This window comes from Tyto alba, unplaced genomic scaffold (genome assembly GCF_018691265.1).
Source record: "Tyto alba isolate M040663 unplaced genomic scaffold, T.alba_DEE_v4.0 Super-Scaffold_45, whole genome shotgun sequence".
Taxonomy (NCBI): domain Eukaryota; kingdom Metazoa; phylum Chordata; class Aves; order Strigiformes; family Tytonidae; genus Tyto; species Tyto alba.
The window spans coordinates 10,438,989-10,583,167 of record NW_024881321.1 but is presented as its reverse complement, the minus strand read 5'-3'; the positions used below and the strand labels follow the sequence as shown (position 1 = coordinate 10,583,167).

Sequence of the window (144,179 nt, the reverse complement as noted above, 5' to 3'; positions counted from 1 at the left end):
GGGGCTTCAGGGGTGACTTCTGTTCCAGCCGGCTCCAACTGACCCACCACAGGGCACAGCTGAGCCCTGCAGACAAAGTGGTGGCACCTCTGGGAAAATGTATTTTAGAAAGGGCAAAAGAGCAGGCAGGCAGAGGAGAAGGGAATTGAGCAGTTGGGTGGGTATTTGGCTATTAGCCAGGGCTAATCTGTCACATAGGCACTTGCCCATGTCACGCTCTGCTGTGCTGTGCTGTATGTATAACTTGGCTTTCACACTTGTCTTTGCTGCACGTATTCTTTGGATGCAAGGGAAACTTAAGCAGCTAATTGTAACAGAGGACTCTAAGGCAGCTCCCTATGAGGACTGGCAATTATGCCACCTACATGCACCTTAAAGTGAAGCAGCAAGTTCACATGTGAACAGCTTTTTGTTCAACAGTAGAATTGATGGACAGAATTGTTTTCTATTAAGAAAATCCCATAAGACCTCTAAAACCCAAAATGTTAGAAAACTTCTCCATGGATGGGATCTGTACAGCATGATCTGCATTACTAGGAGGTCCATCTGATGCTGCACAACCTGGTGTTCCCAACATCTTAAGAGGTGTAAGATTACCTACACTATTCTCTATCTCTTGATAACTCCAATATATGGTATTTTAAACAATACCTTACAAAGTTTGAGCACCTCTCTCACTGGGATTATAAACACCAGTCCCAGTGCATTAAATTGTCTTTTGAGATGAAAGAAACTTGTGGCATCCACAAAATCTTCAACAGAGTTCAGTAATGATATAGCTGGCAGAATCACCTCCTGTAACCCCTATCTGAGCAACTGTCTCTCAGTGAGAAGAAGCAGAGGGAGACTGAGAATCACCTTGAACTGCACCAAAACCAATTGAAAAACAAAGCTGAACTGAGCCAATGTGATCTCCTACATTTCCAAAACCAGGATGGGCAGAGTTGCTATAGTTCAGAGTGTAGCCACTTCATAATCCCACTGATTTCTCTGTAGAGTCCACACAATATATGAGGGCAGAAAAAAGTCCAAGCTTTTGTTTGCCAGATTTTGCCTTCCTTCAGAACGACAAATATTAGATGTCCTTAAGTGAATTCAGTACTGAGCTTCCTGAGTCCTCATCCAGATGAATTAAAGTGAGTCCCAAACATTCAAATCAGTTTGAATATTTTTCATAACAAGAAGTTATTGACCAGTTGTTTGTTTCTTTAGCCTAAATTTTATGAAAAAGTAAAAAAGAATCCTACATTTTGTTTAATTTTGTATGAATTCTTGCTTCCAAAAACTCGTCACCTAATTACAGACAGTATCCTCACTAACATAGCACAACTCACTGAACATACAATTTAGGTTTTTGAGTTTATGTCAGAAATAAACAACAAAAGACAGAATATCAGATAGTGTGAATTACCAGTGTAGCAAGTGGTAAGATGAATATTAAGTAAGCATCATTTGACTGTTAAAATATATTCCAAAATTTAGAGATAAATTTGTGAAATGTGGATATATTGGGTCTGACTGGGACAGAGTTAACATTTCATAGCAGCCCATTTGGTGACATGTTTTGGACCTGTAGCCAAAACTGTCATCTATTGTTGAACATTGTTCGCACAGTTTCAGGGTTTTGTCTTTTTCCACTCTATCCCCTGAGCAAACAGGCTGAGGGTGAGCAAGAAGTTGGGAGGGGACACAAGTACAGCTGATACAAACTGGTAAAAGGGATATTCTATACCATAGAATGATGTGTTCAGCAATTAAAATTAAGGGGACATGAAGACAGGTGTGTGTGGGGACAGTGTTTGTCTTCCAAGGTGACTGTTGCTCAGAGACTGGCTGGGGATTGGTCTGTCTGGGGAAAGTAGTGAGTGACGGCGTGCTTGGCTGATTGCCTGGGTCAACCCACCACAGTGGGTTAAATTCTAGAAATTGGAAAATTCTATTTCAGGTGTACTAAGAATAAATCTTTTATTACAGGATTAGCAGTTTATGATTTGTTAATAAAATACTGATGGGGATCTGATTTTAAGAGATTTTGAACAATTGGGATTGTGCTAAATTATGACCACATGGGTTTATTCTGGAAAAGTAATTTGACCATTGACATTACCCTGCATTTTCTGAGGTACTATTGGCTATTAACAGCCATCTCATTTGCAAGAACTTATTTTCTTCTAGAGTCCATGAATGCTGCACAGTAATACACATTTTTCCCTTGTACTTTTGAAAAGCATGGGGATTTTGTTTTCTATTAATTTCACTTGGATATCCCCAACATAATAATGTGAAAACAGCTGTGGAAAATAGACAATTAATTCTAGGCTTGAGAAGCCTGGCAGAGAGGAAGAGGAACTCAGAACAATTGTAACTGATGAAAACAGTCAAAGGCACAATATGCAAAGAGGTTAAAGAAATGCAATCCTAGCAAATGTTCACCACTCAGTAAAAACAAATGCACAGTACAGTTTAGTTCAAAATAATCAAATCAGGCAAGTACATCTTAAAGAAAATTAATATTATATTTAGTATATTCAATAATATCACAGAAGTGCATGCACATATTGTGATAAGATCTCAAAGCAATCGAACCTACTGCACATGTAATGCCCTGACAGGCTTTGATGATTGTTGTTACAAAATAAACAGTATAAGAAGCTGAAACTATTTAACATTCCAGTCCAGACAAGTAATCTTGGTATTTCCATATTACACATAAATTCATTTTCCTTGTCCCCATGTTTAGCTGAACTATGCTGCTCAAACATACAATAGTAGAAAAATAATATAAAAGAAAGGTAAGTAGAGGAGGGTAGATTTAGATATAAAGGTGTGTAGATTTAGAATAAATAGAAGGAAGAAATTCTTTACTCTGAAGGTGGTGAGACACTGGCACAGGGTGCCCATAGAAGCTGTGGCTGCCCCCTCCCTGGGATGGTTCAAGGCCAGGTTGGACGGGGCTTGGAGCAACATAGTCTTAGGGAAGGTGTCTCTGTCCATGGCACATGAAAATGTGTTTGACAATCTTTATTGCTGTTGTGTTATTCACATGTTACTGTTTACCATAGTGATGAAAGGAAATTTGAGATTAGTTTTGGTTCAGATGATTCAGTGATTATGAAGTGGTTTTTTTACTGGAGATGACAGTGAATTTTCTTCATGTGCTAGAATTGTTTTGTGTTTTTTTTCTCTTTAATGAAACAAGAAAATTTAAAAAATAGTTTAAAACTCCCCACCATCAACGCTACCCTGCAAAAACAAGGAACCAAATAGTGGAAACCTGCATATTAGTAGGCATGACAGATGAAGTAATTTGTCTTAGGTAATCAGCTCTAACAGACATCGACATACTGAGAAATAAAGCATAATCAGACAGTATGACTACCTCATGGGCATGATAGCAAAAAAGTTAATTACAGATTATCAATTAACTAGAGGATGTAGAAGATAGGAAAGATGTCAGGCTAGGGTACAAAGTAATCTTCAACATCAAGCCTGAAAAGGGGAAGTATGTTGTATATGAGAGAAAAAAAAAAATAAAAGTATCTTCTGAAATAAGACTTTCTGAAATCACTTTCTGTGATTTTTCCTGTGAACAAATATTTATTGTTCCTGCTCACATAAACCTTTGAAATCTACCTTTAACTTTTTAACAAAGGAGGGTTTAAAAGAATAGCCCGAGGTTTTTGGCTATGTAAGTATAGAGTGCCTCATCTTAAATCACCTATGCAGTGGGGAGGAGCAAAAGAGAGCAATCACATGCATGTGTGTTTTTTCTTAGATTTAGCAAATGAAAAGTCCCAATAAAGATGGAGAAGGAAATTAATATATTCCAAGCAAATGAAGTAGACAAATGCTGATAGTTGAATGCCAGAAGATCTGAACAAGTAAATCCTAGAGCCTCTAAATATGGGACTTACTTACTTTTTTCAGATTTATGGCACTTATTGATACCTACCTAAACAGTAGGATCCAGGGAAATGCAACAGCATCAATATTAACATAATGAAATTTACCTTACTAATGAACTTTTTTACTCTGTACTGTAAAAGGAAATTTTGATTCATAGCTTCCCTACCTCCCCATCTAACTTCTCAGGTTCCAGCTGCCCTTTTCTGTTCTCCCTGCCACTAAAGTGTGCCTTTAGTTATCCTGGGTAAGGATAGGAATAGCTTGTGAAACATGGTTTATTTACATCTAAACTCTAAAAGAGACAGCAGGGATGGGTATCCATTGGTCCTATCCGGACCTCCGTTTTTAAGTGTCCTAAAGTATTGTCATATGCAGGTTCCTAATAAAAGGGTGTGAAAATTCCTTAGAGCCACTGGATGCAGATGATAGTTGTGCAGCTAATTAATCACCAGTTTGAAGTTTCCAGTCTTTTATCCTCTGAAGAAAGGTAAAATGAGTCCATTTTTCTTTACAGCATATAAAAAGGGTTGCATCAGATGTGTGCTCTCAAAGCTCCAGGTGTGGTTCACAGGTATTTGACCACAATGAACAAGAAAACTCTGAGTGGAGAAAAAAAAAAAATAACTAAAAAGAAAAAGATACTTATATCTATATCTGTACCTACTCTTTCACGGATCTAACTGATCTCAGTAAAAAAAATTACAAAAATTATAAAGAATAATGGTCAGAGCACTGAGCTTCAGGGCAGTCTGAAGCAGCTGCATGCTTTTATTATAACAAAGCTTGCTCAGTATGGCTTTACTACCACAGGTGGTACTGTACATAATTCTTCCTAGAAAAGACTTATTATATTGCATTATACCCATCATTCAGAATTAGAGCATTCTTCTTTCCAAAGGAGGCACTGGAGATGAGGTTTGTAGCTTGAACTGAGAGGGTGTATGATGTTACCTGGAAGATGATTAACAGTAATTTGATGCAACATGCAACATTTGCAAAAGTGAGAACAATAAAATCAGTGAGGCAAACAAATGAGCCATATGTTCTGTTATCTATCACCCATGAGATGTACTAGGAAAAGTGTGATGATCATCTGACAGAGCATTTTCTGAGTATATATATTACCAATTTAAGTCTAGGATATTTATGTATGACAATCACTTGTGGTTAGCTTACACAATCACTTTGAGAAATTAACTTCTTTTTATTATTATTTCTTATTGCTTGTATGGAGGAATGTGAGTGTTTCTCACCAATCTATAAGCACTACTAGCAAAGTAAGAATATCCGACTTGCCGAAAATAAAATTTTACTTTAATGTTCAAGAGTTCCTTTTATCTCTAGAGAAATGCATTCATATTTTATCATAGTTAAAAATAGATATGTCACCAATTAGAAAGCAATTAACCAAAAAAATGTATACTAAGTGGATGAAATTACTTCTTGTTTGACTTTCTAGTGCTGACCCTTGAAACAAGCAGCAAGAAAAGAAAATTCTTTGGCAGTTTTTTGAATGCTTCATGTTATTCACAGCAGAATTGCAAATATAATTATAAAAATATTTCTGCTCATGCCATATCTGAACAGTTGGAACTTGCCATAACTGTTCTACTTGGAGAAGAGTGACAGTTTTTATTTTTATTTTATCCTATATCATTCTGTGATTTTCGTTTCTCTGCAAAAAAATGCAGAGAATTTCTTCCTTTCATTATTGTACAAATACAAATACAAACACTTTTCCATGAACAAGAAAATTTCATATAAACTCTGATTTTTTTCCTGAACATGGTCAATAACTTCCTTCCTCATAATGATTTCACATAATAACCTATGAGAAATTTGTTCACATTACCTCCAAATATGTTATGCCTTGTGACATTAAAAATTTTGGTGGAACTAATGACTGAAGCTGGGAACAATAACAAATGAAAACCCTCAAATTTCAAGCATCCTTTGTTTCAATAGGTTCTTACGGAGTTCACAAATTTCAGCAGAATAAAGTTTTGCTTTCATCTTATGAAATATATAACAAAAAACTTTATATCTTCATTGCTTTTTACATGTCTGTTGACTTTTTCACATAGACAAAAATTACATGTAAAGCTTGTAATTTTTTCTCTGCAAATACGGCTGTAAACCCCTTTTCCCTAGGGCTCAGCAGCCTGTGCTCCAAGGGTCCAAGGCCCAGCTCTCATCTGGCCCAGCAGTATAACTTTGCCTTGGAATTCTGAGAAAATTGTTAAGTTATGAGAGAGAGCTGTGAGAAACAGGTCAGAAAAATATGAAAAATAAAATTATAGCCAGGGGTAGCTTTACTGGGACAGGATCATTAGTACCTCAAGCATTCATGGAGAAAATCACCAGCATGGAAAAATTTAAAATATTAAACAAAGAACTGGGAAAGCTAGTTGATTTAGGAATCACTGGGGCTTTGGATCAAGCCATCAGTGTCATCAGCGATGACAGAATTGATGGGACCTGTCAACTGAGCAACACTGAGGACATGTTCAAAGAGTGATACAGGCTGCTCCTGCACCTCCTGACTGATGCTTGTGTGGCCAACAGAGACTCTTTGTGTGCCTTAAGAACATTAGTGAGCAAACTAAGGCTTCACCTAATAGATGATTAAATCATAGCTATGTGTTTTGTGTACTGAACTAATAAGTAATTGCTTTTTACTTTTCAAGTTGTGCATATATCACTCACAGAGTCTCTTTGCACCATACAAAAGATGCTTTAACAAACTGATCCTACAGAGGAAAGGTATCAGGGTTCAGTGAAAAACAGTCTCACATCATGTCTTCCTCAGTAAGCACTGCATGAAGAAATCAGCAAATGAGGATAAGTATAGGTAGTAGATAAAGGATCAGAGATTTGGGCTGCTATGACAGAATTTTGTCCTTTCTAATACTTGCTTTCTATATGCAATTTTGAGTTTTGGGGTTTTTACTTATTTTTCCAGAAGACAGATACAGACTAGGATACCTAAAAAAGGTTAATATGACCTACTTTTTCAAGGAAAGGCTGATGTATGTTACACAAAGGACAATTTAAAACTCCTGTGTGTTTTCTCCCCATCAGTGATGTTCCCTAGGGTTCCTAAAAGCTACTGGTTTAGCAGAAAGGCTGGCAGCTAAAAGCTGCATGAACATTAGCTTTCTTTCTACAGCTAGGTGAATTGCAAAGAAAACAGAAATGGAACTAGATCAAATAGGCAGAAAAGCAAAATTTTATACAAAAGATTATGAATTAATTTTGATAGGATTACAATATTTATAATTCATGTAATTCATGTCCAATTCATTGGTTACTGTGCTAAAAGCACATGAAGTGACCAACAAAGTGAGGTTTCATGCTGTACCTCTGAGACTGTAATCCAATACTCCTGTGCTCAAGGAAGAAGAAATCCTGCAGACATAACCCTCTGTGCTGATTTTGGCTGAGACTGAGTTAATTTTCTTCATAGTAGCTAGTATAGGGTTATGTTTTGGATTTCTGCTGAAAACAGTGTTGATAATACGAGGATGTTTTAGTTATTGCTGAGCAGTGCTTACACACAGTCAAGGTCCTTTCTGCTCCTCCCCCCAGCCCATCAACAAGTAGGTTGGGGGTGCACAAGAAGTTGGGAGGGGACACAGCCGGGACAGCTGACCTCAACTGACCAAAGGGATATCCCATACTGTATTACATCATGTTCAACATATAAAATTGGGGAAAGAAGGAAGAGGGGATGTTCAGAGTGATGGTGTTTGTCTTCCCAAGTAACCATTACATGTGATGGAGCCCTATTGTCCTAGAGATGGTTGAGCAACAGCCTGCTGGTGGGAAGTGGTAAATTCCTTGTTTTGATTTGCTTGTGTGTGGCTTTTGCTTTATCTATTAAACAATCTTTATCTCAACCCACAAGTTTTCTCACTTTTACCCTTCCAATTCTCTCCCCCATCCCACTGTGGAGGGAAGTGAGAAAGCACCTGTGTGGGGCTTAGTTGCTAGCCTGGTTAAGCCACGACACCTTGATTTTACCTAAGTAGGCTACACAGCCATACAACAAACAGTAATGCAGGAGAGCACCAGCCACCAGAAGGGAACATTTATTCTTCCCTATACACTTATATAGGTAAAGCCTTATGTGGAATATGGGGGTGCATTCTGGAGGCTTTCATCTACCTCTCCTTTCCCAATTCTTACCTTTTATCTATCACTTAGTACAGAGAAAGTACACACATATATTCTATGAACTGTAAGAGCTACAAGCAGGGTTCTTTGCCAGCCACTTAACCTTCAGGAAGGGAGAGGATGCACTTGGGACTTTTCTACTTGATGCTTATATTTACAGATAATTTCTTGTAAGACAAATGCAAGGCTCACTATTGAGTTTCTTTTCCCATGTTGACCATGCAATAAACACACAGAACAAAAGAAGAAGGTCAGTGATCAGAATTTTCTCTTTACTTAATATTTTTGTGCTCATTCATGGATAGCTTATGGAGTTAATTTTATTAATTTTGTTTGACAATAAATTTCAAGGCTACAATCCCAATATGACCTTTGTGATACCAATGCCATGATCTTTCGGAATTAATAATTAAGTATGGTATTACTTAAAATGTAGTTTCTGGAAGCTAAAATGATATTCAGAAGCTTGTGCTATACCCCAAATTTGCACACCATTCACAGAGAAATTACTGACTAAGGAGCTGCCTTCTGGCACAATCAGAATGTGACTGCTATGTCTAGTGGGACACCCCACACTCCAAAGACTTAGTCCATGCTTCTTAGAAGGCACCTAATGACACTGATCTCTCACTAGAGAAGTCAAGTGGCATGTCATCCCAGAGATACACTGAATGTGGATTTTGGTTTGGTTTTGGTTTTTGGTTGTTTGTTTTTTTTTGGTTTGGTTTGGTTTTTGTGATGGAATCCACACATCTTGGAATATGAGTTAGAATGGATTTTCCTCCCAGTCCTTGTGAAATCCTGACAGATTTCATATGCCCCAGACAAATAAGGAACAAGGTTGTGCCAAGGGTGTTCAACAGGAATGCTGAGAGAGCTATTGCACCAAAGAACTACATCTTGTTTTGCAGAAAGCACATGATCAGATGGCCCTGAGACTTGCATGGTATGGACAAAAGCCAGTATGCAGTGACACAGTGAAGGCAAACAGAAGTCTGATATGCTATCAAAAACTGTAGAAATATAAAGTCAACATCCAGCTACCTAGCTAAGGAAAGAATTTAGTATGCACTGAATCCTCAAATGTTTTTCCTAAGGCACACAGAGAAATATCTTTTTAAGCTCAGTCTGTCACCTTGACATTTCTCCTGGAAACATGTATTGATGACTTCTTTTTCCAGTAACGGTTCAGGCCTCACACTTCTCTGATAAATCAAGGTGTATTGGTAGTGCCATTCCCATCCTGTCCTACAAAGAATGAGAAGCTCAGATTCAGTTATTCCGCTTAAGACTATTTACACTTCACAGGGAACTGTTTAACACCAATGTAGGCTATGAGGGATCTACAGATCTTGTAGACCAGAGGAACACTGCCTTCTAAGAAGTAAGATAACTTCTTGCCTGTGTCAGGAGGCTAAACTCTTGACGAGGTCAAGGTCGGATTCAGCTGAGTTTAGGTACTGATGACTGACATAGACGTAATATTGGCAAGCAGCATAATGGGGATTTACTTCATGGAGGCAAAATACTGGTAATGTGATAAACTGCTAATCCACTGAACAGCAACAATTTTTCTCTGTCTAGTTTTATAGGCTCTAAATGAAGTTCTAAAATGTTCTTTCAACTTTTCCTCCCTTAAATGTTTTTGTGACTTTTTCCAGAAGTTACATTTTAGGATTGGGAAGAAAAAATTAAACTTGGATCTCGGTTATCAAATGCATGATTCTTGGTATCCAGCCATTTTGGTATACCTGGCAGCACCATCAAAGCCTTTATTTTCATTTTAAACTTAAAACAGGAGTGATAACCAACTTTGATGTCTTCAGGCTCTTACATATGGATATTACCTATCCATAAAGCCCTGAAGAGGCTTTAGGCCTTTATCTACTGTGCTCACACAGATAAAAGTGCATAAAGAATATTGTCTTTGTCATTGGACTTGACAGACCTTATGTAAGATTTTGTGTATATATATTGTATATCTGTCCTTTGATTTCATACCACGAGTTTCCCTGCTTTAGATCAAACAGTTCCTTCCCAGTTGATATACAATGCATAGAGAATAGGTGTGTTTATGAGAAGCCAGAAAAGAATTAATACATTATTCCATATATAATAGCCCCTTGGTTATTAGCTGACACACTGACATGGTGAAACCATGAAATGAAGAATATTTTTGACATTATTAAATCTGTGATATATCAAAGGGAATGAATAGGTATACTTTTAGTTAAATGAATTATTTTTGTGAGTGGTAAAGTTTGATTTTTTTTTCTTAGCTAGGTCATTGGCATGTTTGTATAGAAGTAATTTAAAAATTGGACGTTCATTGATTACCGGTTCCTGCCACCTTAGTCATGCAAACAGTGCCACTAGCTTCATTTCAGATTACTACCAAGATTAAAAATAACATCACTCAGCTCTCCAAGTAATTTAAAAGTATTCTGTGTTCATTTATATCAGTATAATAGAGGAAATCTAGTTAATCAAGGAATAATGCCAGGTGACACTTTTTGTCACATATTTCCTGGAATGGATAATATTTTCTAAGCCTTACTAAAAGTAATAGCAAGATGTATTGGGCAGTGTAATCTTATGACAATCTCTCTTCTGATTTCACAAGTCACAGACTTTTGGTCAGTGCACTTTAGACCCACAGTAAGTAGCAGCCGACATGGATTAGTCAAGAGCAAATCATGTCAAACCAATTTAATTCTTCCTAGGATAATGTAACAGGTTATACATATAAAAAAGGAGGCAACGTATTAGAGTTGTATATTTGGCTTCAATAAAGTTTTTGACATTGTTTTTCATGTCAGCATCACATGCAAGCCAAAGAAAATTGTTTAAATTCATGTATAATAAGATGATTGCAAAATAGTTGGAAATATACAGTCAGATGATAGTAATGGTTCACTGTCAAAATGAAAGGATTTATCAAATGGGATTCTTTATGGTTCTGTCCCAGGACAGCTACTATTCAGCACTTGATATGATGACCTTAAACCATGGATATGACCATTAGTTTTGCAGTTGATATCTGTCCTGGTTTCAGATGTGATAGAGATAATTTTTCTTCTTAATAACTAGAATAATGCTGTGCTTTGGATTCAGTATGTGATTTAGTATGAGAAAAATGTTCATAACACACTGATGTTTTCATTTGTTGCTGTGAAATCAAGGACTTTCCAACTCCCCATGTCCTGCCTGTGCTCAGGTGCACAAGAAGCTGGGAGGTAGCAGAACCAGAGCACTGGACCCAAATTAGGCAATGAAATATTCCATTATGCTCTGTATATAAACGAGGGTTGGCCAAAAAGGGGTGGGGGTTGGGGGAGGTGGAGCATTTCTCTCGCTGCCAGGATTGTGGTTTCGGGATCTTGCTCCTTTAGGATTGTTAGCCAGGAATGTGTTGGGTATCAGTTGGCAAGTGGTGAGCAATTGCCGTGTGCATTACCCATTTGTACTTTCTATTATTTTTATTGTTTTATTTTATTTCAATTATTAAATTGTTTTATCTCAACTTATGAGTCTCCCTTTACCCCTTCAACTCTCTACCCGATCCCCTGGGTGGGGTAGGGTGAGCAAGCAGATGTGTATTTGGCTGCTGGCTGGGTTCAAACCACAACAGTCCTTTTTGGTGCCCAACCTGGGGAAGAGGAACCTGAGAAGATAAGGATAGTAATTGGGAGAGAAAATGGGCAAAACATGGACTGCACCCTGTTAGTGGAATGATCATAGGAATTTCTGTTATAATTGTGGTGGAGGCATGAGGGGTGGATTTTGTGGATTTTGTGGCTTGTGCTTTGGTATTGTACTAATGTTATTTTTACTTTGTTGTGGGGAAGTTGTTTTGTTTTGGTGTTGATGTGAGTGAAATTTGTGAATATTTTCTTGTGTAATGAATGTGGATTTTCATGACAATTCTCAAATATATGATTTGCAGAGTCAAGGGATGGAATGTTGTGTGTTTGTGTGTGTGGCAGGGTTTTTTTGGTAGCGGTTGAGGGGGGCTACAGCAGTGGCCCCCTATGAGAAGCTTCTTGAAGCTCCCCCAGATCCAAGTTGGACCCGCCTGTTGCCAAGGCCAAGCCAACTAGTGATGGTGGCCCTGCCTTTGTGATACCGTATTTAAGAAGGGGAACCTGGCAGGAAGAGTTGGAGTTGTGAGGAGGAGTTGAAAGAAGGACACCTATGTGAACAGCAAGGTTAGTGGAAAGAAAGAGGTGGAAGTAGGGGAGGTACACCAGAGCAGAGACCCGCCCTGTAGCCCATGGTGAGATGTCAGGCTGCCCCACTGTCGCCCATGGACATCACCAGTGGAACATATACTGACCTGTAGATCATGGAGGACCCCATGCTGGAGCAGGTGATTGCATCTGAAGAAGGCTGGGACTTTATGGGAAGAAGCCCCCACCTTTGTAGTTTGGTGCTGGGAAGACTGCAACACACAGGAGGGACCCACATTGGAACAGTTTGTGAAGAGCTGAATCCCATGGGAAGGACTTCTGTCAGAGAAAGTACACTGAAGACTGTCTTCTGTGAGAAGGACCCCACATAGAAGCAGGGGAAGAGTACAAGGAGTCCTTCTCCTGAGGGGGAAGGAGTGGCAGGATTGACATCACTCACCCATCCCCTGTCCCCTGTATTTAGTTCAAGTTCAGGCAGAAATAACTGCATAGATATGGAGAGCAAACAACTCTATTGAGAAGTTCTACAGAACTACAGGTAGGGATACAGTAGATCATAAATAGTCTTGAGTTATCTCTGTCATTGTAAAAAATAACGGCAAGGTAACTGAACTCTGAAATAGTGTGCCTGGGGAGGTTTAGAGGCACTATTATGGAAGCATTTAAGAATAGACTAAACAACATCCACCAACAATATTGTAGATATTATTGATATTTCTTCAGAGCAGAAACAAAGACTAAGTAGCTATTTTAGTCTCTTTACAGCTTTATAATTCCATGAAAGCTAATTTTAATGTACTCTAGTGTCTCTATGTGAGAGGGAGACAGAGACCATGCTGCTGTGAATCTCTCTTCTGCTCTATTCGTGTGATATGGTTGACTTAATGAGAACAACTCTGATTGACATCAGTTCAGTTCAGAATCTTGCCCCAGAGTTGGAAAAAATGTTGACTGAAAAAAGTGTATCTATTTCTAAAAGTAACACTAATTTCATACAGAAGCAAATACTAAACAGCAAAAAGAAAAAAAAAGGCAGATTACACTAGCATCTTAAGAACCATCAACATAGAAGTGCATGTAAATAAACTATCTTGCTACTAATAATACAATGAAATTTATTCCATATGATCTGAATATACATGAATGCTATAGCATATTTCTTTTATAGAGTACATATTCATTAATTTATCAGATCATTTTGACTTTACAGACCTTTTTAGAATTTTTAATTAACATTTGGCCTTGCCAAGTACATTAAAAACTATGATTGTACCTCAAGTTTTGAGAAGATGAAGATCTAATTCTTTTTTTCATAAAAAATTTTAAAGCTCTTAAAGCACACCCTTCTACCATTGCTTCTTTTTCCTTTGGGATGGTTCACAAATGTTACCTATAAAAGTAAAAAATATGTATTTTTAGTCATTGTAATTTTTTAGTCCCATTAACTCATATTTGAATGTTTTTTCCTCTGAAAAGTCATAGACCAAATCAGGTTTTAATGTCCAAATAACATTCCATTGCAGCACAATTTCCCAGACTACTGATCCAATACTATAAATGTGGTGAACACAGATCCTCCAATTTGTAAATAGCAGTAAGCAAAATAAAGGAATATGATGCAAAATCAATGATATTTTAGAAACAGAACCACTATTTTAGAAATTGCTACTGTGTTCAATTAGTGGTGGATTTACATTTACTGGTCTTCCCTGGGCAGCCTGTTCCAATGCTTGACAACCCTTTCAGTGAAGAAATTTTCCTACTATCCAATCTAAACCTTCATTGGTGCAACCACCTCACTATAACCTTTTTTCAGTTAGTTGTAGAAAGCAATAAGGTATCCCTTCATCCTCCTTTCTTCAGGCTAAACAACCCCAGGTCCTTCATCTGCTCCTCATGAGACTTGTGCTCTAGACCCTTCACCAGCTTCATTGCTCTTCTCTGGACTTGCTCCAGCCCCTCAATGTCTTTCTTACAGTGAGGGCCCCAAAACTGAACACAGTATTCGAGGTGCACCCTCACCAGTGCCAAGTACAAGGGGATAATTGCTTCCCTAGTCTTGCTGGCCACACTATTTTTGATACAAGCCAGGATGCTGTTGGCCTTCTTGGCTACCTGATCACACTGTTGGCTCATATTCAGCTGGCTGTCAACCAATACCCCCAGGTCCTTTTCCACCAGCCAGCTTTCCAGCCACTCTTCCCCAAGCCTGTAGCATTGTATGGGGTTGTTGTGATCCAAGTGCAGGACCCAGCACTTACCCTTGTTGAACCTCATACAATTGGTTTCAGCCCACCCCAGGTAGTCCAGAACCTTCTGTAGAGCCTTCCGACCTTCAAGCAGATCAACACTCCCACCCAACTTGGTGTTATCTGCAAACATGCTGAGGGTACTCAAGATATCCAAGATAGAGCAAGAAGTCATAGTTTTAAACTGAAAGAGGGTAGATTTAGATTTAGATTTAGATTAGATATAAGGAAGAGATTCTCTACTACGAGGATGGTGAGACACTGTAATAGATTTTCCTCAGAAGTGGATATCCCATCTCTGGAAGTGTTCAACGTCAGGTTGGATGGGACTTTAAGCAACTAGACCTAATGGAAGATATCACCACCCATGGCAGGGGCATTGGACCTAAATTATCTTTAAGGTCCCTTCTAACCCAAACCATTCTATGATTCTATTCAAATTAATACTACAAGCCAGGTAAATTAAGGCTGTCTGCTAGTGTGGAGGTGGAGAGAAAAAGAAATAGGAGATGTTAGCAAGTAATCAAGGGACTGGTAGTCTGACTTTAGTTTCTTATTTCATGAGAGCTTTTAAGCCTGAATCCTGGGAAAGAGACATTTCCTCTTTCAGCTTGAACTCTGGAGCCCTGAATGCAATCAAAATGTGTTTCCACATTCCTCTTACCATCTTGCTTTGATCAGTTTAAATGTCCTGCCCAGTCCACTATTCATCTTTTAGTACCATTCCACATGCTTGACTGGACTCATGCATTTGTGAGTATATCCAACTATTTCTAGATCTTCTACTGAACCCAGGCAGCCATGTACATGAGAGGTAATGATAAAAACAAAGCAAAGCCTTGCTTCCCTTGTCTGATTTCATTGTGAACTCATGGTGCTATCTTCTGAAAAAATGGTTGAAATGAGACAACTCTGAAGAAGAAAGAAAAAACATTGGGAAAATTTGTCTGAAGGTAAATAGAAATCTTTTTATTTGGATTCTGAGCATTCAGGATTCACTAAAGATTTGGACTGCCTCTTGATTAGCAAGAGAGGAAATTGGGAGTCTCTAGGTAAGATGCACTTGTTCTATTCACTTCTCTTGGCAGCAGGAGGATGATTTGAGAGCACAGCATACAAAATGTTGACCATGAATATTCATTTGACTTCATAAATCAACTTATTTGATTAAAATTATATCTGCATTCATGTCTAACAAGCATTTTAATAAATAAGTTTACTCAGAAGAAGATTGTTGAAATTGTGAATTGTGCTTGACTGTTTCACGAATGGTTTCAGAAACTGAGTTTCAGACCTGTAATCCTAAATGTTTAAAGCAGAACACTGAACAAAATCTCTAACATATAGCTGATATACTGAAGGAATACTTATCAACTACTAAATATTTGTCCATAAAATGGGGTCAAGAGAGTGATTGGTCAAAAGAAATATTTTACAATACATACGGTAAAGATATTTTAAAATTTGCTTTTAGGCAATTTAGAGATAAAGTCACTGGCTATTTGGCCATTATTTATTTACTTTATTATTAACAAAACCCCCTCAGAAATACCCTGGAATTTTAGGGAAAAAATTTGTTATAAAGTGGCAGGGCTGAGACCTTCCTGTTTGGGGGGTTTGGGGTTTGTTTTTTATTTGTTTGTTTGTTTCTCTTGGAGTTTGGTTTTGATTTGGTTTTTTTTTTTTTGGTTGGTTGGTTAGTTGTTTTTGTTTTCAGTGCACAAACTACTGTATGAGTTGCTAAAAAGTAAACAAATATTAACAAGACAAATATTAAAGTTTTACATAATGTGATATCTACTCCTTTAAGTAGTTTTACCACCAATAGGATTAATTCAATGTGGAGCTATAGCAAATGTTGAATTTGACATGATTTTTTCAAATAAACTATGGACATCTACAAAATAAAATGTGGGGTTTTTTCTGCATGTTCCTTGTTTTTTTTCCTAGATTTTTGGCTGTTCAATAAATGCAGAGAAATGTTTTTGCTCTTGCCAAGCGCAAAATCTTCCATTTAAGCTAAGTGTCTTTTAAAATAATAATATGAGAAAAAAATCCCTAAAACCTAGTATCTAAATAGATTTTTTTACTGTTTTATAACTTTATAAGACCTAAGGCAATTAAATAAACAGCTTCAACCAAATATTTATCTTGCATATCAAGATTCGGCTTGTTTAGTCTTTCAAAATATTGAAAGCATAGAACAGAAAGGATGATACAATATTAGCTATAAATCTATGTTCCACAGTATTTTACTAAATTTCCTGTAACAGTATTTGTATTGTAAATAAAAATTATTAAAGCAAAAAGAAAAAAAAAAAAAAAACTTCTCAAAGATGGGAAATTAGATTAAATTGGTTTTTACTACATTGATAAATCAAGCATGAAGAGCTGTTGTTTTAATTACTGTATGAAAAAAAAAAACAAAAAAAAACAAAAAAAACCCAAAAAACAGAAATTAGCCCAGAAGACATGACTGAGTAGACATTTGCAGAGATAACATATTTTATGTCTCCTCTTGGCTCAAGTATTTAGTTAAGTTAAAGAGGCTAAGGTTTCTACCTGTTAATAAAGACTGCAAGAAATGCATTAAATTTAGTATTTACATTGTTTGCAGGGTAGTGATCACATCTGGGATTTCCCAGGGAAATAGAGAAAGAGATTCTCAAAATCAGAGTTACCATGGAGACATAAAATCAAAGAAAAATACTTATTACTCAGGGGGGAAGAACCCAAATCTGTGCTGTTCACAGAAATAGAACTTATATAAGAGCTTAATTAGAGGTCTTCCTTCAAAAATTTCTATATGATCAATTCTAAAGTATTAGTGAGGAAGCAGATGTCTAATGATTTTAATACCCTTCAGTTTTCCTATGAAGAAGAAATTTACTGGACATAACAGTACAAAACCCATAATTTATCTCATTATCTCTACTAAGGGTAGTTTCTCTGCCAAAATTCAGGACGTGGGCGTGTCTGCTGTTCTACTAGGGGTAAAAAAAAAAAGCAGGCGGAGAACTGATTTCATCATCTTGGAGTCCAGTTTTCTTATCTACAAATTTTGTATTAAATTCCTGCAATATTCCCTTCTTAGACCATATTAATCAAGTATAAACTGGAAAAGGTACTGGCTCATTATTCTTTTCAGAAAATGCTCAGTTTATGTGTAACCTAATCAGCCAATTAACAGTCCAGAGAACTTCTGAGATTCATTTCAACGTTTCACTGATTTTTGGAAATACAGTTTACTTTTGATGCATATGATCATCCAGAAAGTAATCTTCCCCTCTCTATCAGCTCATGTTTAAAACCAAACTCAAATCCAATCATGCATGTAACATTTTAAGCTATGAAAAATGATCAAATTACCTCTAAAGTGAGATGGGGGAGACAGTATTAATTACTATTAACTGTCAGTAATTAATTAGTTTACAAGCATGGTTTCAGTAAACTAACAGCAACTGGTGATATTTCTTTCCGTTCTGAGTAATAGCTGAGCTACTATTTTATTGAAGAAGATAATCTTTCTGTGTATGTCCTTTTTTTATGTAATTTTTCAACTTCTTTGAAACTCAGTGGCCTAAACTTTATCAGTCACATCACTTCTAGTCCCAGAGCCTATCAACTACTTTGCAAATCTCATCTATAGTCTCATCTATCTATATAGATCTCATCTATCTATAGTCAGTGTTTATTACACATATATCTAAATTCTGTGACTCTAAATATATAAAATAATATTGATTGTTCTGGCAAATTTTCAGCCATGTCCCAACTATCATCACCAGAATGCCAACAGACCTGACAGAATTCCAACAAGCTTAATCTTTACCTTCCTACCTTTGAATATCTGTACAAAACTGTTGTGGGACTGAATTGACCATAATAACCAGGTAACACTCAGTTTTGCACTTCTTTTACAATAAACATAAATTGAATCCTGTTTTTTTTTTTTCTGTTGTTTTTTTTTTTTTGTTTGTTTGTTTGTTTGTTTTTTTGTTTTGTTTTGTTTTGTTTTGTTTTGTTTTGTTTTTAATATGTACCTTAGAAAAACATTTAAAAGAAAACTGTGGAACACAGTAGAAGCAAGGTAATTTTGAGTGATGCTAAAAGCTGCATGGATAAGAGAACTTGCTTAGTTTATAACGTTTTCCACTGCTGAAATTCCTCTAATGCTTATTCAGTCCCCTGAATCCGATACCTGTGTTTGCATTTTTTTTTTTTTTTTTAATTTTGGTCTTCTCATCCTGAGGTAGAAATCATCATTAACTGTCACCTTCAGGCATTCTTTGATCAAACTTCTCATAGTGGTGACAAAGTTCAGATGGCAGAATGGGATCTGAATTGAATTTTGCAACTGATGCCTATTTGTTTCAGACCAGAAGGAGTCACAGGGTTATCCTTAGTTAACCCAGTCACATCAGAACAGCGCCTGTGAAATTTTTCAATACCATGTATGAAACGAAATGCAGAGATACAAAAGGTCATAGAGTACACACTCCTATTGTTTCAACAAATTATGACCCTGTTTGGTTGTTCAGTTTTCTGTGATAGACAATTCATATCATGTCAACTTCTCAGCTGTCATGATGCCCTTTTTGCTGGTCTTTAAATTACCTTAACAGTATAGTGTGAATAACAACACTTAAGTGAATTAAAATCTTTTTTATGTCTTCTGTTCAGCATTTTGCTTTCATCCTACACAATTTCCATCATGTTCTTCAGAAGACACGTCACTGAGATTATAAATGCCAATTTGTCAATTTGTTTATCCTATATGATTGTCTTTCAATCCAATTTATTTGAATGAGAAAATTTGAAAGTTTTTTTCTATAATCTCATATACTGATTGCCAGTCCCATTAAAAAAGTATAGATATAGACTTTCCTCTTTTACTTTCCAAAAGTATTCTGGAGTCCCTAAAATCAAAAGCTTCTTCTTGGAAATGTAATTTTAGCTGTCCATGCAGCTATTATTACCATTTGTATAAGCATCAGATATGTTTTTTTATCAAAGAATGAAAATCCCCTTTATTATTATGCTAAAACAGAACCTACTCTGAAATAGTTTCTTGTGAGTCAATTTGCACTGCCTCACTTCCTAATCTGTGACATAAAGACCTCATTTCTATTAACTGATCTTGTGAATAAATTAAAAGCTTCTTTTGTAGTATACCATAATTCTACCATCTATGGATTGTATTTGCTGCCTAAATGATGGAAAAAATAAATATGAAGAACCAAAGCTGATATGCAGTCTTAGAAAGTCAGCAACCAAATTATTCCAGCTACAGTATTTGACCCTGCTTTGACCATAGCAGACTCTGTTTTCAAGTTCAAATGAAGATAACACTACTGCAAAAGTCTCTCTGTGTTAAACTGCTGTCTTCCAACAGAAGTGGGCTCAAGCCATACACAAAGCTTTGTTTCATGATGCTATGTATCAAGGGGGAAAAAAAAAAAAAAAAAAAAAAAAAAAAAAGAAGCAGAAACAAAATCCTTGCATGAAAACCAGGGGTTTTATTCAAATTCATTATGGAATTGTGTTCTTATATAAAATTTCAGTGCCTGATTTTTAACTTAACAATTGCTTACATGTGAACTGGTTCTTTTTGATTATCTGTTCCATTCCCTGTGTATATTTAGAGAGCTATCTGTTTGTATTTGCAACTAAAAACAGAGCTAAAGAAGGAAAAGTAGAAGAGAGATTCACTTTTTTGTTTTCTTTCCTATACACAATGACTAAAATGTATAACAATGCTCTAAACATTACACAGTTTCAGAGTTGTTACTGAAGATATTGTTTAAAGAAATACATATCAACTGTGAGGGATTAATTTGATGTGAAAATACATATTCCTGTTTATAATTTTATGTAAACAGGGAAGGACTTGTCAGTGATTAAAGCTTTAAGTAACTGAGGCTAAGAGGCTTATATTTCTTCTTTATACCAATCAGACTTTTTTGTGATCTTCAGCTCCTCACAGACAAGCATGTATGAGGGTTGTTTTTAAAATCCTCCTCAGTCATTTATCTGAATTTTTATATGATTAAGTACCTTTAGGACTCTGACTGTTAGACTTTTAGGGTGTATATAGGCTTTGCAGTAAGGCAGCTAGCTCTGTAGCGGGAAAGATTATAGCTATATGAGCACGACATTCTTTAGAATAGGTGCTGACAGTAACATGATATCACAGCTGGGTTACCAGCTGGTATTTTCACATCATGCTGTGTGATTCTAATCATACATGTTTTCTTGGACCAAGCTTTGACATTTTGATGAAACAGTGTGTAGAAATAGTCCAAATATCTCTGTTTCCCATGTGTGGAATGGTAATAGTAAAACTTACTGAATTCAAAAGGTTGTTTCAAGGATAGGTAAGATAAATAGCTTTGAGGATAAATTATATTTCATGTAAAAGGAAGCATATAAATATTTTAGTATATGACTGCATAGGAAATGAAACCAGTAAAAGGCAAATAGAACTGTTTTGTGTATCTGTAGCCACATAAGCATGATTCTATTCTGTGACTGAACTTTGTCCAGCTGAGAAACTGACTCTCAGCAAACCTGCATGATGTAATAGCATCCCTTCTGTTTTATGTGTGCTGAAGAAACACAGAATAGGAGCACAATAAAGAATTTATCTCAGTAAATGATCTTTACACCAATCTAAGTTTAAGCAGTCTAATCAATGAATTATTAGTATTCTAGTAACTATAGTATTCTAACTATAATTATTAGTATTCTAATAACTGCTAACATTTATAATCTAAAATACCTATTACAGCTATTTCTCATCAACAGTGCAGGCAAAATCACTATACACAGAATTCCGGGTAACTACCACTTTGTCTTATGTAACATTCAACCTTTCACTTTCCAATGGGTTCTAGGGTTGATGGTTTCCATTTTCCTTAAAATCAAGAGGTCTTTGGGCAAATCATTGGTCTAAATAATGTTCCAGGATAAATACAATATTGTTGTTGGACGAGGGGTGTTGTGTGGGCAGGGGTGTCAATCCCTCTTGGGCTTGTTTTGGATATTTTCATACATTTTCAACCACCACCTCCTTAATTGGTCCTTACATCAAATCTACTCTGTGGTACATTTTCCATGTGTTGGGTACTTATTCTTTGTTATCTGTAAAACCAGCTGTACCCAGCTGTCAAGGTTGCACTCCAGAGGTGGCCACTAATTGACCACTACTGTAGCTTTTATAGCCCTGGGCCTCTGGTATCATTCTGTGACTCTGCTTTCCAGCCCTCTACCATCCTCCCATGCCTGTACTCTTCTAAGCTACATTTATATTACAGGTTCATAGATAGTTCACACTGCACACAGTAGCACAGTAAGCCCAGACAAAACCTTGGTACATCCTAGTTCTGAGGTTCAGTGGAGTTAAAACAAACCTGTGGCCTTTTGCTAGCAATAATAAGATGTAAAATTCCAGAGATACAGAGCTGTAATAAACACAGAGTAACATAAAGAACACTTAACCTCACCAGACTGAATTTTGATCATATTACTCTAAAAGACATACCTTAACTCAAAACATTGATACCTTAGGTATGGACATCATCCTAAAACTATATATAACTTGTATTGTCATGCTTAAAATTATTTCAATTCTAATTTGTTTGTTGAGTTCACTGGCAAAGCTGTACTGAAATCAGTGGGGTCTGTGCCACCGTACACCCCACTCAGAGTAAAAAACCTCTTTGGTATTCAGGATCAGCACCAGTCCACTGCACTCCTGAAGTACCACTCCAGAGCCTGAAAGCACTACTATAGCCTGAATCTCAGAATGCAAGAATTTTGCCAGTCATCTCTATGTCTTCCTTTGCCTTTCTGTAGATGGATTATTTTCTGATCATAATAATGGCTATATTTTTTACATAAATGTTTTGGGATTGTTTTTGTTTCTATTTATGCTTCTGCTACCTTGCCTCTTGCAAATGCTCTTGAATTAATTTCAATGTTTATATTAATATGTCAATTTTTACTGTAATTTCACCACATAGCTTAGTTTCTGTGGCCTTCTATACTCGTGTGGTCTTCTGTAAACGCCACAAAACATTTTTTTATTATTGTTATTAATGCTGAATGCAGTATGCCATAGTATGTAGCATTCTTCTTTTAAATAGAAGTACTGAAAATAAGTCTAGACACCCATTAGCTGATGAGTTTTAGAGTAGATGGCATAAATTGCACCTTAAACCATTTTTATTTTCAATTTGTTATTCTACAGACAGAATTTGAGTTGTTGACTCATTTTATGTCATAATATTAATTTCTGTTTGACCTATAATGAGCGAATGCCTTTTTGAACACAGCAAATAAAGGAGATGGACAGGCACCTTATATTAATATAGATTTTTCTCTTTTGAGTCATTGCATAGAATTTGATAACCAAAATAATTTACCTGTTTTACAGTGATTATTTTCTGTCACAGTGATCTGAGAGAGGCTAATTCATGTACAGCAAAGTTAACATTTTTTAATGATGAAAATTACATTAGCAAAGAATTCTAAACTCAGTTCCTAACACAGGTACCTATTGAAACTGGCTATATTTTTTTAGGGAAAAAAAAAATATCCAGAGAACAGCATGGCAGATTGATCATCTTTTTTTTTTTTTTTTTTTTTTTCTCAGAAAAAAAATAATGTGTATACCTGCAGCCAGTAATTGAAGTATTCACTTGGTGATATGCTGGAATTTTTCTACAAAGTATTTTATGATTTTTCCTAGGATACCATAAAAATATTATTATGTTTTACATGTGTGTCTATACTATTTTTCATTTGCTGAATCTCAGTTATATTACAGAAATAGTCAAGTGCTGAAGTATGTGTTTCATTTAGTATTAACTGTTCTTAGAGCATTGGCACAGCTGTGACATAAAACAGCAGAGGGTGTGTATGTACTTGTTTATTAGTCCTCTTCATTCCTTTTTAAATTAGTGCTTAACAATCACAGACTAAAGCTGAGAAATATATGCACACACACACACACCCTACATATATAGATAGATACAATATGTCTTATAAACATTCAATTCCATCATGTCCTTAAATAAAAGTATCTGGGACGACCTTGGTGTGAAATTCAGCTGTGTGACTAAATAGTGACTTCACCCTTCAGCTCCAGAAGTGATTATACTTTTTGAGACAGTTTTACCATTGCATTTACAAGTTAGTTTGTAATCAGATGTCAAGTTGAATGGAAAAAATAAGGAAGGAGGTACATAATTTTCCAAATCAGTTCACAGAAGGATAATTGTGTTATTCATGTCCATAGGCACTTATGACAATAATAGTCTTCTTCCTGAAGGACTGAAAGCTTCAGTCAGGGCTAGCACTTCCCATTTCATTCCTCCTTCAGGATTAATTCTTTCACCAATTCTGTAACTATTTATTTGGCTGAAGTACGTCTTATCAACATGCAATATTTAGTGCCAGTTCTTACCTTTATTTCCCTATTTCAAATTATATTAGCCTCCTTGCTTTTATAGTCCATTCTAGTTAGGAGACTGGTCGAATCAACAGACATATCTGTGAATAAAGATCATTTTGCAGAGCTAAGGTATTTGAATCTTTTCCATCTGATGTTGTAGATATGCTTCTGCCATCAAGCAGTCTAAATGCTTGAGGATGATGGAGTAGAAAGGACTTAGTCATAGAAAGCTTTGCATGCTAAAGTTATCCCTCATGATGCCTTTATCACTTCAGTGTTGACTTCGAAGTCAGGAGATAAGGACCATGTGAGTAAGAAATACATACAAATAGGAATGTGAGTATGCAGAGACACTAAATATTTTCAGAGCACTTTAGATCCATCTTTAATAAAGACACAGTATGGATTAAAATCACTCATAGGGCAAATCTTCCAAGTGCAATAGAGCCCCACCAAGTATGAAATTGGCTCCCAGCCTGCCACTGCAACCTGTTCTCTTTCACAGCAAATAGAGTTATCAAATCCAGGCCAAATTCTGCAGTAGCCAACTGTCAAGTGTCACACAGCCTTTGTTCAGGAAAAGGCACCATTTTCTGTGTTCCCTGTGTAAAAAATTCATATGGATTATGAGACTGGACCCATTGTTACTAATAATGGTGTTAGGTATTTCTAGAGAGTTTTTATGAAGGGCAAAAGAAAAAGATACCTGTCCTGGTTGGGACTGGACTAGAGTTCCTGTTGGTTTGGCAGCAGGAGGAGTGCTGCAGCACCCTGAGACCCCAGGGGCTCCCCAGGTCCCAGAGCCCTCACCTGTGTGCGGGGGCGGGGGGAGCACAGCTGGAGGGCTGGGCCCGGATTGGCCAATATCCCATGTCACGTGACATTGTGCTCACTATATAAAGGCAGGAGTGGGCCAGGAGGAGCTCTCACTTCTGGGAGTGTTGCTGTGGGGCCTTTGTGTTGGAGATCGCTGGCCTGGAGCAGGTGGGTGTTGGTTGGTGTGAGGTGAGCAGCTGTATTGTACATTACCTGCTAATACTGCTGTCAGCGTATTGTTCTGTTACTGTTATTAAACTGTTTTTATCCCAACCCGCGAGTCTCCTTTTGCCCCTCTGATTCCCTCCCCATTCCCAAGTGGGGGAGGGTGGGTGAGGGACTGCGGGGTGTTTAGCTGCCAACCAGGCTCAAACCACAACAATATCAAAATGTGTTCCTTTAGATTACAGGGGATTCAGATGTTTTGTTTTAGGAAGAAGTGACAAGCAATACATAAATACCTTTTCCAAGACTTTAACACAAATAAATCTGTAATACTGAAACTGATGGCCCTATTTTCTAAGCTTATTACATGACATTTCATAGTTCATGTGCTTTTAGTATATCTAGGAAAGGATCATGCTGCTCTTTTCTTTAATACATTGAGTAGGCAAATAAAATAACTTAAAGGAAACTATGACCTCTGTACAATTGAAATAAATATGCATTTTCTGAGACTATTAAAAAGAACATTTTCTTTTTTACCTTTCATCTTTTGACATCATGTAGGATTGACTTTGCACAGGTACTGTGGAAATACTGGTTATAAAAAGTCATTATTGTCAGCAAGAAAAATAATGGCGTCATCCCATTTATGATTTGTATATTTGTACTTTCATTCAAGGGGTCCAGGTTAGTCATTCAAATTGGTTTAAAATAACAGTTAATAACTAATGGGTAAAAGTGACTAGTAAGAATGTACTTACAGTAACCTCTAAAGACCATTTAAATATTAATGCCTGAAAGAAGACAACCTAAATAATAGCAAATACTATATTAAAAAAGCTTCCTACTTGAAACACCTTAAGCAAACAAGGAATATGACAGTTTCCATAGGGAGCCTTAAATATCCTAAGTTCTTCTAATGGAAGGCCTCTAGAAATTTAATTTTGTTCTGGACATGCTTTTAATGCTCCTGATCTCCTTGAAGTCAAGTAAGTTTTGATATACTTTGCCAGTGACTTATGAAGATTAAAGTATTAGTGGCCCAGATTCATTCTGACATTAACCATAAGAGAATATTTTTTATTTTATCCATTTGGCTAATCATGATGATATAATTACATGTATAATAATTTAATTCAATAAACAACAAGAGCAAGATATTTATGACTCATTTTCTGTTCCTTCTGAGTGGTCCTGTAGATGTAATGTTGAATTGCAATTTACCATTTAATAATATTGCTATTAACAGAATGAAAAATAACGTTACAATTCCTTTTACATTATTAATTATTCCTGATCTGTACCAGCTGAAGACCTACAATTTTTCAGTTAGGATTTCATATAACTAAATGATTTATATACAGAATCTTACATTGTTGTTTTCTACTGAAGCATTCAAAATAATTGGATAATCTCTATTTCAGATTACTAATTAGACTGAAAAGAATATGAAATTAATTTTCTAGCTATCAGGAAACAAATTTACTCTTAGGGGAAAAAACTATTAATCATTTGTAATAGCAGGTCTTCTTTATCAAACTTGAAGAATAAATACCACAGAAGAAAAGTATAGCTGTTCAGTATTTTAACAGAAGTCCCCTGTCTCAGAAATTTTAACAGTATAAAAATGGATTAGTCAAACTATGTTACATGCGTTCTTTTTCAGCTACAGAACCTAAGTGAGCCTTCTCATTGGTTTATGAGAAGCTTATGTATTGAAGACCAGCATAGGTTGTAATGGGTTAAACTCAGCTTAAAGATACTTTCCAGTTTACAGGTCCAAAAGTATAGGTGGACAAACAAGAATTTGGACAACAATATATTGAAAAATAAACAGACACTGTATTTCCAAGCTTTTTTCAATAACAATACCCTGGTTCCTTTATCTATTTGCACCAATGTAACTTAAGGTTATAAATGGGGAAAAAAAGAAAAGCAGATAAGACAGATAAGACTGAATTTGTTATAAGAAAGTCTAAATTACATTTTCTGACAACCATTGAATATATTCCCAGATACTGTTAGGTCACAGGATCCAACGATGTTCTTCTATTCCTACTCTGAAGGGAAAAAAAAATTAAAGTTTAATCTTACAAGGAGAACGTGAATGGAAAATAAATGGTTTGCACAGAAAAAATATAATCTTAATTTACTTTAGAAAATTATTGTGTAGATTAGTTTCTTGTTGTCTTACATTATCAGGAGCACTGTAATTATGTTTTCATTACAAAATATCTTTTCCCTTGCTACTCCTTTCAAGACTTTCATTTTATTGTTTTTAACATCCACTAGCAGGAAAAGGTTGATGAATTTGCTCACTTCCGGTTTTCAGGAGAACACATATTCTGGGAAATCAGTCCTCAGGATGCAAATTGTCCAAATAACCCATTTTTTTGTTTTGTTTTGTTTTGCCATGGCTTGAGAAGGATACAGAAAGTTTATCAGCTTTTATGTTAAGGCAAGAGCAGCTATTTCCAGCAATTGGTTTACAAGGGCAGTGTGTCACCAGCCTTTCAACATGAAATACATTTGTATTCCTGTCCTTCCCAAGCCCATTCTCCTGCATCTTTCTGTGTGTCCTCTCCCTGAAAATCCTGCTTAATTAATGAGACAGTGCAGCTTATGGACCACTATACTTTGACTTCCTTAGAAAGAAGGAATTCCAAACAGCACTGGTATATTTTTTTCCTATATATCTTGTGCCTTCCAGAAATACAGCAAAATATTGCCAGGTAGTTCCCAGAGTACTGAAGGCACAGGGATTTGAAAATGACAACATATCTGTTTCACCTCTTCAGAATTGTTTGGAACATGCAGGAGGGAGGTATAAGCCTAAACAAATTATATTGTTGAGACTTATGCAGAGAATAAGAAGTTTGGCAGAATAGTTTTGAGGCAGTGTGGCTGGATATGACATGTGAAAAGGGAAGCAAGTCCCTGGAGAGAATCTGACTGAAGGTGGATTAGTTGGAAGAACCCAGGAATTTTAGCAAGAAACATCTAATGTTCTGATGGACTGTAAGGAAATGCAGTGGGATGGGCTGATGGAGAACAGGCTTACCACATTTACTGAGATCTTTGGGCTTTTGTCTCATATAATGTCATCAGAGAGACTGGATATTCCTATATGACACTTTTCATGGTTTCATTTTACACCATAGATAAGCTATGATTGTGTAACCAAATCTGTTAAATTTATCCTGTTTCTGTAAACTTGATTCAACTTTAAAAAAAAGACAAATTTATTCAATATGTGCTATTTTTAAAATATCCATTTTTATTATAGCCAAAGTCTCACAGAATCCCTAACAAAAGTTTATCACTGACACTTCAAAAACATATAACAAGAGACTAGTCCCTTGCCACAGACCTTACAATCACAATGCGGCCTGTGTGGTATCAGGGACATAGAGAAATACAGTCTGTTTGGAGAATATTTTATTTTTTCATTGTTAGTCACAGAAATTTGTATGTAGAATTCTTATTCTATTCAGCAAAATAGTATAGAAGATTGCTACACAAAAATATCCAGGCATACTGTGAAATTCTTCCTATTTCTATGCATACTAACTATTTAAAGCAATATAAAAGGTCAGTTATGTCCTCTAGGTGTTTCTAAGTGTTTCAAGTTTTATAATGCACACATAAAATGAAGACCATGTTTACTACTGCTTTTTTTCTCATATTTGTAATATAATGTCATTCCTCAAGATGTGGTGATTTTTTTTTTTGTATTATTATTTTCTTATTTTTGGAAGAACTGATTTAAACTGTTTTACATATTCCAGTTCTTTTCTAAGTGTAATCTTCAGATTAATCCAGAGAAAAGTCTATGATGTTTGAATAGTTTACTAAATGGGTGAGATCATTTGGGCATCTACTTTACTAATACATACATTTCCTAACAATATAGCTGCATTTAAAAAATCAATTCCATTTGAAAAGAGTCTAGTGCCTGAGTGCTCCTTTTTTTCAACACAAAAGAGGGAACACTGTAAGGATCAGTTTAGTATCTAAAACAGGAATCACTGAAGTGAAAGTTTGTTAGTGAAAGGTATTGTCTGAATTTGTCTGTCTTTTTGATACATATAGTATCAGTATTTTGGGATGATTTCAGCAGTTGGTGGTATGGTCTTCCCATGGTCATTTAAGGATGTGTAAATTTGCTGATTTCCTGTAAAAAAAAAAAAAAATGACAAGAAAAGGAGTAGAGAATTTAAGTGAAAATGAAAATCTGAGTGAGTCAGTAAAGATTTAGAGAAACAACAAAGTCATTTTTTTCTGGATAAGAAAAGAGCAGTAAAAAGAGAAAGACATTATCTGTGTTTATGTTAAATTAGGAATTTCAGATTGCCTTCATCTGTGACAGATTATAGGATTTCTGATTGAGCAATTTTGTCAATGAGTCAATGAACGGCATAGAAGCAGATCATAAGGAGTCAGCTTGACACCACTACACAGAAATTTTCCAGAATCTCAACTGGCCTATGAGATTAAAATATCTTCCCCCTTGAGTCAGCGGGACTCATTAAGCAGAGTGCCATGGGAAATTGACTCAAAGGCAGTGAAACTGCTGAAGAGATCACTTTATCAGGCTTCTAGCCAGGTAGAGGCATGACTTGTGATGCTCTCCTATACTAAAAAGAAGTGAAATTATTTAAATTATTAACTTACTATATTTGTGCTAAACAAAGTAAAGAAAATTATATGGAAGAGACCAAGATATATCCTTTCTTTGTGAAATTTGTAAGCAGACATTTCAGATCAGAATAATTTTGCACCTTTGATATTCTCATCCTTGCCATCATGTTTGTCAGTGAACAAATATCAATGTATAATTTTTTATTTTTCTCATTATCTTAAGAAAAAAATTCCAAAAATTTCCTGTGGTAGCCAGTAGATTTGTATCAATGTTCTTCTGAATGAGAAGAAAACTTATGCAGAATCTAAAACCACAGAATATTCAGTGTGTAGGGACCCAGACTTCAAAACTGAAACTGTAAAGGAAAATCTGTTTTGGGACTGGAGTGTCCACTAGTTCAATCAGAAGTTTCCATAACTTTATTCCTCTGACGGCTAGAAACCTGTTTCTATCTACCAGACTACATCTTATTAATGAAAATTTTATACCTATTTCTTTCCACAAATTTTATCTATTTTATTAAAGTTGTTTTTTTTTTTAATTTATCCCTGATCTTCTTTCTTTTATTGTATTTATAAAGAATATACATTTTCTTATACTTACTGATTTTTTACATTTAATCAGGCTGATTTTTTTTTTCTTCTGATTTTCTTGGCTAAGTGATGGTTTCTTGCAGCCTTGAAGTATGTATTCATTTTTCTTGAAGAGGAGGAATCATGTTTTAACTTGTTAAAGAAAGTGCCTGGTACCTAGCACAATATTAATACTTCATTGTTTCTACTGGAAATATGGTTTTTAATGCTTTCAAGAATATTTGCTTTACCACTGATATACCATGTTAGTAATTAAGAATCATTCTATCTTTAGCTTCTAGCTAGATGTCTAGGTCTTTCTCGTCCTTTGACAATTCCACATGATGAGTTCCCAGACAATACCAGAAATTATGCTTACTATTCCTGAATTTTGTAACCAGCTATTTTGCACAATTTGACTCCACTCTCTTGCAAATACCACATTCCTTCTTAAGGTCATCTAAAACTCTATGTAGAATTCTTGAACTTTCTTACCATTTATGCCGTCTTCCAACTTTATTTTACCACCTGTTTTCATTAACAAATGTTTCAAGGTTGTTACTGCAATTCTCAAATAAAATTTGGTTCAATATGCCTTTTTTTCTAAAGTAAACCCACAGATTTATCCTTTCATTGTTTTACATGAACAAGATCTATATTCCCCTAAAAACTATTGTTCTAGCCCCTGCATCCTCCAGTTTTGCTAAAAATTTCCCATGTCACTATCAAATAAGATAAAGTTTCAGACTGAGACAGTGTCTGCATAAATTATCTGCATCTGAACTGGATGTTTAAGGCCCAACTGTAGTAAATGAAGACCTAGACAATACAGCTAATGGAGCTTAAGGGTAGAGTCTATTCACTTCAAAGTAGACAAGGAAGATAACATTTGGTTGTTTAAATACAGATACCTAACAATACTTTGAGGCTTTACCATATGCACTGTATCTTCCTTCAGCTGTCACTCCGAGGAAGCGTGAGTATCCCATAGGTTCTATGTTGTTTCAGACAGTTCCACATGAATGTCTTGCATTCCCTATGACATCCAGAAAAGAATGAGGCATTTGAGTTCCACCCCTACATAAGTATACCTGGAACTGATTATCCAAGTTTCAAAACAACTGCCACCCACTATGGGTTGGTTTACTGATTACGTTTCTGATATACAAATCAATGAAGTTTACTTCATTTAATTCACTTAGAAAGTTATCCAACTTATTAAAGAAAAATGTCAAGTTGTCCTGGAATCATCAGTTTTTCATGAGTCCATGTTGTATTTTATTTCATTTTACTTTGAAATATACGCATTTAATTATGACTAATATTAAAACTAGTGCTAAGACTCACCCATTATTAAGGGCAGCTTGAGCAGACTTCTGCTGCTCAGAGTCCCTAAACCTGAAGTAGAACCTCTTACTTGATGTCTTTAACTAGAATTCCTGCTGCCAGAAAGTGTTTTCCAGATGGAAGATGTGATCTGGACTTCACTGAACTTAATTGGAAATAACAAAGTAGGATGGCTAAAAGAGGCCTAAAGGCCATGTGTCACAGCCTTGTCATTAGGAGTTTATAGGAAAGAGAGTGGCAGATCAAAGAAATATGTTTTGTGTTCCATGACTTTTGTTTTTGTGCTTACATCAGTCCCTGAAAGAATGATCTGGAAAAGACTGCCTGAGAAGATGAAGACAATTAGCTTCCATATTCAAAGGAGTATATGATTAATATGCTGTATTTGATTAATTTTTTTTTACAGGTATGGTTATGTGTGACCACTTATTTTTAGTGTCATTTGACGTCAATTTAAACCCATGTATTTCATTGCAAATCCTTTGAAGTCATTCAATATTTACACTGTTGCAAATATACTGAAAGGAGAACAATTCCATTTCTTCATTCTGCTTTCCTACAACACAATAGCTTATAATTTGTTATTATCTCTCTGTCAAATCATATGTTCCAGGATTAGAACATCTTGCTTGTGACATCAGAGGTAATAAGCATCTTCTCCTGCATTTCCTCATGAAACATTGTTTTCAAAGTTCTAGATAAGTTAATGAGGGCATTTGTTCCAGTACTTCATAAGCTGTATGCCTAGATCACTGAGATCAATTAAAATTTCAATTTGTTCAATTAATCTGAGGTAGTATTTCATATAGGTTCTTAATAATCAGGCTTAACATTGTAAGATAATAGAAACTTCTGCTGCATTTCATGACAGCAATGAATTGTTTTCAGTCAAGGGTACTCAACTGTGAAACAGCTTAGAGAACGGAAAACATTAAGGCAAAGTATGTCTTATCTTCAAAACACGCTGCAAAATCTGTTTTCCATACACTTCTGATTTTCACTGAAAGCAATGGACTTTGCCATGGTGTATAATTGTAACATAGAAATTTTTACAGGAATATGTATATAACATTTTCTTGTTCAGTACTTTATCTCTTATATGGGCCATACGATGCACATCATAGAAAACCACAAATACTTCATAGCATACAACTGAATAATTAACTTACAGCAAACATCTCTTAGCTTCTGCAAACAAACTCAGTCAGAAAAATATATCAATCAGCCAAAATGTAAACAATTATCCGTCCGGATATTATGTAGCATTTTACTGGAGAATTTCCTCAGAGGATGGTTTCAAATTCTGTCTGTTTTTCCATCTACTCATTCAAATAAATGCTTGACAACAAAATTGAATAGGTGTGTGACAACCTGCTGAAGTGTTTCAGAACCAGAAATTTCAGCATTGCCTACATTTTTTTACAGAAGACTTAGAAATTCTTGGATTTTATTCCTAACTAATTGAAGGGAAATGAAAAGTTCTATAAAACCTAATTTCTTTATTACAAACAACTCTGTCAAAAAGTATGAGTTTTTATCTATTTCCCTTTCTAATATAACAGGGTAAACTTTGTGATTATCTATATAAATGTTCAATTAGTCTTAATGATATTTTATGGTGATTAGATTCACAGGCTGAACAGTATTATTGTTAGTGATACTCATGGGGAAAAATAAGGGGAAAAGCAATTCTAACTTTGTATGCACAGTGAAGGACTCTGAACTAGCTTGTATTACAGAGGAAAGACATCTCAGAGTTATAATACATTATTCTATGAAAATAGAGTAATCATTTTAATGTTCAGAAGCAGTCAAACAAGCAAATTGAGTATTAGAATTTATTAGGAAAGGAATGGAGAACTAATCAGAAAACAGTGTTGTGGCACTGTGGCACACACAGTGTTCCTGGAACATGAATATTGTGTTTATTTCTGTTCCCCTAATGAAAAAAAAAAAAAAAGGATAAAAGAAAGAGAGAAAGGTACAGAGAAAAGCAACAGGATAAACCAAAAGTAGAAGAGCTTCTATATAAGTAATGATTAAAATCACTACATTTTTGTCATCCGAGGAAACAGTTAAATAATTTTTAATATGATAAAGATCTATCAAATCACAGTTGTCCCAGGAAAGTTGAAACATTTTTTTTTTCCAGTGTCTCATAATTTAGGAAACAGGAGTCATCAGATGAAATCGTCAGATGTTAATCTGAAAAACACTTTTCTACATAAAGCATGGTTAAATAGTGAAACTCACTACAATAAGATATTGTTAAAGAAAAAACTTATATGAGTTCAAGAGAAATTATAAAAAATAATGGAAAAAGAGCTACCAAGAGTTAATAAACACAGTTCAGCAACTTATATCACTGTCTCAGATGGATCAATCAGGAGGGTCCAAAAAAGTGTAACATGAAAATACTACAAAAAATTTAACTTTATTCTTATATTCTTTCTGAAATGTTATTAGTCATACTTGGTGATAGAATTAGTCTGATCAGCACAGGATGAGGATGTCACATTATTGCAGGAGAAAGAGGAAGAGGAGAAAATAATTTTTAAAATATTATTTATTAATGATACTGAAAGATTTTTTTAATAATTTTTATATAAAAATTATAGCAATACTATTCATGATGCTACTAAACTGGGAGGTGCTGTTGGCTTTCTGAAGGGACAAGATTCCTCTGCAGAGGAATCAGGTATATTGGTGCATAGGGTAATCATCAATGGCATGAAATTTAACAAGACCAAATGATGGATTCTGCACCTAAGATGGAGTAACACCAGGAACAAGTATAAATTGGGAGAGGAGTAGCTGAAGAACAGCCCTGCAGAAAGGGATCTGGGGGTGCTGGTTGAATATAAGCCAGCAGTGTGACCTGGCAGCCAAGAGGGCAAACTGCATCCTGGGGTGCATCAAACACAGCATAACCACCAGGTCAAAAGATGTGATTAGCCTGTTCTATTCAGCGTTGGTGCTGCCTCGCTTTGAATACTGTGTGCAGTTCTGGGCCTCACAATTTTAAGAAGGATGTGAAGGTCCTTGAATGCATTCAGAGGAGGGCAACAAACATGGTGAAAGAGATGGAAGGCATGTCCTATAAGGAGTGGCTAAGGACTTTGGGTTTGTCTGATTTGGAGAGAAGGAAGCTGAGAGGCAACGTCATTGCTGTCTGCAGTTCCCTGAGGAAGGGACATGGAGAGGGAGGTTCTGATATCTTCTTTACAGTACCCAGTGATAGGACATGTGGGAATGGTTCAAAGTTGCACCAGGGGAGGTTAGACTGGAAGCACTTCTTTACCAAGGGGGTGGTCAAACACTGGAACAGGCTTCCTAGGAAGGTGGTCAATGTCCCAGGTCTGTCAGTGTTTAAAAGACATTTGGAAAATGCCCTTAATAACATGCTTTAACTTTTGGTGAGCCCTGAATTGGTCAGGGAGTGGGATTAGGTGATCACTGTACTTCCAGCTGGTTCCGTTCCGTTCTATTCTATTCTATTCTGTTCTGTTCACCTTTGATCTTACAGATGCAAAAGCTGTGGTCATATTTAAAACATACATTCTCCTACATACATCTGCATCAAATTATCATCAGAGTTAACAAAAGTATATTCACCTTCTTCAATAGCATCTAAGAACTTATTAATTCCAAGTCCTTTCAAGGTCTTGTCTTCCTCAGAAGGGTAGGTATCAATGATGGCACACACAAGCTATTAGAAAGCAGAGAGAGGTCCCAGTAATCCACTTCTCTTCTCTACCTTCCCACTAGTCCTGTGCTCAGCTGTTGAGTGACAAGAAGGTCCATACTTGTATGTGGTCCTGACCATGATGTTGCCTTTCTCTTGCAGCATAAAGGGGTGAGGCTTTGATTTGACACACAGTACATGCCAAGGGACTGATGGAAAGGAGGATGCAAAAAAGTCAGGTTAAATGATGCCAAGAAACCATTGTAAAATGCCAGTGGCAGATGCAAAGATAAAATATCTGTGTGCTCTCCTATCTCACTTTTCAGACATCCAATATGTCCTTCCTCAGACACTTAACTTTGTAAATATGTATGGCAGGAAGAGGCATTAAGCCCATTAAACCACAGCCATCCTGCATAGTTACTCTGTCACTATTTTAGCGTGTTTCCAATGTTTTTTACCTGGCATTATTATAATGTTATAATATAAGAAAATGTAAGAAAGTAAACTGATATGGTCATCAAACCCAATGAGCTATTAAATAAGTAATAGTTGTTTTGAAAGACTCGAAATATTTAAGTAGCATAACATATATAAAATGAACTCTAGTAATATCATGGGTTTACTCCATAGTAACATTTACATTTTCACTTACGTTCCAAAAAAACAACAGACCTCTTAGTCTAACATCAATACCGAAAAAAAAAATGTGGAGCAGATCATCTTGGGAGTTATTGAAAGGCATTTAAAGGACAATGCCATCATCAGGCACAGTCAACATGGGTTCACAAGGGGAAAGTTCCATTGAACTAATTTGATATCCTTCTACGTTAGTCACATGCCCAGTGGATGACAGGAAGGCTGTGGATGTAGATGCTCTGGATTTTAGTAAGGCTTTTGTCACAGTCCCTGACAGCATCCTTCTGGACAAGCTGTCCAAGTGTGAGATGAGCAGGTTCATGGTGCAACTGGGTGAAGAACTGGCTGAACAGCAGATCTCAAAGAGTTGTAGTGGATAGGGCTACATCTGACTGGTGACCAGTCACCAGTGTTGTTGATCAGGACTCAGTGTTTTGTTCAACATTTTAACCAATGAGTTTGGAGAGAAGGAGGCTGAAGGGTGACCTCGTTGTTCTCTACAACTTCCTGTGGAAGGGAAGTGGGGAAGTAGGTGCTGAGCTCTTCTCCCTGGGAGCCAGTAACAGGACATGTGGGATGGTTCAAACCTGTATCAGAGGAGGTTTAGACTAGATATAAGGAAAAATTTAATTATAATACAGTCTCCTTTAAACCAGTGGATATTTTATAGAATATGGCTGAAGACAGCAGCAGAATATACATCAGAGACAGTGAATGTTGGGAAGAAGTGAAAGGAAGGAGGAGGTAAAAATAGATATTTTAAGTGGTTTGGCATGTGTCACACATTTATCCTTATGAAAAGAAAACATCTTCATCAGTCCTTGTAATTTCCTAGGTCCCAGGTGGCTGCATAAGCCAAATGGTTGATTAAAAAGTAAAAGTAAGAACGGAGGGAGTTAAGATACCAAATCAAATGATTAAAGAAAAGATAAGGTTACAATAAGACTTCTGTGTCTGAGAACATGGTTGGAGAAAATTAATTCATGGATGTTAGGAAACAGATTTCAAAAGGCCTTAGGAACAACTAAATTTGCAGATGAAATCTCTTTTTCTTCTAAAGTTTCTCAGTCATAAGTTTAAAAAGGTAAAATCACTGACATACTACAGAGAAATTACATTCCTCCAAAAATTGTTTTGCTTGCTTTTAAATTTCAATGACATTATCACATTTCTAGAATGAAGCATATGGATAGATGTGAGTAGCTTTAGAGGCTTATATTGAAAGTCTGGGGACTTATTTACTGATTTATATAAAATAATAATGAAGTATCTTGCAAAAATTGTCTTCATGTAAGAATAGAGAGTGGACATTTTCAGCTTTTAGAGAGACCGTTTTCCCTCACCTCAGAGGTTTACTTTCTGTTCTTTCTAGCTCCTCACAATTGTCAAGATATTCAAGCCAATAGATACTGTCCGTACTTTTTTTTACATATTCACAGCTGTTAAATTTTGTCTAATTTTGACTTAAGAACAGAGGAGTCAAGTAACAGCAACTGTACTTCAGGTCAATTCAAGTCAAAAGTATCTGTTTCTGAAGAAGTGAAAAAACAGGAAGAAAACAATCCAGCCATGAGTAAGACAGGTGAGAGATGACCTGTCCAGACAGGTTACTCATGGAGATGTATGTTCAGTGTTGGAGGTTAGAGAGGAGCAGGAAATGTGACAGATCTGCAGCCAAAGCATTCACAAGCAGTATCCAGGCACTGCAAGCAAACTCACGTGCCCACCTTCTGCCTTCTGCTACTGACTGATTACACTAATCCCTCTGAGCTGACCAGCTGCAGAGATAAAAGCCCTGTCTCAAAACAAGCCTATGCAATTTAATTCCACAAGACAAACCTGAGGCTGACATTGCCCACTCCATGGCAGATTTTGTCCCTTCAGACTTGAGACTACTGTGTGTTGCAGACAACATTTGCTTCCAGAGCTAACTCACTCCATGAGACAAACAGACTGAGGGTAAAACTGAATCAAAATTTTAGCCCCAAGTTATAGTGATTCACACCACTGAAGGACTGTTAAATCACTCTGAAGTTGTAAAGTCAAACACAGAATGTGACTTTTCTAGGATGAAAACAGAGAAAAATATCATATCAAACACTACAATTAAAAAATAAAAAAGAAATTGTGGAAATATGAATAATCTGAAGTTTATCACAAGTAGTTAGTTATGGTACCTGCAGAAGTCTGTTTGTGACTGATGTAATTGAGGACAACTCTCAAAAAAAAGTGAATTTATATCCAGGGAGTTTTGCCTCTCATATTTTAAAGACTCTCATGTCTGTAACATAAAATCTAGAAAAAAGTGGCTTTGTACTACAGTTATTTTAACTAATAAAACTATTAAATGTAATTAACATCCAGTAGCATGTGTTTTCCAGTGACTGCTTAAATATATACAGTTTAATTTTCATTTATTTCCTCAAATAAACTATTTTTAGTTATTTCATGCCAGTAGAGAAAATATGTGGAGACCAGAAATTGCAAATATTACAGGGCACAAACTAATGTAATTTTTAACAGTTATAGTAAAGATATTTGTAAAACACTTGGGAAAGTAAAAGTTATAGCAAAATTGTTTTTCATAAGTACCTGTGATGCTATTACAATAAACCCTGTTTTCCATATCTTGTAGCATTTCCATGATAGTGAAAGTCAGCGAGGGTGAGAGAATTAAACAACACCAGAGGGAATTTGTATCAGAGCCAAGGATAGATCTCATGAATTTACTGTTCTGTAGTGAAGCTGTCAGAGTACATCTTTAAATTATGCTCTATGATATTTCTTTAGACGCTGAGCACTTTTCATATGAAATTTGAAAATAATGCTACTTAATAATTTTATGTCAATTTTACTCTTTCATATTCTAAAGTATGTCACATTTGTAAAGAGAAAAGTGATTAGTAACCAAGCTATCTGGAGTCATACAGCAACAAAGCTGTCCTGATTCAAATCAGTGTGCATGTATGAATTCCTGAGGTATATGTTTTTTCAAAACTTCAGCTGCAGAGATAAAGGCAACTGTAGTATGTCTGCAGGTGCCACAGATGCCTCCTGTGAGTGCGTTACATATATAGCCCTAGAGTGATTTATGAAGAGATTAATGAAGACAGCCAGTTATATTTCATTAGGGAACAGTTTACAGAAAAAATATTAGAATAACTGGCAAATCAGGCACCATCCATGCCCTGAGTGTCCTGCAGCAGCGAGCCTTAAGGCTATGTCTGTATTAGTGAATGAAATGTTCCTCACCAAGACCATGGTGTGTCTTGTCTCCATTTGGCAAATTGTCTTCCCTTTCAAGATAGGTAGCTCCTGTTATCCTTGTGTCATCCCTGAACCAGGCTCAGTCAATATCTGTGAAAGTATTTGTTTCACAAGCCAAACCTGCAACAAGGAGCTCATGGAGAGTTGTGCTTGAGACAGTGCTTGAACCCACTGGCACTGTTTATTTAACCAGAAAAGACAGATCATACAAGTCCTGGATGGCCAAGTCGGCACCAGTTCCTCTAGCAGTATTCTCCAGACAGTAGATAACCACAGCTCTTGGTTGCTCAGATTCATGTCAGCACAGACAGAGGAAAGCAAGGCACTCAGAAGCTAGCAGTACAGAGCGGATCAAATTTGCAAGAGGGGCAGTGAGGAGATGGGTGGAGACACTTGCAAGCAATACAGCAGAGTTTGGGCAGTGTCAGTTAAAAAAGACCTGCATTGAGGCATGTTACAAATCTGGTAAATCATTGTTCCTCAGTGCAAAAGTGACTGACTTTGTCACTGTATATGTATTGAACCAAACCTCACTGCTATCCCTCATCAGCCCTCTTTTCTGTTTCTCTGCATCTCTACAGCAGCAAAGAGAAACAGAGCTGCCACTGTCCCATTGTAGACTGTCACCTTGTTCCACTACCTAGTCCATACCACCTTTCTTAATGAAAACATAGAAAGGAGAAAGCCAAATTTGGTCCATAATCTACGAAGACCCCTGGTCGTGCAGCAGCCCCCACTGCACCAGAAGGAGGTTAGGGCAGCAGAATGGCTTTCAAATGCCTTCTGAGGTGGGGAGAACTGACCCTTCCTGCCCATGGTGTAAATTGCTCCTTACAAAACTCAAGGAGGATCAAGGATACTGATTTTCTGTCCTCAAGTTCTGTTGAATAAATTTGAAAAACATGTTTCAAGAACATCCAGGTATTAAATGCTAGAAATTCATTGTTTCATCATTGTTATTAAACATTAGAATGTGTTTTTACTCTCATTGATGGCATGTGATCTTTATTCAAGTAAGTCAAAGCTGATATATAATGGATGTGATAAACAGATGTGTATGTATTTCATACTCCTGCAGTATAAATCTACAAATTACCTTCTGTTTTCCTTTAGAAAAGATATTTCCTGATTGTTTGTTTGTTTGGGGTTTTTTAATTTCTATATATAAGTTCTGTTCTCATTATATATCATCCCCATCCTCATTTCCCTCTTTACCTACAACAGAATGATATGAGAATTTGGAGAAAATGCTCCCTCCTCCTTATCTGTCCTGTCATGTTAGTGGGTCTGGCTGGTTCTTTTATTTAGTACACCAAATGATTCGAGGTAATCTTTCTTTCATTTACTAGTTCATAGCTGTTACAATGTCTTGAACACTGTGCTGTGGTTTATATCTGCTTGCAGTGATGTATGACTGGCACTATGCTGTGTGGTTTTTGTGTTTATATATCAACAGAGTATTTATTGTAACTAAATTCCCTGTCTCGCTAAAGAAGTAACATTTTCTGTATCTTGACTTAAATCTTCTTACTTGGACTCCACATTCTCCAGGAGAAAATATTTTGACATTTTGAAGGTTAAATCCAGATATGTTTGAAATTTAATGACAAACATAAAGCAAGTAATAGGAACAAACCAATTTTTGAGTTTATAAAAACCTGTGCAACACTAGTCTTCTCTGTGATTAATATGCAATCACAATAATTTGCTGCAGTGGAAAATGTTTGTGTTAACAAATACATGCATTAAAACTGATGTACTGCTGTATAAGCAAGTGTTTATTTTACCAGAAATTTCAAATTAAGAAAGACACTTTCTTTAGACATCAAATCCACTCCTGAAAAATACAAAGTGAAATCCATGAAAACACCTTGATTATGCATATCTGCCTTTAGAGATCAACAGATTTCACCTGCTGGAAGCATTTACAACAGATCTTTAAGACAGTAAAAGTGCCCTAAATGGTATAAGAATTGCATTGACATTTGAAGAAAGGTAACCTCGAACTTATATTGCTACATGCAAGCCAAGAAATACACTACAAAGTAAGATAAAGTGACATAGTCAGTAATAGGTTATTTCTAAGGGATAAGTTGTCTGATAAGATTCATAATGGAATATTGATTTTCTCAAATTTCATAGAATCACAGAATCATAGAATGTTTTAGGTTGGAAGGGACCTTAGAGATTATCTAGTTCCAACCCCGCTGCCATGGGCAGGGACACCTTCCACTACGTCAGGTTGCTCCAAATTCCATCCAGCCTGGCCTTGAACACTCCCAGGGAGGGGAGAGCCACAGCTTCTCTGGGCAACCTGTTCCAGTCTCCTACCACCTTCATAGTAAAGAATTTCTACCTTATATATAATCTAAATCTACTATCTTTCAGTTTAAAATCATTACCCCTCATCCTATCCCTACATTATCTGATAAAGTCCCTCCCCATCTTTCCTGCAGGCCTCCTTTATGTATTGGAAAGCTACAGTAAGGTCTCCCTGAAGCCTTATCTTCCCCAGGCTGAAAAACCCCAACTCTCTCAGCATGTCCTCACAAGGGAGCTGCTCCAGTCCCCTGATCATCTTTATGGCACTCCTCTGGATTCACTCCAACCGGTCATGTCCTTCTTATGTTGGGGGTCCCAGAGCTGGACACAACACTCCAGGTGGAGTCTCACGAGAGCAGAGTAAAAGAGTAGAATCACCTCCCTTGACCTGCTAGCCACCCTCCTCTTGATGCAGTCCAGGATATGGTCAGCTTTCTGGGTTGTGAGTGCACACTGATGGCTCATATTAAACCCCCAAGTCCTCCTCTGCAGTGCTGCTCCCAATCCATTCATCATCCAGCCTGTATCTATGTTTGGGAATGCCTGGACCCATGTGCAGAACCCTGTACTTGGCCCTGTTGAACTTCATGACGTTTACACCTCTCAAGCCTGTCCAGGTCCCTCTGGATGGCATCCCTTCCCTCCAGCATGTTGACCACACCACACAGCTTGGTGTCATCAGAAAACTTGCCAAGGGTGAACTCAGTCCCACTGTTCAACTGGCCAACAAATATATTAAACTGAACTGATCCCAGTACTGACCACTGAGGAACGCCACTCGTCACTGCTCTCCACTTGGACGTTAAGCCGTTGGTAGCAAGTCTTTGAGTGCAATCATCCAGACACTTCCCTATCGACTGGGTGATCCATCTGTCAAATCCATGACTCTCCAGTTTAGAGACAAGGATGCTGTGTGGGACATTGTCAAATGTTTTGCACAAGTCTAGGTAGATGACGTCAGTTACTCTTCCCGTATCCAACAACACTGTAACCTTATCGTACAACACCACCAGATTTCTCAGGCACAATATGCCCTTAGTGAAGCCATGTTGGTCACCTCCTTACTTTCCACGTTCCTTAGCATAATTTCCAGGAGGATCCACTCCATGATCTGCTAGGCACAGAGGTGAGACTGAATGGCTTGTACCTCCCTGGGTGTTCTTTATTTCCCATGGACCTGTGCACCTTCAGGTTCCGTAGATGGTCTTGCAGTGGGCAGTTCTTCATTCTCCCAGTCCCTGACTTTGCCCTCTGTGATTTGGATGGTATGGTTGGAGCACTTGCCAGTGAAGTCTGAGGTAAAAATGTAATTAAGTAGCTCAGACTTCTCCATATCCTGGGTAACCAGGTCTCCCATTTCCTTACAGAGAGGGCCCACATTTCCCTAGTCTTCTTTCTATCACCAACATACCTGTAGAAGATATTTTGTTTCCTTTGATGTCCCTGGCCAGATTTAATTCTGCCAGGGCTTTAGCTTTCTTAACCTGACCCCTTGTTACTCAAAAAGTTTCTCTGTATCCCTCCCAGGCTACCTGTCTATCCTGGTTTTGAGTGAGTGGTGGGGGTTTTTGGTAGCAGGGGAGGAGGCTATAGGGGTGGCCCCCTGTGAGAAGCTTCTCAAAGCTCCCCCAGCTCCAAGTCAGTTCCACTTCTACACCAAAACTGAGCCAATCAGCTGTGCCTCTGCGATAATGTATTTAAGAAGGGACGTGGTGATGGGCAGTGGGACTTGTGAGGAGGAGTTGCTGCAGCTGCGTGAACACCAAGGTCAGTGGAGGAACGGAGAAAGAAAGGAGGGGGGAGGTGTGCCGGAGCAGAGACCCCCCCCTGTATCCTGTGGTGAGACGGCAGGGCGGCTTCTCCCTACCACCCATAAAGATCTACGGTGGAGCAGACACTGATTTATGGCCTGTGTTTTCTCATGGCTAGCCAAGGTGTCTGTACCCGAAGAAGGCCAGGGTTTTGCGGGAAAAGGTAGACCTGCTGTTGTAATTCAGCACTGGGAGGATTGCAGCATGTGGGGGTGTCCCACTCCAGAGCAGCTCGGGAGGGGCTGCAGCCCGTGGGAGGGAATCCAGTTGGAGAAAGTTGGTGTCCCACGCTGGAGCAGTGTAAGGAAACACTATGGCCCATGGGAGGGACTCACATCAGAGAAAGTTTGTGGAAGACTATCTCCTGTGAGAGGGGGACCAGGATGTAGCAGGGGGAGAAGTTCCAGAAGCTCCCCTCACTGAAGATGGAAGAAGCAGCAGCACTGACTGCATCCCTCATTCCCTGCCTCTGCGTTGCTAGGGGGAAGAGGTAGAGATATCGGGAGCAGAGCTGAGCCCAGGAAGAAGGGAGGGGTGGGGGAAAGGTGTTCTCAAGATGTGGCAATGCTTCTCACTGTCCTATTCTGTTTATTAAGTGTTGTTGTTGTCTGTATTAAATCTATGTTCTTTTTTTCTTCCCCTAATGAGTCTGCCTTTTGCCCATGACCATAATGGGTGATCTGTCCCTGCTGGTCCTATCTCAAATCCCAAGACTAGCTTATTTGTCCCTTCTCATTGCTGAGAGAGAAGGGATGTGTGAGTGGATGCATGGTGCTCAGTTGCCCTCGGAGTTCAAACCACGACACTGTCCTTGCTTCTACCCTCTGTAGGCTTCCTTTTTATATTTGAGCTTGTCCAGAAGCTCCTTGTTCATCCATGCAGACCTCCTGGCAGTCTTACCTGACTTCCTCTTTGTTGGGATGCATCGCTCCTGAGCTTGGAGGAGGTGATCCTTGAACATTAACCAGCTTTCTTGGGGCCCTCTTCCCTTCAGGGTTTTATCTCATGGTATATTCCCTAGCAGGTTGCTGAAGAGGCCAAAGTCTGCTCTTTTGAAGGCCAGGGTAGTGAGCTTGCTGCTTGCCCTCTTCAATGCACTAAGGAACCTGAACTCCACCGTTTCATGGTCACTACAGCCGCAGCTGCCCTTTAGCTTCACACTCCCCATCATCCCCTCCTTGTTGGTAAGAACAAGGTCCAGCACAGCACATATCCTCATTGTTTCCTCTGTCACTTGGAGAAGGAAGTTATCATCAATGCATTCCAGGAACCTCCTGGATTGCTTGTGCCCTGTTGTGTTGTCCCTCCAACAGACATCAGGATGGTTGAAGTCCCCCATGAGAACCAGGGCTTGTGAATCTGAGGCTGCTCCCATCTGTCTGTAGAGGGCTTCATCTGCTTGGTCTTCCTGGTTGGGTGGCCTGTAGTAGACACCCACTATAATGTCTCCTGTCCCTGCCCTCCCTTTGATCCTGACCCACAAGCTCTCAGTCAGTTCCTCACCCATCCCCAGGCAGGGATTCATTCACTCCAGCTTGTCACTGACACAGAGGGTGACACCCCCTCCTTGTCACACCCTGCATGTCCTTCCTAAAGAGCCTGTATCCTTCCATGCCAACAATCCAGTCATAGGAGCCATCCTACCATGTCTCCATTACGCCAATAAGATTGTAGCCCTGCAGGCATGTGCATGTCTCTAGCTACTCTTGTTTATTCTCCATGCTATGTGCATTTGCATAGAGGCATTTAAGGGCCCCTGGTGAAGCTGACTTACTGTCTGGAATTCCTTTGTGCTGCTCTGAAGGTGCTCTCTTGTTGACCTGTGATTCCTCTCCAGGTTCTGGGCATCTGTTGATAAATTTAGGCCACTAATTTTCCTCCACCAATTTATTGTAATTACTTTTATTTCTAGGTTTAGAGAATGTAAGTATTTAATTGCATATTACCTGTATCTAACCATCGGTATATGCACAGCATGATTAAATACAGAAAAGTGACTAACTGTTACTAATACGTATAGCCATAGCATAATGTAAATAATAGTTATGATTTTATTTTTAAATCACTAAGGGAATTTGCTGCTTAACAAATTTGACGCAGCTTGTCATAAGTGAACTTAAATAATAAAAAAGTTAATATAACAAAAAAGATAACCTACTTCTAGAGGCAACCAGATGTAAAAGTCCACATAATAAAATAATTTAAAAATTATTAAAATAACATATAAATCAAAATAAAGTAAAACAGTAAATGAAATGTTGAAACATTCTTACATTAAAATATTGAGGAGGTAATGGAAAATAGAATGTACATTAAAATCCAAGTATATTTCCAAAATACGCATTTTAAAAAAAGGAAAATTTTATTTTGGAAAAATCTTATTAAGAGAAGTCATTCACAACATTAGTATTTTGAGAAGAGTAAAAGGACTAGCTCTTGAAGATATCTGAATATCTTTTATCAAAAAAGGAGAAATTAGATTATGGAAAATCCCTCCATATCCAGCGCTCTGGGACATGGCCTGGCTTCCTCTTTCCATTAGTCCAAAACAAACCTGCCAGACCCAGCTAAGGCATTACTCAAGCGTGCACAAGGGAGTTTCCTCTTTCTCCTGGTGGAATTTTTTTCCAACTGTGACACTTTAAGATTGCTAAACAACTATAGTAAATAGTATAATGACTACTGGGACATAATTAAATTTCTAGAAATTCAGACCAAACAGCTACAGATTTAACATTTGTTTTTTTTCCTTTTTTTAAACTACTGTATGTAGTTTATGCTTCCCCTGAACTACAATGGATACAGAAATTCAGTATGGAAAAAAAAAAATCTTCATTAAACATTAAATAACTTTCTTTTTCCGTGTGTTTTTTTTGTTTGTTTGTTTGTTTGTTTGTTTGTTTTTAATTAATAATAATAATGATAATAACCGTTTGGAATTAAAAGTTCCGGTTGTACTATATTTATCCAGCTTTAAGTTCTAAAACTTTTTTTGCTCTCTCTTTGGAGCAAAGGCAGATGTTACAGGAAAATGGATTCCTATAAAAAAATATGTCTGTGCAGCAGAGGAAGAACAGTATTTCATATTGTACTGTATCTTGTATTTTACATTTCTTTACATTCTTCCTTTGCTTAAACTTCTGACATTTCTTCTAGATATCACAACACAGAGGTGATATAACCTGTATATAAGGAGATATGAAAACAGGTTAAATAAGAGATTTAGTAATAAAGGTACATTCTTTGGAATATTTTACCACAGGATAGTAGATTAAATTGTTCTGAGTACAATACAAGCTAGAGTGAAAGTAAAGAGTATAGATGATTAATAGTCCTCCATATCATTTTACAGGCTTTCTGGGAAAGAATGAAAGTAATTTGGCAAGCAAAATAGCTTTGGCAATTCACAGGAAAATTAGGAGAAAATAAGATTTTATGTTCTGATTTACAAACAGTGACTAACAAGTATATGAATATTAAGCAATGTTCTTATGAATACTGTAATTATTGCAGGATTTTTTTGTTAGCTCGGATGAAGGAAATTACCCACAACGGAAGATATATAGCTTTAAACATTAGCACAAAGCTTCACCAAGGGCAAAACAAAATGACTGCAAACTGAAAATATCGAGACAGTCAGATTCACTGTGACTTGATCAAGTTTATATGTAGGACACCCCAACTGCAAACAAGAGTAGGTAGAACATGTTTTGCAGATAAATTAAGTTGGTCAGTGAAGAGACAATATAGTTTCTAAGTTGTAGGATGAATAAAATAAAAACATGGAGCACAGATTAGAGAGATTTTTCAGTGAACAACAGAATGATTCAAGTCAAGGCATACAGGTAAGCCCTTATCTTCCTTCAATCACTTCACTGAGTGGAAATCCACTGGTCACAATCTTGCTGATTTATGACTGTCTAATTGACAGACTAGGATTCTCATGTGCCATATAATAGGAAAATGGGGTGAAAAGTCTAATGGAGAGCTGACCTTAGAGGCAACTTTGCAAGCAAAGAGCATGAGTGGACCATCCCCTAAACACCATTGTATTAGTACAGTCCACAGACAGGGACTGGAGAGGTGAGACCGTGATAGCAGTAAGGAGGATAGAGCAAATGGGTTTCCAAAGGAGGCAAACCACATGCTAACCTTGATTAGGAGACCTATACATTCCTTGTCACATCCAACAGAGGAGTTAATTACTGGAGAGAGAAGTTACTACTAGATATCTTGTACTGGACAGGTATCTAGGAGCAAGGCTAGGCAAGGCGTTACCATTTTCTCTAGAAATTAGACAGCTTTAAGTGTACATTTTGGTATCTGGCATGCTTCAGGAAATCCCATTAGTTGTGTTCCTGGGGATAGAAAATCTGTTCCAGAGCCTCCAATAACTGCTACATGTTTATCAAGGGCTGTGAATCTGATCCAGGCTATATCTACACTCAGAACCTACAAGCCCATGCTGCTTTCAAGAGACCCAAGTGCTTACCATCCCTGTCACATCCTGAAATTGAAGCTTCTTTCAGCAGCTATGAAGGAATCTCTCTGGAAGCCATCCAATCCCAGTGAAAGAAATGGGTATACAGGTGCCAGGAGGGAACCAGGACTTTCTTCAGCAAACTCATGAGGTCTAGAAGCAGCACAACAAAACAGCAATTTATCCTTCCTCTCTCCCCATCTTCCCCCATGACAGTAAACCATCACATACATGTAAAAATTGCCTTTAATTTTACAGGTACTGGTCCAGTTCAGTTGCCCTGCTATCAATATCTGAAAGTTTAATCATTTAATTTGCCATAAAAAATGTGATAACAGTTTTAAAGGGAAGGACACATTCTATGTATTGTGTATATAAAAAAGGGAAGGAGTCTTATTTTACTATTTACAGTTTTCATACAGCACAATTTCATTTCCTGTGTCTTTTCCTTCTGTGTTTCTTCCTCTCTGGTTTCAAGCTGATCCTTTACTAACTGTACAACTTCACAGCTCTTATCAAACCTATGTCCCCAATTTTTATCAGCTGATGTTCTGGTTCTTAAAATTTGTTCTTGTCATTTTATGTATCAATCTGCAATAAATTATTAAAAGCATATATGGCACAATTTTTGTTCTCTCATAAGCATTAAGGCATTCTCTCATAAGTATTAAAGCATGTTGCATTGTCCCTGTGCATCTTATATAGTGCTACATCAAGTTCATTTCATAAACAAACTTATTAGTTGTAATTAACATCAGGACCACAGAATAATCCCTTTGAATAGCTTCATATGAGATAAGACAGCCATGTTTATTTTCTTTTTAAAACTACATCAACATTAATCTCAGAGCAATAGCACATTGCTCCCTAAGCACTAATCGAGATTACTTTAAAGTATCTGAAGCAAATAATGGCTTCTGAGCTCTTACTAATGCCAAGGACTTCTCTCAGAATCTCTGATTTTATTGAGTGGTGAGTGACTTGACATTAATTGGCACTGTGGGAATCAGAAGTAATAATTAATACCCTGGATTTGTATTTTGATTTGTGGTTTTCTGTGAAAACTTGAAAAGAAGAACCTTGGCAGAAAATAATCTAGCTATATATAGAAACTTACATTTATCTGTGATTAAACTCTGCAGCGTGTGAGCTATGTAATTTAATCTGAAACAGGAGTTTGTTACATCTGAGGAGAAAGGGTTCTGATTAATTTAAAGCTGTATAGTTTGCTTTCAAAAATATTTACTATGGGCCCAAAACTATAGACTTATGTTTTTATAAAAATATTTTATTATTTATCTGTACTCTAAAGATATACTGGCAATACATGCATCTTTCTCAAATTAGTCTAATAGCTTTGGCCACAAAATGCAGCCATCAGCATTGAGAAATCTATCAAAATTGTACTAGAACCCCAAATCAAGTGGAGATGATGTTGGCATGAGTGCACCTCAGGTCAGTCAGGTGATGTGTGATGTATGTGTGATGTGTGTTGTGAATGTATGTGAATAATTTTTAAATGCTGCTCTCTAGATTCCTACGCATTTTGTATGTAATGATGTAAAGAAATGTCTTAAAACAAAGGACCAAGTATCTATACCAAATCTTGCCTTTCAGTATCACACCACTGTGTAGAAGGGTGGAAAATAATTGTTTTTGAGGCTATGTGAGGACATATTAGTGAGAAATGGTATCTGTGACATATATTCAACCCAGTCTTCTGTGCACTGATGTTCTAGCAAAACAGCAGTATGTCAGAAAACATGCAACTGAAATAGGACATGGGGGAAGCCAGGAAATAAAGATCTTGCAGTCTTCATCAAACACAACTAGGCTAAAGTTTGGTAAAACTCTCAAGTAAATCAGTGCTGCCTGAAATATCCTCTGTATTCTGTGACATCTATCAGAGGGCACCCAGAATATTTTCTGATTGGCTGCAAGAATCAGCCTACTAGGAGGAAATGATGCTCTTCTTCCTAAAAAGTGAGTCCTGCAAGGTTGTCACTCTGGATATATACTTAAGGGCTCACAATGCTTCATTTATGAATTCATGCAAGTCACTAGCCTCTGCAGCCTTTTTCTGTCTTTTCCTTTAGACCATTCTTGATCTTCTCCACAGCAAGAGATTGACTGTAGCCTGATAGCTGCATTTCAAAATCTTTGTACATACCCAGCAGAATTTAGTTTTAATTTTCTATCTTAGAAATGATAAGAGGCAAGAAATAGGAATAGATAGAAATAGAATTTCCTATAATATTAGAAAGTCATATCTTGTTCTCACATTTATTGAAGGTAATCTTTCTCCAATGACTTGACTATAAACTGCATGACTAGAATTTCATGACCTAATAGCACTGAAATGGACATGGTGCCTTTGACATATGCAAGTATGTATAAACCATCACCAATCACTTCTACAAAATGTAATAAGGGAAATAGCTAGTGATAGAGAGCTTCACTAAGTGGAAAGAGTTATGTGAACTTATTCCTGGAAGTTCCCACTTCAGAAGGGGAAAGAGGAGTCCGAGTTTATACTATTTAGTCATTAGAGCACTAACGGGGAGAAACCTGGCTTCCAAGCATTGCTCAAAAAAGCACTTGTAAATTTAAAGCTTAACTTTCAGTGGGAAAATACAGAAGGAGTCCTGGGAGCAGAGCCTGGAAATATACCATAGCTATACGAGAGGGAGCAGAGATACACAGGGTACCAAACATCAGGATTTCACTATTAAAAAAAAAAAAAAAAGTGTTAGTCATTAAAATCTTGTCTCTTCTCAGACCAGCATTTGTCCTACATACCCAATGCTACCAGCTGATTTAGGTTGCATATTTCAGTTAGGTATGGGGTATTACACAGAAAAAAACTCAGTTCTTTAGTGCATCTCAGGCACAGATGGAAGACAGGTTGGGAGATATTTAGGCTGGACTAATTCCCGGTCTTTGCTTAAGAATGCATTGATCCTAGAGATAGTTAATATCAAACCAGGAGCAGTAAAAGAAGGAATTTATTTATTTATTTATTTGTTTTAGATTACAAGCTTTGCTAGCTTAGTTTTAGCTAAATTATCCTTCAAGTGCCTGATTCTTATTGACTGTAGCCTCAGGTGCTTTGCTAGATCATGGGATAGCTTTCAGATAAATTAAATGGATTTATACACTTTGAATTAATGATAAACTGGCAGACTTTGAAAACTTCAGAAGCCAATTTTCATCCACAATAATTGGCTGGTGGAGTTTGATTTCTGTAAGCATTTTAGAGAATCTTCTGAAATTGGTCTAGTGGTGGAAAAAAAATGTTGAAGAAGAGATGGAGTTCACTTTGGCTAATAATAAAATATCTGGGATCTTTTTTCACAAAATTAAAATAGATTATTAAAATAAACAGAAAGAAGTACATTTTCTATTGAGGCAGAAACTTTTCATTTGTGAATATACTTCACCACACAAAAAGTTCCTGTCAATGCAAATGTTATCTATGTTATCTAGTGAGAGATAATCATGGGCGGGAAAAAAAAAATGTTTCCCAAATATTTTTAAGTCAAATGTTGTGCAGTTTTGAGTTTGAAGAAATTGCTGTAAAGTGAAGATATGGATGTTTTGTCAGTTGTGGGATATGTCCTTAACAAAGACCCTTCTAGTCATTTGAAAATAGTTTCCAGCACAGACATGTACTGCACTGCTGCATTTCTGTTGGTTGAACTTAATTAAAGGACAGTATAGAATCACAGAAAAGTCTCCACTGAAAGTGACCTCTGGGGACCATTTTGTCCTACCCTCTACTGAAAGCAGAGACATAGATGAGGCTGTTCAGGACCCTGTTAGTATGAACTATTATTCTTAAAATGGGTGCAGCTACTAAGTGAGGTGTGATGCGTGAGTTAACGAGCAAGGAAAGCATTGCATTGCAGATGTGGCATTGATAACACATGTAGCCTGCTGAGTTATTAAAGACTGACTTCTATTAAAAGTACCAATCACTATTACACAGTTTGTCCTCTGCAATTGTTTTCAGTCACACCTGAACATAAGCTGAATTCAAAGTTACAATTTTCTAAACCAAAATATCCTAACATGGTATATTTGAATATATATGTAGGTATGTATGTAAATTGTGTGTATTAGCCCTGAGGGAAAATTATTCTATTTTTTCATGTGTATACAAAGTAGAAATATTTTTTTTAGCATATTCTTTCTAAGCACATTTATAGGAATAGGTTTTTCTTTCAACGTGCAAGTAATATTGGAAAATAAAAGAATCTGAAAAAACACTGGAAGAGTATGAATAAAAGTAATACTATTTTATAGGTCAGAGTTTATAATGAGTATTTTACAAGAAAGCTACAGGAAAAGTATTAAAATATAGTTAAGACTGTAAAACAGAAATGTTCTCCTTTTGATTGATAAGTAGAATTGATTGAGTAGCATTGTGTAGAACTGATTGTGTAGCATCACAGGAAAAATTCAACCTGCTTGTTACTGAAAGGCAGAAAAGCAATGGAAAAATCTGTATCTTAATGCAGCTATTATCAGAAGAGTAGAATGTTCCTTTAAAGTTAGAAACTTAAAGACTAATAACCCTTACAGTAAGGCTTCTTGTTTTCATCTCGGTAGGTTAACAATGTCTTTTAAAACCAGTACCAGTTATAACAGATTACAATATATTAAGGAATTAATCTTTTTGGAGACCTGACTATCTCAGTTGAAATGATGTGACATCAAAACCTTGAAACATTTCATGGACTCATCCTAAAATGTTTATCAACTACGTTGGTGAAAACATTAAAATAGGAATACTGCATGCATCAAGTGGAAAAATTTTCTTCTCAATTCAGTTGGAAAATGGTCATGGTAACATAAAAATAAAATTGTATTTCTGTTACATCCAAAATTAACATTAGGTTAAGAAACTGTTGTTTCTGTGTATATATAGAAAAGAATATATAAAAGGAAAGCAGAAATCTATTTAACTTTCAAAAACTCTTTAACATCGCTTCCATCTGCATGTAAAACACTTGCAATTTTTCTGACAGTTTTTTCATCTCTGACTTATTAGGAATAGTGGTGTGGTAATCCCAGCATTTTACTACTAAATTTTCAGTCTAAAAAGTACTGTGTAATTCTAGAAAATTAAATTTTAGAAAAGTGCATATTTCAGATCAGAAAAGATCTTCCATCATCTCTAGACAACAGTTGAAGTCATCCAGTTGATGAAGAGCTATAATGAAGTGTGGAAGCACTTCCAATAAGATTTCACAGATTGAGGCAGGGAGAAGTTTAATGTAAAAAAAAAAAAAAAAATAAGAGGCAATAAAAAGAAAAAGGAATGTTTTTGAGTTTAGACAATCAGCACAGAAGATACCAAAGACTGCAGCCCACTTTTGAAAATCTGGCCCTCTTTGTTATTCTGAAACTTTTTCCAGCAAATTGATCTGAGTCAGGAATGGATTTTATTAACTCTCTTAATCATGGGAGTGAAATTACTCAGCTGGTTGTGACTTTTGATATTGAACAACCATAAACTTTTCTTAATTAACTGAGTAATTTGGATTTATTTTCCCATGTTAGAAACAGCACCAAATAACAAACAAATATTTCTGAGTCATACATTTTTTGAGCTTCTGAGACCAAGCATCTCTCTTTCTAGAAACTGGAAATTTAAGCAACCAGTGGGAATTTGATAACTTTCTTCATTATCAGACTCTCAGTATGTGATGAGAGACATGTTTTCCCTATTCGTCCATTTGCAAAAAGCATATCTGGTCATATAGCTATAATGCTTATTTCAACTGGTTTGAAGTATCCTCAGGAAAAAACAAAACAAAACAAATCTCTAAACAAAAATGATATTTTGGAAGATAACCAAGAATACAAACAAAAAAGAGTTCTTGATGTGATCCCCAGATATGAACAGCATTACACTAGGAGAATGAATGTCACAGAACAGGTATCAAAAAAATGAGAGGGTTTATGGCAGCCCAGAAAACCATGAAAACTGCTGATGTTAGTAAGACTGAAGAAAAGGGCACAGTGAACACATGGTGGGCATTGTTTTCAGTGTCCTTAACTTTTGTTCTGTCTACTCAGTAAAACTACTCAGTTAGGTCACTGTTCTAATCTGTGTCCTAACAAAACTTAGCATTTCAGTTTGGGAGCTCTTTCGCTGCACAGGTTGCGTTCTTAGAGGAAAAGACACAACCACCAAAATGCTCTGGCCCCAGAGAACAGTCCTGCCACCTATGTCTATAAAAAGCTATGATACAAGGGTCACATTCAGGTTCTCTTTCATAGAGGCATGCCCTAGAGACTTCAGCTTTCTTTACAGTCTAACCTTTCCCACTATTCTTAAATATTAAAATTCCTTAGACCACTTGTCTACCCTCTCAGCAGTAAACTTAAATTGAACATGCTGAAATGCCAGTTTAAGATATTCAGTATTCTTTTAGTTTTGTTATTTAAAAACTGTCATTTCACAAGCATGGTTGCCCTCTCTTTAGTTTCTTGGCCACTCTTGTTTTAACAGTAGGATTTCTGTAAAATGAATCTTTAATTGGGTTTTCCCAGCTTTTCACAGTGCAAATGATCTTCATCACTCACCAAACAGAATTCCTCTTAAATTCCTCATACTGTCTCTCATATCACCCCTAAAGATAGATTTCATCTAAGAGCTAGGATTGCTGCCATGCTTTAAAGCACCCCTGTTAGCATTGTCTACAAAAAACTGTGCTACGAAGCTGCTTAGTATACCATAACTTTCCTGTTTCACTTCAGCTTTTGTCTCTCCCTCCAACCCACTCCACCTGGCTCATCTACCTGTTCAACCTTGTCAAAGGCCAGACTGTGAGTACTTCTGGGTAGAATGTACACTTTTTATTGTGTGTCTGATTTCTAGCTACCACAATGACGCTTTTTACCTTGATTTGGTTCTCTGTTTCAGTGTAATGGTGAGGTGGAACAACAGAAGAATTCTGCAGCTGGTCTCTTGTTCAAAAGAAGCCAACATGATGTCTTCAGGGCTCTATGACAGTTTGAAAAACAATGCCCATCAAAGCCAGAGATTACAGCCTGCAGATGTCCAACTGCAACAGATGGAATCCAACAATGAGTTATCTACTACCCCACTTGAAGCACCAGCTTAAAATTAAAAAAAAAAAAAAGCGCATTGTTTTGGTAGCCTTTGTTAGGTGTTCTTTCACATGTGATGAGTTAAAACAGGTTGGAAAGAATAATCTTTACTTAACAGCCATGCCAATTTAAGACATTCTATGAAATAAAAGTACCACTCTAGGAACTATCTGAATTTTGGCACAAAGCATAGCCATTTTTTGCATTTTTTGCTTCCGTAAATCCATTTTTTGCTTCTGTAAATCCATTGTCCATCCAGAATCTATTTCAATCTTTCTTATTGCATTTGTTTTCAGTAATTGTAACTCATTTAGGAGATACTATGGGAGCTTTTCCTACAAATTTATTGCAAAGAGTAAATAAATTAGCCACTGTAAAATCATGAGTATACTACTGGCTAGGCTAAGTAGCAATGTGTTTCAAGCTGAGCAAGCAGATGGCACTATTTTCATTCTTACTCATTTATTTTAAAGTATTTTGTTTGATATTTCTCAGGAAAAAAATGTTCTCTAATATACTGAGGGTAAAAATACAGCAGTCAAACATTTTAGGAAGGGGTTTAAAATTTTACAACAGCATTGTGATATATATACATGAAAAAATGCTGGTTTAAAACCAAGAAATCCTTCAATGTTTGCAAAATGTCTTTATGCAAAAGACAAAGCTGTGGACTTAACTAAAACTTTTCTGCCAAATGGTAAAACAAAATTCAGAATGCCACTATCATACTGAAATTGATGTGTTTTCACTTAAGCAAAATTTGATGTGAAAATCATAGCCGCTGTTCTAAGACGACTATTCTATAGTATAAAAAATCTTCAGTTATTCAATCTCTCATTCACTATGTAGTGTTGACTGATTATTAAATGTAAATGTAGTAAGCTGGTTACCAATTGAGCACTGAGTACCCCAACTAGTAAAATGTGTTTCTTAAATTGACACAAAATCCTTCTGGAAACATCATAAGAAAAGGCAAGGGAAAACAAAAAAATTATCTCCTCAGCAAGGTCAAATTAGACTCAACACAGACAGTCAAGGACACTCACCCAGTCACACCACTGAGTGTCAGAAAAATTCCCAAATCCACCACAGTCCTCTAGTAATTTTTGTTTCTTTTGTCACACTTCTCCAAGGTTAATGATTTTAGTGACAAGCCTTCGCATATGTACAGCCTTTCAAACCTTCATATGTCTCATATGTGCCATATATCCCACAGACAGATTTTATTCAACTGCCTGGCTTACATTTCCAGTCCTAAGGAAAGCACACAGGAAACTTACCATTTGTCCACCTGAGTTACTGTTTTCCAGATTCATTTGAACAAAAACATGGAGAACACTTTTAAAGATAATTTGAACAAGCTACTAAGAAGTAACTATTTTTCACAGAATACAAAAATGTTCAGATACAGGCTTGTAGACAACAGGTAATTTAGCAATATCCTTTTAAAATTATGGAATATACTCATCATGACTCTGAAGAAGAGACAAGCATCTTGTCACGCTGGTATCCCAGTTTAATAGCATACCTAGAAGCACTGATTTACAGAGGTTCAATATTGCTTCTGTGAAAGTAATAGTTACCAATTACTTTTCCAGTTATTATATATCCACTTTAGAAACTCAGAAATGTTGAAGGATATTTGTACCTTCACCACAAATTTCCAGGGTGGAGTGGGGGAGGGGGGAGGCGGTGAAGGAGAAAAACCTTCTTGTGTTGTTAATTTGGAAGGGATGGTGAAAATGAGGTGATAATTTTGTGTCCCAAACTCTACTTTCATAAGCTCACCTAGAGGTCTATATCACCTAAATGTCTGGTCACACCTGGCTTTATCATGAACAGAATAGGATTCTTCTGTAAGAAACCTGAGTTTGTACTTTTGAGATTTAAATTTTATATATTAATCTCAGTGCAGTGTGGGTTTTTTATTTATTTTTTGAGTCTATGAGTAAAATATTTATAAATTATTTAAAATTTGTATAAAGTCTAATGTGCATACATACAGGCACACTCGTATATATAAATCTATTTTTATAATCTTGATTTCCCATACGTTCATTTTTCATTAAAAATTCCCCTTCCCGTTAATGCCCAGTGAGTCATCTGTCTCACTGAGACAGTCCTTAATTCTTAAAATAACTCATGTAAATTTTCTAGTTATACTCACTTCAGGGCTTTAAATAGACAACACTTCATTTGGTTGTCCCACAGTAACTGAGGTGTGCTTATTTGCAAATACCATACATTTCCACTTTTTACTTTATTATGTTAAAAGAGCATTAGACCCTAAACTTCATTATGAACTGACATTAAAACCAAAAACAGGGTTACTGCTTACTGCTGTCCTGTCGATAATTATGTAGTAATTTATTTTCTCTATTATTATATCTGACAACTCTTCAATACAGATTTGTTCAACCATTCCAGTTAAGGAACATATTTTTTTCTTTGCCTGTTTGATGTTTTTTTTTCCCAGTGCAACCTGTCTTTTAAGCATCTGATAGAGATTTTTTTTCTTGATAAGTATTTCCACTAATCTGCTTGTTAGCTATCAGAAAAGCCAGATCCTGATGATATTTTAAATCTTCTGCACAATTCCAATTATACAATTCCCTGAAATAAGCATATATCCAGCATAACTTTTGGGCTCTTAAAGATCAAAATATTACTGCTTTGCCGTATTATCTACTATTTCTACATGATTTATATACAAGGATGTTTTCTTTGCTATATTTGCACTGAGTACTCTCTTTCTTCCATAATTCATTAGAAAATTCCTTTCATCACCATCATCTACAAGTAAGTTTTCCTAATTAGAAACATTTACTTTCAATGCTCTGGGTATACAACATGCTAAGAATTAGTCTTTCCAACATGTTGTTAATTAAGAAAACCATATGTGTGTGCAGACATGCATGTGTGTATGTATGCATGCAGTTCTTTCATATGTTTGCTCACAGGTCATGGAATGGTCCTGAACTAAAAGCTTACAGTTCACTAGTACTGAAAAAGAAGTAGATAATTTTGGAATACTACAAATTACTAACACTGTCAACACACATATGGAATTATTTATATGAGGTATACATTATTTATTATTGTCACATACACTATGTTTTTTCCTAGTGCTATTAACCTACTAAAAATCATGGTTTACTTTTATGTGTTAATAAAACATAACTATTCAGTATGATCTTTATCTTATACAAAGTATAGCTCAGTGTCATTTTCAGATGTATGGGCAACAGCATCATTTTATATGTTGAAGTATTTGGGAGTGAGGTTGACTCATATATTTTTAACTCCCTCCCCAGTCACCAAAGAGGAATAAACACCTTTAAAGGGCTATTCATACCATCTCAAAATAGGTATATTTTGACTGTCTGAGTGGATAAGGAACAGGCTGTAGATGTTGTCTACCTAGAATTTAGTAAAGCCTTTGACACTGTTTCCCCCAGCATTCTCCTGGAGAAACTGGCTGCTCATTGCTTGGATGGGCATACTCTTCACTGGGTAAAAACTGACTGGATGGTTGGGACCAGAGAGTGGTGGTGAATGGAGTTAAATCCAGTTAGTGGCTGGTCACAAGTGGTGTTCTCCAGGGCTCAGTACTGGGGCCAGTTCTGTTTAATTTCTTTATCTGTGATCTGGAAGAGGAGATGGAGTGCACCCTCAGTAAGTTTGCAGACAGCACCAAGTTGGGTGGGGGTGTTGATCTGCCTGAGAGAAGGAATCCTCCACAGAGGGATGTGGACAGGCTGGATTGATGGGCCAAGGCCAATTGTATGAGGGTCAACAAGGGTAAGTGCTGGGTCCTGCACTTGGATCACAACAACCCCATACAATGCTACAGGCTTGGGGAAGAGTGGCTGGAAAGCTGACTGGCAGAAAAGGACCTGGGGGTATTGGTTGACAGCCAGCTGAATATGAGCCAGCAGTGTGCTCAGGTAGCCAAGAAGGCCAACAGCATCCTGGCTTGTATCAGAAATAGTGTGGCCAGCAAGACTAGGGAAGCAATTATCCCCTTGTACTTGGCACTGGTGAGGGTGCACCTCGAATACTGTGTTCAGTTTTGGGGCCCTCACTGTAAGAAAGACATTGAGGGGCTGGAGTAAGTCCAGAGAAGAGCAATGAAGCTGGTGAAGGGTCTAGAGCACAAGTCTCATGAGGAGCAGAGGAAGGACCTGGGGTTGTTTAGCCTGAAGAAAGGAGGCTGAAGGAAGACCTTACTGCTTTCTACAACTACCTGGCAGGAGGTTGTAGTGAGGTGGGTGTCAGTCTTTTCTCCCAAGTAACAAATGATAAGACAAGTGGAAATGGCCTTAAGTCGTGACAGGGGAGGTTTAGATTGGATATTAGGAAAACTTTCTTCACTGAAAGGGTTGTCAAGCATTGGAAGCGGCTGCCCAGGGAAGTGGTTGATTCACCATCCCTGTAGATGTGGTGCTTAAGGACATGGTTTACTGCTGGACTTGGCATTGTTAGGTTAATGCCTGGACTTGAGTATAAAGGTCTTTTAAAACTTAAATGCTTCCATGATTCTATGAAAATAGGATGACACACCCTCTGAAGGTACCTATTTCCACTGACTTTGAAGGGGTCTAGACAGACATAGACCAGACATCTAACTTTAAGACATTAATCCTATTATTTGCTTATAGGTGAAAAGAGATCTGGATAAACTTTTTTACATACGGTCATAAAGTCATTGGTTGTGAAAAAGATAATTTGTCAGAGAAACATCTGTCAAACTTAGTTGGACAAGACTTAAGCTTCATGCAGCCCTTTCAATAACAGCTGAAAGACAGAAAAAAAAAAAAAAAAGTTAAATGATTATATGAATTATGTGAAAATGCTGATAATAGACACAAAGTCTGAAATAAAAGTGGAAGACGCATTGTTTAACTTTTAAAATAAATGGAAATTGTAATTTTAAAGTAAGTGGAAATAACCCACAAGACTGCAAGAAATAGGACTGCAAAAGTATTTGTAAAAAAAAATCTTTAAAAAAGAATTCCTAAACACTACCTTACTCATATCCATTATTTTAAAAATATTCCATGGTCAAAAAGCAAGACAGTAACAGCTGAATGTTGATCCAAATCAAGTTAATTGGGGAAAAACTTGCAAGAGGACATGGATGCTTTAAAAGCTGATATAATAATTTATCTAAGTCCTCTAGGTGATTTCTGGTGATTACTTTCCCTTATTTTTCAGAGTTACTGATTTCATTAAAACTTGCTACTCAGAATTGAAACCGAAGACAGTCATTTGCTTATTCAGCTCAGCCTTTGGGTCCCAACTCTGCCCCACTTATTCCTGAATCTTGAGAAACAAAAATAATAGCAACATTTTTTGCCCCTGTGTATGTTTAAAATGTCAAGAAAAAAAACTAATATATGATTGAAGACATTTATCTACAGTCTGTAAGAAAACAGATTTGCATAGGTGCCTTTCTTTTTGCATGTTTAGATGTAAAGGAAAAATGCACAGAGCAATGATAAATGTTAACTGATAATTGGGAAAGACACTATTGGAGTGGAGGAGGAGGGAAAGTAGAGGTTTGTGGTTTTGTTGTGGCCCAAACTGCCTTTAAAACACTGAGGGGGTTTTCTGTCCCACTCAGCAGGATATAGATGAACTACCGATGCTTTCTACAGTCCTACACTCTGGTAATGCTTTTCTGACACATGTCACTAGAGACTCTGGAATCAACAGAATGTTTGCAATTTCTCCCATTTTAGAGTCACAAGGGAAGTCATTATTCTGAAGAATATGAATAATTATTTTGTCGGGTCTTTTTAATGCTTTGAAAACTTGCATTTCCTGAGGTTTAGGGTTTTCTTTGACAGTTTATTGTCTTTTTTTTTTCCTTCCCTTTTGTTGTATATTTGCGTTGCTTTCAGTATTCAAGCAGAATGGCACAACAGGGTGTGCATTATGGTATTCTAGTGACATACTCTGGTGATTATTAGATAGAAAGCAGGGGACAGAATGTCAGCAACCTCCTAGACATTTCATTCTTAGTTCATAATCATAATTCATTCCCTAGAGTATTTTATCATGTCCATTAGCTTTTTTAAAAAGACACAGGATTAGAAGAAAAATACCTACAAAATGGAGATTATTTTTTTCAATTAGGCAAAATATGGTACTAGAAAAAATAAGCACTGATACTTTCAAAGTGATCATGATAATATTTTATAATTTCAGCAAATTTTTGGATGAATTATACATTCTAGTAGAATGTAATATTTTTCATTCTTAAACACTGTGAAAATGAGACAATATGCATCCACAAGAGATAAAAACTAACAGAAATCGTCTCAGCTTTTAGAAACAGTACATACTGAAATGAGGACCTGTCTTACTATACATGGGGAATAGGATCTGCCTTCCTCAGGCTACTACAGTTTCTTCCAGAATCTTCTATCAGAATCTGATCTTCAATATCAGGCTATCACATATGCCAAAATGGCCAGTATACTCACTCCCAAAAAAGAAAAACCTCCTTGTTCTGTAGGAAACAACATGAGTGAAGACTTTTTGGCTACTTCTACACTCTTGAATGCATCTGCTCCAAGAAGCCATCCCTGCCCCCAGGCTTAATGATGTAGTATCTCACGTCCACACTATTCAGTGCAGGGGAGCCTGCCATGCCCCCTTTATCTGTGTGGCCACCTCCAGATTTCACAGCACTTGGTCTTAGACTTTATTTGGGATCTGCACCCTCAGACGTTTTATTATAACTTTTGTTACTGTGGTTTTTTGAGCTCTCAGTGGCTGAAAAAATGTGGTGACTGTGCCACAGCTCAGCTGTTGTTTCTTTTCTTAGAACATGAAATGGTGGTGTTTTTCTCCAACCAAAGAAAATCAGGGGAAAGCTGACCCAAATGGACTTCTCCTTTGAAAAGACTTGCAAAAGTAATTATTCTAAGACATGTTTTAAATTAATGCAATGCAGTCATACAGTACCTCATGCATGTGTGTTCCTAAGTTTGCCTGAATACAGAAGTCAAATAGGCCTCTTATTTGCAATTATAAGTATATAAAAAATGAAACAGGAGAAATATCATGCCAAGATTTTCTTTTTTCCTGTGTTGGTACTTCTGACTGTCTATACCAGTATTTCTGAATTTCTTTTGACCATTGCATATAGTATAGCTATTTCTCAAAATATATACCGTGAGCACAGTTAAAAATCTATTTATCTGAGTCACAGTGCTTATTCTGTTCCCTACAGTCAGACTAAGAAGATCAAGTAGCATGATAAATGTAATGGTTTGCTGGTAGTAAGAAATGTTCAGTTTCTAACATACCACTTTCATTTTTCACATATTTGGAGGTTGATGTGGAAGATTTTGAAGACAGATGCCACCTAGGGATCTTACTAGCTCATTTTTAAAACACTGTATGTTTCTCAGATAACCACAATGCTGGTTGTCTGTTTACAAAAGCTTTTTTGACAAACTATTTTTTGTCGGAACTGGTACTTTTCAGTGGATTGTTCTGTTTTTCCCAAGCCCAATGTGGAATTTCTCTCTAAACCTTTTCTTGTGAAACTCTTCCGTGCTACTAGATGTGTTCATCCTACTTAAACAGCAGATCCTGTCTGACACTTAGGTCACAGCTTCAGCCTCCATGTCACTGGAATTATGCATCAGTTTTTCCCATCTGTATCCACAACTTTTTCCCTTATGAATAAAGTAGCTGAAGATATCATAAGCCACAATTTGGATGGCTATATACATAACTTAAGCACTTTTTATGGTGGTATGAATAGAGGCCTTCAACACCTATTTTAGGAGAAACTTAAATGTGTGATAAAATCAAAATTTATCTTCATTGACCTATTTAAGTGCTCTGAAGATTGATTAGAAGTGGTATTACTGTTCTTTATGCATGTCCAGAATGATTAATTTCCTTCACAGAATAAGTTCTCCTACAGAAATTGAATAGTTGGAAAGTGAACATTGTAATCCAAAATTATTCTAGAAATCTGGATTTTGTTTTTCCTGGAGATTTTAAAATAATTTTGACCTTCAGGCACAGCAAGTCTATGTATCAATTGTTTTAGGAACTAGAGCATTCCAGAAATTTGTCAATAAGAATGTTGAAAGATAAACTTTTGGCAGTCTTTATAAAAGCAATTTTAGACATACTAAAATGACTGTTTTCATTCTAAATCCTTCATGAATCAGAACTCCTGATTTAAAAACTCAATCTCTGTTCAATTGCTTGTTTTGATTCTTCTAAACCCAAAATATCATTTAATCATATAGTTATGAGATAATTTTTATTTCCCATTTTCCCTCAGCATGTCTTTAGTGCAAAATGCTTCAGCAAACTCAAGTTCTAAGTTTAGAGGAAATTAGGACTTCCACAGAGGTCAGGAAGATGTTCCTCATGAGGAACGCAGTGATAGTAAGTCCTGAAACTGTGGCAGTCTATTTGCACTGGGACAAATGAGTGTCATAACTAGTTGCTAACACCTAACCACACAACAACCCCTTCTTTACTTGCCTTTCCTCTGTCATTCCCTCACTTTACAACAAATACAGGAACCCTCAGGGACCTGTACTAGCAGGAATAAATTATCCCATTGGTGATGGGAGCAGGGCCTTGCCCACTGCTCTCTCTGTAAAGCTCACAAGAGGCATAGAACACACTTTTTTTTTTTTTTTTTTCCTTCTGTTACAGCCAAGGAATAAAGAAACAAAGAGTAGCCGGATGTGGGGTCAGGAAGAAAAAGGAATATTTTTATTTCCATATGGAAATAATTTAGTAATAAAGATATTACAATATTTTAAAGTTTCCGGTATCTGATGAATTGATGTATGTGACTTTTTTTCTTTACTTGTTATATATTTTTTTTCTTTCTAGTAAATTGTACTAACATAACTTTTTAAAATAATGGGATCTTCAGAAAATGCTTTCTTATAATACTTACATAAAAATAACCTAGTTTTAAGTATTTAACTTTGATTAAACGCATTGGTTTAGCTGCTAAAACTATTTTTCCTCTTAAGCCTTGAATTCCAAACATCTTTTGAATTTCCAGTGTTTAGCATGTATAGCACGTTGTTTTCCTGTTTAACATAAAATAAAACACATCTGCTTAAAACTACCATACCAAAGGACCCGATAGCAAATAATCAACAGTAAATTCTATTGACTATGACAGTACTATGACACTGGCTTGGGAAGCACATTCTCTTATAAAGTCTATATGAAAGGAAACATTTCGCATCCTGGTTTTAATTGTCTCAGATTTTCAGTCTCTTTTTGAAATTCTCCTTAACTTTCATTCTTTGATAAGACACTGGTAAATATAGATGGCAATAGCAAAACAAAAAATCCAAACAACCCCCTCCAGACATGTTCTTCCTTATGAAATTTGTTCCAATAAACATAAAATTTGACATATATACATGGATATCGTCCTATTTCAGAAAGAGAATATTTAACAACTGGATTCTCAAAAACAGAGACAAAAGACAGACTGATTAAGGAGCCTCTGGGTATCATCCCAGCTATTATCATATGTTCAGCTGCTGTCAATGAGTTTATCAGCATTTTGATGAAGTCACAAATAAATCCTCTATGAGATGTCTCTTGTAGATCTCTGACTGTTCTCTAACATCCTCTCACTGTCTACGCATTCCTTCACTGATTATATGGGGAATCTATGGTGACTACACTTACTTAAAATGTCTCAGTTTAGAGCTGAGAAGTACGTAGAGTTAATGAATATTCTAATAACTGTACGTCAGCAGGTGCAGAAAGATCCTGATAATTCCTTGGTAAGTTTAGCAGTTGTTCAGAAAGTTCTTTAGAGAAGACTTTTTTTGTTGCTGTTGTTTCTTTGTTTTGGAACACTAAGCAGTTAGCATATGTATATATCATTTATGTTCTTGTAACAAAGAACACCACTACATGAAATTGCCTGCAATCTTTCAAAAGCTATTAATAAATTATAAAATATTAGACTGATATTTGGTTTAAAGAAAGTATTCAGCAGCCAAATGGCATATGGTTTTCCATAATATCATGCTTAATGACTGGAATTACAGATTGCAGGTGTAAACAGAATATCCAATACAGCAATAAAAGTAATTAGATTGTTCATCTTTGAAAATACTCAGAGCACAGAGAAATAATGCAACACAGGGCAGGTCAAAATCTGCAAAGGCATTTTGGCACTAAATTCCCATAGATTCAAGAAGCAGATAAACACTCAAATATCTTTTAATACTTAAGTCATAGAATATTTAATAACATAGCTCAGGCTTGTAGTAGTCATTATTAAGATCCTGAGAAGCTTTTACTTGAACAAATTACAGTGATAATAAATAGGAAATTTATTTCCACAAACTAAGTAAAGACCTCATCAATCTGTAGAGGATAAAAGAATTCAATCTGCAATAAAGCCAGCTAATTCACCTGAGGAACAAAAAAACCCAAATCACAAACCAACATAAAGAAATGCAAACAGGCAAATTGATATTCATTAAAAAGTGGAGGAATAAAAAAAGCAGTGGTGTCTACAAATCTTTGTGGGTATTGAAGAACTCATGTGGGATCAATGCACAGAGACAGGATTGAGAAAGTTAACGGCCCAGACTAGAAGGGAAATACATGTGATCCATATGGCCATGGAGAAACTGCTTGTATGTCATGCTGCAAACATCTAAGCACTCTTATTCCATAAGTACTTAAAAAAGACTGAGTCTTTTCTAGACTTTTACAAAGGAACAGGAAAAAATAGTAGGGTCAGGAAAAGACAAAGGATGAGAAAAGATTAAAATATGAACAGTGTGTATCACTAGCTATTGTCTATACTTATTAGCTAGTGTTATCTACATATATATGTTTTAATATGCATTTGACACTGTATTTCAGACAAAAGAAGACAGACACTCTGAGGATGACAGAGTAGTACGGACTGGCTACATGTATAAAACATAACAAAAACATAACAGGAAAGAGTGAAAAGATCATATAGAATGATCCAAGAAATTATAACTGAACTATAAGGGATCAAACAGGAAAATTTTAATAAATTTACAGAAGAAATCTTCATCAGCTGTCAGATTCCAGTTCTCCATTAACTTCAGTGGTACTTGTAAGGTCTATCAGTTAGTACTGAATTTTCCTGTGTAGCTTACAAGAGCATCTGTTGGGGCTGAACAGATATTTAAGGTGAAACTCCATCTAATTTAATACACAAAATTTATTCATCTGGTTTTATCTGGTCATTTAAACACCCTCCATAGGAAAAAAAAAATAAATCAGAAATTAATTCAGCAGTTCTTCACTATGCATCCTAGGATAGGATGAATAGGCATCTGGAATTGCATATCTATCTCTGCACTGTCTATAAAGGATGTAAAGATAATGGATGTAGATTAGATTAGAATTCAGTTAACACAGGTGTATAGTGACACTGACACACTGTTCAGGATATCCACAGGAGGCTCACAGAACAGGGCCAATGATAGACCTTCAATCTTCTGGAGTGGCAGCAGAAGATGGGACAGGATACAGTCAGACATCCTAACTAGCACTAGGTGCCTCTGTATGGCAGCAAATCAGTCCCTAGATGCCTCAGGGGTCAGTTCAGCTACACAAAGATGACTAACACCACTTGAAATGCCCCAGCTGTTCAATACATCCACATGACACTGAAAATATGACAGCAGACCTATGAGCACTGTAAACCTATGTATGAGAAAATTAATCATGTTGCTGGTCAGCATGCTACATAAATTAACTTAGTGAAAATGTTCAGGGAGATACATTCAAATCTGCTTCTAAAGTAAATCATTGTAGCTCTGCTTGTTTCATGTATTTTATCAGCTGAATGTCAGTTGAAGACTGAGTACAGTTTAAATAATCTTGGAATGTGAAGCTATGGACTGTCAACCTTTTATAACTTTTAGTTTCATGAACACAGGCATACAAAAAAAAAGAAAAAAACAAACCTGTAAGTTATAAAGAGAAGCGAAGTTTTTACATTTGATATAACAGGAGGATATCAAAGTTGAAAGGGAAATATTTTACTGTGTATTTTCTGTCTTCACTAGACAACAAAAGATGTGTTTTGAGTAGTCAGTATAATCTAAGAGGAAATATGTAGCTCTCTTCCTTTATGAATTACAGCAGCAACATGTTACAGACACATGAATGACTCAGATTCATTTATGTTGTTAATGCTGTCATTTCTTAGTGTACAAGTACTCCTGAAAATAAATCTCTCTAGGGTCAGTCCTACAGCTTCAGATATTCAGAAGTTATGAAGAATCAATTGGTGACTTTTACAGACATTCCTCAAAGTCTTCAGTAACAAAATGAGGAATTGTAATCTCTGTGCCATAAATTACATTTTTCTTTTTAGGTCAGTCACAACAGTGTTCAAAAATTTCCCACAGAACACCTGTATTTTTGTATTCAGAAAAGTGTATCTGTTACTTTTGTGCAATATATAGGCTCAGCTGTATCACCAAACAGTAACACATATTTCTGGACTCCTTTGTAGTTTCAGTTCCAATTAGAAATATCATGTATCCATGGAAAACAGATCAGAAGTTTTCTACCCTTTCTGAAACATCATTCTCACTTTAAAATGGGTTTATTATTTTAGCAGTTTATACAGTCTGTCTTGAAATGAAAGACAATACTATGATGACAGTCAGGGATATGAACACAAGAAAATGTAAAGGAGTTTCTGCACTGATTATGAGTTTTCTAGCTATTATTTCAGGAAAGAGATCCTAGTTTCTCAATACTTCTTATTTGCTTTCATTGCAAATATGCATTTCAAGCTCAGCCTTGAATGTGGATTGTTTTCAATATTTGCAATCTAACACTGCTTTATATGATTTGTCATATACCTTCAGTTTTATAATTTCTCTTCATTGGCTATAAGATAAAACATTGCTTTCTATATTAGAGGTTGCAGAGGCTCTGACTCAGTCAGAGAGCGATAGTAATGACAGGAGAATTAAACCATTTCACAAGACTGATGACTGCATAGTAGTGAGGAAAGTGTAACACACACTATGGTTGGAAAAACATAACCCTGGGAAATAATACATCTCAGTTACTTTATGTACAATTTCCTCTTCTTACAATCACACGTTAAATTGGTTAGGCATTCATGTGTACACTATGTGAAGGACATGATAATGTTTTTTACTTCATGTGATTATTTTATTTCTGTTAAATTAGAATGATCATAGAAACATTTTAATTTATTTCCAGAAAGGTAGAATTCACTTTGCACTTTGTTTAGGCCGAAGTTTGCCCAAGCTTTGAATCTTGATTCCCAAATAATATTCTAATTGGCTCATTTTATATTACCTTGATTTTTTGTACTTTTATTCTTTTTGCAGTATTCTGAGAGTTAATAATGCCATAACTAGTTTAAGTTCTCACTTTTGAAGTTTCTGAATTTCTATGCAGAAAATTCTGTTCACTGCAGATGACAAAGCCATTAAAAACATTCTGCTGTACCCAATCCAGAACTGCTCTATGTGCAAGTTGAATACTAAAAGCACCATTAGGAACAGAGACAGAGAGTTACCAATCACTTATTGATGATTATGTAATTAATTAACTAGTTGCTTCACATTAACATTTTCCGTCTGAGTTTACATTTTCTGTTATGTATCCAAAAAACAAATATTTGTTGAACCGGAGGACCAATCTGAGTTGCTTTCTTAAGTACTTTCTAACCAAGGAGTTGCAGGAAACAAGAATCAAGCATTATGCAGCACATGGCTTTGGCCCGCATTCATGACTCACGATCATGCTGCATTTCTTGTACTGCAAAGGAACAGCACGTACTTTACCATGCACAAGAGACTACTGTCTTCATCCTGTGTTAAAGCTTCTTTCTCTTATTAGGGATAAAATGACCCTCAAATTATCTTAAGAGTCAAGGACATATCAAGAACAGAAATAAGCTTATGTATAAAAAAGTTTGGGTTTTGTCTCACGAAAAGAGTAGCTGATTGATGTATGTGTTTATTTCTGCTTCTTAAGACTCTACAAAATATATTACTGCATTCTTAACTAAGCCTCTTATCCACAGTGCTTTCTCTGGAAAACATTGGTAGCAAGGACATAGTAAAAGTTTTCAAAGGATAAATTCTTTCTATAAAAACTTGTGCCAGCAGGGTAAGCACCACAGATTTCCCTCAAACTTCTTTCCTATTGGTCTTACAAACAGATAACAGAAATACAATGTTGACTTTTCTGTTTATATCCCAGTGTTGCTACTTCAGAATTATGTAACTTGAGGAAAAAATCATTATTTGGGAGGGGGAAGCTATGTGTGTGGTGTAATATTACTTCCCAGACTGGTATTTCAAAAGTATTGTGAAGTGTAATTAATGTATTTTTACTTCTTTATGTAGAAAGGCTCTGTAATATTGATTAAAGGGAAAATAGAGCTTTATTCCAACACATTCTCACACAATCAGCCTTAGGAAATCTCTCAACACAGTAATACAACCAGATACATCAATGGCTGTCTAATTCTTCACTTTCAGGGCTGACTTGACATCAAGGAAAAGCTCCCTCTATAATAAACTGAAGTGTTTCCCCGCAACATTTACAAGCTCCTGAAAAAATTGCCTGAAGCCACAAAGGCTTAAGGTTTTTTGTCTAATAAACAATTTAAATAATCCTGTTAATTTATAAATCAATAAAAAATAACCAATGAAGAGTCCATTATGTAACTTTATGTAACTTTAAATGCTACTTTTTATGCCTTTTTAAACCAGTGCTATAATGTATTGTCTCCGTCAGACAGTTATGAATATACCTGTCCCTAAAAATCCCTACTAGCAAATGGAAGTCTAAGAGAAGGCAATGAATCTAACCACTCATGATGGAGGACTTATCAAAGTAACTATACGGATGGCAAGGGGTGGGGGGAATCTGATATATTAAAAATGCCTTTATTATTGCAACTTGGGGAAAAGGTCTTTTAGTCGAAGCACGCGGTTTTTAAATAAATAAAACCATATATGTTCAGATCAGTGGGCATGCTGTCAGCAAGCATCACTCATGAAGGCCCACTTACCTCAAACTGCCCATTTCTCTTCCAGCCACCTCTCATTTCTTGCTCACATTTCCACACAACATATTGCTATATTTGCATCAGATTCCCCTTCTTCATGCCTCTTGCTACACACATACTTCTTGTTAAGCTAAATGACATTCCTGGGCACAGGATGATATTACAAGGAGATAGACTGGGTAGCTCTGATTTCTTTTTTTGCCTCCTTCACTCAATAAAGATTAAATCAGAACGCTTTTTTTTGACTTCTTTTTTATTCTTTTCTTTAAATTAGAAGTACTCTTGAGATCACAATGTCAAAAAATTAAAAAGCTACAATTGCAACCAAGATAACTTCTCTGTATTGCACACTATCTTTCATAATTCTCTTTTCAAACAGCCTTCAGATGCTACTCGGAAGGGCATAGTTGTCACAATCACCCTGTGTCCTATCTACTATCCCATGTGCATATCTTAGATGCACTAGTGTGTGAAATGACGATAGGAGCCTTTGTTTAGACAACTAAACTGAGCCACTCATCAACGTACTCCAAGGTGTTCAGAGAGGTTTTCAGCTGACCAGCCATATCACTTGCAATGAAGTACAGAGATAATAAGGCCTAGAAACTATTTGGTGTATTGACTCAATTTTCAGTGACTGCCTCAAGTTCACTTTATGTCTCTAATCCAAAGCTGTAATTAAGAGAAAGTGCTAGATTTCCCCTTTCCAAGATATCCTGGGTTTGTGAAAAGGAGGTTCTCTGACTCTCATCCCTCTGCTGTGGCTTTGGAGAGGTACACAAGCATAGCATCCTTGGAATACCTTCATTGGCTTCTCAGACTCCATAATGCCCTGTCCTAAAGGCTGTATAAAGCCACGACACAGATCTCAATTATCAAAACAAAAATATAAGCAAAATACATATACTATTTTGTAGCTGATGTTTTTTGCTTCAGAGAATCCTCTTTTCATGTTGTGAACTGGTATCAGAGTGTCAGCATGTGCCACTAACATCTTTACGACGTATATGCACACTCACATTATAGACAGTGAAAATCATTAGATTCAGTTCGTGGTAGGGACTGTAATGGAAGTAGCTGTGATACTCTGTTATGAGACAGAGATTGATCCTTGTTCAGAATATCAGAGGAACTAAGGTGCTGGAAAAGCAGAAACACCGAAAGGAGAAAAATCATACAGATCCTTACCACATAGCAAACCTGGGATGAGTCCTGTGAAATCTAATAAAGCTACAGTAGTGTTGCATTGCAGAGAACAATTCTGAATCAGTATTTCACAAACGAGAAGGGTTATAGGTAACAGAACTGAACACATAAAATGCTCATGTAAAGGAACTGGTTTATGCTACTTCCAATTGTTTTGCTTACTCCCTGAAAGCCATTTCAGAGTAGGCATGAGAACATGATTCCTTTGTGCGATTTATTTCTTCTGAAAAGCTGAAGTCAAAACCTTTCACACCCACCTGTGAAAACCATGACTGGTATGCCACTTTTATTTCTATTGGCTAATCTATTCTAAAGCCATCTCTAAAATATTACAATGTCAACAGCACAGGATGCACTGATAATGAGAGGATTACAAGCTACTTTCATGAGGACTTGGGGGGCCCAAGCTACTCTTAATTTGTCACAGTATCAGTGGAAACACATCTGTTAATTACTCCTTCTCAGCCAAGCCTATCATTGGCTGCATGAGTGCTTCTCCCATTTCTGTCGAAAGCTAAACTGCCTTGTTAAATCTGAGGTGAGCCAAGCTAACCTCTGCCTTTGCAGTGAACCAGAAAGGGGTAATAGTCTCTGATCACACAGATGTCTCATCTGAAAAGCAACAGCTTACACCTTCACCAAACAGCTGAGTTGCTGCCTGAAGTGAGCCTTGAAACAGATGTGAGAGCAGTACACAGTGACCTAGGTTGAAGACTGAGGCCCAAGTTTACATTAAATCTTGAGTGTGAAAAATTCTTTCTGGCTGAAGAGATTCTGGGACTTTGGGGTTATCAAGCTTTGTAAAGAGATGATCTGAAAGATTATAATTCTTGTATAATTATATATAAGATTATATTTCTTATCTGCTTCATATAATAGCAGATGGTAAAATAAGGTGTAAGCAGTGAAGAATCAACACCTTGAATCTGTTTTATTTGGGCAATAAAATAATAAAGCTGCTTTAACATTAAGAGGTTTAGAAGGATCCAAGGTAGCATGCTGGTGTGTGTAAAAATAAATCACCTCTCATCATAAATCAGGTTTTCAAGGGTTCATAACACATTTAAAAACTTATTCAATTCTGGTATTTAAAATTCAGTACAAGAGTGTGTTTGGGGTAAAACCACAATAGAAATCTTTTGCCTATTTCTAGGCTATATACACCAAGAGAAAAATAAATAGCAGTTTGTCACTGAGAATGAAAGGAAGCCATCATACCAATTGTAGTCCATTTACTGCCAAATGTACCAATTCTACATGCACATTTTCACCTTTATTGGATACCTGTGCAAAGACCTCTTCCTTTAGCTAAAATTTTCAAGGCCATGCAAAAAACAGATGTCTTTGGGCATCTCTGAGAAGGACAGGGGAGAAGGCTAATGAGACAGAAGCTTTATTGTTTACAGATACATTTTCTGTGTAAATACAGGTAATTTTTTCCCACAAAATTTTTACAGAGAGGCTTAGTCTGCAGACTAACAGAGACTATATGTGGTAACTACACTGATAGGTATAAAACCTAACAGCTCCAGTCTGGCAAAAAACCCCACCAAACAAACATAATTAAAAGTGCTGATCCTTAACCAAGTCTCAATTCATACAGTCTTCTTGTCAGGCTAGAGGTTTTCAGTAACACTTATTCCATATGTTCATTTGGTGAACATCTGAGGAAGGTAGCTAGCGGAAATATCAGATGTAATTCTTTTATCACCCATAAAAAAAAATGTTATTTAAATAGCATCTGAAGTCCAGTTATATTCTATGTGCTTTATTACAATTACATTTTCTCGTTAGACCAAATTCAGGATTTAGTTTTCGTTTGGATAGAATATGCAGTGAAGTTATTTTAATATCCAGATTTAATTTAAACCAGAGAAATGTTTTAATTTAATTTGTTTAAAATAAATACTCTGTAAATATAACAAAAGATCCTCTACTGATGTCTTTGACTTAAATGGAAGTAAAATAAAATAGAAGAATTGGCATGTATGTCCAATTACCTGTAAGCTAAGGCCTGCCCTTCTAATCGGTTCTTCATAGATGGGTCTTGGCATCTTTTAGGAATTCTATTGATTTTAGAGGAGGCTCGGACAAATGATCAACCATGCAATGCACTGAGTAAGGTATTAAGAGAAAAACATAAAACATTCCATGGTAAGAGTGTTAGAAAAACAATCACAAGCATTTAATAACTGGTTTACCCATCCTAAAAACTGCTTATCTTGTTACAGAGTTGTAATTAATTATAATTATTACGCACTGTTAAATTTTAAATTCTTGCTATTCTTTAAAGATCAGCAACTCACGAAGAAATTACAGTGCTTTATTAATTATGATTGTTAGTTAGATTCCAGCTTCCTGCTGCCTCCAAAGTCAATTTATGTACCTGCTGGTAAAGGCCAGTTTTTACAAATTTTCATTTAATTGCTTCCTACTCCTTTTCCACTTCTTTTGTTTGTATCCACCCACCTTCAAAGAGTCTGTACCAATGTAATCAGTCCTATCTGACAATCTTTAATCAAAACAACTAGCAAGATGGTTTCAGAACATCCTATAGAGTTTATTGAACATGTCTTGAGTATTACAGAGAAAATGTGGTGTTTAGTAGACAATTTAGATAGATAGTGTCCATTGTATCCTATTATGGGTTCACGTCTTAAAAGAACATGTTGTCATTTCTTTTCATTTGTATCAGAACAGAGCTGCAAAAGGTGCCATTCAAAGGTCATTGCCAGTTGACTCCACCCAAAAGCTTCAGACAGACACTGAATATCTGAAGAATGATCTCAGATCTCTTTTTTGCATTGTTTGTATTTCCAATTTATGTCCCTGGGTCCTCTTTCATCATTTTGAAGCAAAGTTTGCAAATCATCCACTATTTTGATGACATGACATCTAGTGTCTTTCCATATCACCCAAAAGGCTTCAAGTGCTAAATATACTAAGACAGATTAATGACTCTTCTTCTGTATCATTGTACCTATCTGAAAGCACCTCCCTTTAGCACTTTCCTTCATTTATAGTTTGGGTCTAGTTCTCAATATACATGAAACTGAGTTAACATTTTTCAGTAATAAAGGTTGTCTTTATCTACTGCTCTCTCTTTTTTCACAAATGTTGCAAATGTTCTTTATTCTTGTAATTCATATGTGGAGTGAATTTCTTTGTGATTTAATATTGTTCATGCACCATAACCATCACTTCTTGAAATAACATCAAAAAATTAAATGGAATTGAATGTGTCAAGATTTTCTGAATTGTAACAAGCATTGTTAATAAAGTCAGACTGCCTTTTAGTTAGCAATCTATTGCAATATTGAAGGGCATTTCAATTCTTTAGCAGAGTCTAGCTGTCACCATTTCTATGGTGTAAATAGACATCTGAATCAGTCATAATGTTCTGAATACCATGATGAGTACTGAGTGTAATTTCAGGTGAATACTGATCTAGGCCATTTAGAGTTTTATTTATCTCACAGGTGATCTCTAATGCAATGTGCCTTTTGCAACAGTTGAGTCAGTGGATGGATTTCAACTGTTATCATAAAAAAATCTGTCATATATTGACAGATAATTTTTGTGTTTTACTATTAATTCTGAATTGTTCCATTCGGGGTTCTAAAAGAATATGGGAGTTGTAACTTTCAAGGGCAGATGTAAAACATATGTCTTTGATCTGGCACTGCCTTAACAGCATATTTGTTATCAATTCAAGCCCTGATATTTAGCTCCTGGGGGGTGTTAAGTGCAATTCCTTGACTGATCAGAGCATTTATTTTTAATCTTATATACATATATTATGATTCCACCCTGAGAGTGATCTCATGTAGTAACCACAACTGCAAGGTATGTCATCTCAAAGCCAAATTATGCTCTTTAATTTCAGACTTCTAAGAGAAATAATAGGTTCTAGTGATATGAATCTCAGGATAGGCCCCCATCCATCAACTATCTCTCATTATAAATTAGATAATATTTCTAATTGATGTACTTCTGTGGATTGTGTATACACCTTTCCACCATAAATCTATGTTCTCAGATACAATGAGCCATACAACCAAAAATATTTTTTGATCCATTTAAGTGCAGTTTACAGAAAACCACAAAGTGTTAAATAACAAATACAAGTGTGTATGATCTGCTTTTACTGTGTTTTTTGACATATTTTTCCACATGCAAAACAAAGAATTGTAATGATCCTTTCTCAATTAATTTGCAAGTGTTGATGGAACAGTGCACAGACTCTAGCTCCCTAAATAACTTCTCATTATTTAACAGTGAAAACCTTAAGGCAAACATTTTGGAACATGCTAGAATATTGTCATGAGTACTTGGCTGCATCAAAAGCTAAACATGATTCACGTGAAAATAAAACACATTGACTTCTGGTATAGTTTGAGTTCTAAAAATGTTATAGTCCCACTAAGTTGCTTTTTTTTCAGCTACAACATAATCAATTTGAAGAGATAAAATGATGAATGTCATGGTTATTAACTTTGCAGGAATACCTGTAAACAAGTACATTAAATTTAGAATAAAGACATTAATTTTATACTTTATAGATTAACTTTTACTTAAGTTATAAAATCACTGAATAAGAAAATAAATTCTTTTTCTAAAATATTGCTTACAGAAACTCATGAAAACACTGCAAATCCTAATTGTTAAACAAGATGTTTGCTTTCAGTGAAAAATAGCTTGAAACATACTTTGTTATTATACTATAATAATTTTCCTGGTCATACACTTAAAATAACATTACTTATGTTACAAGTTGAAAAAGTCTACTAATACATCAAAGTATGTGAACAAATGTCAATACAAAGTTACGGCATATTAGATAAACTCCAAGCCAGCAGAATCTTAGTATAATAAAGTAGCTGTTGTTAACGGTGTTATTTCAGGATTCAAATACTGAATGGACAAAATTAAAAGGATAAATCCCTACTTATGGCTTCACACCAGAATGTACTTAGCTAAGAACCAATCTCCAAAAACAACATGCAAGAGATAGGGTTGCAGACCTTCCCTGAACTTTTTTGCATCTAGTCCTTGAATTCCCTTCTGACCCTTTTTTATTTAACAGTGCAGAAATATCCATATTTCATGAGAAGGCAAGCGCTTAGTATGCACCTTAAATTCAGCTTGGAAGCCTAAGTATAGCACTGTGCCAGAAAATATCTCTGATCTTGTGCTCAGGTTTCATCAAGCTATTGGTACAAGTTCCCTTAAGGATATGAAGTACTGATACTGCACATCTGTGGAAGAACTGTCAGTTTATCTGAGCTGAGTGTCAAGACACATTCATCTTACCAAAGCCCTTTTGGGATCCAGAAAAAAAGGTATCCCTATGCCTAGACTCCATAAAGGACTCAAATGGTTAGGTACATGCAGACTGCTGTCCCTACCACATGACACTAGTTCAAAACTTAGCTGGGATACCCATCTTCTACATAATAATGCTCTAATCAGGACATTTGCTCAGAATTTTAGACATAATTGAACCTAAGAAGATTTGCCTATACAATTTTTTCTTCCCAGAACACTGTTCTAACCACCAGTCAAAAAAGAAAAAAACAAATCAAAAACAAAACAAAAACCCAAAACGCAGAAAACCTCTCCTGCATCAGAATGCTCTGTTCTGCTGAAAGTATACCACACTTCTGCTAAGACTGAAAATGTGTGGATGCAGAATAAGTGAACCTGCCCTGGTATCCTAGTGAGTATGCATTATTTTTAAATATTTCCTTACTGTATTATTTTACCTCTATGAAAAGGCACTCCTATATGATAAAATCTGGGAAATTAGAGAACACAGATCATCCCAGTGCTCTTCTGTCACTGATGAGAAATCAGAGCCTTGTCCTCAAGATAGTTCGTATTTTTGAGGTGAATGTAGAGGCATACTTTCCCAGATTTCAGTCTGAGAAAGTACAGGTAAAAGCAGTCTACTTTCTAGTACTTAATATCTGAATGTTCCACTGGCCATTGAATAGACTACCCCCACACAGTGCTGAAATAAACTCTGTCTAACAGAAGTTTTTTTAAAGTGTTTGTAATTTGCAGAAGATAGCTGCAGCAGTTATAACTTAGAAAAATACCATCAATGCATTTCACCTCAAGAAAAACAGTTCAGAAAAATCCTGAAGTGCATCATAACACTGCTAAAGCAACTCTGCAGAGCATCTGTGTACTTGTGCAAATTTAAATCGTCCTTGCATCCTGATTATCTCTTGGTCTGATTTGACTTATGATGCAAAATATAGCTGGTTCAGGCTTATTTTAACTGATATTAACAATTAAGCTCTGTCCCTTTCCCGATTGCTCCTTTTTTATGGAAGTTATCAGATAATAGTAGTACACCTCCATGTGTACCTCCAGTGTTCACATATAACATTCCTGACAAGAGGAAGATAGTATTTGCACAGGAAAAGGTATTTTGATTTTACATTGTCAACATTTTTACAAAGGGGAAATTCTGAGATAAATAGATAAGGAACTACTGTAGCAGTGCAAGGGCACAGAAGAACCTGACAGGTCCCTGATGTGTATTCTTCAGAGAAATCTTTTGGGTATGTTTGAAGTTAGTGTGCTAAGTATTTTCAAATAGCTTGGGGTTTTGACCAAAGTCAGTGATGAAGTAAGGGCTGTGATGTTCTCTGTCTCATAATCAGACACAAATTAAAACGCTTACAAGCATGTTAGAGAAAGATCAAGCAAGAATGACTACACTTGGCTTCTGAGCCAAGGGAAAATAAGCCTTCTACTTGCAATTCCTGCCTTCTGTTAAATCTTTCATAAAGAACAAGTATTAAAAATCTGAACTCTCTAACCTCCTAGTGATGGGTAAGTAGTATGTGAATAGTAAATTACCCAGCTCTAAGAACTCTCCAGTGTGAAAGCGTTTACTTCACTTCTAATAAAGATACTTCAGAAAACAGAGCCTGATCTCAGTAAAATTTATTTGGTGTTGTAAGACAATATGGCCTAATAGCTACATATGTGTTTTTCTTTAATTTAAGAAATAATTTTATTCTTTTTCAGATAGATTGGGACCTTGCTGACAGACAACACATTATGATATGGAAATGCTTCTGAATAAACGTCATTTAAAACTTAGAGCTAAATCTGTCTTATAATGATCAGTGATTTAAATTAAGTCTTTTAATAGGATCAAGAGAACTCTAAAATAGATTCAAGCAATGTCCTTACCATACTTACAAAGATCACAAAATTTCAAGGACTGATTCTATAATTAGAGAATCCCCCCAAAAGAAAAGTAGAAAGACTGACTGAAAAATGAGCTATTGAACTAAAGCACATAAGAGATCTTTAAAAAGAAGTTAGTAAGTTTCTAAACAAAGCTTGCATTGAGAATCAATGAAAACATATGCTAATAGAGATGATTAAATATTAAGAGTCTTCTGGCTTTTTTCCTACAGTTTAGGCCCCTTATGTCCAGTCTTTAATAGCTATTCTTGCTGTGAGTAATAAGTGGTTTTCATAAATCTCCACAAATTCAACAAAAACACATCTTCAAAGAAGATTTAAAGTTTTATAACATTCATTGTATGAGGGTTACCTTTGGTTATACTAATTAAAGAAGAGCTAGCAATTGATGCAAGTGCCATTGAATGACACAGGGAGGCTCACAAACAGACTACTTAGTGCTTGCTCCATCTATATATGATCTCTGTAGGAAACAGATTGTTGCAAGTGTCCAAGACATTCAAGGACTAAGGTAGCAATAAGGCAGTGTGGGGGTTAGGGGTGTAGTAATCAAGCTCCTTCTCTATCATATTTTCATTTGACAATGAATATTTATTCATAAATATGCCCAAGAATCTTTCACAATGTCTAGGGAAGTGCTCCAGATGCAATACATTCGTCACAAAATCGTAAAGCACACATTATACAGCAATAAATAAAAACAGTACACATCTTTGGAACACCAGTCTCCTTGGAAGAATCCCAAGCACTGGGTTAAAGTATACTTTACTACATTTGAGTGCTTAAGGTTGCTTAAGAGTCAGACAAGTAAGGAATTCACTTAAGAAATACTTTGTCATAAAGTTTCAGTTTGATGAAGCATGATGAAAAGCAAAGCAGTAATTTTCTGATAGTACAGACATGAGCTGGAACCCAGAAGACTCCAGTTCGGTATTGTTGTCTGGAAACAGATTTGAACTCAGAGAAAGCTCACTCTACTTCCCTCACACTCTGATTGCCATGCTAACCAAGTTTTAACCCCTCCCTCTATTTCTTTCTGGTTCAGTGATTATTTAATTATATAAAAATTGCTGAGGAGCTCTGATGGAAGAAACTGAGCAGAACTCTATTCTGAATAGTGCATACTCAAAGGTTGCAAATTCCTTCTCTAGATTGCTCAGAGTAAAAACCTGAAATCAGATTGTATCTGTCCATAAAAAGTGCCTTACCACCTGACCAAGCTGGCCCCATTCAGTAAATGGGGACTGATGAATCACTTTTTCATGGACATTTTTCAGACACATACTATTTGTGCTATGATATGGAATAAATCACAGTTTGCTGCTATTTTTGCCCTCACAAAATCATAGGTTTGCATTTAGGCCAGGATTTATTGTGGGAGGCATGACAAATTTGTGACACTTTTCTAGCGAACCATTATGTATGATCAGTCAGGTTTATCTGTTATTAACCTACAAGTTATATAGATAAATTAAAGTAGGTTTTTCCTAACTTCAGTAGTGGGGATGCTCTTGCAGCTGGGCACCTCAGAAGTGTATTTGAGGCTTAACTTGATAAGCTGCTTTTGTTTTGTTTTTATAGCAAACTTGTTGCCTGTGAGAACAGACAGATTCTTTCAAGAATTCACAAAATCATTCATAAATTCACAAAATAAGTATATCATGAGCAGTGCATGCCTAACTCTTTACCACTCAAGTAAGGAAACTAATTTTGCAGAGTACAAAAGTAAGTTAATTTCTTGAAGTCTGTTTAAAATATTCTTGACAACAGCACTAGTTATTTGCACTGGAACAGATTATTTGATGTGAATATCCTCTAATAGGTCTCATATGGGTCTTAGCTTCTTGCTACTTCATTACCACAAAGCAGCCCAAAATTAGAGAAAATTTCCCTCTGTTCATAAGCTCCTATGTCACAGCCCTCAGTGTCTAGCACAGAGTACTCTTCCAGGGACAAACAAACTGGACAGGATTTATCTGATGGACCTGAGGTTAATTTAATTCATGATAGGTCATAGCTCATTGGGGTATTTACAAGTTCAGAAAAGCCTCATTAGTCAATACTGTTCTTCCCATTCTGGTCTCACAACAAACTGAGCATAGCTGGAACAGACAGTCAAAGTTGTCTCCTTAATTTGAAGGGGAGAGAGGGGAACAAAAACACAAAACAAATACTGTGCAAAGCTGCTACAGTTTTTCTCATCCGACTGAAATGCTACACGTCTATTCATTGTCTTCAGATATTAAAAACCCACTCATGAAAATATCTTAAAAGGCTTATTAGTTTGGCTGGTTGACTCAGCAGCAAACATGGTGATTCACATCCTCATAATTATCTTTTGCAGACAAGACTATGCAAGCTGAGCAGCATACTTCTGAATGAATTAAAGACTGGTATTAGATGAATGCTTATTTAAAACAGTGCTTCCTCTGGAGCTGAACAGACCGGGTGAGATTTATTTCAGTGAATGTTAAACATCTACAGTATAAGAGATATGAGGGATACTTACAAGATTTCTCAATAAATATTTCTGTTGTATCTCTGAAGTATTGCAGTTCACCTTACTCTTTAAATGAAATATTTTCTGAATTTAAGAATGGGCCTTAGGTCTTGAGAATTTCTGTAATTAATTTCCCTCTTCACACTCACACTTGTGCTCATACATGCCTCTATACCTCATTCAGTCCTTCCTCACATTGGCTTCAAGATTTTGTAAATTATACTTAACCTTTCATAAATCAGAGCGTGAATACTGTTACAATAGTAAAAGACAGTTGGACACTGCTCACAAAAACTTGTGGGTCTGATAGAAACCTTTAATAAAATTTAAAAATAGTAGCAAAAAGCATTAACTTGTTTAGTCCAGATTTTTCCCATCTTAAATAAAAATAACTAAAGACCATGCTAATATTAACCTACTTAAAAAATAAGTTTGATGCTAGAAGAAGAAACAAAATAGGGTTTAACTGGAGAAACCTAGTGTCGTGTTTTGAACACGGCTGGCAGCCAAACACCACGCAGCCACTCGCCCACCCTCCCCTGCCTGGGAATGAGAGGATGGAATTGGAGGTGTAAAAGGAGACTCACAGGTTGAGATAAAAACAATTTAATAATGGTAATAAAATAAAACAATAACAATAATAAAAAGCATAAACAGGCAATGCACAATGCGATTGCTTACCACCTGTTGACTGATATCCAGCCTGTTCCGAGCTAGCGATCCTGAAATACCAAGATCCTGCAGTTGCAATCCTGGAAGCAAAAGAGAACCCCCTCCTTCCTGGCTGCCCATCCTCTATATACTGGGCATGACATTACATGATATAGAATATTTAATTGGTTAATTTGGGTCTGGTGCTCTGTCCGTGCTCCCACCCTGTTTCTTGTGCACTTGCGCACAAGCAAGACATGGGGAGTTGGAGAGTTCTTGGAATCTCAGCAGCAACTGAAAACATCAGTGTGTTATCAGCATTATTCTCATACCAAATCCCCTACTGAATCCAAAACACTAGCTACTAGGAAGAAACATTAACTTTATTCTAGCCCAAACCAGGACAACTAGGAAAAAGGGAATTGTTCCTAACTTCACATTTTTAAGTCCTTATAAGACTTTTTCACATCTGGAAATGTGTCATGTCACCCTATGGTCCTGTATGACTATACAGGAGAAAAAAAAGAGGAGAAAGAGACACATTTGTACTTAATCCTCTTACCTACTATTTAATCATCTGCTGTAGGATGAAATTAATTCCAGTCTATGGCTATGTGTTTACTGTTTAATATAAATCTGGGTACTGATCCAAAGTGACATCAAGCAACCCATATCAACATTTCTTAGGGTTCACTCATTACATAGCGGAGTTGTGCAGGAGAGAGTTATATGAAGAGGTTCAAAGCAAAGATAGAGAACAAGTTAAAATTTTAGGGCTCATTTGTACTTAGTTTTTCTCCTTGAATTTCGTTAATTCAGCAGTATAAAAATTTTCTATAGGTGCCTGTTTTTCTCCACTGACTACTATAAAATGAATGCAGGATACAGATATCTGGAAACAGCTATCTGCATTGCATATATTTAGTGAGGTGAGATGAACCTTTGTTTTACACTGCTGCCACTTCTGTTAGTGCCTCACAGAGGTACCAGGAATATCTCTATATTGAGTGCAGTGTTCAGTGAAATAAGGGATATTGTTTTAATTTCAAGATAAAAAAAAAAGGCCTGAGAGTACAGAGTTAATTGGCAACCCACTGCCTTTCAACAGCTCCTCAAGGTAGTCTGACTTTTATATAATCATCTCTTGAGTAATTCTAGGTCTAAAAAAATTAGCTGCTAATGAAACACTACCATTACTTCAAAAGAAGACACAACAGTTGACTAAGTGAGTATATGTCTTTACAAATGAACAGAAATTGTCTCAGGGCTCTTTTAGAAGGGACGAATGTGAATAAAATGTGTACTGATAGTACATTTAAAAGGTTGGGAATATATAAATAGTTTACAACAAATTTATCTTTCTTTGCATACTCATTTAATATTGTATTGGTTAGTAGTGTGGAGTAGCAACTGCTAAAAATTCTGCAAAGCACCATGTTAACAACAGTAGTTTAACACAGTGGCATAGAAAAAAATTGAATCTCTAGCTGTGTGTTTCTTCTACTAGTTAGAGTTACAAACTGGGAATTCAGTGAAACTGTAAATGTTTGTTGTTCAGCTGCCAGTGTATTTGCTTAGGAATTTGTTGGCAAGATTATCTCCCACATTGGAGCACTGTGGATCACAGAAATTGGGTGTTGGCCAGCTTCATAAATGAACTAACTGGCTTCTCCTGGCTAGTTCTTGACTGCATCACTGTGGACTCTTCATCAGTGCAGCACAGGTACAGCAGAGTTCAGCTCTTCCCTGTTCTGGAGGTTTAATCCCCATAGGCAGTTCAGTCCAACACAGACACTCTGTCACTTCCTGCCAGTGGGATGGAGGAGTGAATCAGAGGGTAAAAGTCCAAAAACTTATGAGTTGAGATAGAGACAGTTTAAAAGGTAAAGTGATATCTAATACACTCTTATTAGTCCTTTGAGCTCAGGTTTGATTACTATTGCACTTGTACTGTTCCCTGTGATGCTCATCCTCCATTGGTTCGGGTGGTTCCTTCTATAGTACTTCCGATAACATGCAACTCAGATCATGGGTTACAAAAATTTAAAGGTATAGCCATTACAGTCTCCACCTCTGATCCCTTCGGACCAGGCCCCAGGGTTTAACATTGCAATGAACTCCTTATCTTGCTCCTGTTCCAGCATGGCCTTATTCAACAGCCACAATCTCTTCAGGGGTGTACCCGCTGCAGCAGGGACTTATCCAGAGCCACAGGTGCTTTGGGGTGTATCTTCTCCAGCATGGGCTTTTCCTTGGGCCACAATCCTTTCAGGGGTGCATCTGCTCTGGCGTGGACTCATGGCTATCGACGTTTAAGGGTATTCTGCTCCCAGGCAGACATATCCACAGGTTACAGACCCTTCAACTAAAGTTCACACAGGAGTTCTAGCATGTCCCGTACAGCAGCAACACAGGAACAGAAGCAATGCTCTGGCCATGTTCCAGTCCAGATGCATGTCCATTGCAGTTACCAAAATGTCTGCAGGCACAGCAGAGTAAAACAAGAAAGAGTACTGCAAACAGAAAATGCTAAAAGCATTAACAAGCACTCGATTCTTACATACAGTAAGCCAAGCAAGACCTGTGGCAAGTACAGGGTCCTGATAATTAGTAGCTATGATAGCTATAAATTCAATCTAGCACACTCCAATCAAATATGTCATTATCTCGAGCCCTTTGAGTCCCATGTTGGGCACCAAAAATGACAGCCAAGGTTTAAACCCAGTAGGCAGATGAGCCCCACACAGCAGACCCATCCAGCATTTGTTTCCTCCAGCATAAGAGAGATGTGCATCACAGCACTGGCTATTCCATTCCACTGTGCACTTACACTCACGGACAATAGTCTACTCAAAATCTGTGACAAAATTGTTATTTTTCTATGATGTCTGACCAATATATGGGGTAAGTGCTAGAAAAAGCTTACTAGGGGATCTGGAGTTTTGAGCCAGAGTTTGTATTTCCCCATAGTGGAATAGTCTAATCATAATTTTTTTCTGTTTGGGAAACTGTAGTTAAAAAATGTGCTTTGTACTAAATTTTGCTTCCATCTGTAGGAGGAAAATTCCTTTATGTACAGCCCATTCTGAGTTTTAATATTCTCTCAGTTTTCCTCCTAGCATTTCTGAAAACTGACAAAACAGTGTTCCAGGATCTTCATTTATTCAAAATATTTAAAGAAGTCCTTAAATAGTTTTGAACAGAAAGGAAACATTGTAGAAAATAAAATGGTGCAATTTGTCAAGCTGAATGACATATGAAATGATAGATGACACCCTGGCTCCACAGAACTTACACAGGAGTTTTACCATTGACTTCAATGAAGACAGTTTTGAAACAGCTATGAACAAATATCTTGCCTTAGCAGCTAATTTTTCTGAAGAGAAGAGAAAGTAGAGAAAGAACAGTATGTTCTTTCACAGAGCAGAGCAAAATAATAGAAAAATAATATGACTGGTTTGGAAAGATCAGGAATATGACAGAGAAAAGGGATGGGATATTGAAACCAATAGGATTTTTCTAAAAAGAAAAAAGAATCTGTACAGAAAAGACAGTGAAGCTTCCAAATAATCTTTATTCATTATTTAACAATTCTAAGAAACTGAAGGAAGTTGTAGAATTTGGAACAGCTTCTGACTGTTCAACACAGATGTCACAAATCATGACAAGTTAGTAGCTAGGCCCAGTAAAGAAAATCTCCTAAACTGCCTTGACAAACAGTAGCAAAAAAATGGTGCCTAACTTCATCAGCCTCAATCATCTTTGGAGGTATCTACCTCTTCTAGACAACTGTAGTGGGAAAACAGAAACCTCAAGAAGTTGTAACTTGGCTGAAAAGCCACTAGGGTCAAACATATCTTGGAAAATAGAAGTTTTCTCTATCACCCCCATAAAGATGGGTAGACAAACTAGGCTACCTGGAAAATCCCCCAAAACATTTTGGATGCAGAGGTTAGCTTAAGAGCTTTGAAACACATTAATTCTCCTCTTATGAAGTAATTCAAGATGGGTTGCTCACGTCATAAAAGACTGCTTTATTCATCAGACCTTCAGCAGTGTTGAGAACATACCATTGTCTATTTCCACTGCTGAAACTGAGCAACTCTGCAGAAAGTTGTCACAGACTCAGTCAGGGCACTACCACACCTTTGTGACCCCGCCCAACCTTCCCACGATCTCTCTCCAACCCCATCCATGGACCCAGGGGTGACATACAAGCCCAGGCCTGGGCACTCAAACCTGGCCTGAGCTACAGTGTATGTGGACCTGTCTACAGCCCTGATGATGGCACCACCGCCTTCTGCTCTTGACTGGGTCCCTTGGCCCAAGTCTAGAGACATGCTCTGAGTATTCCTTAACACTCAGATGCTGCTGCTTTCTTACATGTTTATTTTATTTTTTCCTAGGAGAAAAAGGTTAATTTAAAAAGAGGTTCTTCTCTGAATGCAGATGTAAGCAGAAAACAGTCACCAATGGACGAAAAACTAGAGGTGCAAAATTAAAATAAAATCTGACAAAACTTGAAAATCCCTGGAAATGGATTTGGGTGTATTACACTGGGCAAGGATAATGGGGATTAGTGTGGTGGAATACTTTGCTTGTGTGTTCCTGACACACTTTCATGTTAACATGAAGTGACAAAATGATGCTTACATGCTGGATATCAGACCTACCTACAATTTAAATCCACATTTTATGTGATATGATGTACAAAGATGCTACTCCTGAGTTCTAGATCTGGAGAACCAGGTCCCTGAAATTAATTTTTTAAGTGAGCCTGTGTTTAAAGTTTGGCCCTCACCCCATCTAAACTCGGATCTCTAAAATAGCTGTATGTCCATATCTGAGCTAGATAAACTTCTTTATGTGGTATGTGTAGTGTGAGAGCACCTGCATTATTCAGGTTATCTGACCTGCCCCTTATCTGCACTTTTTCAGTGCAAGAGGGATAATAAGTAAAGGGATAAGCGATAAACAAGACCACAGAGGCAAGGACTTGATATGCAAGGGATAATGGAAACAATGCCAAAGATCAAAAGTCTCTAGACACTAGTGTGTCATTGGAAAACTCCAGCCAAAGCTTTGGAAAGGGCCAACCTGGACTTCATAAAAAGGTGGAAACAAAAGGAACATGAGATTTAGGATATCCGAGGGCAGGCCCGTGGGACTATATAAAATGTATTTAAAAACATTTAGTAGAAGGGGATTGGTAAGGAAGAAGGAAAGGGAATAGATAGGAAGGGTAAAAGGGGTGGCTGTGTTTAAACTGGGGCAGACCAGTGCACTTGTCTGGCAAAGCCTTGTGACCAGTCACCCCAGTCTCCAGGTGGAGGGTGTCTGTGGGACCAGTGTGTGAGTGCTGTGTGTGTGCAGTGAGCACCCAGTGGAACCAGCCAGAAATCTGTGGACCCATGGGGTGGTTAGAGGGGGGTGGGGATCCAGGCAGGGGTGCTGGGTGGGCAGAGGGGCTGTGCCGGTGCTCATGCGTGTGCTTGTGATCCCGGAGGGCACAGTGTGTGTGTGCTGCACCAGTGATCTCCTGCCTCCGCCAGCCCAAGAGCTTGGGTTCCTATTTGTCTCTTCCCATAACTACTCCTGTGATTCTTCCAGAAGTTCCTATAGGGATGGCACCTGTGGCAGTGATCTGTGACCATATCTCCACTTTTAATTCAAAGTTCTCTACAAGACCTTCTCTAATGTATACCATAAAGCCATTCAGAAAATTTAATCAAATAAACTATCGATAATAGTTCACATGAAAAAATGATAAAATCTTCATGTCATCCTTCATGATCATGCAGTCTTCCCCTATGTATTCTAACATGAGGGCCAGAACCAAGGCTTATCTTTACTTTCGTATCTGGAAAGCATATAGCATATGTTAAGTCCTCCCATAGTTTAATAAACAGCAATTAAGAACAATCAATGACACTTGTCAATTTTATCAAACAGGACAATTAAGTCTTCGGTTTCAGATTACTTAAGCTGTTTTCTAAAGTAAATAAATGTAAACTGTTAAATGGCAGTGTCAAAAAACCTTAAAATACTACAGTGGAGAGGAAGGTATAGAATTCTGGTAAGAAAATGCAAGTGCTTTTATTCAAACATCAAGAACCAAAACAACTATATTAAAATTAAATGTTTGAGCAAAAAGCTACAGATATCCCTCAAAATCTTAAAATTATGTGAAGTCACTTACAATACTATTTGTCTTGCCTAAATTTACACATCTAGACATTATTTGTCTAATCTGATAATCATCGTATGCTGTCTCCTCAGTAAATAGAGGACATAGCACAATAGATACAGAAATAGACACCTCACAGAGATTTACTCCTCCTGTGTCATGATGCTTTTCTGTTGCTTGGAATGAAGTACTCCCTGGGTGCATCTATTTCACTCCACTAGTTGTATCCATGTCTTCAGACAATTATTTCAACTGGAAAACCACTTTTAGATAGATTTTATAAAACAAAACAAAACAAAACAAAACAAAACCAAAAAAAGACAAGGTGAATTCTGACCTTATGTCTGAGGAGGTTTAGAATTGTGACTATGTAATGGGGCCTGATGTGAGGGTTAAACTTCAATGTAGTTTTAGATGTATCTTGTGCTCATCTTCTTAGGCCAGATTATGATTGGTAAACCTTAGACAGTAGTGGCAGAACCCCACTAATCTGCAACATCTGAACAGAAATAGTAATATATGATAGGAGTGCCTCACACGTATCTCACATATCATATTGTAGTTTTTTGTCTTCCCTTGCATTTGAAAAATAAAGGTGGACTATTATTCTTTTTCCTCAAAAAGGTAAAGTGTTATTAAACAAGAAAAATGTTTTGTTAGTTACTGATAAGTGTTCAAACTTCTCAAATCATAATACTATGCCCATTTTCCATGTCTCCTTGTTACAGTGATTACTAAAAAACACATTCCACTGAAAACAGACTTAGAAAAAAAAATGTTCAGAAAATTACCCATATCCTGCTGATTTCTGAGATTTCCTTGATTCTTTGGTCATTATCTAATACACATGAAGAAACAAAGTGGTGTACTTGCCCTAATTGATCTGGAGACATTAACCAAAAAGAAAAACAACTAAACTTCACCTATTTATTGATTGAATATTCATGTCTGAAGAGAATTTGTTTACATTTATCTACACTGCAGGCAGGATTTGACAGTAAGCTGCAAATGCCAGTGATTCAAAAACCTGTATAATGGTATTATACTTGTTTTCAGCTGAAATAAGAAGAGCTTTCTAACCAGTTACCTAGGCAATGTTTGTGGTACATGACATAAATGGTAATTCTGTTCATATATTTAACTTATACACTTTTTCTAACTTATAGCAGCATTTTTTAAAAGAATAAATCCAGAAACAACTCAGCTTTCCCTAAGAGAGAAGCCTTTTTCCCATTTGAATAGTAATAGGAGACACTGTAAATTTTTTCCTGAATATTTGATTGCTTTTCATTGCCTTTTGAGATTGTGTTTTTTATTTGTTATTTATATACATCAATACATAACGATGTGCAGAATAAATTCTATTTGGTTAGCAATTCCTAGTAGCTTTGATCCATTACTGTATGTATTAACTGTATAACCTCACTTTAGTAATAAAATAAAGCTGAAAAGACACCTTCAAAATCCATTTTACCCTCTAGCTTTTACAGGCAACATCAAGGTGTGCAGTTTATATCAGACATCCTCCACAATTTGTCCAAATTTCTGATCATTTTATAGTAAGTATGAGATAGCATAATTGGCTGCGTTAAAATTGTTTTTACAATCGGGACAGTGATGGACAGAATAATTCCTGAAGAAATATGCATTGATCTATTTCACCATAGAAATACCAGTGATGGCAAAGATCAGGCTCGGATGGACAGAGAAGATATTAAATTCAGATGGTTTACTTGAATATGAAGCCCTTGTCCCTCTGCCTAAACCTGGAGAATTGAGAGCATCTAGCATCTCACTAGGAAGTTTAGGGGAGAAAGCAAGCAAGTATGCCCAGAAATCTAGAATAATGCAGACATCTACTTTAGGCAATTTTTATCATGAAAGTCCTTATTTCTCTCCACCAACTACACAAGGAGTTCAGAAAACTAGCTTAAATGTAGATACTTATATTGTAGACATCTAAAGTGGATGCAATCAATGCAACATCAGGCATCCAAATAACATACTAGTCTGAGCGATTAAAGAAGACCTCAGATTCTCAGACTATGAATATATAAATGGATTAGTAGACACCCTTACTCATAGTGACTTCTTCAATCTTTCAGGGGTCAGATCACTTCAAAGTCACCATGGAATGACTCCACAATATGAGCTGTGGCATTTAAAAGAGCAGCCAGTTGCCTCCCTAAAGATCTGAGAGTCTGTACAGAGCCTTTATACAATAAAATATTGTCTGTAGGAAACGTTCTTCATCTGCATAGACAAAACCAATTCTCAGGTTTGTGGGGCGGGTTTAAGAATTGTTATATAAATGTAAATAGTGAAATAATGTTTCCATTAATAGAGTATCACTGATGATCACATTAGAGTTTACATTCAATTTTCCTGTTAACTATAACTTCTCTGAGCATTTTTCTTCTGTATTTCTTCAAAACTGACCTTCTCTGGAGGCATGCATATCCATGCATGTGTATATGGATATATATCACATTATTTATTTATGTACCTACTTATATATGCATGGCTTTTGCACCTGTCTTCCCAACTGAACAACAATTTTGGTTGTTTAGGAAATTAGGAAAAATGAATCCCACCCATTGTTGAAGTTATCAGGAAAAAAATCACATTTCCTACACAAGACAAGAGAACATTTTCACTTAGAATTAAATAGCTATGTGCAGAAACATTATGAATATGCTGTGCACATATCAAATATCTTAGAGCTTTATAAATATCACTAGCACAAAGAAATTGTTTTGTGATTTTGAAAGTAAGAGACTGCAGAAAAGATCTTTGAAAACTGTCAATAACATGGTTAGTAAATCAAACAGAAAATGCTGGAAGTGCTTAAGGCCTATAGCACAGGAAAATAAGCATTAGTCAAAAAGATCTACAACTGAAACACTTTCTTTTTCTCCCACAGTGGTCTGTAGATTGTTGGTCTTTTCTACTGATGTTTCTGTTTCTTTGCTGTTAAATGAAGACCAACATTTTTTTCTTTTTTTTTGTAAATCCCATTAGATGCTACCTCCAGATACTTTTCAAATCACTGTGCCTTCAGAAACACATTATGTCAAGTTTTCAAGCATACTGGGGACTCTGGACAAAACTCACTTGGAGGGACGTAAGAATACTAATCTTATAAACTGTGATCATGACAAATTCTGAGGATAAATCAGGAGAATGATAATGAGCAATTCTGTTCTGCAAGGTAGACTCTGGTCCTAACATCTAATAATATAGTATAGGTTGGGACTGGTGTAAAGAGAAACCATTTTGCACAAATTTGTCTTATCTGTCTGTCTATCTATCATCTATCTATCTATCTATCTATCTATCTATCTATCTATCTATCTATCTATCTATCTATCTATCTATCATCTATCTATCTATCTATCTATCTATCTATCTATCATCTATCTATCTATCTATCTATCTATCTATCTATCTATCTATCTATCTATCTATCTATCTATCTATCTATCTATTTCCTGTTTTTTTCAGTTTGGCTTCAGCTACTAGGAGCAGTAAACTCTGATTTTTCTGAAAGCTATATGCAGAAGACTCCATCTTAAATGAATCAAACAGGTACCCACATTATGTGAGTCCTATCATCAGTCTGGAAATTTCTTTCCATGAATTATGTTGAACTGTTCAAGTAAAAGGAATATATTGCATGATATTCCCAGGTAACCAAAGTATATATATTTCTTTACATGAGGTAGCTACAAATGACTGCTTACAAAAAAGAGCCAGGACAGCTGTTACTCATGTTAATAGTTATCATTATACTGGACAACAAATACACTTGAGCAAATCATAATGGTTTTCTGGATAAATCATGTATGTGAGAAGAGGTGAAAACTTTATTCACAAAAATATTTCAATATTGTTTCTCATAGCTGTACAAGTACCACAGGATTTTTTTTTTTTTTTTATGTTGACCTTATAAATGTCAGTCACAGATATCTCCTCAAAATGACATAGGACTAGGTATCAAGATTGTTCAGACCATATATGCTCTGGGCATCTATTATTTTCTAAAGGGAAAAAAAAAAAAAAAAAAAAAAAAAAAACCACAACAAAAAACCCAACCTGTAAATACAAATGCACTTTTACTATAACTTTGAGTTGATTTTATCATTCATCTGGAAAGGATTTCACTTTCCTGCAATTTATGTAATTGGTTTATCTTAGGGGACAGTCCATGGAATCAACATGCTGTGCAATAACTAGCTGACTGCATGATCTAATTAACACTATATCATTTTTTCATTCCTTATGTTTTTTGTTACGGTCACTCCACCCACTGCAGATAAAGTCCTCAGAGCAGGAACTGTGCCACCATTAGTGCTCATAATTCACCTATTATAGACAGCTGCTAAACCTTGTAGGATTTCTTTTTCTTTAACCATTGTATTACAAATAAAAACATATATTATTAACTCCCATTTATTTTAACAGAGGTAAGTAAAGAAAGTCCATATAAATATCAAATCAAATTAATCAGACATGAGAAAGAAGCAAAAAAAGAGACATTCATTCAGATTTTATAATCTATCCTCAAAACACAAAATCTTATAAGCAGCTGGAACAGATGCTATAGATTCATTATAGAGCTCTGGTTCTTTTTTTCCTTTCTGTGGCAAATGATGCCTTTCTTCCTACTATGTTTAGTCCATCAAATAATTTATATCAGAAGAAACCAAATATAAGTGCCTCAGTAATGGAAGAGCTTAGTTAATTCATTGATAACAAAATGAGGAAGACAGAAAACATTAAGTATTATAATTTAAAATGTTCCAATGTGCCTTTTTATAGAAAAAGTAATTGCATGGATGTTAAATATTCACACTGCAAAGTAGTTCTGAAAAATTGCCCATGTTAAATTTGTCCCCCATCAAGTTTCTATTTTCTAACATTACAACACAGTCCAAGAAATATTTAGGTTTGACTTGTTCTTTTGATATTAATGCAGGCTAAAAGAAAACCATCTCAAATAAAAAATATCTCAAAGAATAATCAAATTTATTTTTCAGTCTTGATACAAGATGACCACTCTATTGAGACTGTGGTGACCTCACTGTGACTACTGAATGAGTCTGTAATGCTTCACAGTAAAGCTTTTTGCTTTATGCTAATCAGCATTCATTATTTGCAATTAAAAACATGTGCTTTTATCATTTCACAAACATTTGATTGTGACAGCTAATTCAATGGTAGCTTTGTCTTCAATTTTAAAGAAGTGTAAACCAATTGAATCACAGTTACTGTGATGACATAAATTTACTATTAAGGATATAGACAATTATCCTATTTTAGTGGTAAGGGATCCATGTAGGTCATACTTTTAAGGGAGTTTATATCCTGCCATAGTAATGCAATGTAGCTCTGTTAATCTACATATACTGGTATCTTTTAACTAAGCTGTCTCCATAGTAATCAGTCATGCCATTGTTAAAATTTTTATAGTTTTTAAAACAAAAGTGCTTATTCATCCTATAAATGACATGATTATGCTTTGAGAATACGAAAAAGCTTTAATTAAATAATTTCTACATTTTATTTAAAGAAATCATTAGGCTTTAAAGAAATACTAGACATACACTTTGGATTTTTACTACTTTGGCTTTTAAAATATTTCTTTGCTGGGACAGTTTGTATATGAGATTCTTTTTTCTTTATAGGTATTTATATTATTTTTGCTGTATTACTATTTAATTTATAACACTAAAGCTTAGGCAGGAAATGTCATTTTTTGGTGTCTTTATCTTCTTCACTGTCAGTGGGTGATGTCTAACAGTTTCTGAAACATTAACACAATCTCTACTGTACTCCTCTATTCTGTTCATCTTTTTGCATTTATGTGAATGTATTGATGTCCAAGATGTATGTTAAATTTCAAGGTTGTCTGTCGGTTACTTCCAGTAATCAGTTAGTTATTCAAAGATTATCTTCTGATTCATTGGATTCAAAGTTTACCATCTCCCTTTTTTCTAGTGTGTCTCAAAGATACCAACATGGATGAAAATCAGTTAAATAAACAGTATAGCTTATTCCAATCACTGGAAGAGACTGCAGGCGTGTATATTTTACAGACCAAGGAAATGCCCTGTTTCCACATGCAGTGCTCATGTAGCCAGTATCATACCCACATCTGTGCTTAACTGAATAAAAATCAGGCAGTAGAGTCTGGCTATGCACATGTGCAACCATTTGGTTTTATTAATGAATAATTCTAATGTTGAAACTAGTATAGATAATTTGAAATAAAAAGCCTATTATTTTGAAAAGGCAAGTGTTTATATACAATTCTGCAGTTCAGATATGCCAGCATAGCAGAAGCATATCATCTGCTAATGAGTTTTTCAGTTTTGTTTTAAAAGCCCACAGAGACATGTTGGGACAATCCTCTGTAAACTATAATAAGCTGTTAAGTGAATACCTGATTGACACCAAAATTCCAGTATCTTAGTAATAATATCTTGCTGTGGCAGCACTGAAAGACATGTTCTCTCTCTAACAAAACCAGAATCTTCTTTTCTTTTTTAATACATTCATGTAATGAATTGTTTATTGTCCTAAGGAAAATAAATTAACAAGTCAGGTCACCTATTGAGACCCTGCAAAGTGCTTGTATTTTGAGGTGTCCATAAACTGTTACCCACAAGTCTTACCTAAACTTCAGCCAGTATTTAAGAATAAATGGCAACTGGTAATTATCCAGTTTCATCAGTCCAAATGTTCCCTCAATTCATTTGCTAAATACTACCAGTATTTCCTCCTAGCTTCATGTAATCTAATATAACTTCAAAGTACCTGTGAAAATCTTGTCTCCAACAAGATATCTCATGGCTCTCACTAATCAAATGTCTGTTTTCAATAAGTCATTCCTAACACCAGTGAAAAATTGATCACCTTTTTTCACTGACATATACATATTCCGCAAGCAGTCTTGCAAGACCTTTAATAAAATTTAACTTGTATATATGCCTTACACTAACTTTTTTTTTTTTTTTTTTTTTTGTGAATTGCTTTCTTAAGAAGAAAAGACAGTGAAAGAATGAAGTAAGAATAGAGAAAAGCACAGGGAAGGGTTAATATTTTGGTGCAGGAGTGACAGGCCACATCATGGTTGCCCTGTCCAAAGCATTAAATGAAAGAACTGGAGGAAAGCACATCTTACAAAAGACATGGATTTATTTATTAAGTTCTATTGATTACAAAATGTATTTTCTGCCAAAAACAGGACTTAGAAACATTCTTTCCCTCACCAAATATATTTGCATTTCTGTCAGCTTTCCTAAATTTCTCTCAGCTAGTACCTAATCAAATGGAACAAAAAAATACTTCACCTATAGCTGCCCAGAAGATTTTGTTCTATCATTTCAGTTGATGATTCATGCTTTAATGACCTCCATGCTGGATGAATGGGATTCAGAACTAGCATTCCCATCTCATTGTAACAGAGTGGAATGGCTTTCTTCATCATCAGTGCTGTCTATGGTAAACAATTACATGAGTCTTCTACTCAGTTCTCCGCATTTGCACAGATCCCTGAGTCAAATTCAAAATCTTACTATAATTTTCTAAGCAAGTTCAGGACCATATAACTTATAAGGTTTCTTCCATGATGATAATCCTCCTAAATGTCTTTAGATCACACTTACTCAATTTAATTTTCTATAGTCACAACAGATACTATAGCAACAAGGAAGAAAGAAGAAGATAGAAAAGCAAGATCAAATAATCCACTGGATACTTCAGAATAAAGAAAAATCAAACTAGACCATAAAGAAACATTTAAAACTTATGGGGGAACAAGGACCTAGTGCCAAGGAAATCATCAGTCAAAGAAATCTGAAGATCCTGTCAGCCCAAGAAATAGAGACTATTAATAGCTTTTCTAGAGAGACAGTGCATAGGTAGCGGTACCAGTCAAGAGCAGACGACTGATGCATGAAGACTTCTTCAAGCCTGAAAATGTCAGTGGTAGTGGATTTTATAACTGTACTGTTTGGACATGATTGTTTCTATTTTGATTTGCTGACAGTTGATCTGGAAGACAGGGGTTTAATTATAAAAGTGTAAATTTTCATAATTTAAGGATACTGGGTAGGATATGCTAATGATATTTCTGGTTAGTTTCTCAGGCCTTGTACCCTCTCTCTGAGCTGTTTCTATGTAGAGTGAAGAGTGGACAGTGTAAGAATATGTATATGAACTGTACACCATAATTATTGGAAGAGATATAGGCCACTTCTTCAGTCTTTCCTCTACCACATGCCAAGGAAGTATTTTCACTGACTGGGCATGCCTGCATACCTGTGACCCTGTCAGAGCCTGATGTTCACAATTTAATCTGATTACTGAGTCTCCAGGAGTCTATAAAGCAAGGAGCAGCCTTCCCTTGATACTAGACATAGTGGCTTGGAAATAACAAAATGTGTCCTTTCTGAAACCATGATCTCGATCTGATTTTCCAGAGAACAACTATCTATTGCCTGATGCTCTCTTTGCAGTGCCTGGTGTTTGAACTTATTTCTTTTTTTGCCTTAAATTAAATGTGGGAAAGGAGAGACTACGCAAGTACAGGCAGAAATTAACAGAACATCATGAACCGAAAAGGTAGAGGAGATGCAAAGCAGAGGAGTTAACAACAGGAATGAAATGAGAGCATTTTATCAGCCTACAGCTATCCACCCGGCCTAGTCAAGTTAAAAGGAAACATTCAGGCAGACCATCAACTCATCCAAATGCAGTCCCTCAAGTGTAAAGAATAATTTTATGTTTGGCCTGTGGGAAGGGAGCTGTAGCTAAAGAGCAAACAGTTCTTTTGGAGGTCTATGTAAATTCAACTTAGGTATCTAACATAGGAAAGACCAGTCCAGGTTTGAAAATTATCTGCAGGCATTTATAGAAGGCATTTATATAGGTGAAATACACTATTTCTAATGTTTTTTTATCAACCCCAGTGCTGCTTTAGAACAATAACAGCCATATATTTAGCCGTCTTCTTGTCACTAAACAAACAAACTGGTGATTTGGGTTGTTTTTTCAACTAACTGATATCACAGTGGAGAAAATGTTATCAGACCGATGTCATCTGTTCATTTAAGTGAGTTTTAGAATAGAAAACATTTTTAACCCTCTGTGAAACTTCTTCCATACTGCTGTGTGTTCATTTAAAAACAAAGAAACAAACAGAAACATATGTTTAGTCTATTACAAAAAAAAATGCTGAGATGAAATATCTCTGCCTGATACAAACAGCTCAAGACAAATGAGGATGAAGAACCATAAAGTGAAAGATAGTACCATCACAAGATTAGATGCGCCTCTACTGGTCACTTATACCTGTCAGCTGAAAATTGCAAGATTTGTTGATCATGAAAACATTTCTGGAAAAAAAACCAAAACAAAACGAAACAAAACAATTCTAATGTGAGGGGCATAGCTCCTTATGAGAAAGTCTAGGAAATGTAGGTGCCTGGGGTATCCGGGGATTGGAGTCAAGAGTTCCTTAGGTTCCTTCCAGTCCCGTAATCTCTTCCCTAGAACACAAACCTCCCAAAACTAAATAGGACTTGGTATGTTCCTATTCACTAGCCATGTCCTGGTTTCCGAGTCATATTAATTCATTCCACTACCTTACTGACAAAGAAAGTGATAAGCTAGAATCATGCCTGCTATTCAGAGCAGAATTTTATATTATCTACTTTTTAAATAAATACATTTTGTCTTGTTTTTTCTTTTAACCAACATTATGCTTGAAAAAATATTTTTTTTAACATTAAATAAACTCAGAAATAAATATTTCCTTTTTGTATTTTTTTTTTCCCCTCACAAATAAATTACAAATTTGGTTTGCTGGATGAGTGAAAAACAGATGGGATGTTTACTGTCACCACTAAAAAAACGTCTCTGCCACTTAGTTTTATTTTCTTTGGTGTAAGCAAGATGAGGAAACTTTGTAGGCTTTTCAGGTTTGCCTTAATCCAGGCTGTGAAACCAATATAAATATTTCCTTTTGGGTCTCATTCATTAGTTCTTAATTCTTTACACTCTGGGATTCAACTGCTACACATTTCTTTCTTCTTTATGTTTAATAAATAACTTAAAAAAAAAAAAAAAAGATCGCAACTAATTGAATGAAGAATTTGATTTCTTTATTTTTAAAGTTATTACGAAAACTGTATGAATTCTCTTGTCTGGAAGAATGAAATCTCAGGTTATAAAGACTAATTAGCTCAGTTTTGTCACAGATACATGAGATCCCAAAGCATCAATTATCTTCTGTCTCCTGAAATATGTTGAGATGTCACACACAGAAGTTGCCATTAACACCTCCTTCTGTTGCTGTGAATCACTTAAGTTCTGTCACACACAATATGTTAAAGCTTTGGACTATGGTCCACATGAGCAAGACAAGCTTTGAAGATAGCTGCAGATCTTTTGCCTTCGAGCAGTACCTTCATTTAACACTGCTGTATACCATCTACCTTAGAACAATTTAGCAATTATATTTCTTGGATATTGAGAGAGATGGCCTGCTATATACAAATAAAATAAGTAAATTTCTCCTTAGAGTATGACAAGCTTTCACCTGAGGAGGAAGAAAGTCTGTTTATTTCATCAAACAAAATAATTCCCCAACATACATCCCTTCTATTTTATACGAAATTAACATCCTATTAGCACAAAATTTATTAAGTATAAACACTATACATACAGGTCAGAATTAGGTCGTCACTGAAAACCTGATTAGTTGAACATAAATATATATATATATATATATATGCCTACACATAAACATTATGAACCATTTGAGAGCTGCAATAGCGCTTCAAAGTAGGCTCAGAATTCTCTGCAAAAGACAAGGCAAATATTAATTGATACTGCTTTTATCACCTTCACTGGTTACAGGAGTAGGTTTTTACTTCATCAGCAATCACATAACAGCTGAGTGTGCATATGTGAAAAGCACATGCTGGTTCTTACTATATCATGTACCATATGAAGTGATTTAAATGAAACAGTAATATATCTCCTTATTTAGAAACAAAGACAAATTTTGTTTCTTTACACTGGTGCATAGAACAATGATGTTGAAAGTCATGCAGAATTAACCATCTTTCCTAAACAACTTCCAAGACAAATCCCATCTGTTCTCTGCTCCTTTCCTTGCTATGTTTTCCTCTTCCAAACATTGCTGCAACTGTATTAGCGTTTAAATGTTTCAAAACATCTGATGCAAATATAAAATAGGACTCCCTTCCCGTGTCTGATATTACATTAAAACTTGCTTCAGGAAAGCTGGCAGGGAAAGAGAGATTCTGACTAGCTGATTCACAAGAAGACAACTCTGTCCTGAAGAAGCAGATGGATCCAGTTAACTCTTTGCATGTATGGTTAAATACACAAGTACTCCTCATCTAATATTTTTCTAAATCTGGAAGACATAATACAGTCTCTCACACAACACAGAGGCCTGAATCAGACCTACACATTTTTAGAAATGCGGAAAAAAATGATGGTGTGGGATCTACCTTTCATTTTTCTGCTTGAAATTATCTCAGGGATCCATTTTGATGTGGAGTGCACCCTCACACAGTGTAGCAATAAGGAATATTTTTTTTTCCTTTCAGGGTCATGCATTGCAAAACTGCCCAGTAACTAACTTATATACTAGTATGTCCAAGGTGACATTGGCCAAAAATACTTAACATCGGAGCCTGAAACATATCTGGGCTCTTAACTGACACTTCAGAGGGAGTAATGATAACTGTAAGCATCTGGGCATTAATGACTTAGAGATTCAATATTCAAAAGTAACTTAAGCAATTAGAAGACCAGGTTGAATTGAATTGTAATTAGTCTGATGTTCCAAAGGGCCATATTTCTGAAGCTACTCTAACACCCTGAATTGTGGCTGATTGGTTAGTGAGATTTCTGAGAGAATAAGAAGAGAATAGGAATTCACTGTAAGACCAATTTAATGGACCCGTGTTCATGTATTGATGGAACACTTTTGAAAACATTATTAACAATCTATTCATAAATTGTGTTTTAGAGCAATAAATAGCCTTTCTCTGCAGCTTCAAAATACTGATTCTTTATCCTTTATATCCAAATACTCTATTTAATTTTTTCCTGAAACATCAAAATGCTTTAAAGTTCCAAAAGTGATGCTCACAATTTTAAAATAAAAATGTATAGTACTAGTAAAATGCACACTACTGTACAGGAAGCTGGTGAAGTTTAATTACAGTTACCTGTAAAATTCTTTCAGATCTCAGCTAAAAGGGACTACAGAAGTGCACATGATGATGATGATCGTTATTGATTCTGGGAGCTACTTGTGTTCTCATATAAATTACACTGTTCTCAAGGTCTATGCAGTGGGCCTCAAATAGATTTTCTCTGTTGTGTTCAGACAAATTTTGGGATGGAAGCTACATGTGACATAATGCTCCAAACTCACTCAGTTACTGTCTGCAGTAAAATGTACACATTCCTCAGTGAAGTCAGAGACAAAACTAAATGTGCCATTTTATTTAAGCCAATAAGGACCAGAAAACAGGTGTTTTGATGCCCACAGAATTTATGTAATTTTCATGACAACACTTGCTTTTACACCCCTACAAGTGATTGAATCGTTTAAATGTTCATTACTCAGTAAACCATTGAGACTCGTATTGCAATCACTTCATCACGGATGTGCTACAGGGAACAGGGAAAGAGAGGATTCATCGTGACTCTACTAGCAAAAGTCAGCTTGAATACAGACTAACATTCCTTTGATCACTGAGCTGGACAGCAAAGCAGAAGAGACAGAGCCAGCTAGGTCAGAATACAGCTACTCTATACGCTATACAGTAGCATTAAGTACAGAGGGGAAGGCTGTGCTATTATAACTAATATTATAATGGTACTGTGGATGTTCAGCTCTGGTTGTATTCCTTCTTTTTACTAAGCCTGGAGTAACCATACCACTATCCATACTCATGCCACAGCAAAGTGATAGAGAAATGATTGTATCACTTGTAAGCATGTCGGGGAGCTGAATTCTTTGCCTGCATGTGTGTTTAGGAGCTACTGCCACTCTCAGTGGTGAAAAAATACAAGTGTTCAGTAAGAGGCAATAGGGGTAGTAATCAGCTACCTAAACTAAGGTATTCTGGATGATCCAAGATAACTGTGAGGAAGATATGAAACAGCATCCAGCAGCAGAAGACAGAGGACACTGTCAGTGATCAAAGGTTAGGGCAACTGGTTCCTACCCATTTGACCCTGAAGTGTTTATCAGATCAAGGCACAGCAAAGGAAGTCCAACCACTGAGAGGCAATACAACTTGCTCATCATTATACAGTACAGAGGAAGTGCTGGGGGTAGAAATTGTGTCCAAAATTCCAATGTGGTGTTTGAAACATCCAGCTGTTATCCAGACCTGAAGAATCTCACAGCACGTGCAACCGCAGACAGTTCCAGATGATTCTTTCTGGAAAACTCCTAAAATGCTAATTCCCCACCCTGTAGCCTCTCCATTATGGGTTTGGGAAGGCATATTGCATTTTTTCTGTTCACAAAAGATATGACCACTGTTCTCAGTGTGTTACCCTCATTGTCTTGAAGCATTTAACTTAGTACTGTCTTTTGTGGTCAGTTCTGCTGTAAGAACACAAGTAGTTCAAGCCTTCATGTTATTTCTTTTTTTTCCTTTCTAACTCAAAGTGTTAATTATAGTGAATGTTCACCTAGAAAATCAAGGGTAGCAAAAAAATGAATTCTGTGGGAACTGGAAAAGGACAAAAATAGACAAAAAAGATGTGAGGTGAAAAAGATTTCTGGGGAGAATGAAGATTCAAGAGCATTGAGAGCTTGACGAAGGAAGTACCTGTCAGAGAACAGAACAAGAAGGAATCAGTCATACCAAGAAAAATGTAAATCACTCTTGGATCAATGCCTGACAGATTAGTTTTTACATATTTTTACACTGCTTTGCACATGAATTATCTGTAGTCTTACTGTAAATTTTGAAAAATACTATATATAGCAATAGCAAAAGTAGATGTGCATTAAAGAATCGAAGCTTCCAGATAGCTCACAGGTACTTTAGATCTTACTTTTATTTTTCATTTATCTAATTATACACATTGTTTCAGGTATGATACAACTTTCTGAAAAAACAGAGGACAGGCTTATAAATCAAGAAAAAATTAAAACATTTGCCCTTGAAACTCTGTAGATAAATGTTAAGTGAAGATACACTCAGTTGACCATGGTCCCCACCCTCAAGGAAAAAGAGAAATGAAATGTGGCTAGAGAAAACAGCAGGAGATTCTGATAATGAAATTAGAGAAAGTGCTAATGCTGCAAAGAGATTCAGCTGCCACATTAGCTGCCTGCATCCAAGATGTGGGTGCTCATCCTTCTCCCTTACTCAATTCCCTGTAACATTTAGTTACCTTTCGAAGCAGGACAAGTCAAATTTCTGACAAAAACAAGGTCTCCATGGACCAGAAACTCTATTTCAAAGCAGGCAACATGTACCCCCTGATTGAAGTCTCACATCTAAGCCCTGTTGGGATTTGCAAGCTAGGAGTACCTCACTGTTGCTAGGGCACCTGGTCTGGCACTCTACAGGATCAGTCCCTACAAATGAAAAACAGATGGAAGGAAAAACTCCTTGCATCCAAAGATCACTGGTTTGAGTTCTTTCCTGGAATGGAGGATAACTCTATTAAATTTCTTCTGCTGCTGCTAGTAATTTGGGCCCTACTATAACCAGAAGGCAATAGATATTCAGAATAAGGCTGAGCTTTTTATGGTCTAAGCAAATGGTCATGGAATCAGGCAGAAAGTGATCTATAATTTTGTGGCCTGGACACTGAGCTGAGCAAATGGGAAGTTTATTTTATTACCTTTTCTATCTCATACTTTTCAGTTTTGGAATACTTTTTCTCCATCTTTTTCATCTTTTTCTTTCTCTCCTTCATTACTCTATCCAGTGAGGGTCAGCCTTCAGAGGAGAAACTGAAAATACCTTAATATCAAACAACATTTTAAGCCACTATCTCAATTGTGTGAAGCAGGAAACCTGTGAAAAGGCATAATGGGACCCATCTTTCTCAAATTTCTGTCATATTACTAGATTTTTAAACTAGGTGGAGAGAGAAGAAACAGATTACTCCCTTGTCATATTCTGAAAGAAAAGGACAAGAAGGAGGCTAAGGAAGAGTGGAAAATTTCATTGAGTGTTTAAAAGATTAGGTTCCTCTTTAGTAGACACTTAAATACAAGATTTTACTAGGCATAAGTTCAAATATTTTCCTAGCGCTTCTCACTAGATAACGCAAGTGATATCCCTAAAAGTCTGTTGTCCCCAAATGTCTGTTGGTAATGTCTAGACAGTTCAGAGCTCAAGTTGCAGAACTCACCTGGTTGCTAAATGCACGAGACCCATCTTTTAAAGGGTACCATAGCATTCAGCACTGAACCTAAGTACCATTTATAGATCCCGTCCTATATTGTCAAAGTTGCATTTTTCTCTCAGTAGGAAAAGCAGACACTAAAATCATGCAATAAAGAGAATACATTGTCTATTTAAAGTAAATGGAAAATCATGTAGATTGATTGAAATTCAGCATTTGACTGAGAAAAGAGTCCTCAGCCTACAAATCATGGGTTTTCCAGGGAAAAAGGAGGAACTGCATTTCATTGCCTGTGCACAAGAGTTATTTAATGTGAACTGAAGGAGATAGTCTACATTGCAGCATGTTGGAATGGAAAAGATGCAGAAAGACAAGCCCCTTGTCACTGAAAGACAAAAGGCCAAAGGCAATTATTATTAAATCACTGTGACAGCAAGATAAAGACTGAGTTCTGCAAGCAACAAAGAGATTGAAAAATGGTAAATATAGGCCAATACAAAACTCTCAGCATGGCATCAGGTGTTGTGCCCTGAAACAAATAAGAGAAAACATTCTCCAAAGCAAAACGCATAAATACAATTGAATTTTGTCCACACATATACCTGGTATTCACATTTTTTCTAATTCATGGGCCCCCATCAGACTGGCTCATTATAGCTCAGATGGTCACCAATTTATTCTATGTATTGGCATTTGCTGTGCAGTGATCCAGTTAAAAGTACCTTCTGTCCTGTGTGATGCACTAAATTATATATTATATTATTCACTATTGAACATGGCTTTGCAAATAGCATCTGCCATGGAAGACATAATTTTCAGAATATCTACATGTAGACCCCTCCATTCTGACATGTTGATTCTGTGAACGGATAGAGAAAAGTCCTAAAGGATAAAACGATAAAAAAGAGTAGTTCACATAACAAATGGGATAAAAATATTTCATACATAAAAAATACTTTTGCAAAATAATAAAATCAAAATAGACAAAGTGCAGATGTTTTGCATATCCCCAAAACATACATAAATATTAATGTGATTTACTACTGCTTTAATTAAACTGACTCTGACATGAAAAAAAGAATCAGGAAGCATTCATTAATACAACCATTCAGGGCAGCAAAAGAACACAAAGTAGAATAACTAAATAAAACAATCTTTAAGAACTGGAGAATAAAAATACAAGAACATGTGTCAAATTTGCTAAAAATAATCTAAAAAAAGATGGAACTCAAGAGGGACTACATTCAGAAAAGTAAAAATATAAATATAGGTATCCAACTGAAGTATCAAAGTATATTAATGAAAAAAAAAATATTCACTTCAGAAGGTGGTAGAGTAAAAAGCAGTGTTCTCCAATGGAAAAAAAAAAAAAAAAAAAAGATCGAAGAAAGAAACAAAAAGAAGTGGAATTAAAAGAAACAAAAATAAATACGCTATATAGCAAAACTATCCCTGACAGCAAAAATAACTGACACTACTATAAATAACCTTTATCTCTATATGATCATTAAATGCCACCCATACACCCAATCCTGAAAAATGAGCATGGCAACAGTTTGTCTCACTGAAGCAGAATATTTGCATTCTATATATTGATATCAGTGGATTTGTGCAGGATGTGGTCAGGAAAGAACCTAGCCTTGCGCTTCTATACAGGTTAATGCGAACACTGAATTGACATTTTGCCAGAAGAAAGTTCAATAAGTGTTTATCACTGTATTCATCAAAATAGCCAATACCACAGGAAGAAAAATCTGTAGACTACTTTGCCACAATCTGGGATCACTCAGCAGTATAAAACTGAGGCATTATACTGAAGACTTATAAGGAAAACATTTTGCAGTGTGTTTCTGGACCTTTTAAAAAACAATATAAAACAAAATTAGCAATGTAAAAATGGAAGGGTGTGGTTTTCAGTCTCTGTATTGAAATATGACTAAAGAATTGGGAAAAGAAAAAGAAATAAAAGACTATTCCAAATCAAACCCCTCCTACTATAACCTATCATTGTTAAATGTAGCAAATTGGAATGAGGTCATTATCTTTATTCTTGCTTTTTCCTTTTCTGAGGAGGTTGGTGGAAAGAATGACTGATGTACTGGATTTTGATAGCAAGCAATGTACAAAATCCTGCTTCTGTATATTTAAACATGTAAAGTATCACAAATATCTGTTTTCATACTTGACAGCTTAGCCTAGATCAAGTTGTAAAAGCAATTCTAAGAAATTCTTTGTGATTTCTAGAAGCTTAGCTGCACATGGGCAAAATTGATTTCAGTAATTTAGACCATGTTAAAATGAGCTATTTTACACAGGTACTGGAGGGAGGTATAACTGTTTCCACCAAGGTAATTATGAAGTTTTCATAGTCTTCTCACCATAAAAGTCATTCCCAAAGTGCATGTAGATCAGTACTAAGGAAAATAACAAATAAATAACTTTAATGAAGAGAAAAGTGGCATCATGGGACAGCAGTTCACTCTTTAAACTCAACTTTAATGCTGGAAATAAACCAGTAATTTTATGTATGTATATGTTCTGATTTAATAGTCAGTGCATTGCTAGTTAAGCCATTAAATCTTCAGTGTACAAATGACTGGCACTGGCATGAATTCTTTTATCACTTGTTTACACCAATATGGAATGATGAATTTGACTAAATTCAGAAGGACCTAAAATTGGAAAGGGAGTCCTAATCTTGAAACCTCCATGATTTTCAGATTAAACATCTTGCAGAGTTTGAAAATGGTTGAGAGCTAAGACACTGGCAATACTGTTTAAAGGGCAAAAGGAGAAGCCAAGACTGCGTGTCAGCCCAAATGTAAAGTGAAGGAGGGGAAGAAAGCATAACTTTGTCTGTATGGAATCTGTCACACCTTTGAGGAGATTTTAGGCTTTAGATAAGGTAACATGAGTACCAGGGACGTTATTATTTAGTTTATTTATCTGCAGTCTCCTGAATAAATAATAATCTCTTATTTTGAACAAGCTCTTTGCCACTGAAATCCATTGCTGCCATGTGCCAAAAGGAAGTCTAAACAGGTGAAAAAATATCGAGCCAAAAGCACAATGAACAACAAGTATGGTAACCTCATAAACCAGGCACAGAATAAGGATAGTTAACAGGATCCTGTTATGACCATGTATAGCCACGGATCTGCCACTTGGAAGAAACACATGCAGAGTCATGGGAAGCAGCACAATTTATGCAAAGAAACGATGGAGAAAAATAAGCTGATTGATAATCAAAAGGTTTGTCTTCTAATTTATCTGTCTAAATTTATGTCCAGACACCAACACCTCAAATGTTTAGAGTTGGGCAACTTATCTTTATGGTCAAACCAGAGAAACAGACAAACCCAAATGTGTGTCTTACTAGATGATTCCTAAAGCAGGTCAAATGGGTCATGCTTAAAAAGTTAAAAGTTCTGAGGGGAATCCTATCACTGCAAGTTAGACATCTTGGTAAAATTTCAGAAGTGATGTGCCACAGGTTCCCTTTATTTAAAAAAGAATATTATGTCACTGTTGGAGTAATTAATGCACTAATTCTCTTTTAGCATGAAGATGATGTAAACAGTGGAATACTATTAATTGTCTTTATAAAGCTTAAAAAATGTATATGATTCTTAAACCTATCATGCTCTTCGCCTTTTAGCTACATTATACCCACTGCATAAATGTTGTAAGAAAACAGATGTATAATGCAATCAAAAAGAAGGGGATGTTAGGTGAGTCTTAACATCAGTACTTAGCCATGAGCTCATTATCTCATAAAGACATAGAGAACATTGTTAAATTCTTACTTTGCATGTCAGTAACATCAGTTAAAATTACCTTGTCTGTTGGAATTTCTGATATGTTTTACAATGATAAGTGAGACAGTAAATTTACTCATTTTGATGAACATGCAGAATACATAAAAAAATAAATACAAGCATGTTCAGCAAAGGAATGACATAAAAGAACGTGGATATTAAACATTATCTGTTAACTTAATATGCTGAATGAATCATAGAAAAGTGCATAGTCCTGTTATATAATTAATATTTGTTAGATTTTTTACAAGTGAAATTGACATCAGGAGTCATGTGATCAATTTCTATAACTTTTTTAAGCACAATAAGGCAAACCCTAGAGACACAGAAAAAAAATGTAAAATACTATCACTTCATTCATGACTGAAACTGGGTACTCTCACATTCATGATCACTTGAACTTAAAGATCTGGTTTTAAGATGGACAGATCCACAGCTCCAAGCTGTCAGAGCAAAATCCAAGCACTCACACCATTTCTGAATGGTAATCTCCAAAGCCATTTTTGTCTTCAATGCATATAAATATGCACAGCCGTGTTGTGAGAAGTCATGATCTTCCTCTGAAAGTCACAATATTTTCCTACATATAACTCAAGGTTATCAAAAAAGTTTAATTTATTAGTGTATGCTGGTAGTCCAACTTTATCCACCAGAGCCCTTTCCCTCTGTGCAAAGACAAATAGATTTCTCTCCTTCTGGTGTACAGCATACGTGGATTACCTAAGTATGTTGCTTATCTTCACACTTGTTTTCAAGAAACATTACACACAAGGCTTTACGTTACCTGGAAAATTAATTATGCATGTGACAATATGGTACATCCCACAGTCCTCCTATTTCTAGCATCTACTCTGTCTCTTCTGCCGTCACATGCTGTGATCAAAAAGCAATCTTGTTTTTCTGAAGTTGTTTTGTTCTTGGTTTTTTCCTATTATCCCTGGGAAGAGATTACTTTAACTTTCTCCCTAACAATACTATTTGCAAACACAATAAATTTATATTTAAATCACCTAAAAATAATCTAATCAGTAGGAGGTCAAGAGAAGGTGCTACCTCTTCAGAAGCAAGATAACAGCTTCGGAAAGCTGAAGGTTTTGCAGAGTTTGAATGTTTGGAATTTTTTATAAGTAGGAGTACAAAATGTTAGAAAGTAGTAGTAAAAAGATGTTGTTTAGTGCCTGTCTCTCTGTTTGACTCCTGTGCCAGTTCATATTTGACACTGACGATTCTCTTTCTGGTTGACATATTACTGATGTTGGTCAGCTTCAGCCAACTCAATCCTGCAGCAAGATACTGAGTTGGCTCTTTTCAAATCAGGTATTTTAATGTTGTAGCAAAATTTCTGGCTCACCTGATACCAAAACTCATGCTTTTCAGGAATCCTCCTGAAGCTGTTCTCAAGCCAGACCACTCTGTAAAACGGCATAACGTATTTGCAAAGATGTCAGCCTTTTTAGTTGTGTGTAGCAAATGAATTCAACTGCCTTCTTCTTACTTCTAATGAGGGAAGTTTCTCTGTCTGTTTCCCAACACATGAAATTTCCATCTCTACACATGGCTGTCTGTGGAATAGCATATACGCTGCCTTGAGTCAGCTTGGAAACATTCCACCTTCATCATCCCCGCAGGCTTCTTAAGAGGAAGGGAACTGAGTACCTCCATCTTTACTGATAAATATAGAAGGATCAGGGAGCATGTCCTAACCCCCACCATGCCGCACCAATGAGCACACATTTATACTTTTTATTAAGTAGCCCCAGCAACATCAGGTTTATCTTTTTGGTTCCAGTAATCCAAAGCAGAGCCAAGGTGCTGTGCAAGCAGTTAAGCTGTGTGTGTGATTAAGGGGTGCAGCACTAAGGTCACTTGCTGGCCCTCCTGGGAGCCCAGTAAGACCCAGCTTTGAGACAAAATGCCTAGTCATGTGAGGTACTGTATTGGATTTCAATGGCACGGTTTTGGTAGCAGCAGGGGTTACAGTGGTGGCTTCTGTGAAAAGCTGCTAGAAGCTTCCGCCATGTCCAAAAGAGCCAATGCCAGCCAGCTCCAAGATGGAAACATCACTGGTCAAGGCCAAGTCCAAGCCCATCAGCGATGGTGGTAGTGCCTCTGGGATAACATATTTAAGAAGGGGGAAAAAACTGCACAACATCAGCTGGAGAGAGGAGTCAGAATATGTGAGAGAAACAACTCTGCAGATACCAAGTTCAGTGAAGAAGAAGGGGGATGAGGCGCTCCAGGACTCAGAGAAAAGATTCCTCTGCAGCTCGTGGTGAAGGCCATGGCGAGGCACGCTGTGCCCCTGCAGCCCATGGAGGTCCATGGTGGAGCAGACATTCACCTGCAGCCTGGGGAGGACCCAACGTCAGAGCAGGTGGATGCATCTGAAGGAGACTGTGACCCTGTAGGAAGCTGTTCGTGAAGAACTGCAGCTCGTGGGAAGGACTAACGGCAAAGTTCACGGAGGACTGTCTCCTGTGAAAGTGACCCCACACTGGAGCAGAGGAAAGGTGTGAGGGGTCCTTCCCCTGAGGAGGAAGAAGCTGCAGAAACAACGCCTGAGGAACTGACCACAACCGCCATTCCCAATCCCCCTGTGCTGCTGGGCGGAAGGCAGTAGAGAAATTGGGAGTAAAGTTAAGCTAGGGAAGAAGGGAGGGGTGGGGTAAAGGTGTTTTAAGATTTGGGTTTATTTCTCATTATCCAACTCTGATTTGACTGATAATAAATTACTTTCCCCAAGTCGAGTCTGTTTTGCCTGTGATGGCAATTGGTGAGTGATCTCTCCCTGCCCTTATCTCAACCCACAAGTCTTTCACTATATTCTTTCCCTGTTATGACCTGGACTGGGCGCCAAGGGAATTGTTAAGTTTTCATGATCCCCCTTGGGTTAAATTAAGTTGAAATGACACCATGCGACCAGTTAAAATGTTTAGTTTGCAGTAGGAAAAACTTAAACTTGGAAAGGATAATAAGTAATGTGCCCTCTTACTGAAAAATCTGTAAAAAAATAGAAGAAAGGTAAAAAAAAATAAAAGGGAGTAAGAGAAAAAGAGACAAATAATATGGATCATCACTCCAGGTTCCAACGTTGTCTCAAGTCCGGTAATCTGTGGTGGTGGGTGAACACACAGCAACGTTCTCTGTCACCTTTTAAGTTCGTCTTATCATCTGATTTGCATACTAGATGAATAGAGGTGGGTTTTCCACAAACACATTTGTATGGGGGGCGAGGAAAAGGTGGAGCATGGGTCCTGTGCATGCATTGAGAGGGGATAGGGTGCATTAACCCTTTCGTCCAAAGGAGTCAGTGCCTGCCACCTTTACCTTTCCCCTAGTTTTTGCTTCTTGGGCAACCATCCAGCCTTTGGCTCCATCTGGTGCCGGGTGTTTCCCTATTTTCAATCTTATAGCTCTTCTTCAAGGGTGTAGTCTCTAGCAAGGCCTGCAACATTTATACAAAGTATCAAGCTTACACAGTACAGCCAATGTTTAGCAGCCATCCTTAGAAGATCAGTGTAGTATCTTGGCAATACAACCGCAAGGGATCAGGGCCATGCAACCTTCAATACACTCTGCACTTCCTTAGGCAAACAGTTCATTCCTTCAATGAACGTTTGAGACACTAATTCTTCCAGTTCTTCACATTCCCCTTTCCATTTGAGGAGGGGGAGTGATAGGGAGGCTTTGGTGGGTACCTGGCATCCAGCCAGGATCAACCCACCACGGACACTTAGGTTTTGATCAAGAATTGTAATGATCAGCTGTCTGCCCAGATCACATGTGAGGAATATGCATGTTACTAGTAGAAAGTTAGAGAACTCAGAATGGAACCCAACCTGCTATGTGCAATGAGAAGAGAATCACCTCAATTCTGCATATAATTTGGAACCAGCAAAATCTAACTAAAAAAATATGCTTAAGACCGTGCTAACTCCTAAGCACTCCTTCTCAGGCTTCCTCGTTAGCTTCCTACAAGGAAACACATTCTCTTGGTTTGAACAGATGGCTCAGAAGGAATTCCTGCAAGTACTTTCTTTGGCAAAGCCTCTAATATCAGCCCATTCTACAAAAAATGGAGTGGCAGTTCATCTGCTATTACTTGAGTCCTAAAATAAAGATGTTTCATATTCCTTGATCCCTCAGGGACAGTTGAGGACTCTTTGCTGAGTCAAAGGCTCTTTTAAGCCGTCAGTGTTGTCCAGTAGATAGTCATGACAATCTGCAGCTTTAAGCAAACGAGGCCACATGTACAATACTTTTGGTGGGTAAAACTGTGTGATATTTCTCTCAAGTGAGCTATAGGCACTTCACAGAGACCATGATAATTTAAATGGCTCCCTGATCAACCAACAAGCTGTTTTGAATTCTACTCTGTGGCATGAACTTCTGAAGTACTGTAAAGGGAGAACAAGCATCCATTTGAGGTTGGTGGGAGCTCTTGATGCTGTACACTTCTACCTGTCTGACCCTGAAACTAACCGTGGGTAAAAATTAGTAAAGAAAAAAATTCATGAACTTGAACTAGAACTACTTTTATAAATTCTAAAAATAGCCTCTGAAGACTGCAAAGCCACTGATGTTACAAAGTTTGGTGACCCGTAATAACTATTATTGTTTCCACTGACCCGTAATAACAATTGACTTGGACTGGATCTAGCAACACTCAAAAGTGTATTTCCATTTTTTTTTAATGTTCTATTTTCCAAGACACACACACACACACAAAACATCAGTCTATATCAGACAGTCCAGCCTTTAATCTAGTTATGCTTTTGGTGACAATAAAATTATAATCATAAAACTAGAAGGCAATGAAAGTAATGTCAAATAACTAAACACAAATCAATAGTCAATTGTGCAGAAAATAAAAGATAATTTTATGTCTTTGGAAAAAAAATCAATGTTCATTATGCTATGATATGTGGAAATAGCTGTGTTTATGTTTATAAAAGCTAGTATCAGGTTGTGTAAAGCTGAAAGGTGAGTGATAGAAGTTGCTGTTTCAGAAGGTCAAGCATGGCAATCCAAGTCTAAGGAGGAAAGTTGCTGACTAACAATTAGTAACATATATGCTGGGCACATATATGGCATACATATCACATATATTTATATGTGAGGATCTTTATACATCCACAAAATAGTTTCAGTATCAAGAAGATTTGTAGTTATCACAGTACCAACCATTTCTTTCAGAGGCTGTTCTTTCTGCTGTCATTCAGTAAAAGAGTAGTGGTAAACCTTAAAGTTTCAGATGGATCAGAATTAGATCTGAGATAATATTGGATAGAAAATGAAAAAAAAAAATAAAAGTTTTTTTCCATATTTCACCTAGGAAGTATCTTTTCCCCTGTGTTGATCTTCCCGCCACCAAATGTTTTTAAAACTTAAACAAATTACTTATTATCAAATGAAATATTCATTCAAGAAAAGTATTTTAATGTCATTGACTATATGTGGAAACCTACATTGAATAATATGCAGAAAATACAACAGAGACATTTTATTTTTTTCTGTCTTTGTAGTGTGATACACACAATTCAAACCAGAATGTATTCAGTTTATGTTGCTTTAGGGTTCCTTGGATTGTTTCTTTTTGCTCTGCTGCAAGATCTTCTCAGTCAATTTACCTATAATACATATTCTATACATAGAGGTACTATTTATGCATGTAACAGTTTTTTGAAGAGATGTACCAGAAGGGCAATCTACCATGTAAAAGCTATTCCAGCTAGCAGTTCTGTGCTCTTGTTCATTGGCTAGACAATTGAAATAGAGATTTTATATCCCAAAGGAATAGGAACACACTAACAAACATCTTGGTTATGCTGTTAACACTGCCACATTAGATGGTACATTACTAAAATAAAGTTTGAAATAGAAATTTACATTAATTGCTATTTCATTCACAATCACATATTACCCTGAATAAGGAGAAAAAGGTTTTACCCTTGTATAGAGCCTGCTCATTTTTCTATGAATTATGCATTTGCATTTTTTAACAAAAAATAAAGAAAATTGTTTTTTCCCTGAAGAAATCCACTATATGAATAAATAAAACACTAGACAATTTTATTCTATGCTGTAGGAAATGCCTTTTGACTTTTATTAAACTGCTTGCTGAGTTTCTGATTTCTTGAATTAAACGGTTATTATGTGGAGCCCTAGAGATGTGCAGCACTGGGAAGAGGGAAGAAGTCAAATTCTTGACTTTTCAATGCTGCTTAAAAAACATCTCAAATTTGTCAAATGAACATGCTATCTTATTGTGGGTAAAAATTTCAAACATCATCTTCCCAAAAGTTAGGTTATTTTCTTCACTTGCCTGAATTAAATTGTACATGTATGAAGAAAAAGTAGTGTCTGGTGAACAAAACTAATAATTCATAAAAAATAATGTATATAATGAATTTTGACTTTCTGAAACTATCTTAAGGACAGATCACTATTTTTTTTTTTCTTATCAGATGTAATTATTGTCTAAAATGATTGTGAAGTAACAGATGTAAATACTTCTTGATTGGTAAATTTGTGGTAAGTGTGCTGCTAGTGTCCAGCATTTAGGTTCCTTGGATTCAAAAGTATTCTCAAAGTATACCATTAATGTTCTAAGAGTATGATTTAAAGTAACATCTGCAATGTAAATATTATGACTACACAGTTAGCACTCTGTCTATAATCTGCCTTTAAACAGATAAAATTTAAACATCTGTATCTGGGCTATGCACTCTAGCTCGCATTTTTAGTTGGGAGAGAAACACCCATTCAGAAAGCAATTTGCAACACTTGTTTCAGACACCTATCTCTTTCAGTTACATACCTTGGAAATATCTGTATCTCAGGAAAAAAAAAAAAAGAGCCTAGATTGGATGCCTGATTTTCAGATATCAAAGTTAGAGCAAGCAAATCCTACCCTTTCCAGTGAGTAATCCTTTCTTTCTACTACATATGAAAGTTGAACAAGACAGAAGTAAGATTTTGATGTGACCAAATGCTTTTACAAAGTCAAGACAATCTATATTTGGAAGAACGTCAGAGTAGGTTTGGCTCCCACCGTTTGTTCAGCTCTGCTGAGTGAAGCCAGGGCTTCTGCAGAGAAAACACTATTGTCTCTTATCTCAGTAGGGAGTGAAGTGATCAGAGTGACAATATGAACAATAAAGCCTCTATCAGCTGCAAGATTTCTGAAGCATACAGCCAATATGTTTTCCCATTATGTAAAAAGTTGACTATGCATTAAGTTGCTTGGTTTCATTATCTTCATTTCATCACAGACATAAAAATGTACTAAATCCCACTGAGAGCTGGTCAATTCACTTGTCGAAATAAAAGAAGCAATTTGGCCCAAATCCCAGATCACGTAGTAATCACTCCATGTTCAGTAAAAAGCTTTTTGGGTTCTTTAAGAATTCTGGTGAGCAAGGTATAAGTTAGTATTAGGGAATTAGACCTAACAAGTTCATTAAGATATTTTACCTGAATATAGACTGAAAGAAGATGACAGAATCTGGTCCCTGGAAAATTCAAAATCATTTATTGTCAAGGAAGAAAATGTTCATCCTGCATGGCCAAAGACCTCAGGAGAAACTACAACACACATATTTCAGAGCTAAGCTAGGCAGTTCAAATTACAAGGTAAAATATATACAACTGTCTGTTCCAGAGGAACTGAAGGAAGAGAAGCTGGAATACTACTGGAGCTGCAGCAGTCACATGAAAAATGGTCTGTATTGTTGCACTATATCTAACCATTTCCATCTCAGAGAATGAAATGGGATTGCAGGCTGCGCCTAGTTGGTCTAGAGGAACTACCTGACACACAGTAGCCCACACAGAGCCTGACAGGCACATGCCACCCCATCTGATTGCTACCTGGCACATCACAGGGCTTCTTCAATGCATTGTGCTCCATTGCTGGGAGCAGCGTGCTCTTCACAGATCTGATTTCTGGCATCAAGAGATTTTAACTTCAGCTCAGAAGCCATGGCTTAACGTCAATGAGAAGTCGATTAGAAAATATCTACATATTCATGACACTCTCATAACTTGCAGGCACTATGTCGAAAGTGAGCTGGCAGACGCTGGAATGCTGTCCCTGAACTAATGTGATAAAGACTGTAATGAAAGACTTATGGTATTAATAATTTTTACCAGTATCATATTAGTACTCTAGCTCAGCCTGTGCTTTGGCTTGTACAGAACAAAACTTGTATCATTATTATTTTAAGACTTACACAAGAAGTCAGTGAAAGCGAATGTTAATACACTCTGCAATACAGTGTAAAAAACACGAGTAAAAAAGATGTGCTGGAGTATAATCTGAGTTAAATAATTCCTTCCTACTTACTTTTAGAAAATTATGTTTACTTAATAAGCTTTAAATTAATTTTTATTTTGAAAATAAAAGTTGTGATCAGACTATAAATATATTGCAGGCAATCCTTCTCCTCGCTGGAGTATTTCGGCATTTTTCCAGATAAAAAGAAACATGCGTAAAATGGACGGAGACATATGCAAAACATCATAACCAAATAACTCATCTTTTTACGAAACCTCAAAAGAATTTGAGGAAGAAGTTGGTCAAATGTATCAAATGCAGTTGGTTCAGAGACTGCAGAAGGCTTTTTTCCAAGTTTCTTTTCTCTCAGTGTTTAACAGCTCGGGTTTGTGATACTTCAGCACAGCAGTCACCAAACAGACGCTAAGCTAACTAGACAGGAGAATCTCATCCACCTTTGTCAGCCTTCCTATCAAACATCACTTTGTCTCATGGGGTATTTCTTCTTAAGTTTAGAAACCACTTTCATATGCTAGCTACTTTCTTGTAAGGTTGTCATGACGGCAGCAGGGTTTTGTTCATGAAAGACTGTTGAGCAGAACCTTGCAGGTTCACCTTGCAAGAGCTTGTGAGAACCAGCCCTTTGAAAGCATGACTGGAGATTTGAGCGATATAAACTCCAAAGAGTCATCCAATTCCCAGCTCCACTGCTGCTTTATTCAAGCTGGACCCAGAGTATTTTACTATCTTTCAGTGTCACAAGGGAAAGCGGTGCCAAGACTGCTCTGTGCTGAGAACAGGATGATCATGCTAGGTCTGATCTACAACGACATGGTACGATAACAGCTTTCAGCACAAATGCGAGCACCAGATGCTCAGCACTTCTGCGGGCAAGGTCACTATCTAATATTCAGACTTTCACACTGTAATCCTCTATCCTGCACAGAAAGTTCAGGATGTAGGGCATTTTCCCTACTGAGCAGCAAAGCAATAAAAAGTTTATATTGCTAATAGTTAAAAGGATTTCCTTTATTTGCCCTGTATCTCTTGCAGTTTAAACTCTTCAGAGAAGTGGCAGTCTGCTAGTCTGGTGCCTTCCTCAGTTTCACTGTGACTAGGAATCAATACTAACCCCAGTGCTTTCACTCAGTTTGACAGTTTCCCCACTGAGAAGCACCTAGCTCAAAGGGTCACACCAACTAAAGTATTACAAAGTTTGTCAGATGAATCAGTAGAATCTCACTGACGTGGGATCTCACACCACAGCCTTCCTCAGTGGAACCACAGGCTATATAACAGAGAGCTTTTTGCTAGGTTGAGGGGACAGCATGTACCTGCATCCTCATCTCTTATTAAAGTTGTTCAGGGTTGCCAGAGATGCCAAAAAACACTATTTGAGATTCTCTTTAGAAGTGATGGTCCTGAATCGTTCATCTGGAAATGCTTCCATCTGCTACTGGAACACTGCATACAAAACCAAGGCATTTCAACTGAGTATCAATACCTGCTATGTTCACCTTAATAAAGTGAAATAAATACTCTAATTTATCATAGCAATAATGTACTTCTTCTAATGTATTTATACATAACTATGATACTTCTTGGATGGCTTGTCGCTTGATCTCAGTCCTGCGCTTTGCAACTTACCTGAGGTAATTGGGAATCCCACAGGAATGCTCCTATTTGATCCTTCTTATTCACTAATTGCAACCAGAATCTTGGATGCAGTACCAATATAGAGATATATTCAGCGATAAGACTTGATGTAGTAAAATGAAAGTTAAAAAGATATGTTTAGCTAAATGGGATTGAACAGCACGGGGTTTATAAACTGCTAACATCTTATCCCCAGAAAACATAATTGAATATAGAAATATAATGAAATCAGTTAATGTTTTCATGGGACTTGGGAAGGGGCTCTCCCCAGAAAACATGCCTGGAATGAATGTATCAATTTTGTATCTCTTCTGCACTGCTTCTTCTCTCTCACTGCTCATCCCATATCCCATGCACAGCTAGAGTACTTCTTAAACAGGAGATTTATTGGACACATTAGTCTTTAAGAAGCCTTTAAGACTTACTAGACGTTGCTGATGTCTAACAAAATAAAATATTAGAGGTACCAGCTGCTCCATAAAACTTTTAATTCTGCTGTTACACCTGTGGTTTAATAAAATAAAATGCATCAGGTGTAATGAAAACCCAAATACTGTAACAGTAGAGGTATCGCCTACCCTACCAGAGGCCTCAGGGAAATACAGTGGCTGTGGTAGTTAAGAGTGATATAGTAATAGGTCAGTAATTTCAAGAGTGTAAGAGGAAAGAGAAATAAACTGAGACATCAGGGGAAAAAAAAAAAAAGTTAAAGATGGAATTGTATAGGGCCTTCAGATCATTCATAAGAAGATAACTGATTCACCAAAACCAAGATTATAATCAGTCCATAAAATCAAACTCCACATAAATCAGTGTCAAAATCTGACTGAAATCCAAATGAGTCAATATTTCTCTGTTGAAATGAATAAAATTAGAGCAAATGTGAGTCAACTAAAAGCATCTGTCATGTCCAGCTAAGCTAACTTAAACAGGATCAAGTTTATGGGCACATTTCACACCGAGCAATCTGCAGAACAGTGCACATGGATGAGAATTTAGTAAAGGACTTGGGTAGTTTGATTTCTCTCTTAAATTATACATGTTTGCTCTGAACTGTATATACTGTATTGCCTGTTCTATTTGTGCTAGAACTGAATGGTAAAGATAGCAACAATTTATAAGGGCGTTACATACTGGGTGGTTTCAAAACCCTAGAGATAATGAACAATAAAAATAGCTGGGCCTTTTGCTAGCACCCTAATGATCTACTGTTTAGGTCATATATGATTACTGTGCTGATGTCATTTTGGGGATGAAATGGATATTAAAATCATAGTATGTTTTAAAGAGATTTGCTGAATAAACCAGAGCCTGATCCTGCTGCCACAGACTTTAGCAAGAATGAGGTAAAGCTATAATTCAGATAAACAGTATTACACTATTTATATTTCAAGGATGGAGGACTTGAGACAAAGAAATTAATATGATTTATTTACAGCCTTGGAGGAAGTCAGTCTTGGAAGTTTTTGTTTCCATTATGCTCTGTTCCATCAGATTCTACTCTGTTCTATTAAATTCAGCTTGTGCTGCTGCTCTCATCCTCACAACATCCAAGAACATCCCAAGAGTTACTAAACAGTATGTTCTGTATTTTTCACTTATGAATTGCTTTTGAAAGATGCAATGTTACAAAAGACTTTGGCATAAGGCTGTTTTCCAACTGGGATTCTAATGACTTTTTTTCTTGTTTCTCCATTTTGGAGTTTGTCTCAAGGAACTAGAAGGAAAAGGGAAGAGTATTTTTTGTTTTGACTGAAGGTAAATTTTTTGCTGTCTTATATGTTCTTAGTACCTAAACTGAGATCAAATGCCTGCACGCTGTGCTTGCCATGGAGCGTGGAGACATTCAGGGTGGTCTTCAGATTGTGTGATTTATAAAGTTCAGTCTCCTGTACAAACTTTACCTCTGTGAAGGCCAGCTCCGCCATGCTTGACAAATGCAACTGCCTAACAGAGTCCCAATATCTGATCTGTCAGCAGTAGCCTGGAGCCAGACCGCTGAACAATTCAAGGCTAAAGACAGACATCTCAAATTCCATTTGAGACCTTGCAGAGAGCCAGTGTAAGGAAAGCACAGCAGGTAAGCTTTTTTTTTTTTTTGATAGTCAAAGACGTTAAGGAAATGTCTAATTGGTTTTGAGCTATCTGAAGTTTCCTGAGCGCTGAGAATTTCATGTCTAGTTCTATGGCAGTCCTACCCATCTAGCCAACGGCGACGAGACCATAAAATGAAAGCACATAATTTTCTGCCGCAGGGGACCTCTGGGTTCCTACCCAGCGGGAAACCGCCGCTGCCTCTCTATTTTGGCAGGACACGCGCCTTCCACCAACCAACCACTCGCCAACTCCTCAAAATGCTACTTTCATTTCGTGCAAACACGAGCTGCTCACTACTATTCATCGGCGACCATCCTTTTGCCCACTAACACCCATATCCCAACACCTTTCCACAGAAGGAGGACAAGACAATTTTAATATCGTTTTTCTTTTTTTTTTTTTTTTTTTTTTTTTATTTCCCCCTCCTCCCTCCCCCACCTGAAGTTTCCAGACGGGACTATCATCTTCCGCTGGCCCTAGCGCTACACACCCACACACACACACACACACACTCACACACACCCCCACACCACACACATACACCACCTCACACCCACGCCTCCCCACTCCGCGCTGCCGCAGCCTCCGCGGGCGCACCCCCCGCTTCCCCCCCCCTCGTGAATATTAGCCGAACCCCCCCACACACACCCCCCCACCACCACCACCCCCCCGCCCCCGCCTCGCCGCTTCTCTCCTACCCGCTCCGCGACCGCGGCGGCCTCCCGAGCGGAGGGGGCGTGGGGGAGTGTCGTGGGCGGCGCGCACAGCCCGGCCCGGCCCAGCCCGGCCCGGCCCGGCCCAGCCCAGCGCGGCGGCGGCGGGGGAACGGGCAGCGGCGGGGAGGAGAGGCGCCGGGCGGGCGGCGGAGCGGGCGGGCGGCCGGGGCGCAGCCGGCGGCGGCAGCGGCGGCCGGGCATGGGGCCCACGGGCGGTCGCGGCAGCACCACCGCCCGCAGCAGCCTGCAGGTGAGGGCTGGGGCGGCGAGGGGGGGGGGGGGGGGGGGGGGACTTCGCGGCTTACCCCCCACACACACACCCCGACCCCCGAGCCCGACTTGGCACGCAGCAGCAGAATTGGCAAAAAGCCCCCAAACATACATATCCACACATACCTATATATATACACACACACACATATATATATATATATATATGTTTATTGTTGTTTTTTTTCTCTTCGATCTCCACAGATCAGCCGTGAAAAGTTTGGTTGTTTGGGTTTTTTTTTTTTTAATTTTTGTTGCTGCTGCCGACGCGGGTTGTAGCAGAGAGCCGCGGAGAAGGGAAATGGGTGGTTAAAGAGAAGAGGGGGAGGAAAAATCCTCCCGTGGAGACGGTGCCCGAAGTTACTTTCGGGGAGCCCGTTTCCACACGCGAGGGGCTGGGGACGCGCTTGCCAACGCGGGCAACTTCCTTCGCGCAACCTCTCCGCGGCTCCTCTCTTCCGACTCGTATTTTCAGCCGGCAGCCGGAGGGGGACCCCGGCGGTGCTGCGCGGAGGCGTGGGGGGTGGCCGTGGGTCCGTGGCGGCGGGGCTGGAGCCGCCGGCTGCGCGGCCCGCGGAGCGCAGGGACCCCCGCGCGTGCTGCGGTGCCCGGTGCGCGGCGTTGCGGGCGCTCCGCCGGGACCCGCGCGGGTTACGCGATGCGGGCCGCGTCCCTCGCAGCACCGTGGGGCCCGTGGGCGTGAGGGACGAACAGGATTTGGGACGGGGAAGAGTGGGGGACGCGTTTTACATCGCTGCTGTGGAAAGGGAAGAGGGCGAGCAAATGTTTGGAGGGGAGGGAGGATGCAGGGGGGTGTGCCTCTGCTTGGGATGTGCTTACAGTTGGGAGGGTAGGTGCTACTAGTGAGTAGGGGGGGCGAGCTTGAGGAAGGGTGTGTGGGGGGGGAGAAAAGGTGACACATCGGGGCGCAAGTGCCACTGCTGGTGGGGGGAAGGTGGGGTGGCCCCTGGGCCATCCCCGGCCGTGTGGATTTGCTGTGGGCAGTGCAGCTGGTGCTGCCTGGAGGGTACAGATGGCGATGCCCTGGAGGTGGCTGCTGTGCTGGGGGGGACAAAATGGGGGGAGAGGGAGGATGGCTTCATGTCACAGCTGCCGCGCTCCCTGCCTGCAGTGGCAGCAGGGGAGCCAGTGGGAGGGGGCTGCCTCTTGCCTCCTCTCCTTTAATGCCACCCCCTCCCCACACCCCTGTGCCTCTCTCTCCTCAGCACTTGCTCCTCTTCCTGCTCTTCGTCGGACCTTTCAACTGCTTTGCCAGTTACAGCCGCGCCACCGAGCTCTTCTACAGCCTCAACGAGGGGCTGCCTGCCGGCGTGCTCATCGGCAGCCTGGCCCGTGACCTGCGGCTGCCCGTGGCTGGTGGGCAGCACCCCACGGCCCTCCAGCCCCCACTGTCCTTCACCCTGGCCTCCCGTGGCTTGGGAGGTCAGTATGTGCAGCTGGACAACCGCTCTGGGGAGCTGCACACCTCGGCCGTGGAGATTGACCGGGAAGCTCTCTGTGTGGAGAGCAGTGGGGCCACCATCTTCGGGGGAGCAGCTGCTGTCTCCTCTTCCTCACCCTCATCCGAGTCATGCCTCCTGCTGCTGGATGTGCTGGTGCTGCCACAGGAGTACTTCCGCCTGGTGAAGGTAAAAATTGCTATCTGGGATGTCAACGACAATGCGCCCCACTTCCCTGTGCCCCACATCCGCCTCTCGGTGCCTGAGAATGCACCTGTGAACACCCGCCTGGCTATCGAGCACCCTGCCCTTGACCCTGACGTGGGCACCAACGGTGTCCAGACCTACCGTCTGCGGGATAACTATGGTGTCTTCACCCTGGATGTGGAGGAGAATGAGAGCGGGGAGAGGACTCCCTACCTGATTGTTATGGGGGCTCTGGACAGGGAGACACGCGAGGAGTATGTCACAGTCATCGTTGCTGAGGATGGGGGGACTCCTCCGCTCATGGGCAGTGCCACCCTCACTATTGACATCAGCGACATCAATGACAACTGCCCCCAGTTCAACGACTCGCAGTTTAATGTCACCCTTTATGGGAATTCCAGCCTAGGGACACACGTGGCCACTGTCCACGCGGTAGACATGGACCTTGGATCCAATGCCCAGATCACCTACTCCTACAGCCAGAAGGTCCCCCAGCCATCCAGAGATTTGTTCCATCTGGATGAAAGCACAGGAGCCATCATGCTCTCCAGTAAAGTTGATGGGGACACTCCAAAGCTCCACAGACTGATCATATTGGGCAATGGTCCTGGTTGTATCCCTGCTGTGATCACAGTGCTAGTGACGATCATCAAAGTCATGATGAGGCCACCTGAAGTTGTCCCTCGTTTCATAGCTAATGAAGTGGAAGGAGTGGTGTACTTAAAGGAACTGGAGCCTGTCAACACACCGATAGCATTTTTTACCATCAAAGACCCTGATGAAAAATACCAAGTCAATTGCTATTTGGATGGTGATGGGCCTTTCAGACTTTCACCGTACAAGCCATACAACAATGAATACCTCTTAGAGACCACAAAGCTTTTGGACTATGAGACACAGCAGCTGTATGAAATCTCTGTAGTTGCATGGAACTCAGAAGGATTTCATGTCAACAAAATAATCAAAGTACAGGTTCTGGATGACAACGACAACTCACCAGTTTTCTCTCAACAGCTGATAGAATTATCTATTGAGGAGAATAATGTTCCCAATGCTTTCTTGACCAAACTGCATGCTATCGATGCTGACAGCGGAGAAAGAGGACAAGTGTCCTATTTCTTAGGTCCTGATGCCCCTTCCTATTTTGCTTTAGATAAAACCACAGGAGTTCTTACTGTTTCCACCCAACTGGACAGAGAAGAAAAAGAAAAATACAGATATACTGTCAAAGCAGTAGATTCTGGGTTCCCTCCAAGAGAATCAATAGCAACTGTCACCATCACTGTGTTGGATAAAAATGATAATAGCCCACGATTTATCAATAAGGATTTCAGCTTCTTCGTGCCAGAAAACTTTCCAGGTTTTGGTGAAATTGGAGTTATAAGCGTCACAGATGCCGATGCAGGGCAAAACGGGTGGGTCGCCCTCTCAGTTCTGAATGGAAGTGATATTTTTGTCATAGATACTGGAAAAGGAGTTTTGAGAGCTAAAGTTTCCCTGGACAGGGAGCAGCAAAGCTCCTATGTTCTGTGGATTGAAGCAGTTGATGGTGGTGATCCAGCCCTATCTTCTACAGCAAAAATAACTATCCTTCTTCTGGACATAAATGACAACCCCCCTTTGGTCTTGTTTCCTCAATCTAATATGTCTTATTTGTTGGTCCTTCCTTCTACCCTTCCTGGATCTCCCATCACTGAGGTTTATGCTGTCGATAAGGACACTGGCATGAATGCAGTCATAGCTTACAGCATCATAGGAAGAAGAGGCCCTCGGCCAGAGTCATTTAGGATTGACCCTAAAACTGGTAATATCACCTTGGAAGAGTCACTGATGCAAAATGACTATGGCCTCTATCGGCTGCTTGTAAAAGTTAGTGATCACGGCTATCCAGAACCTCTCCATTCCACTGTCATGGTGAACCTTTTTGTCAATGATACTGTTAGTAACGAGAGCTACATTGAAAGTTTGTTAAGAAAGGAGCCTGATATCAGTGTAGAAGAAAAGCAGCCTCAAATATCCATAGAGCCTACACATAAAAAAATGGAGTCAGCATCCTGCATGCCTACCTTGGTAGCTCTGTCAATAATAAGCTTGGGTTCAATTGCTTTAGTAACAGGGATGGGCATTTACATCTGTCTAAGAAAAGGGAAAAAGCGTCACAGAGCAGATGAAAACTTGGAAGTACAAATCCCATTAAATGGAAGAATTAACCTGCACATGTTGGAGAAGAAACCAATGGAGATTTCTAACATTTGACATTTCTTTGTGGATAAATCCAACATCAGAAAAACCTTGGACAAATCTGAAACACCTAGCCGTGGGTTGTATTGGCAGAGGTTGCAATGAAGGACTGCTAATTTATAACTTAATAATATTATAATTGTAAATAGCTGTTTACAGTTTTTTAAATTCAAATTAAGTGTACAGCTTTTTTATGAAACCTTAGTAACTAACAGCTAGCACCCTGTCTATAAAAACGTGGACATCATTTCCAGCTTTCATAAATCAGTAAGATCAGTGACCATAAAAAAGGGGAAGGTAAGACAGTTCTTTAAACTGAAGTTTTAAAAGTCTTTTTAACCACAAGAGGGCATCAGATGCTCCTGAGCAGGGAACTGTTCAAGGTACTGTCCATGAGATAAACACAGAGTATATTTTAAATATATTGGTTTTAATATAAAATGCACATTGGCATACAGACATTTAACCACAAGAAAAAGAAATGTCTGTCCCGATGTATGTATAATTAAAAGAGTAAAGACATAAAAATGCACTAGTAATAATAATAAAAAAAAAAAAAAAAAAACAAACAAGAAAAAAACAGAAAACAGAATGTTTATTACCTCACAAGTAAAGCTTATACAGTAGGATAGAAGAGGCATTAACAAGAAGTGCAATTCCTGTTGAGAAAGAATGCGAGATATTGTAATGAAAATCTGAACTGCTGTGACATATCATCTTCCATTTGCACCAAATTTCACCCACATTATCAATTGCTCCAGCAACCTGCTGGTCATTTTTATGGAAAAATTATATTTAATATTTCCTACAGCAAATAATGACAGAACCCCACACTCATCCTCGTAAACATGCCAGATGCAAGGAAGCAAGGGAATGGTGAAATCTTTAGTTGTCACAGAAGTGGTGATATTTTTTGTACTTTGAGCAATCTGTCAGTAGTACTCCATCAGTTGGTTGTGTAATAGATTTTTTCATGTGATACTTCTGAATCTGATCTGCCAGATGAAAACAAAAATCACTTCATATTCTAAGGAATTATAAGACTTAGTTTATTCTGACTGTTGCTCCTTTCTGGATTGGTATTTCATTTGAAGGATCTTGTTTCTGACTTTTGGCAACCATTCCTGGCTCCTTTCATTGGCTTTGATTTTGGATTAGATCCAAAATCTAACTTGTAAGACTGGTGGCATATTTTCGTGATAATTTATTCTTTGCTGTATCCTCTGCAACAAAGCAGCAGGTTTATCGGTGATGTATAACTTTCACTTCATTTTAAGAGCTGAGAACTATCTTTTGTATGATGATTACATCAAATTTCTCTGTGTAAACAAGATAAATTAGTGTTATGCTTAAAACTGATTATTTTGATTTCTGGTATCATATGTCTGTAATGTACCAAAAGTGTTTATATGTCTGCAAATTAAAGCTATATATTTTCATAATAACTTATTATCTGTCTCTCTCCTAGAATTTTAATTATAAAGCTAAATGTTATTTTAGTTATAAGAAAATGTGTATTTCACAGATCCTTGGGTGCTGGCTGTCTTGTCTGATGTGTCATAATACTTCCCCAAATTAGCATACTTCAGAATCATTAATGAGAGTTTATGCTGGACTTCTTGAAATTACTGGCAAAGACAACTGTATTTCAGCTGATGGGAGTGAGGCAGCAGCTGATACCTGTTTTAAAAGTAGGGAATGCATTTTGAGGCAGTTTTTGATTTTTCTGTGTGACTGGCACATTACTTCACCTTGAGCCTATTGAAACATTGGATCTTCTTATAGATATTCTTATTAGCCTGACCATTAACACAATGGCCAGATTTTGCCATTCTACCTATAAGAAATAGCTGTTTTTTCAGGTTAAAATATTTTTTGAATATGCACGGTTTGATAACTGTGTATCATGAAAAATTAATTCAGCCTGTCAGAGGCTTGTGGTTAATCACCTTTTTCATTTATTTTCATACTATTAAAATATTAAAATGGTATGTATACCTGAAATGCATTTGTCACAAAGAGACATTGTTTATTATCTCTGAAGAAAAATTACATTAATTCTTCGGAAATGGCTTTGGTATTACAGGTGCTCTGCATTGCTGTGTGGGGAAGCCAGATCCTCTGCATTTTTTTCCTCAGTAAGGAGGCAAGGTAACTGAAAGAAAGACAGAATTCTTTTCATTGCTCTTCTCTTGAATTAACAATGCAATATCTTCTCAGAACAATTTAAACAGGAGCAAACCCAAGACTTAAGAAATACAATAAACCCCTGAACATGATCCTTCAGTATGTGTTCATGTGACACTGGGCAGATATTTTTATTCGGGTTTGACAAATGCATAGTCTTCAACCTGTTTGATTAAGCTGACTGAGTTTAAATGTGCTGTTCTTGCTGCATTTATTTTTTTTTTTTGGTTTGTTTAGTTCAAGCACATTCCTAATACATAATAAAATGTAATAGTATGAGCCTGTTAAAACCAAAGTACTGCTCATAAAGCATTTCACTCACCGAATTTTCTACACATTTGAAGAAAATCAGTTTGAAATCACACCTTTCTCCATATCAGCACCACTACTTGTGAAAAAGACTTTACCCTGAATAATACTTTATAGAGTAAGAGTGGATTTTTGCCTTCCTGTGAGTAGCCTTTGGGTAAGTAATGTCACTGAAGATGGCAAAATATGCAGAGTGAATTGGATTTTTTTAATTTCATATTTTGTGTTTCTTAAAAAACATACAGCTGGTAGCAGCAAGTAATAGGCATGATATTTAAGCTTGCAATGTTAAGCCTATCCGATTAAAAAAAAAAAGCAACACAGGAATCTTAAATTCATAAAACTTGGGTATTTCTTCTCAAAAATATTTTCCTTCTTGGAGGAAAGATGCGTGATACTGGCTATATAGCACACATTTCTATGACATTCCTGCTCCCAAAGTATCCCTTACTGAAATCCCTTTCATGTGAAACCACATTTTTAATGCGAATAGCTAAAGTAAATTAGACTCAGATATAAAAGGCCTATTTTATTACCACCTTGTGCAGTGCACTTGCCAAAATATATGCAAATCTTGTCGACACTGGTAGTTGAGCTGGCACAAAAATAAATGTCTCATTCATTTACAGTATCCACTGAACAATCTTAGAGTGAGTGGGTGCTCTTTGTTCATTTTTATAAAAAATGAGATTGTCTTAAGCTTTGTATTGCCATAGCCTCATAAACTTGCCGTGCAAACACTTTTTCATTAGAATTAACAAATTAAAAAATAAAAGACAAGGGATGGGCAGTGAGCCCAGTGGCAGTGGACAGAGAAAATCAGCTCAGTCTTCGCTTTCTGTTTCATTTCATTATCTTTAAAAGAACTCTTTGAAGTTACTGTTTCGATGCAAAATTAACCTCATACCTGCCTGAATATCAGCAAAGGATGAGACGTGAAAGCATGGAAAGGGAATTGGAGCACATTGCTTTTTTGTATGTCAAAGCTCAGAAAACACTCTTGGGGCCTTTTAAGTCCATATTTCAGTACCAGGGTTCAAACACGCAACTGTGCCAGAGTCCACTGGACAACGTAAAAAGCTCCCACTGTCTTAATAGGATGTTCCATGAGAGGTACAGTGTTAGAGCAAAACTTGGCCTCCCTGAAAGCAATGACACACCCCAGGTCTCTGACTTCAGTTTCACTGTAAGTTTTCTGCCTCCGACGGCTATTTTGGGAAGGTTTCATTAAAATACTCAAACATTTGAAGAGGATGAGTAAACCATGACTAGTATTACACCTCCTGGATCAAAGCAATGAACTCTCAGGGAGCAGCGGCCAGCATCACAAAAATAGCTTGCAGTTCAGCATAAGTGGAGATTTACAGCATCTCCGCCATAAAGAAATCATCAGCTGAATATGCAGAGAGTTTCTTTTTGTGATTCAGATGTATTATCAGAGTCACCCAGGAAGCTGACTGCCTCCTTGCCTGTACTGTGCTTGTCACCAGCTTCTAACAGCCATTAGTTTTCACGTACATTCCTTCTCACTCATGTAACTTACAGGGAAAAACAAAGCAAAACAATTAATTATGAAATATTAGCCAGCTGCAATGCAAAATTTTTATTTAGAACACTCTCCTTCAGAGCTGGGGTTTAAGGAGCTAAGCACATTAATTTTCCTTACCAAAATAAATAAATTTTAAAGGAGGTATCTAATGAAATTTTAAGTGGAAATAAAGATATTCAGCACCCTCACTTTCTATAGAGTAGTGTCCTGTAAGTTTTATATGTATAGTAGTTGCTCAGACAGATAAAAGTTGCAGGTACTAGTTTTGTGCTTTATTTTAATAGTCTGGAAAATGTTCTGAGGAAACTATTTAAAAGCTTCTAACTTACAGGTTCCTAACATGTTGCTTACAGTTATGAAATGATTGACAGCATGTAATAATTTACAGTTTTCTGACTTGAAGCATGTGCAAAAATACCTGTGCAGGCAGTGTTGCTATTTCCTTTTCAGTTTCTGTATCAGACTGAATCAGCAGATAAGAAGATAAAACTGCCGTCTGCATTCTGAGATGCAGAGATTCAAACATTTTGGCTCACAAACAAATGTAAACAGCTCTGTTTTTCACATTGTGGACGAGAAAAATACTTTCATTCACCACATATTGATAGGCTGCATACTCTTTCTAAAATACTGTATACGAATGTTTCAGTGATTTCTGCTATATTTTCATACTAGTTTCGGCAGGGAATTGATTTTAAAGGCCAAATTTCAACTCCTAAATATTTTTGATGACAGACTACTGTGAACCAGTTCTAAAAAAAAATCATTCTGAAAGATGAAATACTGAATCATTTATGATGCATTCAGTAATTCATTCCACTGCTTGTGAAAATAAATACATGCTTAAATGTTCAAGTTGCAGGTTTTCATGTTGCTAGTTAATGCTGCTGTTAAGTAACAAGCATTTAACTGAAATACATTATATGGGATCATTTAAGCTGTGCTCCAATTGAGAGGACTTGCATTTTAAGTATCAAGTTGGATGTTGCTCTGCTCTCAGCATCCCTAGCAACGTCAGTTCAATCTTCTGTCCCATTTTGTCTTATTTTCCATCTTCAAAGTTTTGGTTAAATATTCATCTTCAGAGCAAGTCAATGAGGTGAGAACTCTTACCTCTTTATGCAGAACAGAGAGTGACAGCTTGATTCCTTTGCCTATGTGTCAGCATCTAGTGCTACTTGAGATGCCTTAAGGTATCCCACCTGGCCTCCAGCTGCGAGTCTGGAAGAGTGCAGGCTTTCCATCAGTGAACTACAGTGTCTGCCAGTCCACTGTGGATGCTTTGGATATTTTAGGAGGGATCCACTAAACACCTGTGTGTGTTGAAGTGAGTCACCAGTGGTGTGATACAGCCCCATATTTACACATCTATGTTGAAATGTCTACAGACAGGTATCGACCAGTGGACTAGGAGTCAAAGCTTCCACTATAGTCTGTGAGTCTCATCAACGCAGTCAATAGAATTAGAGAGTGCTTCAGCTTGTTCTAAAGTAGGCATTCAGGGCAAGGTTTAGCTGCTCTGAAAATTAATATCAAGTGCTATCGAGAATGCCCTTGAGCATCTCAAACTTCTGCACAGGGCTGTCAGAAAGACTTGCGCCTTTCTAGAGCAGTAGCTAGATGCCAAGACTGCAAAGAAGCAGCTAAAGTGACATGAGAAAACTAGGGATAGGCATGCATATCCCACTGGTGGTGACACATCAAGTGTATCAACCTCTCAGCTCTGCTGAGTAGAGCTTGACAGACTGTAACGGGAACATAAAACATAGATCATACAGAGACATCTGATCCTGAGCATCGGAGCCAAAAAAAGACCCACAAGTCTAAAATGTAACAACTATCGTATCTAACTGATAAGCTCTGAAACCTAACTTCATCCCGTCTTATTTTAGTGATTTAGTGGAGCTATCTGTACCCTCCACTGTAAGCAGAGAGATAAAGAATTCTTTTTTTTGCAGTCAATTCAGGTCTTTGGTAAGCACTGGAGTTGTTCACTTCTCTCCACTAAGTTTACAGATAACTCAGGGTAACTAAGATTTCACTTTGTGTTTCAGTCAAAGAAGAGAAATTTAGTCTGTGAAGTGAACTACAGATTGCAGTGCTAGGAACTCCCACTAGCATTATAATGCCTGGAAAAAAACTGGTATCTCAGGTGGCTCCAGAACAGACAGCGTGCTGGGGAGGAAGCCACTTGCAGTCAGTGCAGGTGCCTGCAGCTCACATGAATTTAAACTTGTCTTTCAAACACTTTGTTACAGGCTGCAAGGCTCCATCCGTTTAGGTTTCACTGTCCCAAGTTTCTAATGGCTTTATCCTTTTTTTTTTTACTTGCTATTCTTTTTTTTTTTTTTTTTTTTTTCCTGCAGTATTGTATGCAAGTCAATCCTATAGAACACAATAAAATGTACCTTTGATTTGTATGATCACAGAGCACTCACTGAGGAGGTGAGAAATTTTTTTTATTTTTCAGATGGCGTTCTCAATTGTTTTCATGGAGAGGATGCTAAAGGCATCTCTTGCTAAGGACACTCTCCGGTCTTCTTTTGGAAACTGAGCTATTGTGTTTAATACAAAGATTCAAATGTCAAAATCTTCTGAGGCTGAGGAGACACAATCATTCATGCCTACTAGAGGAGAATTACAAGGAACTGGAGATACTTGGCCTTGAAATGGTGCTCCAAGCACCACTTTTCTTGAAACAGTTGGTGGGGGTTGAGGAGGGAGAAAACTGGGGAAAACACAGTCCTGTGCTCTTTCCTCCATGAGGAGCAGCTTCTGCTATTAAAAAAAAAAAAAAAAAAAAATTGAAACTTTGAAATGGCTACCTCATAGATCCTTTTCAGAGATATTAGTCTCCTCGTAGTTCAGAATAATTTAAATCTTATTCTCTTTATTCATGCTGTAATCCTATTAAAATTGCAATCTCAAAACAGTTACGTGGCAGAAGTTTGTCTTCTTCTGCTAAGGCTCTAGTTTCTGAGAAATGTGTTTGTAAAGGGTCTGTCTGACAATCAGAGTACAAAGCAGAATTGCTTCTCAGGATGTGTTTTACTTCAGGACAGGCTGAAGTAGAAAAGAGCAGAAGACAGCAAGAATAAATAAATGCAGTCAGAATGAAAGGGCCCTTTACAAAGATTGCACGTGGGAAACAAAAAGAAGTGGTCAGAAAAAGAATTGTTCTGGATCTACTGGATTTGCTGTGTATTATCAGCAGCATTAATAGTCCTCTTTCAGTAATATCTCATCCCTTTTCTTAGTCTGTAAGGATGAGAGCTTGTTGCAGAGCACTGGGATTTCCTGTCACAAAGTACTAACACGAAATATATTAAAAACTGATTCTCATTGTCAGCAGGTCAAAGCTGTACAGAGAAATAAAGGCTTTGAGTAGAATATCTTTAAAGTGTCTGTTTCATTATGATAACAACATTCTCTTTTCATGGTGATTTTCTATAGTGTTATTGCATTGGGTGCATTCATTTTTGCTAACTCAGGACAAAAAGATCTTATTAGAAACATTTGCATCTTCTCAGCTAAAATAAAAGCTGATACTGTGACATAATGTTTCCAGTGAATGCTGTTAATGAAATTAGATCTTTTTTTCGACAATACACAAATAGCAGACATGCTTCTGTGCTTACTTACCTAAAATGCATAACGATAACTTTCCCCTTCATCTTTCTAATCAAAGTAAGCATTTCATTACAGTAGGAAGAAGAGGGTTTTGATATATCAATGTGTTAACACAGTGTAGATCCTGTAGATATTTTCTACTGAAATATATTCAAATGTCTGCTTTGCATATCTATCTAGAAGTCATCCATGTTTTTTGAGGGTGTCTTTTTCTTTTCAAGTCATAAGAGAAAAGCAAAGGACACACAGTTGTATTGGTGTTTTCTTTTATTTATTTCTGTTTACCAAGCTAAGTTTAACTTAATTGAAAACACAAAAGTGCTCATCTTTAACTGGTATTTCTTTAAATTTGAATTTATTTTTCAAAAACACCATATATAAGGGTATGTACCTAAATGGTAGATATGTGAATATCTCAAAAAGCAACAAAAGAAGCAAGGATGTAGGAAAAATAAATGTTTTTAAGTATAATTCAATCTTGAAAGTTTAACATATGGTAACTAATGTATTAAGCTCTTCAAGGATGTTTTTCAGTATGCACAGACACAATGAAAGCAATTCAGTACCTTCAACTGTATGTACATAGGGCACATCCCCAGAGCCTTTGCTGCAGTCCTTTCAGGAGGTGAGTAGCCTCATCTCTCACTAATATAAATCCAGTTTAGAAGTGTTCAGGTGTTCATATTAAACTATAGCATAATATGCAAAAGTCAAACTAGCCAACATTGTCCATCCCCATTACAGCTGCTCTGAAGACATCAAAAATGAAATAATGAAGGGTCAGAATATTTTTATAGATTGTGAATGTTTTCTATTACCTTTGATATTGAAACTGATTAATTCTTTCATCATCTATCCAACTCTAATTTTGACAGAATGAATTGGACAAATAGCTTAATCAACAACATTTTGATCACTTACAAAGTGCTGGAACAAAATCCTCAAGATTTTTTTTGCATAATTTTAGCTTTTGAAATAAAACAGTTACATAATTAAAAGACAATACTTTTTTTTTTTTTTGTCTGTTATTATCAGCTATCATATAGCATCATAAGGGAATTAAAGAGTATTCACAGATTTTTCTCTTAATACCTTTTTCATAGTGTTTGCTAGTATATGATGGTTTTCCAAACTTTTAAATTTTGTCTTGAAATATAATGAAATTAAAAACTACTGAAGGCAGAGATTTAAGGTTTAGCAGCATCCAGAAATACCAAGTCATGAGTGATTCCCAGCTCATATTCATGTAACCTAAACTTCAGGCATCTGAATAAACAAGTTAGGAGTATAAACACCTAAGACTGCTTCTCTAGTCAAGGCAACTCTGGAAGCTGCTTATTGGGAAAGTAGATGGCTTATAACAGTGGCTGCATTGCTCCCAATTCATTTTAGAAAGACATTACAGCAGAGCCCTCACAAAGGTACCTCAGTTAAATATCTCAAATTATACTGAGTGAATCTAGACTACGTACTAGAACAAGAGACAGCCAAGTGTCTTATTTCCCTCTCCCAGTTACAGTGGATGGGAAGCACTCCTGAAGTGTTGTGGCATATAAAATCTCTATACACACTGAGAGAACTTCCTTTCTTTTCTAAGTATGGAAGCTTTTGTGTGTGCATGTTTGGTTTTTACTTTAATCTTTCTAAGTGTGGAAGGAAATTTCTTTGAAGTAATGGGGACAACTAACTGCATCTGACAGAACTGGCACGTTTTTTGCCATGTCATTTGCTGTTTGTAAAAATGAATATGCACAAATCTTAAAAAGAATGAAATACAGCAGATATAGAGGCAATGAAAGGAGTCTCTTTCGTACTCTGTCTTCCCAAATCTGCAGGTGATAGATTGCACTGTGCTGAGTATGCAGTTCTTCGATGGAAGTTGTGCGTATGATAAGAAATGCTGTGTGGGAATGACAAAGCCAGTATGTGAAAATATGCAGAAGGGGAGTGAAAAAGTTTCCTTCTAGTCTAATAAAAATGCATATATTCCTGCTAAGAATCTGAACAGTTGCATGGGTCAAATAGTTAGATCACAACAGCTCATAGCATCATCACCTTTTCAGCAAATACCAGAAAGACATAGGCAAATTTAACTGAATCATTTTACTTTGAAAGTAAAGACTATTTAGAAATAATATACTTGAATTTAGGGTACTTTTGAATTGAGTGTTCTACAAGATGACCTGGGTCAAAAAAAAACAATTTGATATATGAAATCTATCTTCACAAAACATGCAATTTTTACAGACTGTTTTCAGATAATGATTGCCAATAAGCTACTGTAAAATTAAACACTTTTACACAGTGTTGTGGGGCTTTGGTCAATTTACATCAACTTTAAGGAACTAAAAAATAAAAAGACTAGCATAGTAAACAATTTGAACTATCTGAAACTTATTAAAGACAATAAAAGGAAGTGTAAGACCCTTTTGAGCATGTCCTCTAAGGGTCAAACTCAAATCACTTATCAGAAATACTAATATCCATTAGTCTATATTTCATTGAAATTTGGACATGATTATTTTATAAGATGCTTTTAAAAGCCATTACAAATTTTTATTGAACCAGATAGCTTCCCCCTCAAAGAAAAAAAAAAAAAAAAGAAAGAAAGAAAGAAAATAAGTATGTGAAAGAATGCCAAGAAATTAGATGTAACTAGGAGCAATGAAACAGATTGCTATAGTAGTAAAAACTAAACAACAGAAAGAGTAGAGTATCAGCAGAAATTAAAATAGAGAGGCACCAAAACCTGAGGTGATCAAATGTTTGTAAAATGAGGCAGGAAAAGAAGAAAATTAAGTTTTTTAAGAATTCATGTCTAAGTAAAAAAAAAAAAAAATCCAAAATTATATAACCAAATGTATGTGGATTTTTCTTTTTCTCTAGCTTATAGGATTGCCACCTATGACTCTGAGTGAATGTCACCTCAATTCCAAGTGTTTGATATATCAGGTCATTGATGTGTTCTCTGTCCTTTGACTTCTCAGGAAGTTTTTTTCTTTGATATATAGTGACGTGGTCTCTCATCATTTGTTAATCAGATGTTTGTGACCTCTTCCAGATAATAAATATAGCTGAAGATCAAAAGATAAATATGTGCTATAGTGACATATGCTTAAGACATATGTCATATGCTTAAGAACCGAAACTCTCAGGAGAAAAAATAACAGATGTGAGAGTTAACACAGGCAGAGGTGAGACATGTAACTAGGATAAAGATATGCTGTAAACATTAGATCCATTATTATTAGTGTTGGACATTGAATAAAACTGCAGTAGGCCATGAAATAAAAGCAAACCAACAAAATTACTGTAGTTATTTCCTAGGTTCAGTGAGATACATTTTCATTTGAGAATCTAGCTGCTTAAAAAGTGAGTTTGGACCCCCAACTATTGGCTCAGACTTGGTAACCTGAATGTAGCTCAGGTTTGTTAAACACATTAGTCTAAAAAATACTTTTTAAGACACAGATACATGAAACTTTCATAGCAGAAGCTGGTTCTTCTTTCCATCTAAGAGCACAGAGATACTCCAGTGTACTCTTGTAGCTTTTTAAAAGTGTGCATCTACTTCATCTGCATCCTTCTAACATCATCTCTGTATCTGGAGGTTTGAACCACTGCTGCTCCCTAAAAGAGTGTTGCATCTATTGAACTACAGTAGAGAGAGGAATTCTCGTTCATCTGGTAATGAGTGAGGGGGAAAGAAAAAATACCATTTAATTCATGAGGATTAAAATGTATTTTCCATACCAAGCAGAATACTGAACAACGGATATCATAGATTAACATTTTTTCTACATTTGATGGTGGTTAATTTGTTTAAATCACAGAGTAACTAGAAGAGTACAGATATTATACCAATATTTAGTAAGACTAGGTGGGATGACCCAAACATTTACAAATCCAGTAATCCATAAAATCTAGGCAAAATAGAGAAAAAGATTATTTGGAACTAAGATGGTAGTGAATTAAAAGATAATAAAACATAGAAGTTAATGAAAATAGAAATGATCCTGTGTAAAGCTCCTCTTCTACAGCAAACCTGAATCTACTCCCTGAGTAAATCACAAATTTTGTAAAGTCAAGATGTAACATTCAAATTGTTTTAAGATATCTGACTTTGAACCAGATTATGTACTGCAACAGTTAGCATTATGTGATTTCAATAAAGCATATTTAGTAATTCCTAAAAGTAATGGAGTTACTACCCCATAATGACGTCGGACAAAAAGTCTTCAGTGGGAATATTTCATTTAATGAAGGCTTTTAGAGACATATTCTATGGCTGTAAGTTTTCCAAATAAATAAGTGATTCCAGTGATTCCACTGGAACTCCAATGTAATGTCTAAAAGAAAGAAAAACAAAACAAAACAAAAAAGAATAAAAGCCTAGGTTTTATTGTTGTTCTATAAAAAGAAAAGTAAAAACCGAAATAGAGAAGTAATATTATTCTGTACAAAGCATTAATCAGAACAGGACTGGAACATATTGTCCAATTTTGGCGTCACGTTTTAAAACGTCCTTGAAAAATGGGAGACAATGCAGAAAAGAATCACAAATTTATTTTGAAATTTAGAGAAAATTAATTTGAAAAATTGGAGAGTTAGTATTTTTATTTTTTCTTAAAGAAATTAATGGACTGATTACATTGTAAATATGTTCTGAGTACTTTTAATAAAGTGTCTGGTATGACCTTTGAACGATAGTAATTGCAATAAAACCTATGGTTGCCTCAGCTTCAGGGCCAGATTTTTTTTAATAATTTCCTTTTTTTGTATATTCACTCATTGTTATGTTTACTAGCTAAACTTGCCCCTGTCCCTGTAATCATTGAATACTTGCATTAAAAAAACTAGACAGTGTGTTGGGTTGACCCTTGGTGGGCATCTGGTGGCCAACCAAGGTCAATTCACCACAGAGAGGTTATCAAACAGTTGAAAATGTCCTGGTTGGGGCTGGACTAGAGTTCCCGTTGGTCTGGCAGCGGGAGGAGTGCTGCAGCACACTGAGACCCCAGGGGCTCCCCAGGTCCCAGTGCCCTCACCTGTGTGCGGGGGCGGGGGGAGCACAGCTGGAGGGCTGGGCCCCGATTGGCTGATATCCCATGTCATGTGACACTGTGCTCACTATATAAAGACAGGAGTGGGCCAGGAGGGCCTCCCACTTCTGTGAGTTTTGCTGTGGGGCCTTTGTGTTGGGGATTGCTGGCTGGGAGCAGGTGGGTGTTGGTGGGTGTGAGGTGAGCAGCTGTATTGTACATTGCCTGTTGATACTGCTGTCAGCGTATTGTTCTGTTACTATTATTAAACTGTTTTTATCTCATCCAGTGAGTCTCCCTTTGCCCCTCCGATTCCCTCCCCATTCCCAAGTGGGGGGAGGGTGGGTGAGGGACTGCGAGGCATTTAGCTGTCAACCAGGCTCAAACCATGACAGAAAATAAACTGCATCAGCATATTTGTACTCTTACTGTTGAGAAAAAAGATTAATATAGCCAGATTCCATCAGGCCAAAAAAAGAGATCAATATTAAAGCAGAGTACTCCTTGGGATGAGACAGAAAAAGAATGAAGGATCCGTTTTTTTTTAAACGTATAAAATAAACCTTTGCCTATTATCAGTTTCCATACGTAGAATCACTTCTAGAGAAGTATACTGAATACAAATGCATCAATATAATTTTGCACATAATTGAAGTTCTCATTTTTTTATTTTTTAAGCAAAGTAATCTCTGTCTGTCTCTTCTCATTCAGCAGCAATTAGCTAATGGAAAGTACAGGCATAGGGGTGTAGTGAGCATTAATGATTATTCATGTTTAGGTGGGCATACATATGTATATGTGTGTGATGCGTGTGAAAACTATACAACATGAATCCTAAATTGGAGACATACATTTCAACTCTGCATTTAAGTATATAGGTTGTACAACCTTACTTCAGTCTCTGTGAAAGCTTGTATCTTGTACCACCGAGCCTCCTACTACTGACCAATAGTTTCATTACTTTTCCTAAACAGCCTGGCCATGTAGTTTCATCTACAACATCAGTTAAGCTGAGTGAAACCACTCTTGGAAATTCAAAACAGAGGCCATTGAGGGCCCCACAGAGAGTAGGAAGGATCAGAGCAAGGATTCTTGCCCATCATTCAGATGGAAGCACCCTGTACAGGGCTCCTCTTTCTCAGCTCTGTAAGTGACGTGTATTACATGGACAACTGAGGCAGGATGAGTTCAAAATAAATTTCTACTCAGGTGCATCTAATTGGACATTTGATAGCCCTGAAAACTCCAGTGGGATCTTGATATTCAGCGGGCAGATGACTGCAATAAACAGGGACATTAAATAGAGGAATTTAAGCAGTACTGTATAACTGTGACCTGGCCTGGTTTGAACTAACTCAGAAGTAATAGGTCCAATATCTAGCTATTGCTCTTGTGAGACTGCCATTCCTCCCACAAACAGTACTGTCAGCGGTTATATATTGGCCTTCTCATTGTCCCTTTAGCAGCTCTGAAATATTTTTATAATCCTCAGGAGTTTCAAATGAAATAAATGACTGCAGCTATACAATAAAATCTTGTTCCTTCTCAGCTCATATTATCCATCACAGATAGATCATTGTTTTAAATTGACATCAAATATAACCAAGTATGTTTTTTTTATTGAGCTATTATAACAAAGACTTTTAAAATTTAATAAGCTCATTGTAGAAGAAGTCAAGCTTTTAATTATTTTCATTTTAGTCAGTGCTACCCTCTCAGATGATCTCTGTAACAGACAATTTGCTTTATTTTATGTTGTAGGTCACTAGTGGGGCTTTAATTTTCCTAGCAGACATGGTGAGAACCCAAGGAAGTAAGAAAATAAGCACTTTAAAATGGAAGTGTGTATCTTGGTTTATCTTGGGTTTGTGAAGGACATCAATCTGCTCCGTAATATACAAGAATTACTATGCATTCTAGAAATTGGCCTGATAATGGCAGGGTTTGCTCGCTGTATAATGCTCACTGTATTGCTCACTTTGGCTTAACTAGAAATGGGCTGTTGCTAAAAAACCCCAACCCAAACTAACCAAAACTAATCTAAATCAACCAACCAACCAGACACACACACACACCCTGGAATAAATGTGCATATCCATTAAGTATGCTTAAGTTTTAGTAGGTATTTTCTTATTCTGAAAGAAGGCAATTGTCAGAAGCATGTTGGAGGGAGGGATGGGACTGGATGGGTACATCCCCATGTAAAAACCAAGAGTTTCCCAGGTCCTGTTACAATAAAAAAAACCTTTAAATATAGAGTTTCAGTAGTTTTTTTATAACCTTTTTCTATTAATTTAAGCTTTGTTCTCTCTGAAAATGAAACAATAAATTGGATTGAGGATAGCTTGTCACTCTGCTTATCAGTAATCACATGCTCACTAAGGCAAGACTTAGAGTTGCTGAAAGCAGTCATGCTGTTAAAGTAAATGCACTTAATCCACAATATATTGTAGACAAAGACATGGTCTTCCAGAGGAAAAAATTGTTTGTATTAGCTGGGGAGAAAATCCTGGAAATCAGAAAGGATATATTTAGAGAAAAGAGCCAAAGGTTAGTCAGTCCCATGTCTGTGGTGATAACAGCTATGCATTTACCTGATTTGAAGTCTTGAAAGACAAACTAAGAAAAATATATTAAAAAAAAAAAAAAAAAAAAAAAAAAAAAAAAGGTTTAGATTGACCTATAATTAAAATGCAACTTTACACACACACATATCCCTACACAATAAGATTTCAGAGCACATGAAAGATTTAAGTTTTGGTTTCTTTTGAAAAAAGTGAGGCAGCAAGGGAGTACTGACAGAAGTGAAGATATTGCCAATTTCTTCTTTTATTATTTATCTCATTTTCTTATTTTTCTCCCTCTCTGTAGGAGACCTATATTCACATTCTTTTGTTGCATGAAGATATTTAAACCCATATCTAAAGGAAATACCCTAATACTATTACTTTATTTAGTGTATCTGGATGTTCTTTTACTGCTGTTGTAGTCTGAATAAACTATTAAATATTAAATAGAGTTCAGATGTCTTATCTGCTGGAAAAGAATAGTAACCATGAGGCTCTTTCTTTTCTTGTCTGTCTCTGTTCCTTTGTTTGATGACAGTGAATGTTCCTAATTTGCTGCTGATTTTTGTATCAAATTAGTTTCTTCCTTTGTGGATGGATAAATAAAGGAACACATTTATAGTTGCTGTATTACTGACTGGAATATAAGATTATTTTTCTAAAGGAAGGAATAAGGAAAACACTAGTGAAAAGGATAAGATTAAGAGAGACAAATAAATGAGTAATCAAAGCCTAATTAACCTCTATAGTAATAACCAGCATTTACATCATGTAAAAATATCTTGTGTAATCAGTAAATCCACACACAGTGAACAGACAGGATGAAGCAGTTCCACAAGTCTGTCTGCAGATACTGTGAAGCTCTTCATCTATGTAAACTGTGTCAGTGCTATGTAAGAGCCTCATCTACTTATGAAACTATCAATTATATCATGCAAACCTCATGAAATTCACAAGGCCAAGTGCAAGGTCCTGCACATTGTTTGGGGCAATCCCAAGCACAAATACTGGCTGGGCAATGAGTGGATTGAGAACAGCCCTGCAGAGAATGACTTGGGAGTAGTAGTGGATGAAAAACTATGAGCCAGCCATATGCGCTCACAGCCCAGAAAGCCAACAGTGTCCTGGGGTGCATCAAGAGAAGTGTGGCTAGCAGGTTAGGGAAGATGATTCTCCCCCTCTACTCTGATCTTGTGATACCCCTCCTGGAGCATTGTATCTAGCTCTTTGGCTCCCAAAATAAGAAAGAGATGGACCTGCTCAAGTGGGTCCAGAGAAGGGCCACAAAGATGATTGAGGAGCTGGAGCACCTCCCTTGTAAGGACAGGCCAAGATAGTTGGGGTTGTTGAGCCTTGAGGAGAGAAGGCTCTGAGGAGACCTTAGAGCAGCCTTCCAGTACTTAAAGGAGACCTACTGGAAAGATGGGGAGGGACTCTTTATCAGGGAGTGTACTGATAAGATGAGAGGTAACAGTTTTAAACTGAAAGAGTGTAGATTTAGATAAGATATAAGAAATTCTTCACTATGAGGGTGGTGAGTCACTGGCACAGGTTGCCCAGAGAAGCTGTGGATGCCCCATCCCTGGAAGTGTTCAAAGCCAGGTTGGATGGAGATTTGAGCAACCTGATCTGCTGGAAGGTGTCCCTGCCCATGGCAGGGGGGTTGGAGCTAAGCGATCTTTATTTTTCCTTCCAAAGCAAACCATTTTATGATTCTATGTATGTAAAGGTTCTTTGTAAGAGACTGTATAATTCTGTGTGTAGAGAAAAAGAAGTAGACAAGCACTGAGAGTCTGACCATAGCTTCTGAGCCCCACCATCCTCTTCAGTGTTGGGTGGACTGTAGTGTGGTTCTGCATTTATTTTCTTCTGAAGTCATTAACCGGATAAAAAGTACCCAGTACTTATTCTTCAGCTGATAGATAGACCTGTGAAACGCTTTCACTCCCTTAGTGTCTGTTTAGGTGCCAAAATCCAAAACATATGCTCTAAATGCTTATAATCTTTCACTGTCTAAAATTTTTTAACGCTTTGGATCCTTCCATTAGATTTGAAAAAATAGAGTTAGAAAGTAGATTTTTAATGATCTCAAAGTGAATGATCTGACCAATGGACTGTAACGACCTTCTCTGACATTTGCTTTCTTTGATTCAGTGGCATTGCATATAAATTTAACAGCTTCATGAGTTTGCTAGAGAGTTCTATCCCAAAACACCTCCTAGAATGCTGTCAAAAAATGGTTGGCATCAATAGTTTCTGTCAGTATCAGGTGTCTCACATATAAGGTAACTTAGAGAACCACTGACTAAGAGAATTGTTCTGGGTTTCTGCTGTGGGGTTTTTGATAGCGGGGGAGGGAGTTACAGAAATGACCCCCTGTGAGAAGCTTCTTGAAAGCTTCTCTGGCTCCGAGTCAGACCTGCTTCTGACCAGAGCTGATCCAATTAGCAATGGCAGTTGCACCTCTGCAATAACATATTTAAGAAGGGGAACCTGAGAGGTGGGGACTTGTGAGGAGGAGTTACAGGGACACTTATGTGAACACTGAGGTCAGTGGAAGGATTGAGAAAGGAGGGGAGGAGGTGTACCAGAGCAGAGAGGTCTGTATCCAGTGGTAAGATGGCAGGGCTGCCCACCCTGCCAGCCATGGAGGTCCACAGTGGAACAGAGGCTGACCTGAAGTCTGTAGAGAAGCCCACACCAGGACAGGTGGCTGTGCTTAAAAGAAGCCAGGACTCTGAGGGGAGAAGAAGCCCCCAGTGTTGTAGTTTGGTTCTGGACGGGCTGCAACATGTGGTGATGACCCACACCCAATCAGCTTGGGAATGACTGCGTCCTGTGGGGAGGACTTACGCCAGAGAAGGTTCATGGAGGACTGTCTGCAGTGAGAGGGGAGCCCCGTGGAGCAGGGGAGGAATGGACGGCATTCACACCATGTCCCGAGAAGGAAGGAGCGGCGAGCTGGCTGTGACCCCCATCCCCTGGCCCCTGCACCGCTGGGGGAGGAGGTAGAAAGATGGGGAGCAGAGCTAAACCTGGGAAGAAGGGAGGAGTCAGGGGAGGTGTTTTTGGATGTAGTAGCACTTCTCACTGTTCCACCTTGTTTGTTAAGTGTTGTTTTTGTTAGTGTTTGAATTAAAGTGATGTTCTTCTTTTTCTTCCCCTAATGAGTCTGTCTTTTGCCCATTACCATAACGTATGAGCTACTCTTCCTTGTCCTTATCTTGATTTCTGATTCCTGAACCTTTTACTTTATTTTCTCCTTCTTATTCCTGAGTGGGAAGGGGTGAGTGAACAGCTGCATGGTGCTCAGCTGCCCTCTGGGCTCAAACTAGAACAAGAATAAAAGGGAGTAGCCATAATCTGTCTGATTTGAGGAAAAAAGGGTTGGTCAGTGCAGTAGACATGATTAAGGATCCTGGTCTGAGCAAGAATCACAGAATCACTGAAGTTGGAATGGAACCCTGGAAGTTATTTGACCCAACACCTCTGCATAAACAAAGCCACCTTGAAGTGATCAGTACTATGTTCAGACAGCTTTTGAATATCTCCTAGGATGGAGACTCCACAACCACCCTGGGCAACCTCTGTCAATGCTCAGTCACCCTCAGAGTAAAAAAAAAAAAAAAACTTTTCTGATGTTCTGAGGGAACCTCCTGTGTTTCAGTTTGTGCCCATTGCCCCTGGTCCTGTCACTGGAAAACACTGAAAAGAGCCTGACTCCATCCTTTTTACACCCTCCCTGCAGATATTTATATACACTGAGAAGTTCCCTCCTCAGCCTTCTCTTCTTCAGGATGAACAGTCCTAGTTATCTCAGCCTTTCTTCACAGGAGAGATAGTCCATCACCTTAGTCATCTTCATGGCCTTTCACTGAACTCTCTCTAGCTGTTCCATCTCTCTCTTGTACTGAGGAGCTCAGAACTGGACCCAGCACTCCAGGTGTGGCCTCACCAGTGCTGAGTAGAGGGGAAGGATCACCTACCTTGAACTGCTTGCAAAACTCCTCCTAATGCAGCCCAGGATACCTACCTTTAGCCTTCTTTGCCACAAGGGCACGTTGCTGGTTCATGTTCAGCTTGGTGTCCAACAGGACACCCAAATTTTTCTCTGCAAGGCTGCTCTCCAGCTGCGTGCCCCCCCGCATATACTGATGCCTAGGGTTGTTCCTCCTCAGGTGAAGGACTTCACACTTCCCTCTGTTGAACTTCATGAGATTCCTGTCAACCCATTTCTCCAGCCTGTCAAGGTCTGTCTGGGTGGCAGCATGACCCTCTGGTGTATCAGCCACTCCTCCCAGTTTCATGTGATCAGCAAATTTGCTGAGGGCACACTCTTCCCCATCATCCAGATCATTAAAGATGTTAAACAGGACTGGACCCAGTATTGACCGTCAATATCCACTGCTAGTTACTGGCCTCCAACGGGACTTTGTGCCACTGATCACAACCCCCTAAGACAGGCTGTTCAGCCAGATTTCAATCCACCTCACTGTCTGCTCATCCAGCCCATACTTCAGTGGAAACTTTTTGTTGTAGACCAGGGATAAACGAAGACAAGAAGATAAATTTTTTAAAAGCCACCATTCTGATGAGATGGTGAAAACAATTATTTGAACAGTGTGTTTTCTTTAGATTTTGGTGGATTCTGCTCATGAAATCCTGGTTTTCCAGTATATTGTAGAAACCTAGATGAGTGCTCTAGTTCCAAGGCACTGAGCAGAAGGGCTAGGAAATTAGTTGTCCCACATGAAAATTATGGATTTATGTGTCCTTCTGTGGATTTAGTCCACATTTCCTCCCAAATAGCTTTGCGGACTAGAGGACACATGAGCATACAAGAGAAGTAGAGGTTTTCTTGTTCTTCTATACTTATCTAGTCTTAACATCAGAGGTACTCTCTTTTTATGAGTTCATCCTTCCTTTCCTGAAGTGAACCTGAATCAAAAGCAGTATGGCATGATGTTTTATCAAAGTCAGAGATTATAGATACTCAGTTTTCAGTTACT

The 144,179-nt window shown here is 37.3% G+C and overlaps 1 protein-coding gene and 1 long non-coding RNA gene across 2 annotated transcripts; one reads left to right on the top strand and one right to left on the bottom strand.

The window, feature by feature from the left end:
• Positions 1 to 28,218: 28,218 nt before the first annotated feature.
• Positions 28,219 to 119,738, bottom strand: LOC116965773. Its single transcript, XR_004409642.2, has 5 exons — positions 119,691 to 119,738; positions 54,636 to 54,800; positions 47,737 to 47,877; positions 31,108 to 31,209; positions 28,219 to 29,133 (listed from the first exon to the last, which is right to left on the bottom strand). It is a non-coding gene; the product is annotated as an uncharacterized LOC116965773 (long non-coding RNA).
• A 111-nt stretch (positions 119,739 to 119,849) lies between these two features.
• PCDH20 (protocadherin 20) lies at positions 119,850 to 125,331 on the top strand. Its single transcript, XM_033010548.2, has 2 exons — positions 119,850 to 119,958; positions 121,205 to 125,331. The coding sequence occupies exons 1-2, from the start codon at positions 119,908 to 119,910 to the stop codon at positions 123,899 to 123,901; spliced, it is 2,748 nt and encodes a 915-aa protein (XP_032866439.2). The 5' UTR covers positions 119,850 to 119,907; the 3' UTR covers positions 123,902 to 125,331.
• Positions 125,332 to 144,179: the final 18,848 nt, after the last annotated feature.

Excerpts from the sequence above, each read along its gene's own strand:
- PCDH20 (XM_033010548.2), top strand. The coding sequence starts at position 119,908 with ATGGGGCCCACGGGCGGTCGCGGCAGCACCACCGCCCGCAGCAGCCTG. Across the intron at positions 119,959-121,204 it reads CCGCCCGCAGCAGCCTGCAG|CACTTGCTCCTCTTCCTGCT; the intron begins GTGAGGGCTGGG and ends CTCTCTCCTCAG.